This window comes from Nymphalis io, chromosome 22 (genome assembly GCF_905147045.1).
Source record: "Nymphalis io chromosome 22, ilAglIoxx1.1, whole genome shotgun sequence".
Lineage (NCBI taxonomy): Eukaryota > Metazoa > Arthropoda > Insecta > Lepidoptera > Nymphalidae > Nymphalis > Nymphalis io.
In genome coordinates, this window is record NC_065909.1 from 7,520,402 (window position 1) to 7,664,137 (window position 143,736).

Below are 143,736 nucleotides of genomic sequence, written 5' to 3' on the forward strand. Positions count from 1 at the left end.
TTTATGAATCACGCATAAAAATCGTAATATTACGAACCGCAAGAGCAATTTATAAGAATAAAAATGGATGTTGCATATTCGTTTAATTGTTGCCAGTATATTCTTCATAATTTGGGCGTACTGAAATAATGATTGTATTATAAATTAAAATTTAATATTTAAAAATAAATATTTTTCAGAAATTCAAATTTCAGCTAATCAAAACTTAAACTCTATTTGATAAATTCCTGTGATCCATATTATTTGAGGTTTTAAGGATGAGGTTCTACTGCCAAACCTTAGCCTATTATTTCAGGGTCTTCAAGATGATATCACACTGTAAATGTCAAAAGGCAAATAATAATTTTAAATAAAAAATAAACAAAACATTTATTGCTAATAATAAAGCTTAAAACAGTCATGTAGTGCAAATGTTGTATGCTGAAAATATTAGGCCAATTAAATGTGTTACTGAATATTTTTTTCTTCGGCGAACAACTTCACCCGTATGGCAATACAGCACGCGATATTAAATCAGGTGTGTGCGAGCGACAAGCGCAGTTTAATTTCGACACTCGCGCCAAACTGACGCTAAGACATTCCAAAGTCAAATTTGCCGCGCGAAGTGACAGTTCGATTTATTCCTTTTTTTAAAACCGGACCCCGTTAGTTTCGAGTGTTTTATTTTTAAAACAACAATGGACAGTTGATTTTTTTTATTATGTCCGTGGACTAGAATTTTTTTTAAAAAGAATATTTCGTTAAAGTTTCTATTAGCATTTTCAGACAATTTCGATCTTGGCTGTGTTAAGTTGTTAACAACAAAAGCTGTCATGACGAATACGTAAGTAAAATATTTTGCATAATAATAATTATTGTCGCTAGTTTCATTTGTTAGAGAAATATTTGTTTAACTTCCTGTTCTTTTTGTATTCTGAAAATAAGATGCGTTCAGAAAATGTTTTACTCTCAAGCCAGTTACTCTCAAGCTAATTCAATTTTTTATTGAAATAACAAAAAAAAAAATATTGCAACTCAAATTTTGACTAATCTTTTCCAAATCAATTTCCTAGAATTAGGTCTTAGGTTTAATTTGAAATATTTTCGCGATTTTTTGCAAAATTGCTTTATACATCTTTAACAATATAATAAATCAACACGTGATTAAGCATTCCTAAAATTTACTTTTATAATTAAAAAAATATATTGAAAAGACCAATTTAAAAAAAATACATTTACTTAGATAGATACGTCTGCATCTCTAAGGACACCAAATATGACGTTGAGTAATTATTCGTCAGACCAAAAATCGTGAAAAAATGAATTATAGATTAAATAATTTCTTCTAGTTCCGTAAAAAAATATCACCCAATATAGATTAAAATGGAATAATTTTTTCATGACATAAAATGATTCTTAATTTTTATCTTCAAAAAGAGAAGTAGCTTCACGGGACACGTTTGATACGTATAATTGTATGTCTGTTCACCATTATCTGTTAGACTGGTTGCGATGATTTTAACTTTATTCTATATTGAGGTAGTTTTCCAGTGATTCCGTTTTTTTCCGTATTTTTCTTTGATTTTCAAATATCATGCTGATATTATTATAAAGTCTTTAAAACCATGTATTTAAGCTGTCAGCAATCGGTCATTTTTTACTAGCGCTTTTTTTGACAACGCGGATTGTTTTAAATACTATAATATATTTTTGTTGCTTTTTTATCGATAGGTAGGCAGACTAACAAATGGGCAACTCGGTGGTTTGTGTTCACCATCGGTTATTGACATAGATACTGTTATTAATATTAACCAACCTTTACATCGGGTGTGCGCCACTAGTCTAGAGTACTAAGATATTATGTCCCTTGTCCTTGTCCTTACACTGACTCACCTTTTCAACTCAACCGGAACAATAATACGAAGTATTGCTCTAAAGCGGTAAATAAATTAATTTCTTACAGCTGTAAAATGTAACAACGACGAAATTTGATCACCGGTTTTTACGCAGATGAAGTAAGGTTAGAGTTAAGTGTTCTTATAATCGTAATAATAACATTTAGTGAAATTTCCAATCGAAGAAGGAGTAATGATTAAAAAACCTTAGATATAAATATACCAAGACATTTTTAAGAGCTCCGATATTATGCACTCACTACAAACAGTTATTGATTAATATAGGAATCCAATTACGTATATTCCGCTATAGATATTTATACCCATTTATTTATACCGAACCACGTTAATGTCTGTCCGAAGTCTCGATAGTAATTCATCGATTATCGCCATTTTTTCTCGAATCCATAATTAATACCACAGATTATTCAAGATCTCGACCAATGATATCATGACAATGCAACGTCAAAGCTATATTATTGATAATATAGCCTATTCCAACCAGAGTATTGAAGGCAGAACGCCTTCAATACTCTGGTTGGAATAGGCTATATATATTGTGTTTTAAATGTGCAATACGATAAATCCTGGGACAGAGACAGCACCCCTGAGCTATCACGAGCTTTATGTGCTTGAATTCAGCTCGTATTCGATCATAAAGGAAAATGTCCTGAAAAATAACTGCTCGTATCGAATAATATGTTGCCACATGTGTATCCACCAATCCGTATTAGAGCTGCCTGGGAATAATCAATGATATTTACGGGGTGTACAGTAGTGCTTGTCCGGTTTGAACCCACGATCATCGGTTAAGATTCACGCGTTCTTCCCACTGGGCCGTTTCGGCTTCGAATTCAAATTTTCATGAATTTACAGAGTATAAGAACAGATTACGTACTTCTTCAATATTTTTAATTAATTTGGCCATTGTCATTGAATTCAAGAAATTGTGGCACTTGTGCTTTTAAATCCGCAACCAACTCACGCTTTGTGGTAGCTTGGTGGTAACAACCCAGACTAGAGTTAACCTTATACAAACCAAACACTGAGTTTTATTATCATATCAATATCATTTAATATATTATCAAATGGAATTATAAGTTTAAAATAAAATAAGTTAACTAGTTATGAGTTTAACAGAGTGACAGATTAAAGATAACACATAACAGTCTTAATGCATTAGCTGTACAAATAGAAGATTATAGTAAATCAAGTTTGTTTATTTTTGATAATATCTGATAACATTTTATAATACTTTACTGTATTACACAATATTAATTATTATTTTACTTGGTGGTAGACCCGTCTAGGTAGGTACCACCCATTTGTCAGATACTCTACAACCACCCAGCGAAACTTAGTATTGTTATGTTTCCGTTTGAAAGGCGAGTGAGCCCGTGTTACTACAGGCACAACGGACATAACATCTTAGTTCCCCAGATGGGTGACGTTATGGAGGTTACCAATCTTAGGATGGCCAACGTTGGACTATGGATGGCGGTGACCACATATCATGAGGTGGTCACTTCGTCCTTACGCCTACCATTTAAAAACTTATTAACTTATTTAACTTATTCGTGTATATGTATACGTTACATCATAGCCGAAAGATTTTTATTAAATTAATTGTCATTGAATTTGTCATTCGTTATGACGTCACCAATAATTTAAGATGGCGCACTGCCAATGCTTCTCTAACCTATCTAATTTTGTAAAGTTAATCGGTCTTTGTCGCACTCCGATGGGACGCCGAACCGAGTTTCACGACCTGTTAACACTGTCAACTTATAAATTCCAAGCTTCTGCTGAGAAAAAAAAACGAAAAACTCAATTTTTTGCCCAAAATTGGGACTTGAATCAATGATCTCGGAATCGACAGCCTTATAAACTAATCACTAGACCAAAGAAATAATTGGTATGTATGTAATGTATACGAAAAACGTTGTGCTCCTGGGTGGCTGAGTCAAATTCACCTTAGTGCCATGGCCTGGTCTTTACTTACATGATTGTCTGTGTCAATAAGAAGTATACGTAAATTGACTTTACAATGTGTCTAGCTAGTTACTATGTATGTCGAAGACTAATTTTCAAAACTACGTATTGATGCTTCTGTATTTTCGTGATAATGAAATTTTAGAAGTGACAATATAATTGCATTTCTGTAGATCGTATTAATTTCATACAACATCAAGGGTTCCATTTTAATGAAATGTCATTTCATTAGACACTTAACAAATTGTATTAGAAACTTTCTAGGCGTGCATACGCTATGAGTAACAAACATGCAAACATTTACGTTATAAGTAAAATAATCTGTCGTCACCTTGTCTCTTATTTAGTCTATGTTTACAATATTTTGAGACGGCAACACATTCGTATGTCATTTTTTTTTTAATTTTCTTAAGCAACGATATAGGTTAAAAGTTCATTAAATGCACAAAATATCTTTATCAGTCAATAATAATTAATAACCTTGATATTACTATAATGTACAAGGAGACGCGAATGTTAATTACAAATGATTAAACCGAGTCGTAAAATTCTTTTACTGATCAATTGACATCACATGTCATAACAGATAATTTTAATCTGTTATCGAATGAATGAACCTATTATATAAAGCCATAAGAGTACTGATTAGTTTGTACAGATAATAAAACTATAATTATATCTACAAGAGCTTATATGGCTTAAGGAATGATAAATAAGGATCCTTTAAAAACATTTGTTCAGAATTGGGTAAGTGTTGTTATAAATAATTTAATTAATAAGTACCCATTTGTGTTAATGTTTTTCATATTAATGATAAAATATAATAATGCCAGTCCTAATGGAGACTAGCCAACTACCACGGAAGTTCACAGGTGCGAGCGCAAACACAGATGCATTCCCTAATCCTACTCTCTCATAATCCAATGGGACTGCAATCCGACAAGACCATAGATCAAGAACTTTAACAAGGCTTTACGTGCATTTTACAGGGCACAGAAGGAAACCTTCCAAACGCTAGAGTAATCAGATATTTCTGTCATAAAAACTCAATGTCTCTTTATTGGTCAAACCTGGGACTTGAAGCTAAAATCTCAAAATTGGCCTTATAGTCACTAGACCAACGACTTAGTTACTTGTACGCCGTAGAACCAATTAAAATTTAATTTATAACTTACGTTTTATATTTCTCTATATTTTTTTTTGTATTTGTAACATGTGACCGGCAGATAAAATAGATGGTCTGTTACTGTAAGAAATTATATTAAATCAAAACCATATATAAACAAGCATTAAAATAATTAAAAATATACAGTTTCGTTAATAAAATTAATATACGTTTCTTATTATTATAATAATAATGTATAGCAAAGATGTATATATAAACATATATATTATATTATGTATTGTGTATAATTTACATAATATTGCAAGAAAAAGGTTTAAACTTTATCTTGTACGAATTAATTAAGATCTTTATCATTTTATTATCATTTCAAAACAAAACTACCTTGACATAAGATATTTTGTATGCAAACATTATAGGTGTTTATACTTCATAACCTACTTTTTATTTTACACGGTTAATAATATTTAACGATGATTTATATTAAAATATTAAGTTAAATATTGACTTTTAATTTTAAAGTAGCAATCATACCAAACATATTGTTAGATAAATTAGATAAAAACTTGATTACAAAAGCAAGAAAATTTACAGATATATAATTAAAGAGAAAACAAAATTGTGTATAAGGACAGCCATATCGCTAATTTCAATATCGTACAGGCAGTTCCTGTGTATTCAGATTCTTATATTTTTATGAAATTTCTTCGGAAGCGCATATGTATTTTTTATATTACGTTTCCGTGAAACATTTCCGACAATAGGTTTTTTGTCACATGTTCAAAATTCTCGCTTTCGATCCCCGATCCCAAAGTACAAATAATAATAATAATACTTTATTGTTATCCAATACATACATATTATAAAAAGTAGCCCTGACTCCTGAACTGGTGTTACCCGTACGTCAGAAGTCAGTTCCTTCCCATTCAAAGTTGTTTTAGCCATGTTTTAGTTTTGCCTTTTAATTGGTCGTAATTAATATATCTTATAATGATTCTTCTTTAGTTATTTCTATAGTTATCTTTGCTTGATTTTGTGTTTATCTATATAGATATATCTAGATGTAATCAGATTGTTATTTTTTCAAGATCAAGGTTTATGATAAAAGGTACGCTTAGGGCTCATGTCTACGGTGCAGCACCGGCCACCGTGTAACGGCACGGCGCCACTGACGAGAGACGGCGTGACGTCGTGCCTCAGCACGGTGCCGTGTACGGTGCACTGCAATGTTTTGCTAATGCTTAGTTAGCACGTGTTAATAAAAATGGCTGACAATTTATGTGTCGAATTTTTAGTTTTACTAATGGAAGCACGTCACGTTCTTCCACTAAAACTAAAATTGTAAACTAAGTGATGCTTCCCCAGATTTAAACACGGGGGTCGTTGCCGCACCATAGACACGAGTCCATGCTCTTACAATAAATAGAAATCGATAAATATAGATTGTATAGCTGCAATAATCTAGCAACATTAATTTTACAAGCCTACAACTGTTTTAGCATAGTTGCAATTTTGCTAAATTAGTGTTATATTTCCGCTCATCTGATAATTTATACAGTTCATATCTCTGGCCTGGCTTCCGTGCCTATAAAGTTCGATAAAATATGTTTGTGTGGGAGGAATTCTGGAGGCATATTAATAGTATCTGCATATGCGTTGGAAAGGAAGGCATTGGGTGCCGCTCACCCCAGATCTGTAAGTCGATGCCCTTTGCAAGCGGATATGCAAAAATCTCGTTCAACGATGGAAATAGTATATGTTGTAGAAACTATAATCTATGGTGTCGGTCATAACATTTGACAGCATCGTTCGTTCACGAGAAAGCAGAGCGCTGTTTCCTTCGCTCACAATATCAATTAAAACTGGCGCCGTTTCGTATCTTAGATTTTTAGGAATCCAGTCGCGATTGCGTATTCTAGTTTGAATAACTTTGATTTGATAATGATCAAATATGATCTCAAATCTAACAACGTTATCGATCAAAAAGTATTTGGATTTTATTGTTTTTTATATAAAGAAATTTATATCTCCGTTTTTTTTTAAACAAAGATTATGGTTTCAGTTTTATGTCATCAATTTGTGTTTTCATCTCGTTGCTTGGCGGTCTAATTTTCAGCAGCTCATATTAGAGCAGCGTGGTGGAATAATCTCCAAAACCTTCTCTCCAAGAGAAGAAATGCCTTCATTCAGCAGTGAGACATTTAAAGGCTAGGCAACCTGTAAATCATTGTGCTATTGTCGTATATAAATGACGTATGCTTTGAATATTTTAAGACCACCTGTGGGCTTGCACCAATTTTTAAATTTTTAAAATTTCGTCTTTAATGCGGATAGGAGTAAATTGGATTGATAACTTAATAATAATTTTACTCATACGAAGTCGGGATGGGCAGTATAAATTTAAATTTAACATCGTTTCGGAATGTTATCTTCACCAATAATTAAATTACTTTTCTTAAATTGATATAAATATAATCTGTCGGACCTCTTTAGGTTCATTAATTATTGCCGTTGTCAATAACATAAAGGAAGAACTTTGATTAATTTACAAAGATTAATGGCATTGTAATCTATATAAAGCCATGATTAAACATAAAGCTAAATATCAGATTTAACCGATATAGCATATAATAAAACAAAATGCCATTTTTATATAATGGAATAAATTAGCTTTGCATATGTACAATAAGGGGTCATATAATAAATAAATATCCTGGGACATTATTCACACACGGCCATCTGATCCCAAACTAAACAGAGCTTGTACTATGGAAACCAGACAGCTGATATACTACATATACTATTTTTCGAAGGATTAACATACAAACAAAAATTGAGTTTTTCTGCTTACCAAATTTTTATCAGAATGGTTGTAGATTTGTTGATGAATGGTCTTGTGTGTGTTATATGACAACGAGTAAAAATATACATTCGTTTTTATTTATACCGATATTTTTCATAATAAAAACAAACACATGGAATCGAAGTTATTTTAATTCTAATGAGTTATAATAACAATAATATAAAAATAAACGATAGGTATTTAGACCGAATATAAATCATAAGAATGAGTTCATCTCAAGCATTTAAAGGCCATCCCGTGCTATATTTCACGTTTAAAATTCGAACACGTTTTATTTCATTTACTTTTTTTAATTCCATTCAGCTTTTGTGGCAAGAGCAGTGTTTTGTTCTGACTATACAGGTATTATAATAAATTATGGGTTTTCATTATATTTGCAATTGATTATATTTTAATAAGATTTTTTAAATTAAAAATGCTCAATCTTTCAAGTTTGAAAATAAAGTCATGACTATTTATAAAGCCACTATATTTTTTAACATAAAAATAAAGTTTAAAAATGTTTTGATAAAAAAACACTTCTACAGTTCTAATTTATAATAAATATTTAACCAAAGAGTTTTTATATGTAAATCTCTTTGCAACGTATATGTTTCGCTATTTAGAAAACTACATATCATCTACTAGCGAATCATAGTATTGTAAGTTGTGTAAACATCGGTAAAAATATTATACTATATTATATTTACCTCTGCTCTTGCTCTTCGTAGCCCCCAATCATTGCATAAGAAGTCAATTGGTTTATGAATGAATGAAAAAATCATTGTTTTCGTTTCCAAACGATACGTTTCTTGAAAAAGTATTCCGAACTAAATTGATTATAACATCGGCCATTAAATCAAAAGCTCCCCTTGACCGTATTACGTATTATGTGATATCATGATCCATGGCTTTTATTCTCATAAGATTTATTGTTCTGTTTTGATACGAACTGAAGTGTTTAAAAATATAAACACATGTAATTGGGACGTGACCCCTTTATGTATTAGTCACTTTTATTTACGCTTGGCCATCGATTCAATGATGGCAAATATAACGCAGGTGCGAGGGTGTGAGTACACACACATTTATATAGGCCTCTGCATCTTTGACAGATGATTTAAGCGGCATCGCGAAGGCACTTGCGTTCATGACTGAAGAGACCAATGCGAGAGAGGATCCTCCGGCCGCACTCCCGACAAGTGTATGCGCCCCCAGATGGGCGGGGGTTTGAAGCCCGCTCACACACACATAATTGCAAGTGATAATTCTTGCTTGACGATTTTCTTGGATATTTATTAAGATACCTGCGTGTCTCTAATTTCACTTAAATTCTGCTACATTTGTGTCCACCAACCCGAATTGGAGCGTGGTGAAATAATCTCCAAACATAGTCCTCCACGGAAGAGGATACCTTAGCCCAGCTGTGGTTCACAGGTTGTTACTGTATACAAAATAAACGACCCGCATGACTTGCGTAACGAGTTAATATATTTCCGCCTTAATGCCTCTATTCAAACATTGTTAAGCTGCTTTGGAAGGAATGAGAGTAAAATTTAAGATATTAATTTTAGTGCGACATAAAATATATCGTATTTACGAACCGAAATGAACCACATCACGTGCAAGTTAACCATTGCACGTATTTTTTATATTTGTATGAATGACATAAGCCTCTTTAATCTCTCTATTTGGATTGAGTAAGCTGTTTAAAAGTTCATAAAAACCAAGTGTGACCTCTTTAAACAATAAGTACCAAATAAAAAGTATTAATAAAAAAAAATACCACGTTTCGGAGCATATAAAAAATATGTCAATTGTTATTATCTTTATATGAGTAGAATAAATTTAAATACGAAAAATCATTTAATTTAAAAATAATACCGTCGTTATTAAAATTTTTAGGACACATTTATATGCTAATAAATCGATTTAACAAGTCACTTGATTTAGCATTCGTGCCATCGTTCACATCAATTGTCGTTATTTGTACATCAGCTTTTCGTTTAATATTTATACTGCTGTTTGCTTCTCGACATTTATTATTGTAGTGTCTAATAAAATGTATTATTTAGTATGTAATTCCTAACTGAAAAAAAAAAAACAATATACATAGAAATAATATCAGAAGAGAGAAGATGCCGCACGGTTTAGAGAAGGTTTAATTATATAATATTATTATAAGTCTGGTAGGGCTGTGTGTACTTGGTATTGCTGTGTTTTGGTTTGAAGGGTGAGTAAGCCAGTGTTATGCATCTTAGTTACCAGGGTTCATGGTGCATTGGCAATGTAAGCAATGGTTAATATTTCTTACAATGCCAATGTCTTTAGACGTTGGTGACTACTTACCATCAGGTCGCCCATATGTTCGTCCTATACTATAAAAAAAGTCGCTGTGCTTCGCAGTTTGGCCCGTTTTAGATGAAGACTATTGACTCGACAGGCGTGAATTTTAAGTTCTTGTCATTATAAATATTATTATATTATCCTAAATGTAGTAAATATGTTTTTTTAATAATAAAAATAACCTGTCAACTCTTAAAAATTTGGTCACAAAAAATGTAGATTAAAAATAAAAAATATTTCCACAGACAAATAAATTTATTAAACAAAAAAAAATGTCAACGAACCCATTATGTTTTAGAATATAGCATCAGAAATGGAACATTTATGTTAAAAGATGTGATAGAATTTAGATTCATACTAGTCTAGATGCAAAATATAATAGCTAAATTGTTTACACAACGGTCATTGAACCGCATACTGCGACGGTTTTTGTGGTATTTTTTTGGCATAGTATTTAACGAAGATCCAATGTAGAGTGCTCAAGGTATTTAATATCAAAATAAATTGAGATAAAGATAATTTCACTGTAGTTAATATATTTTTGTGTTTTAGAAATTTATTAGTAATCGTTTTGATTTACGCGTACTTTGTTTGGCGTCAGTTAAGCTTTAACATTTTTTTTTAATAATTGCAAAAAGTATTACTATAACTGTCTAATTGAATTTAAATACTTTTTAACATTATGGTAAAATTAAATTATAAACCAGTGAATAAAAGACTTGTAAATGTCCCTGTGCTGGGCAGAAGCATCCACTCTTGATGAGGTTTATTTTCCACCACGCTGCTCCAATACGGATATAGAAATGCAATAAATATACTCCTTAGTCATTTAAATTATTGATAGCAGTCATTACATTATTAATAGTATTTTATTTTATTTATAAGTTAGATATTTTATCAAATACATTATCAGAAGTAGTTCCAATTTTGTATGTGTTTATAAACATAGTAAAAAAATATGTACTATATTCATTTATAATGAAGTTTTTTGAAGTGCCGAAAAGATTGGTTCATTAATCACGCATTGCAAACTTTTTAAGTTACGTTATGTACATACATATTTTCAAATAAGAAACGAAAAAAAAAACAGAAAAAATTTAGCGATACAATAACATAACGTGGGGTTGCAATTATAGAATAATTCAATTAAATCATTTTTTTAATCTACAACCAGTGGGTACTTAGGAATTATTTTGTTTTATAATACATGTGTGAAAAATGTAATTATTCAAACTATTTACAGTAATATTATAATATATAAAATAAAAATAAAATAAAAATACAAAATACACATTACAAAATTACAGCAAAAAGACGCAGAAATAAAGTATAAAAGTAAACCAGATAATTCACATGCTAATAAAATATATAGAAAAAATTAAAATTATATTTCATATTAAACTTCACTTATTAATCTGTAGTGTAACATTAGTTTTTGTTGAATGAAATTGCAATGAACTCGACTGAGAGATAGTTTACAAACCGTCGGATTGACATTTTGCCGGCCGGCCGTCATCTGTTTCTTCATGTTTCGAGATCTAGCATTTACGAAGACAGCGTCGTCACAAAATATATTAGATAGTATTAAACTCGAATATGTCTCCCAATATGCATCGTTTACTAATCGTTAGAAGCTACTGGTGGTAGAGCTTTGTGCAAGCTCGTCTGGGTAGGTACCACCCACTCATCATATTCTATCGCAAAGCAGCAGTACTTGGTGTTGTTGTGTTTAGGTTTAAAGGGTGAGTGAGCCAGTGTAATTACAGGCACAAGGGACATAACATCTTAGTTCCCGAGGTTAGTGACCACTTACCATCCTTCCTATTCTATAAAAAAAAACAATTTGCGGGTTGTCATAATCGTGATTCTTATTCTCATACTATACGTAAGCAAAACGAATTGTTTCAGAAATATAGTAACTGGGAATTAGACTAACAGTGGGGTATTAATGAGCTGTTATATTTTTTCGTTTTTCGATCCGAGTAAATGTAAACCAGCTCTATATCAATACCATTTTCAAATTATAATTATACATGACAGCGTGTTTAATGTCTGCTTCGTGTTAATAGCGGCGCCAAGAGACTTATCGAGATAAATATGCGAGCAAAAAATTTAGCTATTTAATTATGATATCTTAATACAATATTATAAACAAGAATTGTGAGACATTGCCAGCGAGAAAAATGTGCAGCCGAGTTATTAATTTTCAAATTATTAAAATGTATGTATTTTTTTTTTACAAAATACACGATATAATTATACTTTACGAGATTGACCTGTGATTGTTATTTGAAATTAATTAAGATTACGAGCCGGTTGGCGTGGTTGGTAGATACTTGTCTTTTCACGCCGAAGGTTGTGGGTTCGATTCCCACCCAGGACAGACATTTGTGTGCATGAACATGTCTGTTTGTCCTGAGTCTGGGTGTAATTTTCTATATAAGTATGTATTTACAAAAGAAAAGTAGTATATGTAGTATATCAGTTGTCTGGTTTCCATAGCACAAGCTTTGTAGAAGCTTAATTTGGGATCAGATGGCCGTGTGTGAAAAATGTCCCAGGACATTATTTATATTTTAAGTCGATTGAGCTATAGAAATTGTTACTTAGCAATCCTGGATGATGACGCGAGTGAAGCTGCGGGAAAAGCGCTAGTGTTAAATAAATTAAAAATTAAAAACTACTTAAAACATAACCAAAAAAATATAGTAAATAATAGTAATACATAATATTTTATTACAAATACCATCTGAAGCAATCTCATCTTACGGAACGCCTTACAATTATTATTATTTTTACTTTTTTAAAACATCATGCTTACATCCGAAATTATTCGTCCAAATTGATAAAGTGCGAATAGTATTTTTTATCTAAATCTTTTATAGGAAACGTTTAAATTATTAATAATTATTACATACTGTGCGTAAAATAATTTCCACTTAAGTTATAGGAAAGTGGACAAACATCAGTCAGTGAGCCTTAATGTAATCTTCACTATTATATATAATAAATTCAAAAGTGTTATCACTGGTTTCGAATGTAGATTCTACCGACAAACACCACCTGATGGTAAGTGGTTACCAACGTGCATAGACAAAAAATTCAATCATTTTAAGAAATGTTAACCATCGCTTATGCCGCCAATGCGCCGCCAACATTGGGAACTAGGATGTTATGTCCCTTGTGTCGGTAATTACACTGTCTCACTCACCCGTCAAACCGGAACACAACAATACCAAGTACTGCTGTTTTGAGGTAGAATAACTGATGAGTGGGTGGTACCTACCCAGACGAGCTTGCACAGAGCCTTACCATCAGTAAGAAAGTTGGAATTATTATTTATCCTGCATGGAAATAAACGAATGCTAACGAGCCTTATTAATTAAAGTTTTGCTAACGTGACATTTAAATTTAGTAATTAAAAGCGAACACCTTGTCCAATGGATAAATTGCTTACAAACAGCCGTAGAAACCTCAAAAATCCTATTAGACACAGACAGACACTTAATATTCGTATACATAAATCATTACATTAATAATTTATTAAAATCATATAAGCTACAAATAATTTCGAACTGCGAAAAACGAAAGGACTCAGCACTATTACTAAACTTAGACTAAATATTGACATAAGACATTTTTCCTCGCTATCATAATCGCCTATAATACAGTAAGATCACTGATAACTTTGTTGATAGCTGAAAGACGAGAAACAACACGACCTTGGAATTCCTAACCGAAATATCGAATGCAAGACATATGCAACTTTATGTTTACGTTAATAAGAGTCAAAATTGTTTTTTTTTTTAATATTAACTTATGCTAGGAGTGTCATAGGGTCACAATTTATTTATTATTTATTTGGACTAATTAAATACAAACGTTTTAAGCGCAGACGGTTTTTTTTGTCGTCTGGTTTCTTTATTGTAATATTTTATTAATTTTACAATTTTACTTGGTGGTTAGGCTTGTGCAAGCCCGTCTAGGTAGGTACTATGTACTGATCATAATAATATATTCTTCCGCCAAATAGCAAATCTTAGTATTGTTGTGTTCTGGTTGGAAGGATGAGTGAGCCAGTGTAACTACAGGCACAAGGGACATAATATTTTACTTTAAAAACACTAACGTATAGAAATCTACAGACATATTTAAGTTACCGCTGACAAATAGCAATTTTGTAAGTTGATAGTTTTGGTTACACAGGTGTTCAAAAAACATGTGTAATAACGTATACAAAGAAAATGAGTCAAGTTCTCAAACACATATATTTAAGAATTTAGGACACATAAGCGGGTCGATTCCGCCGTTACTTATCGATCGGTTACCTGTCCACTTAACTACAATTACAGACACAAGGGACATATCATTTTAGTTCTCAAGCTTGGTGGCGCATTGGCGATGTAAGGAATAGTTAATATTTCTTACAGCGCCAGTCTCTAGGCGGTGGTGACCGCTTACCATCAGGTAGTCCATTCGCCCGTCCGAATACCCGTATTATAAAAAATAACCTACCACTAAACTGTATTCTAAATGAACTATTGTGTTCCGGTTTGAATGGTACGCGCCAGCTTGCCAGACACTGGCATCGTAAGAAATATCAATCACATCATATACCGTCCTGCACTAGATTTACAGATCTATTATGTTATTATAGCTCACTCATCCTTTTAATCATAGACTATTGAAATACAGCTGAACTATTCAAGCTTTAATTATACATATTTATCTACTTTATGTATATAACTGTTAGATATAATAGTTTAAAGATGTTAATCTTATGCGATTAAGTAGGTATGGGCCAAGATGGCGATATTAACTGAGAATGCTTTTTTTTTTATTGGTGCTTGCCCGCTTTTGTATACGCAATATATTTGCGTATACAAAAGCGGGCAAGCACCAATAACTTATGCATTCTCAGCGGTTATTAAAATCATGAGGAATCGTGTCTCGGATGAAAATTTGCCACATTTACCGACCCGCATTGGATCAGTATAGTGGAATACGATCAAAACCTTCTCCTCAAGAAAAGAGGAAGGCCAGTGCAGTGACGTTTTCAAGGTGTCATAATCAGAACATCAATATTTAATCTTATACCAAATCATCGGTGTAGTAGTCATTTGCCTTCCCGACAATTATAAAAAAAAAACTTAAATATCTCAAACTCTATGTTAGTGTTTTTAAAGTAATTGTCATAAGTGGATGAAGGTAAGGTAATAATCTCCACTAGATTCAGGGTTTCTGGAAGAGATCTCTTGTTAGAGATCAGTTATCCCTTTGTACACATTTTTCATTTATATAATTTTCTGTATACTCTGTTGGTACATAAATAAAAATAAAAAAAAATAAAAAAATTAGGTAGCACATTTGTATTTTTTTTTTAATTTCTTTCATCAGTGAATATTTTAAAGCACTACACATGGTACCTTCAACTCATACGTGTTAAAACTTTAAGCGCTACAAACGTAGTCGGTCTATGTACACGATAAGTAATCGAGTCAAAAACATAGCAATACTGCATATTACTTTAAATGATATTTTTTGTTTCATAACACCGTCTTCCACTTTGTCTTTAATTCCTTATACTGATCATAATAATATATTCTTCCGCCAAATTGCTAATCTTAGTATTGTTGTGTTCTGGTTGGAAGGATGAGTGAGCCAGTGTAACTGCAGGCACAAGGGACATAATATTTTACTTTAAAAACAGTAACGTATAGAAATCTACAGACATATTTAAGTTACCGCTGACAAATAGCAGTTTTGTAAGTTGATAGTTTTGGTTACACAGGTGTTCAAAAACATGTGTAATAACGTATACAAAGAAAATGAGTCAAGTTCTCAAACACATATATTTAAGAATTTAGGAGACATAAGCGGGTCGATTCCGCCGTTACTTATCGATCGGTTACCTCTCCGCTTTACTATACGTAAAAAAAAGTATGTATCGTATGTGTTCGCTCTAATCTCAAGAACCATTGCGTTTCGAGCTGCTTTCATGGCGGTTTGCAGAAATCCAGAGTCCGCGTCTGTCTGTTCATATGTTTGTGCTAATATCAGGGAAAACTACTGAAAAAAAAAATACGTTATCGCGAATTGAGTCTTTACACGAGAAAGGATGTTTACTGGTGGTAGGGCTTTGTGCAAGCTCGTCTGGGTAGGTATCACCCACTCATCAGATATTCTACCGCAAAACAGCAATACTTGATATTGTTGTGTTCCGGTTTGAAGGGTGAGTGAGCCAGTGTAATTACAGGCACAAGGGACATAAAATCTTAGTTCCCAAGGTTGGTGGCGCATTGGCTATGTAAGCGATGGTTGACATTTCTAACAATGCCAATGTCTAAGGGCGTTTGGTGACCACTTACCATCAGGTGGCCCATATGCTTGTCGGCCTTCCATTTCTATAAAAAAAGGATAAATATAATTGCAGGAATTATCATTCAATTGTGATCGATACAAAAACAAACAAATAAACGTTATCAACTTATCAGGGCACCTTCATTATTAGCCGATTATATCGATAATTTTGAAATATTTTATTATTGTGTACACTCCATACTCTGTATTACACTCATACATAATGATACCATAAAATTATCGGGAGTCATTTATACTTCCACAAAGTTATGGAGAGATAAGGTGTATATGTTTATAAGGGTATTAAAATCGCGCTAATACTCGTAAAAGTAAAACGGCATTATTAGAAAGTTAGACAAACCCTTCGAAAGGCACCAATTTATAATTATTCTGTTAATCAAATTTGTATGCAATTTATATGTACTTTACCTAACCTCTACACTTCGAAGCTGAATAAATCTTGAAAGAAATGGCCAATAATGTATATTCTCTCCGAAATTCGATTTTTCTGGAGCCGCATTAGGAGAACTATATATCTATATAATTACAGTTGAGATTCCGTATGGCTATTCTGTGTGATTGTCAAACAGTGATATGCAACATTGACCATAATAATTATAACATTTCAAGAATACACGCATCAAAATAGTATATCACCATAACTCCGTTGTCAACATTTCACGAGTGAGTAATGAAGTGAGTTTCAACAGAACAGCGCTGCAGGTCTTAATATAACTGTATATATATGAAGTTTTTATAGAATAGGAAGGCGGACGAGTATATGGGCCACCTGATAGTAAGTGGTCACCAACGCCCATAGACATTTGCATTGTAAGAAATGTTAACCATCGCTTACATCACCGATGCGCCACCAACCTTGGGAACTAAGATGTTATGTCCCTTGTGCCTGTAATTATACTGGCTTACTCACCCTTCAAACTGAAACACAAAAATACCAAGTACTGCTGTATTGCGGTAGAATATCTGATGAATGGGTGGTACCTACCCAGACGAGCTTGCACAGAGCTCTACCACCAGTGAAATATATTTAAACTAGCTACACTTAACAAGATAGTTAAAACTAAGCATCACTTCGTAAACGTTCACCTGCAAAATTAAATCTTCTTTAACAAACACTGGCTCACCAACCACGCCATATTATTAAAGTTTTCCGCACATGTTTAGTAATTTCTGGTATATTAAAGTATCTCATTTGATTGACTTTAATATTTTATTATTTTAGTGTTTCTTAAATAAACCTATTAAACTTGGGGATGGAAACTTTTGGCGCGAAGAGATTATTTTCAAGATCAAACTGGAGTGTAGCGTAGAAATATAATGAAGCTGTATATACTCTAATACGAATTTTACTCATTTAACAAGAGACTGCAAATGATTGTTTCAACCAGATAAAGCGTATACTTCATAAACAGACTAAAAATTTTATAGTTAAAAAAATATGATAATCAAAAAGGTTTCATAGAATGTAAACCTTTTTATTATCTTGATCCTCGTTAAATGAATTCCTGTCATATTGAAAAAAATATCAAAGTTCAAACTAATTCCGCGAAGCTAACGCTAAAAGATATGACCTAGGTAGCGATTAGCTCAAAAGGCTTAATTTTAGAAATTATAAATGTTATAAATAAAATGCATAGTATGATGAGTCATTGTAATAAAAAATAAAGTAGAATAGTAGTTCACAAGAGTCCCATTGCTGGCCTAAAGTAATGAAGTAAAGTAAAGGTTAAGTCTTGGAACTTCTTGCACCACGCTGCTTCAGTGCTGGTCAATTGATACACTTGTAGGAGAATTATATAAATACAGGTTTTCTTACGATGCTTTCATTCCCACTGCGCACTACGTGAAATTACTGAGTTTCTTGCTCGTTCCTCTCAGTAGAATCTATATTCCGTACCCGTGATAGCTTTCATTGAATACGATAACATGATAATTCAAATGGTCATATAAGAGCTTCCTTGAATAACGAATATTTATATAAAACAAATGAAGAATATAAAAAGATATAAGAAGTTTCAAAGATTAAGATCCACGCGTTCTACCTACTGAGCCATATCAGCTGTCATTTTAAATAAATTATTTATAATCGACCTCTCTGTACCGTTAGTATGTCTACAATTCCCTCTCATATTCGACGACATTTGAAACTTGAAAGGTCTTTGTAGTAAGTTACAATACAACTGCGTTTGACAACCACATTAAATCGCATTCAGTTCCAAAGAAATCATTGTATTTTCGCTCTTATTGTAATGCAATAAAGGTGATACTTATTGTATTGATTGATAATAAATTCGCTGTCAAAATATTTAGTTCCTCGTAAATCTAAATGGACTTGACGTTTTAGTATTTGAATGATTTATAATGAAACGTTTATTATATTTCCAAATTTAACAAGGTTTCCGGTTAACATTCTGATTTTGAGATAAGTTTCAGAGCATAACCATTTAACGGCAAATTTAAAAATAGAAACAAATTTAAATTTAGAAACATAAATGTTCCTTCCGTTGCTCTTGCTATTCGATACGTGTTTTGTTGTTATACTTTAGCCTTAACGCAATTTAACATTATTCCCGACTGTACTGACCGTCGTCACATTTGGACTATTTACTAATTACCATCAGGTGGAGTAGAGTCACTTGCCCTCCCGGAAAATATTTAAAAAAAAAATCCAAATTATTTTTTTTTATTAATTGTGTTACTAAAATTAGCTTCGTAGAGCCATCACTCATTTTTATACACCATGGAATTCGATAGCGTTAAGATGAAACACATCGTTACACCATAACTAAAGTGACAAATTGATACGTGAATTAGACTAATTATTTTTTATTAAGGCATGTGTGATACAAATGAAGCTACTAATTCATAAATGAGTTCACACAAGAATGTAATCAGGCCTCTGTAAACTAATAATATTATTTTATTAATTATGTGAACTGTCATGATTTTAAATATTTTAATTTGTACATCATACACTAGCCGCTTCGCGGTTTCCATCAGTATTACATATAAACGTCACTGCCCCTGTGATTCGAAGCGTGACATAGTACGATATAGTCTATAACCTTTCAATGCTTCGTTGGTCTAGTTGCTACATGTAAGGCCGTAGAACCGGAGGTCTTGGGTTCAAATACTAGGTCGGACTAATAAAAAGTTATTGAGTGTGTCGAAAATTCTTAATAGCAGCTCGGAGTCTAGAAGTTGGTAGTGTATACACTCCCGTGCATCGGAAAGCACGGAAAGCCGTTGGTCCTGCGCCTGAACTCTTTCCGGTTGTGTCGGATTGCTGTCGCATCGGATTATGAGAGTTAGGGAATAGAGAGTGCGCCTGTGTTTGCGCACACACTTGTGCACTATAAGATCTCCTGCGCAGTTGGCTAATCTCTCTTGAGATTAGCCGCCGTGTCCGAAATCGGTCTGGAGGACATTATTAACCTTTCAATAAATAGGATATCTAAATAATTTTACAAATCGGCACGATAGGTTCTTACATTAATGCATTCAAACTAACTAACAATCATTTCAGTTTTATAATACATTTATTGTTAAAGGCACAGATAAAAAATTATATTAAATGCATTATGTATGCGAATTTTAAATTATTATATTATAGATAAAAATTAAAATAAATATGAAACGTGTTCTTTATCGACCAAGATACCTATATAGATTCCTTCTTTCATTTATATAATATTTTCTGGTATTTTATGTTGTAGTCAGCAATATATAAAGAACATAAATATATGACGAGAATGAAAAATATATTTTCAGTGAATCCCGATGAGTCAAATTAGAAAAGAAAATATTTAAGTATGCGTTTTTTATCAGTGCCGTGATTATTTCGCAAGTAGGCCAATGTGCTGTAGACTTAGATATCGACAGAGGTGACATTTATTTAATTTAATATGGAAATGAAAGTGTTTTAATAGGTTAATGTATTGCTTTGTCTACAAAATGTGTTTGTACGCTATTCAAATTACGTATTCATTGTGTTATTCATTTGTGAGTATATATATGTATATACCTAACAAATTTATGAAAAATATTTTAACATGCATACAGTTTAAGGGTATTCAGTAAATGTATGTTCAATGCGTAAAATCGTAACAAAACCAAATCGATTCATACAAACTCCCCCTTCTTTAAGAGTCGGCTAAATAAAAACTCATACATAGTGACAGTCTTAAAAAAATCGTCATCAATCAATTTGAACAATATTTTTTTTTTTTTTAATATTTGCTAGACTTATCGTAAAAATGTTACTGTAATTAAACGCTGGTTAATGTATACACTCCATGTAATTAATTGTAATAAAAATTTCATATATAACATCCATATCATATAAATCCGCTACAATATCCTACCTAATAAAAAAAGCAATAAACGCCATCGTTTAAAAACTAGAATTGAAGTTGAACATGTATTATTTGACATCACATATTTATTAATACTTTTGCATGAAACAAATGTATCTCTCACAAAAATAATATTTATCATTATCTAAATATTATTAATAATGTTTATACGTACTTTATTCGTACAACAAAATGAAATTGGACATAAGGCTTAACGCTACTTCATTCTTTAATAGTCAACTTTAAGTCTTACACGAAAGGCTAAAGGTATTCACGAGTACACTAGATTTTAATTAAAAAAAAGCGTAATCTCTGTCATTTACTACTCTGTAGCTTAACGATATTTTAAATGGGCACTAATCTAAGATAATGCGTTACATGTGTTTTGATTGACTCATAAAACCGTGTTTATTTAATGAATTGGAGAATTTATGATTAAGAAATAGATTATTTCATAAAACATACCACGGTTTTATACTAAATCTAATGGCTAGCTTGAAGTCGGTCCGAGGGTATTCCGAGGTCCTTTTTTTTAACGTTGGAAAAACGTTACGCGTTTCCCCCACGGGAACATTGGGGGGTATGTGGGGCTCGCCGGTGTCCAAGGCAACGTGTGCGCCCCGAACATGCTAGCGTGACGCTCTGACGGTATTCTGAGGTCCTGTCCAAACCCCATGTCAGACAAAACGTAAATTTATTAGGTTTTTTCCATTCAGAAACATTTATGTATACTCAAATTGATTATAATATAATAAAATTGCACATAAGGATGTGTGAAAACGTATTACCTAACTCTAGGATAATCGAAACATGTCCGTAGATTTGTTCAAATTATTATACAATAAAAACAAGTTATTTAAATATTTTTTAAACAGTATATTATGTACAATCAGTCTAGTGTCAGCATTTGTACAGTAAGAATATTAAAACAAAGGTTCTATATGTTTTCTTTTTTTCAGGATGCATATCTTATTTATCTGCGCGTTCCTAAGCGCAGTCACGGCGTACTGGCATCCAGATCTCCCGCCGGGTCCCTATTGCGGCATCGACAATAAATGCTGCAAAGACAGAGAGGATGGCTGCTCACATAGAATAATGGGTAAGTAATTTTTTCTCCGTCTAGTCAAAAATCTTTATTCATTATAGATGCGTTACACTTACTTATTGATTTTCATAAATATACCACCGGGTTGGAAATAAACACTTCATCTCAAACTCATCGGAATTTTTTTATATTCATTTTTTACAATTATACGTAACATACAATAAAATAAATATATTTTTTTATTTGAAATATATGTTTATATGAGTGCGTTATTTATTTTTTTCTAAAACTACACTTATCTTTCTCTAAGGCAATGTATGGGACTCTGTGTACTTACGGGAAGTTTTAGTATATAAAATATAATAAGTTAAGTTTTTATAGGTTATATATTCACTGTGTTAGTTGATTCCTGAAGTTCGTCTCACTGTTTAGATACTCTGTGCTACTGCGACGAATTCTGCGATCGTAATCACGATGACTGCTGTCCGGACTACCAGAAAGTGTGTCGACGTGAAGTCGATACGATTTTGAACCCTTGCAAACACGCTGGCAAGTTTTACTTCGAAGGAGAGACCAGGCTAGACGATTGCAATACTTGGTGAGTTGAAATCATATATCGCTCATTATTACTGCATATTTATTTAACATGACGAGAGATGACGTGTTCCCCTCCTCTTACAACCCGGGTTCCTTCAAACGAGGCGTGAAGAGGCATCTTGCGGGCCGGCAAGGCAGACGGCTAGTACAGAACATTCTTCCCGACTGTACTGGCCGTCGTCGCGTTTGGACTCTACTACCACTTACCATCAGGTGGAGTAGAGTCATTTGCCATCCTGGGGCATACAAAAAAAAAAAGATGAGGGTGTAAAGAATATTGCTGCTGAATTTTCACCTAATTTTAGTGTACCGAACATTTTTAGTTTGTGTAGCTAAGAACCAATGACATCACATAATATATCTCTCTTTTTTGATTCCTGATCGCTTGGTCAATTCACGAATATAATATTGGCGATGATTGCGGATGATTCAAACCATAACCAAACCATAAACCATGTGTTTATAATTTATCCCGTTGAAGAGCGATGAAGGCAACAGATAGTGAGGATAGTGATCGTTAACTTAATTGAGACTTATTCATAACTTTTAATTTAAAAGTTTTGTAAATCAAATTGTTTTTTTTTTGTTGACATACTTCATATCTTAAGATAATAGGTAACCTACACATGAATTAATATCCAGCTAGTGTGACCTACATCCGGAAATATAGCCTTGTTTAGCGCTGATCTCATCAAGGTGGAATTCTTGTATTATTTCGCACAATTATTACTTAAGATGCTAATTTTTGAATATCAACTTGAAGGTTTCGTTGATTTGTGTATAATAAGTTTTTTTTAATAATTTAATTATAGAATTCCTTCCTCCTAGGAATCTAACCTATTTTACATGTTTCTTAAAGCTATAATATTTTTATCAAATTACGGGTAATATTTGTGTTTGTATAAAATATGGTATTACGATAACTAATTTAAAGATTTCTATGAAATTTTGTATACAGAGCTTTGTGGGGTTGCTAACTGCCAACTTCCAGACTTCAGATTTTTATTGGTGCGTCTCGGAGTCGAACCCAGGATCTCGGTTCAAGCCACTAGATTAATAAATCAAAGTCCACCATAAAGTTAAAGCTAACAAGTAGTTTCTTACTATCTCTTGGTTAACGGGTTCTTAGAAATTACTGATTACAGCTTAGTTCCATTGCAGAACTCACCCACGTGATCAACATTCATTTGATACAGGTTTTACAAAATCTGGAGTAAATGAATATTTCTAGGTCTTTATTTATTTATAATCAAATATTAAACCACTTTATATAACTCTCCAACTATCTTAACAAGATTTGCGATTTTGTGGTACTAAGCCAATATATATTGTACATGTACGTGACAGCCCCTGAGTTAACTTTCACGCTGACCTGAAAAGAGTCGTGATGGCTTAGTGGTTAGAAGACGTCAATCCTAAATTCTTGACCGAATCCGAGTTTAAATCCGGAGAAACAGCGCTACATTTTTATGTGCTTAATTTGTGTTTATAATTCGTCTCGTGGTAGAAGTCGGGCCGATAGATTTTTCACATATAAACAACATTAAAATACAGCAAAATTACCATTGTACACAACACCATTGTTATCTAATCTAAATAATTCATCTCTGAAGTTTTAAAACATGAATTATGCAAAACCCGTTTTGTTTACGAATAACCTAAGTCAGACCAAGGCCATTAGGCCCTTGTGACGATGTATGGAGGTTGTACTTTTGTTATTTTTCGACTATTCTTAGAATGTTCTCAATCTTTTGTAGATTGGAATAACTGATACAAGACAATAATAAGTTCATTTAATTTATGTAGCAGGTACTAGTTTTCAGCGGAGGCTACGCTCGCGTATAAAGGGTGGGGATGTTGTTGGGTACCCCTTGTATTTTCTGTACCCCTGATAACGAATCTGCAAAATCCACTATAATTGGTTGAGTAAACATACAAACAAATAACCCCACATTCGAATTAGTTATGACTAGCTAAAAAAATTAAACCTGCATTTACAAAATAGATATAAAAAATGGATGATATGTATTAGAGGCGACAAATAAGCAATCCAATCTAAATTAACACAATTAAGATGCGCGTTTAAAAATCTTATATAAACATAGAACAATAGAAAATATTCTCCACGCTCAAAGGTCTACGTATACCAATTTTTATCGCGTTTTATTAAAAGATTTAGAAATTCTGTAAGAACAAACTCGAGACTTGTAGAAAACGGTCGCTAAATTTCAGAAAGTGATATGAGACATTGATCATAATAATTATAACATTACAAGAATACACGCGTCTAAATAGTATTTCACTATAAGTCGGTTGTCAAAATTTCACGGGTGAGTAACGAAGTTTGTTCTTACGGAATAGCACTACAGATTGCGGAGGCGAGCGACAAACGTTACAGTACACTGGCTCACTCACCCTTCAAACCGGAACACAACAATACCAAGTACTGCTGTTTTGCGGTAGAATATCTTATGAGTGGGTGGTACCTACCCAGACGAGCTTGCACAAAGCTCTACCACTAGTAGAACCTACCACAGTGAATGAAACGAGAGGGCATCTACATTTGTGCACATACTTGTGTTCTGTAATAACTCTGGCTGTATGGCGCAGTAGGACATTACGATCGTCACCATTTTTAAGGCTTTATCTGAATGAAAGAATGCGCTGGCGCTTACAATCTCAATAAATAAATAAGTATATGGACTATAAGTTATGAATCTCGCCTACTATCCACTGGGGTATCACGGCTCTGTTTATCGGATGTAGATAGTTCTAAATTACAATTTTTTTTTTTCAGGATTGAGTTTTTTTTATTGTACAAAAAAAATGTGAATTGTTTTAAAATAACTTTTTGCTTCCTCGGAGTATTAAAAATAATTTATCAAAATGGCTTTTGGGTATTTTAATTTTTTTTATTATTTTAGATAAATGAATGACATGAAAACTTAGTCTTGTCGAGAATTTACTGCAAAAACTATTCTTTTTATTTCATTTCATAGGTAGATTGGCAAAGTCAGGTAACTGATGGTAAATGGTAAACTTGGGAACTAAGATGTTATGTCTCTTGTACATCTAGTTACGCTGGCTCAATCCGAAACACGATAATCGTATATATTGCTGCTTGGTAGAATATATGATGAGTGGCTGGTACATACCCAGACGGGCTTGTATAATGCCCTACCGCCAAGTTGTGTTAATTTCTTCTATAAATATATTTTTGAGCAGCTGCTTGTATTTTATCATATTAAATTTAATGTAACAATTCAACAATCAGCTAATTAGATACCTACTTCAAGTTTAATAATTAGACAAGATTAATTTAATAAAGAGACAAGTAACGCCATCTAATATCGAAAATAAAAATTAAAATAATATTTAATATAATGTAATTTGATCTTGAATATAGCTCAAACATTTATCTGAGCTAAAATATATTCATTTGGAAATGATTTGATGGCAGTATGTGGTTCGTTCTAAGCACTAACGACTAAACTAGTTTCAATTAATAAAAAAAAATAACGGAATGGAAGAGTCACGGACGAAACAATTGAATAAGTCGAATTGTCGAAATTGATTTGCCACATAATCGTCGGACGTCGCTTTTCATTACGTATCTCGTTTCAGGTTTAATTTAGGATACAAACTGAAGCTTCATCATATCTATCATATATATTTGTATACATTTATGTACATAAATAAATGAAGGTTCTATATTTAGAATATAGATTTTATAAAAATAGAACTTTTTATGTAAATAACTCACTCAATTTTTTCTTAAAACTCCAAATAACTCAATTCAATACATTCAACAAAGCACAAGTCGCGCCAATAATGCATTAATTACTTCACCTTTCTGTCCACTAACAAAATGGCGGTTTTAAAATACCGCGCGTCTTTTCTTTTTTTTTACAACGCTTTTGTATGGATCAAGACCTAACTATAATACTTAATATCCTATCATAATCGGAATAACTTATAAACTTTGTTTCGCGAGTGATTAGTTAAACATCGATTCATCTCTTTCTGTCATTATTGATTTGACAATTCGAAAGAAGAAGACAGGGCTCGTTAACTAATCACCCGCTAAGTGACGTTTATAAGTAAAACCGTTAATTAAGATGTGGTGATTAAGACCTTTTTTGATACTCAACACGATATTTGTATGTTATAAGAATATATGAAAAAATGTTTTTTTGAGGTGAAGTCGTTGCCAATAACTAGCCTGCTGGCAACGTTTGTTCTCTTGAGCTTATCAAACATATTTTTACATTGAGTCGACTCTTTTTGTAAGGAAAAAAATGAATTATTGTAAAATTCCTAGTAACTTGTTCTGTCGCTTTTGAATCTGTGCACGTAATGCGTATGACATTTGTTTTACAAATAAATAAATAATGTATCGAAGTCAAGTGTCTCCTGGAATCATCGATTGGTAGTTCAGAGAATCGACATTGCGAAATCAAATATCAGCATGATAGCATTGCTCATTTTTATTACTCTGTAAGAACTTACTTTGTACCTCACTCGTAAAATGTTTTAACCGACGCTATTTTTATTTGTACATTCTCTGAGTGGTTTAATTATAATGATCAATGTCGCTCATAACTTTATGACATTTCTCTGCGGCAAGTTTCAAAATAATCTCATAGATTAGCTCTACAGAATTGACTCTATATAATCTCTATATAATAAATATATCGTTCTGAACCGAACTGAACTGAATTTGTTATACGAAATAAGTAATATTAATTTTAGTTCGTGTTTAAACTTTATTTCTGTATAATATGAAACGAAGTCAACTTCAACCTTTAAGCGTCTTCGTTGCTTTTACTATACCAAGTTTAATTCGCTATTGATATCGTAAATACAAGTTAAAATCATTAAGATCGTTTATTATACTAAATTATAATCAAATATGCTTTACCTACTATTTGAGTTAATTCGGGGTGTATTCGAATTTTATCGAAGTCAAAACAGTAACTCAAGATTTTTCACTGACTGACTGACTGTCACTGCATAGCCTAAGATGTAGAGGCTTAAATTATACAAGAACAAAAACGTTTTTATTTTTTTATTTTAAGGGAGGCGCTGCACACAAAAATCTGGTCATATCGTTTTTGTGATAGAGATAAATTTGAAATAAAAACGCATATATTATTTGACTTTCAAAAAGAAAATAATGAACTGGTCAAAGTCATTCATTAACTATGTCAAAACTAATCATCATATATTAAAAAAAAAAACAATTAAAAGTTTTAATTTAGTAATGACATTAGGCACAATGGCGTCGAGCCAGATTAACGGCTGATCGAACTTGGGTCATAGCTAAATTTAAACTGTCTCACGTCTTGAACCTTGGTGCCTTTCACAATAACGAAGGGACCCAGACAATCGCGATATGCACTAAATTGCTAACTATAGAATTCACTTAGTTTTGATAAATTTATCAAATATGACATATTTAAGACTAACCATAATAGTGAGCAAAGGTTATTTTTGATTTTTTTTTATAAAAACCGGGAAAGCAAATGACTCCACACCACCTGATGCTAAGTGGTACTGGAGTCCAAACACTTTAAACTATACTTTACTATACGTTAAAACAATTTATTTTAATAAAAAAAGGCAAAGAAAAAAACAGCTACTTATTATTCTGTTTATTTTCTTTAGAGCACTTACATTACAACAAATCTTCGTAAAATGCTGTATATAAAATTCATCAGTGTGCTAATTGTCATAAATTTAGCTCGAAGTATTCGAAATTCAAACAAACGTTACAAGCACACTTGATTTAATAGATTTGTTGTAGTAGTAGTATAGTATTTGCCCCACTGCTGGGCTAAGGCCTCCTCTCCATTTTGAGGAAAAGGTTTTTGGAGCTTATTCCACCACGCTGCTCCAATGCGGGTTGATAGAATACACATGTGGCAGAATTTAATGATATTAGATACATACACATTTCCTTACGATGATATTCTTCACCACCGAGCACGAGATGAATTATTAATACACAATTAAGCACAGGAAAATGTTGTGGTCCTTGCCCGGTTTAAACCCGCAAACTTCTGTTCAGATTCACATGTCCCAGCTTTAGATTACATAGTATATAAATACAATAATTGTTAAACATTTATCAGTTAGTAATGATCGAAATTAAAAAAAAAACAAATATCTAAATAGAATAATATAAGCGTTCGACTTGAACACTTTCGCAAGGTTGACGATCAAAATGTATAACATCATTTACGTCGGAATTGGATTAAAAAACAGTTGCGTTTTCAGATTAGTATGCACATACCACACTTGAAGCATCGAGAGAAAATATATCGTATTTACATATAAATAATCAGATACTGTTAGGTTCAACCATCGTGTTATTGGCACATTATTGGTCATGTTTTCTAAAGAATTTTAAATAAGTAACAGCCTGTAAATGTCCCACTGCTGGGCTAAGGCCTCCTCTCCCTTTTTGAGGAGATGATTTTGGAGCTTATTCCACCACGCTGCTCCAATTCAAAAATTAGACACATGCCGGTTTCCTCGCGATGTTTTCCTTCACCGTCAAGCACGAGATGAATTACAAACACAAATTAAGCACATGAAAATTCTGTGGTGCTTGCCCGGGTTTGAACCCACGATCATCGGTTAAGATTCACGCGTTCTAACTACAAGGCCATCTCAGCTATGATAATGAAGATTTTTTTCTTTTTAAAATTATATATTTTATGTATTTGGATTTAGCAAAATTAATCATTAAATTGATGTAATTTTAAACTTTAGATATGATTATTTGTTTTACAATTACGTAATTTAAAAAAATATTTCTATTTAATTTTATGTAATTAAATGTCCTCCAGACCGATTTCGGCCACGGCGGCAAATCTCAAGAGAGATTAGTCAACTACGCAGGAGATATTATTGTGCACAAGTGTGTGCGCAAACACAGGTGCACTTTCTATACCCTCATAATCTGATGGGACGGCAATCCGACACGACCGGAAAAAGTTCCGGCGCAGGACCAACGACTTTACGTGCTTTCCGAGGCACGGGAGTGTAAACACTTCCAACTTCCCAATAAACCATATAACCCAATAACTTTTTATTGGTCCGGCCTGGGAATTGAACCCAGGACCTCCGGCCAATTATATATATTTATATATATATATATATATATATAATTGGCATAATATTTCTCTTTAAGTACAAAATTTCGGGAAACTTTATTTAAGCAAAAAAATTAATTACGATATTAACGGTAACACTTATAAACGCTCGACGCGATAATGACTTGACAAATCATTTAATATGTTTTCATTTAATGACTTCTGGGCTTGTACTGAAAATTTAACCTTGTAGAACACCCCTTGTGTTCTATAAGGTTAATTTTTATTCTATTTTTGGTATATATAAATGTACTTCCTCATTATGTTATTATTTACATTTGTATTGATTGTAAAGGTTGCTTGTGATTATTCAAGAGATATTTAATATGACAGTACGTTGTCACTAATACAAAATACAATACATACTTTGGAATTACGCTACATCATATTAAAAATGTTTTGAATGAAAACAAGAGCTGTTTTCGCTCTTTTGGGATCTAGATATATTCATGTACATAATTTTCAAATTGTCGTACTTTAACCTTTATTTTAATATATTCCAAGTTTTGTCAATTACGTCATCGTAACGACCATGGATCATCGTATCAGCTGTTTTGTGTCCGAATCGATGGAAAACTCCCGTAAAAAACTCATTTGATATTTTATTCGATTTTGTTTACTTCCATAGATATTATGTGAATTGTGATTTTGACGTAGAACTTTTGAATTTTCATACCGACTAGGATTGTATAGAAAATATATTCACAGTGTATTTATTAACATTTATCACAGGGTTTAAATGATTTATACTATTGTGCCAATAAGTGGACATATTCGTGTGGTATTACAGATATAAAGGGTTTTTGTACTACAATGTAGATTTTTTAAGTCCTTATAGCGATAAGATTTTTAATTGTTTCGCGTTTAATTTAGATATAAAGAAGCAAATAATAAAGTCTCTTTTCTTGAAATGAACTAAAACTTAAAGTTCTGGTAAGAAACAAAATGTACTTTTTAAAGAAATCAGGAAAGCAACATTTAGGAGTAATTTTTCAATAAAAATACGAATTATGGACAGACATGACATGTTTTATTATATTATATATCAAAACCATCATAACTATGTGTAATCATCATAACGATTATTATCGTCAATGACATATTGGTTATCGCAGTGATTTATTTGGAAATCTCGTAAGCTTTTAACTGGTCATATCTCATTATGAAATATGTAAACAAATATCATTCGTTCTTAGTCCTTTAAAAATGATTATAAACATTTGTTATTTAATGTCACCACAATTTATATTGAACCGATTTTTACTGTTAATTTTATTACATTACATAATCGTAATACAAGGAAATTCTTTAAACATTACACTTATATGTGTGTGAGTTAAATTCTATTTGCGTCAGTAGCATTTTGAACTTTAAAAATATATGTGTTTAAATTTGTTCGAAAAATAAAATTTAAAAATATAATTTTATTTGGCGGCAACATTAAATGGCTGTTATCTGTTTGTAAGATAAATGTGAATTTTAGGATTAAAGATTTTGACCTTTTGTCATATTATATTGCATTATCATACGACCCTGATAATTGTGATTGAGATGATATATGATGTCATTTAAATTAATTGCCTTAATTAGTTATTAGTTTTTTTATTATATTTAAAAATATATATTATATTTTTCAAGTGATTTGATTATGTTAATATGTTGTTAATTAATATGTAGATAAAAATTTAAAAATAAAACGAAATAGAGTCTGAACAATGATGAATTCTTCAATATAAAACTGAAGAAAAAACATTAAAAAGTTATGTTTGAGATTTAAGCATACATACAAAATCTTAATGATTTTGTATGTATAATATATATGTAACTAGAGCAATTTTACGAAACAACTCGAGAATATTAAAAAAAGTATTTTTTTTATTACGATTTTTTTTTGGAAAATTCGGCTCTGTTATACTTAATTTATATATATTTTAATAATTTTTTCATGCTTTCTCTGTACAGTTAAGATTAAACAAACAAATATACCTATTTCGCGCCAAAACATAGCTTAATTACCCTGAAGTTGCCTATGATTGCTAATTTTACAATATAGACGTTTAGTATTATTGATTAAAAGAATATAGACGAATATTATTCAATATTTCCTAATTGATGGCCAATTTGTGCAAGGTCATAACAATGATTGGTTGGGGAGTTCGATTTTTAAATTTCTGCTTTATTGATGATTGTAAAAAGGCGAGATACAGAGCAGATACAAAACGAAATCGAAACACATCGTAGAACGCGACGCGATCGTGAAATGTCAAAAAGTGATATATGCGACATTGATTACAATAACCATAACATTTAAAGGACACACGAATCAAAATAGCGTATCACCGACTAGTGTTGATACGTTATGAATTTTAAACGTTTCACGTGTGAGATACGAAGGTAGTTCTTACAGAATAGCACTTTAGATTGTTCTAATGATAAATGGACTTTGCCAATACATAATATAGTAAATGCCAACGCAAGTGTTTATTTGACGAGCCAGTTGGCATGGTTGGTAGAAACTTGCCTTTCACGCCGAAGGTTGTGGTGGGTTCGATTCCCACCCAGGACAGATATTTGTGCGCATGAACATGTCTGTTTGTCCTGAGTCCGGGTATAATTATCTATATAAGAATGTATTTACAAAAGAAAAGTAGTATGTGTAGTATATCGGTTGTCTGGTTTCCATAGTACATGCTCTGCTTAGTTTGGGATCAGATGGCCGTGTGTGAATAATGTCCCAGGAATATATTATTATTATCTCGTGTCAGTAATTTCTACTGATTCTATTACCTTCTTCATTATGACAACACAATTATACATAGAATTTTTATTTTAGGGAACATTTACCTCCGTCGGACGATTATATACCTATACTTTTCTGCCTTGTTAGTATATTGGTTTACTTATGAGGCCGAGAACCTGTGCTGGCTGGGCCAATAAAAAAAAATTTCTGTTGAGGAATTTCCAGTCACAGCCCGGATAGAATCCCGTGTTTCTGAAATCACGGTCGGGTCGAGTTGGATTCGAAAAGAGAGTGCAATGGCTGTATGCACAGTGCACGCTATGTATGTATATGTCCCGTACAATATGCTAGTCTCTCTTGAGATAGCCGTAATTACTATGAACACTTTTCTACTAAGCCCTAATTAGCGTGACAATTGAAACCAAAATACCAGAACAAAGGTGTGGTCGTTGCTTTATTGATAACAATAATGATGCTTCGACAGTTCCGCTTGATTACGCAATTGTGTACGATTCATTTTTTCTAATATACCAAATTTACCAAGTACATGTTAATTTAATATATATTTAACGATTGACTCAAGGGCAGCACTTGCTCAGAAATGCAATAGCGAGGCGTAACAGATTCTAAAAGTGTATAGGTAGCTATTATTAAATGCTATTTTTGTCGTGTTCGTGATCACGATAACACACTTGTACTTATTTTTAAACGTTTCCAAAGTCATTGATCTTTGTCCATATCAAAATAACATTCGTGCGTATCATTTTAGAAGATAGAAAATAATATCCATGCTTATCTCTACTTCTGTCATTCCAATAACTTATAGTCTAAAACATTTTAATATAGTATATTAAAAAATATATATATTGTGAAGAATATATAATAAACTAGCATTCGCTAATGGCTATGCATGTAATGGAATGTTTATGGCATATGTGTTAAGTCAGGGTACAAGCAATCTCTATTCCAAATTTGGTCAAAATCCGTCTACTAATTTTTGCGGGAAAGACTAACAAAGATCCGTCCACACAAACTTGCTTTTATAATTTTAATAGGATTAGCAGGTATTTTATCATCAAAGACTATCAAAAATCAAAGACTTCTATTTCTATTATAAAGATATTACAGTACACAAAACACGGATGCATCAGACAAACCGTTAGATGGGTCGACAAACCGAAACGACTTGAAACTTTACGTTGACTCGAGAGTATAAAACTGAAAAATCCCTAACGACCTATTGAGAAGTTCTCGACGGAAAATATCTTATTGGCCCGAACTAAGAATCCAGAATTTTGGAATCTATGTATCTTATAAACAGCAACAAGGCCAACGAGACATTTGCTTGTAGGTATGACCCGTAACTGTCAGTATTTATGGCCAAGAGTACTTTTTTATTGTTAAAAATGACTGTTTTGATCTTTGATATAATAATATTATTTTTAGAAGTATCCTGTAGTAGATGTAAAATATGTACACAATCATTAATTTCATTAAATGTTTTAAGTGAGACAAAAAGACAGATATTAATAACACAAGCTATTCGCCCAATTTAAGTGATATATACGAATATTAGTAAATGTTTAAAAACGGACATTGCTAGTATTTTATTACAAAAAAAAGCAAAGAAATACATACACACTATAATTTATACTTTTAATTAGGTTTATTTTGCTAAAATTATTCTCGTAAAAAGATCTAATAGCTGTTAGCCTGTATATCCTATGGTTTAAGGTATCCTCAAACTGTCCCATTTAAAAAAATGTATAACTCATCGAAACAACGATTATTTTCATGCATTCTCGATATTAACTTAATGAAGAATATCAAACAACGTTTTGTAACGAAATATGGTATTCATGTTTAATTCCGGTTGCTCAATGAATGATGGCAGAGTGAATATTTCCATTTTCTTGTTTATATTACATATGAATAAAAATATAAACCCGATTGTCTCGTATTTTTCTATAGGGCATAAACTTTTAACAATAATTTAAAAAAATTATGCTTTGGTTGATGACATTTTTAAAATTGATTTATATATTTTATTAGCGGTTCTGGTTTTTTTAGGAAGTAAAACAGCAAGTTCGCATTTATAATGTTAATAAGATTATTTAATATTAGGAATAATTGGTGGTGGGGCTATGTACAAGCCCGTCTGGGTAGGTACCACCGACTCATCATATATATTACCGCTAAACAGCAATATTTGTTGTGTTCCGGTTTGAAGGGTGAGTGAGCCATTTTACCTGCAGGCACAAGGGACATATCATCTTAGCTCCCAAGGTCATTGACGATGTAAGGAACAACTTGTATTCACAGCGCGAATGTCTACTTGCGGTGGACCACTGATCTGGCTCGTTTGCCCGTTCGCCTATCGATTTCATAAGGACATGGTACCCTTTTGCGTTGGGAGATAAAATATTAAATCTTTAGACCTTAAAATGAGCTCAAGCGTCACCCGTGGAAAGCGAGCCCATTTTACATAATAAGGAAACATATAATGAATTCTAAACGCGAATTCATCCAACAAGGTCGTTAACACTATTAAATGTCGATCGTATAATCTTGAGTTTAGTGCGATTATAAAGGTATATACATATTATGTTTTAGTTAGTCTGATAAGAAAATGCTCCAACTGATGCTTAATGGTTAGCATTGCCCAAAGAGTACTGCGAGCAGTATAAACCACTATCAATGAACCGAAAAACAAACAGATAGGATGTATAATGATACATGTATATCATTAACGTTTTTAACGTATCCCATATATAAATGCGTATAAAAATAGTATATATAAAATGTCTTGGTAAGTAAATATAGTTAAAAAGTTATTTAGTGTGAACACCCCCTTATGTCTTACCGTGACCTAACAACAATATGAATCGCTAAACAGTTATATTATTGACATATTTTGAGTTGAACATCTTTTGTTGTGTTTGTTGCTATTGTTGTTATTTACATCGTAACGGTTTCATTTTTATTGACCCTCCGCTGTTATTAGAACAATTTAGTTCCTATATTTTATATAATTATAATTTATTTGTTAACATTAGTTAACATACTCAGGATTTTACATATCATTGTTGGCACATATTTAAAAATGTTTGTTTATATTTATATGTTTATAATGTATTATAAAATTTAAACTTAAAAAGAAAATCAATTGTTAAGCAGAATTGTATAAATAGAGTGACGGCTGCACACACTCGAGCCCCAAATTAAGCTGAAAGGTTAGCTTATTCTATCACACAGTACCAACACAGGTTTTTGAAAATAATTATTTAAATATCATATAAATTATTTCGACACATAAAGGTTCCTCTCGATGTTTACCTTCACGAGATCACGATACGAATAATAAACAGTTTAACATACGATTACTCTGTTCTTGTGAACACCAGCTCGTTTAAAAATTTATTTTATTCAAATCTCCAAGAGAATACTTGTCACAAGCTAACAATAAAATATTGACGAGTTACGTGTCTATTTACTCCATTTACATAAATATTAAAAGTTAAAAATGATAATTATAGAACTAAACATAACAAACTTCTTAAATAAAATAACAAATTCCATAATTTAAAAAAAAATACCGAAAATACATACAAATAGAGTATATAGAAAAGTATATTTTAAAAATTATTTATGAAAATTTTGAATTAGATAAAGGTTGACACATAAACGGACCTAGACAAAGTCAGATAGCGATTGTCGATTTTGTTTGCAGGAATTTTATACCTACATAACTTAATAAAACCGAGATGGCCTAGTGGTTAGAACGCGTGAATCTTAACAGATGATCGTGGGTTCAAACCCGGGCAAGTACCACTGAATTTTCATGTGCTTAATTTGGGTTTTTAATTCATCTCGTGCTTGACGGTGAAGAAAAACACCGTGAGGAAACCTGCATGTCTCTAATTTCATTGAAATTCTGCCACATGTTTATTCTGATAAAACCGCATTGGAGAAGCGTGGTGAAATAAGCTCCAAACCTTCTCCTCGAAAGAGAGAAGAGGCCTTAGCCCAGCAGTGGGACATTAACAGGCTGTTATTGTATAAATTAATAATAGCTTAATAAAAAAATAGCTACCTCGTTGGTCTTGTAACTAGCTCATAAAATCTCGATATCCTAGACTTAAACCTCCGGTCGGGCTCATAAAAGTATTATAAGCCCGAAGATTGTAAGTCAACGATGTTAATATTCCCATGCCTCGGAAAACATGTAAAGCTGTTGCGCCTGAACTCTCTCCGGTCGTTCCATCGGTTTATATAAGTGCATCTGTGTATGGACACACATTTTAAAACTATAGGGGGATAACAATAATTTAAACTTAGAAAATATTATCAATTAATGAAACTATCCTTAAGAATATGCAGCCTTTTTTATAGTATAGGTAGACGGACGAGCATATGGGCCACCTGATGGTAAGTGGTTACCAACGCCCATGGCCATTGGCATTGTAAGAAATGTCAACCATCGCTTACATAACCAATGCGCCACCAACCTTGAGAACTAAGATGTTACGTCCCTTGTGCCTGTCATTACACTGGCTCAATTGTAGAAGTAGAATATTTAATGAGTATGGGTACCTACCCAGATAAGCTTGCACAAAGTCCTACCACCAGTAAACCTGTAAAGTAGTAGCCACCACTAACCACCACTAGTAGTAACCACTTCTTTTATAATAGCTTGTGACGTAAACTCACATAAACATATGTGTTAACATAGTCATGATGCGTCATGCTACAAACATTCATTTATAATTTATATTTCATCAATAATTTATAAATCCCATTCATTCCTTTGTCATATTGGTCATAAATACGAAGAGAATTCGTCATATAACTAATGACGTTTTATATGGACAGAAGGTCAGTAGGAAGTATTAATACAGGTCTACCAGATGCAAATACACAAGCCCACACTCTTTCAACTTACCGATCCAGTTTGGAGGCTTTCAGTTGTATTACAATACCATTATTTTTATTTTTATCTATGCGTCTGACAGTCTAGCGAACCTTCAGACTTTGGGACAATATTCAAAATAGGTAAAAATTATAAAGGTATCAGAATTTGTTGGGTCTTTCAAAACTCATGTCGACTGAAAACTTAACACGTATTTTGTAGAATAGGTCTTTAGCACGTTAGGCCACGCACGTTATACACGTTAGGCAGAGGCCGTTACTTATATATTTTTATTACTTTAGTTAAATTTCTTGGTGATATCACACACCCATTAAATCTACATCATAATCGTTAAAAACAAATAAATATAAGGTTACACAACACTTATACTGTAAGCATATCATACTATGGCGGTTAGCCGAGAACTCTTAGAGCTTGTCGGGAAGGTTAAGTGTTATTATCATGGATGCTTGATAATATTCTAATGTGATATGTTATTGAAAATTACAATACTATAATGAATCATTATATTTTTTTTATTTCCCGTTATTTATCATATCATTAAAAAAATATTGAAATATAAACGAATAAATATTTCAAAATATGTGTGCTCCTTCAATTAAAAGCAAGTAGTTTTCCATTATTATAATACATAGTTTCAGCAGTACTGTAAGAAGTCACTTCGTATCTCATTATAACGATAATTGACTTTGTGATTCTCTATTTTGTCAATGTGGCGTATCACTTTGTGATATAGAAAGATTCTTATTCTGTGGTGGGTTTTGAGTTTGTATGTATAGAAATTGAATAATTAACTTTATATAATTTAATTGTTTTTATTAAAGTTAGACTTTAAGCTTTTACGATATATATTACACATTGTGCTTTTACTTGTGTATATTCCTCGAAAGCTTGCTGTTTTTGATCAGATATTCATTCATTCAATCTAACAAAAAGCCCACCTAAAGGTAAAGGCATATACTACATATCTTCTTATTGTGAGCCGTTTCTATTTTTTTAAATATTATAATTTTATTAGATTTTTAAACGCAATCATAATTTTTTTTTATGATTTTCCTAAATATTGGAACCGTTTCATAATTCATAATAATTCATAAAGTGACTTTTTAACTAATTTCCATTAACATTTAATTTAGACAAATAATATATTAAGTTCAAATTACTGTCGAGTGATACAATTTTTTAAGTGCTCGCTTAAAGTCATAACATCCAAGTTATATGACCGTTTCGGAAATGTTGATCCGGTAAAACAATTTCGTATAAATTACATAAAGTTAATTAATTTTAACACGATATAGAGTAATCAATGATTCCGTTAAATTTCTGAGATAAATTAAATATTAAAAAAATAAACATTAATGGATTTTGCGAGTTGTTTTTTGATATAGATATTATTAACAATATACATAATGTTCTTCCGCACGATAAATACTGAGCACGTGTGTTCGCAAGCGTGTTCGGCTTTAAGCGTTTCAATTAATAATTTCACGGTACACGAGAATAATTCTTATTAAATGCTTCTGATTTGTATTACATCATATTTTAACGATATTAACAGAATATACTTTATCCGCGTATGATCTTAAAGTTATTATTTTTTTACATATCTGCAAAGATGGTGTACTAATACGTGATATTTAACATTTAAAGGATACACGCATCAAACTGGCGTATCGCTGCAAGCATGTTTATAATATTTCTACTTTTTAAAGAGAAATCTTGAAGCTTACTCTATCACGCTGTTCCTACGGGTTTCGTAACTCAGGAAAATATCGTGAGGCAACCCGCCGAGGCAACGTCGAGTAAAACACGTGAAAATTGTGCTTGCTCTTTTTCATTCATTGGGTTTGAACTCGCAATTTTCGTTTGTTCACTTCTACTGTAACTAAAGCCATTATATATGAAAATATAATAAAAACGTAATCGATTCATCCGTAAAGGAATGTAACAAACACTTATTACATCTAATTGCACAACATGTATCAATGATGACCACAATTAAAATACTTCACATTTCCTAGACAGAACGAGGCCAATTTAATGTATGTGTTAATATTTTAATACTATGCAGATATTCCATTGAATATTATTGATTTTAATAGAACGTACCTTTGGTATTTTCTCACGAGAAGTATTTTATAATAGATATATAAAATATTTAACTATACGTATTAACTCTTTATAAAAAACGCACTAAACGTCTACGCTTGAATATTTTTTTTTTGCTGACGTGCAACTGATTGTAATTGGTCATCTATGCCCATTACCATTGGCGTAATAAATTTTAACAATACTTACGTCATTAAATCGCCATGCACCACAAATCTTGGGAAATGAGGTATTATGCCCCTTGTGCCTGTACTTACACTGGCTCACTCACTCTTCAAACTGGAACAGAACAAATACGTACTATTGCTTGGCTTTTATAAAAAAATAAAATTTAATGTTCGTAAAGTGACATGAGGTCTTAAATATATTAAGATGTGTGCCGTAAAACAAAATTAAAAAAAAAAAAAACTTACTTTTGTTTTTCGTGTTTCCGTAACTAATTAATAAGTATCTAAGAACTAATTCTTAGTGTAATTTTATTTATCATATTTTATTATTATATATTTTCGCACACACTTGTGCACTATAATATGTCCTGCGTAGTTGGCTAATCTCTCTTGATTTTGACCGAAATTAATTATTATACGGGTAGGACCACTACTGCCTAGTTTTGCTATTATTGAATAACGGGTTTTTAATTTAGTGTTATTATAAACGAACTATATACGTAGTAACATTAATAGTTTTGGTGTCGGTTTATTTATCGTCAATCAAACCTAATATTAGTTGACCTTACACTTAAAGTTCGCCGTCTGCGAATATTATTTATTTAAATATATTATAAAGCTGTCTGCATATTTTGCTACAACTTGCTAAATTTGCTAAACATCTATTGGTGGTTTATTTGAAAATAAAACCGACCTTATGCCGTGACAGCAAACGGCATGATCCTCTCTTAATAATAATAATAATAATAATATCGTGGGACATTTTTCACACACGGTCATCTGATCCCAAATTAAGCTTGTACAAAGCGTGTGCTATGGAAACCAGACAACTGATATACTACATATACTACTTTTCTTTTTTGTAAATACATACTTATATAGATAATTACACCCAGACTCAGGACAAACAGACATGTTCATGCACACAAATGTCTGTCCTGGGTGGGAATCGAACCCACAACCTTCGTTGTGAAAGGCAAGTGTTCTACCAACTACGCCAACCGGCTCGTCATAAGCACTTGTAAACCGCCCCCCCCCCCTCAGTCTTCGCTCTTTAATCCGTTGTGTGTGCGTGGCGTCTTTTATATATTTCGTTGCTATATATTATTATAATCATAAAAAAATATATAACATTTATGTTATTAAAGGAACTCAATGTTTTTATTTATATTACTTTATTCATTAATTGTTTTTCAATAACAATCAATTTCGATTCATTTCTGCCAGACGTCGCGTGATAGATACATTTTTTTTGCATATGTATCATGTATGCGTAATCCACTTCAACTGAATTCATAAAGACGTTGACACATTGATTAATTGCACTAGTTTTATTACTACTGCACTTGCTACTTGCACTAGCAAGTGGTTTCCTAGTAAATGGTCACTCGTGACACTTGCTCTCTGAGTAAAACAATCTTTAACAGTCAATGCGCAGCTGATCATTGGATTTAACAAAGGATTATATAAATAATATAAGCCTTGAGCCCGTCGTTATGTATATTGCTATCGATGTTTAACGGTAGAATAAAAAATAAGCGCCTCCAACTCCAGACAAGCCGAGCCGAATCAAGGACAGCTTTACGAATTAAAATAAAAATTATTCAAAAGTGATGAGAAGAGTACGTGAATAAAGTATAATTTAATAATTTTGACGGTAGTCAGGAAAAAAATGTTTTGTGCTGTGAATTAAGTCCTGTATCTTTTGAAATATCATTAGGACGAGATTATTTTTAATGTTTCAATTAAACTTGTCAAAAACCTAATATTCAGATCATCATTCATAATTCCAATTCCAAATTTGAATGAAAATAATAAACTCTCCAATTCTTTCCAGCACATGCAAACGCGTGAACGCTGATACGTTGGACTGGTCCTGTGAGAATGATCCTTGCATCATGAACTCGGATGTGATATACGGTGTCAATCGCGGTTCAAGTTGGAGGGCCTACAATTACACGCAGTTCCAAGGAAAGAAGCTGAAGGATGGCCTCGTGTATAAGCTAGGTAAGTTATTTTATATCTTCTTCTTACTGATAAATAGAAATGCATGTTTGTCCTCAGTGATAAACTAGACTATTCATCTGATTGTGATATAATTTTTGGTGAGGTGTTTTGCATGTACGAGCTGAGGTTCTGCTCCAAAAAAAAATCAATAATTTATTTTTGTATTTTTATCCTTCACTATAAAAATTCTATGCAGATTCTTATTTCATTAGTAGAAGATTATATTCTTTTATAGCGCCGAAAAGAATATATGCACATACGTTCTTCTATTTTTCTTTGATTTAGCGCAGTGATATCGCTTTATTTGGCGTACTCACCAATAATACACTTACACGCCAAGGAAATTATAAATAATTACATAGATTCAAAAAGAAAATTCTCAATTCAAGTAATATCCCAAACATTTCCCGGCATAAATATATATTATTTATTTCAAAAGATTGGTGTCGTAACCAAATAGAACCTCATAGAAGCTTCCTGAAGTAGGTTAAGAATTTAATTTCTTAATCTCTTTAGAATCAATACCGGTGTTAAATACATATTATTAATGCTGACATTTACAAAACAATGAGAGCGAAAGCGGAGCATTCGAATCTAGTGCTTAGGAGAAAGCACTGACACGGAGAATGACCTCTTGCATGCTCGCTATGGTAAAGTAATAGTCTAGTCTAACCTAATGGCTGCAGGCTAAATACAATTTAAGTCCGTCTCATTTCGCATAAAAGTACTTACTTGCCTTTCGGATCTCTACTGTTATATATAACTGGCTTGTAACTGACCAATACCGTTGATTTTTGTACAGGTAATATAAATCTAATTGTAAATAAGCGATTGACCATTGAGGAAAAGACTACCGATTCAATGAGAAACCGTTAAGAAGTGTAACTTCTTAACGGTTCTTACTTCTTAAAAGTTACACTTCTTAACGGTTTCTCATTGAATCGGTATCGGTAGCTTCACATTGAATTTAACTTGTCGTCAAATGAGCAACAGTGAGAGAGTTAGAGAGAAAGCATAAACAATAATATGCTTTTAATTTATCTTGAAATGTTTTTAGTTGCAATTTTTTTTCTCATTTCAATTTTAACTTTGTTTTATTTAGATCAAGACCGTTCGGAAATGTTATCAACCAAATATCTTTATTAAATACACATAACAAATACCTGCTTACAGTTGTCGCATTTTAAGCTCATAAATTATAATGTCGTTCCGATTTATCTGATGTTTATCATATTTCATAACGATAGAACTACTCTGTAAGAACAAAGTCGGACACTTTTTTAAATTAATTTATTCATTTAAAATAGATAGGCAGGCAAACTCACCGAAATGCTGAGTATAAACTTGGACAAGACCAAGGTCATGTTCAATAGGCATGTCGTGCCGGGACCGATATAAGTCGAGGGGAAACCTCTCGAAGTTGTTAGTGAATATACCTACCTAGGACAGATAATACAAGTCGGTAGGAACTACTTCGAGAAGGAAGCCGATCGAAGAATTCGCTTGGGATGGGCAGCATTTGGCATCCTTCGTCAAGTCCTCAAGTCGTCTATACCGCAATGTTTGAAGACGAAAGTCTTCAACCAATGCGTCTTACCTGCCATGACATACGGTGCCGAAACGTGGACACTAACTGCGGGACTAGTCCACAAATTCAAAGTCGCTCAGCGTGCTATGGAGCGAGCTATGCTCGGAGTATCTTTGAAGGATAAGATCAGGAATGAGATTATCCGGAAAAGAACCGGAGTCACCGACATAGCTTGCAAAATTAGCAGGCTGAAGTGGCAGTGGGCTGGTCACGTATGTCGTAGGACCGATGGCCGTTGGAGCAGACGAGTCCTAGAGTGGAGACCGCGAATCGGCAAGCGCAGCGTAGGGCGCCCTCCAGCCAGGTGGACCGACGACCTTAAGAAGGTGGCGAGCACCAACTGGATGCGGAAGGCGGAGGACAGGGAGCTTTGGCGCAACTTGGGAGAGGCCTATGTTCAGCAGTGGACAACGATTGGCTGTTGATTGATTTGATTGAGATAGGCAGACGGGCAATGGGCCACCTAATGGTAAGTGGTCACCACAGTAGACATTGGTACTGTACTGTGGTTTACTGCCTAGCGATGTAAAAGTCGCAGGTTCGATCCCTACCGCTTGGACTTTTGTCGTCCTCACTCTTAACACAAGCTGAACGACTAATTGGAGGGGTATATGTAAATTACCATTTCTTACTTCGTTATTGCACCAGCAGCATTATGATATAAAATGATCCGGATACCGGAACAAAAAAACAACATAGTATATGGTTGTTACAATTTTGGCCCAAAAACGGAAATATGATCAGTGTCTATTTCTAATCAGAACTCATAAGATATGAATATGTTTAAATATTAATTACAATTGAATAAGTAGAATGGTTATTGATTTATTTATTTCTTAAAGTAAATACATCTTTAGTAATATATTTATTTTATATGAATATATATTATCTGTGTATTTATTCATCTGTGAGTGCGGGAAAATAAAAATGTAGAAAAAATATAAGTTCCTATCACGGAATAAGAATCCTATCACGGAAGTTTAAATATGGGAAATATTTTCTGTGTGAACACTTCACTATGTCACGCTATTAAAATAGCCCAGATAATCGTATATCTAGGATATTCAGTTACAGATGTTAAATACTCTTCGTGGCGTAAGCGGATAAAAGGGTCCGGTGCAGCGATTCATTGATTGGTACAAATGTTGCCAGCTTATCCAATTGTTAGATAAAATTTTATATTTTTATTTTTAGATAATGAAGTTTTGATTGTATTGAAAGTTGATAGTCAAAAATATATAAAATTAGCTAGTATGCAAATTTAAATACTTTTATATTGAAAACATAACACCTCGTAACACACTCTTTTATATTGAAACTATTACTCCGCTGGGATATGAGTGCTAGTTAATTTTCGCCCAGTGAACCGGATTTGCGATTCAAGAGGGAAACGTATAACATACGCCATCGGTCATGATTTGTACAGTAGCTATTTTTAATTTTGATTTGTATACATTTAAGATGATAATGTAAATAATTCTTATGTAAATAATTGATTACAATAATAATATTTGTTTTGTTATAGGTACTTTACCTCTGAGCCGTGAGACTCGACTCATGGGCCCCATCAGGCATGACAAAGACATTAACTATCCAACGCACTTCGACGCCCGCGAACGCTGGCCGAAATACATTTCGCCTGTCGTGGACCAGGAATGGTGTGGATCAGACTGGGCCATATCGATTGCAACAGTTGCTTCAGACAGGTAATGTATTTATTTATATTGCACAGTCTTCTTGATAAGACCGAACCACTTACAAGTAATTAAACCGATTTAGCCGAGAAAAATATTAAGGGAGTATATCCTACATATTTATTTGTTTCCGCCCGTTGTTAAAAGTTTAACCCTTTTTTCAATATAGAAACGTAACATTTGCTAATTGATTGTCAAAAATTTACCATCGGTTCGGAAATAAAAACTTCTTACATGAGAAGTACCGGCGAAGAAACTCGCAGGAAATGTTGGTTCGCTTGCGTGTTTGGAGGTTTTTTTTTTTTATAGAATAGGAAGGCGGACGATATATATATAAGGTGTTAGATATCCTATGTCCTTTTCTGCACAGGACAACGTACATGCACATTTTCATAACGATCGGTTGAATAGGTAAGACGTGAAGACAAACACATATATAATATTAGTGAGTGAGTGTCACATATTAGTTTTTTTTAACCCCAAATAAACGATTCTTTTTTCATAATCTGATATAGTTACCGGTTTTTGTGTTTATATCGTTTAGAAAAATCACACGCAATTATATAACCTTTTTTATTACTTTATCGCCAAAAAAACTTTGACCAAAAAAAAACATGTTTCGAAATATATTGACAGGTAGAATTTTAATATAAACATGAATAGTTTTAGATCATACGTGAACAATATGTGGAGTTCTATACATATGTGTTACAATTGCCGCATACTAATATAACAGTCTATATAATCTATATATGCATAATTCAGTCTCTGTTATATATCTATAACAGAGACTGAATTATGCATTTCTTACAAAAGAAATATGAATTCTTATGCAAAGAACACTTCAGCTAAAAATAAGACTTTCCAACAACTTCTGAGAGCTCTTTTAAATTTCTCAGAGCAACGTTCTTAATTTAAGATGAATGGTCGTATCTTTAACAATATGAATAAGAAACAGAGTTTTTCAATTGCTTTCAATATTATATTTTCTAAGGCACATATACAATTAATTCAGATACTGATTACAAAATTATGAATACATTTGGAATACAAATCTTGTATCTATGTAAAAATATTATTCTATTTCCGTTCCGTTTTATTAAAAACCATGATAAATAAGTAACATATCAATATATAATTTCAAAGCGAAATAAAATAGTTTTTAATTTCATAAAAATCATGAAATCAATAACACATAAAAATAGTTTTATTAATCTTAGTGGACTCTCCTCAAAAAGGAGAGGAGGCCTTAGCGCAGCAGCGGGACATTTTTTTTAAATAATAGGTAGGCGGACGAGCATTTGGGCCACCTGATGGTGAGTAGTCACCAACTCCACCAACCTTGGGAACTAAGATGTTATGTCTCACTCACACTACAAACTGGAACAAAACAATACCAAGTACTGCTGTTTAGCGGTAGAATATCTGATGAGTGGGTGGTACCTACCCAGACGAGCTTGCACAAAGCCCTACCACCAATAAACTATAGTATTTTTCTCTCTTATGTGTTGTTGTTATTTAACTTAACAGCAACACATAAGAGAGAAACACCAAAAAGAAATTTTTAAAATATTATTATAAGAATATAAGAATATTTATATTGAGGACTTCAATAAATAGACATATTTAAATCAAAATTAAAAAGAAATACTGTACAAATCATAACCGCATGAAATCATGGCAAAAAAGCTAGCATCATTTTAACATTCCGTCAATTGTGATTCACTGGGTGAAAAATTAATCGGGGGTTCATTTGTACTAATTTATAACGGTTACTATACGTACCCGAGTCCATTCCGATCAAATTTCGACCCAATCGCCACTAGACGTTGTGTTAGTAGAATAGAAAAACATACATTTTAATTCGATAGCAATAAAGTGACAATTTGTTAGTAGAATTTCCATTTGCCCGCCTGTCGCCAGTGAAGGCAAAAACATAGCTGTTTGTATTATTACTTAAAAGGAATATGAAAAATACACCTACATTGTTTACCTAAAGTAAACTCTTCAATTTTTAGGTTTGCGATCCAATCGAACGGTGCAGAGAGTATGGTGCTGAGCCCGCAATCTCTCCTGTCTTGTAACCGCAATCAGCAGCGAGGCTGTCATGGAGGACACATCGACGTCGCTTGGAACTATGTACGAGGACAAGGGTGAGTTCGAAATATATCGAAGGTTCTCCTATTAAAACTCATACATTCAATTCAAAGGGTTTCAACCAGCTTAAAGTTAGATCACAAAGATCTTAAAATTAGGCACTAGGGATATTGTATCTAATTTCAATAGTTTGGAGTACGTCGAAGGTGTAAGGAATAATTAGTATTTGTTCGTGTCAATGGGTGATGGCAGTCACTCTCCTATTATGAATTAAAAAGTAAATTATTTACTAGTTTGTATTTTTATTTGCAATAAAAACATGCTTTTACTTAACACCGGTAACATCTTAAATTTCACCAGAATCGTAGACGAAGAATGCTTCCCCTACAAAGCAGCGAACACTAAATGCCCGTTCAGACCAAAGGGCAACCTTATTGAAGCTGGTTGCAGAATACCCGTGAAACAAAGAACATCAAGGTACAAGGTCGCACCCCCCGGCAAGCTGAACACCGAAAAAGACATCATGTATGATATCATGGACTCTGGACCAGTACAAGGTGAGCAATTAACCGTAGATTAACCAAAGATTCGAGATGGCTCGGTGATTAGAACTCGTGAATCTTAACTAAAAATCCAGGGATCTTAACCAACGCGACTAAATTTTCAAGTTTTTTTTTTTATAGAATAGGAAGGTGGACGAGCATATGGGCCACCTGATGGTAAGTGGTCACCAAACGCCCTTAGACATTGGCATTGTAAGAAATTTCAACCATCGCTTATAGCCAATGCGCCACCAACCTTGGGAACTAAGATTTTATGTCCCTTGTGCCTGTAATTACACTGGCTCACTCACCCTTCAAACCAGAATACAACAATATCAAGTATTGCTGTTTTGCGGTAGAATATCTGATGAGTGGGTGGTACCTACCCAGACGAGCTTGCACAAAGCCCCACCACCAGTAAAAGTGTTTAAACCGTGTTTATATTTCATTTTGTGCTCGGCGGTGAAGGAAAACTTCGTGAAGAAACCTGCATACGTCGTATAACAATTTATGATGTGAATATTTTTTTTGCATGTAAACTTTATATAATAATTCGTTCTTCATTACTGTTTGCAAATTATATAAAACGTGCATAGCACCGACCTGAAAATTATTTATATGACCGCGATATTAACAAAGCAAATACTGTTTGTTAACTTTTACGATAACAAAAAACAAATAAGACATTAATATATGAGATTTAACTTTTTATGATTACATTTTTATTATTTATTTTTATGCAAATGCACATTTACAATATTTGGAGATGAAAGTCATTAATTAGGTGGTTCTTAAATTAAACGAATATCGTTATGTCCAAAGAATATTGGAAACGCTATCACGTCTTAATTAACGTATCAATTATCATCATGTAATTTGCATACGGATTGTTTGGGTACGGAAAAGGACACGGGACCCCCCTCCCTCACACGCGACCAAAGCAATGCCATAAATTGTTATCGACGTAAAATTACAGACAGAAGCTCTATGCCTTCCGTCTAATACCTTTCACCAGTCCATCATCGGATATTTTAAGTATTATAAATATTTATTCACGAGAATATGAGTTTACATTTAACGAGAGAGTCCATAACTACACTGGCTCGAAATGTATGCCAGTTGACTTCCCCGAAGGGCTGTTATTTGTCTTCGTGTGGTTCTGGATTCCTTAGCTGATGAGGTATTCGGCAAGGATGTCCATAATCAAGTCATCTCTATTATAGATCGCAATTTTTAGGTTGTACTCCAGAATCTCGCTCCTCTCTCTCCTTGATAGACGCCTACGACCCTCTTCACCGGAGTTCCCAACGAATCTTTGGAATAGCAATTTATTATGAATCCAACATAAAAACATAATATATATTTAAATGAATATAAATCGCTTTAAAATTCTATTTACAATTGTAATACAACAAAATTATGAAGTTTACATTGTTTGCGTTGCTATATTACACATTGTGTTATTGAAGTTTAACTAACATTTGTATAATAGTATGTTTTCATAATTTTTTTATGTATGTCATATGTTTATATATTATGTACATTTATTTATTAAAAGCAATTCCCTGTAACTATACAATTTAGAGTTGAGCTTCGTTCCGTAATAACGTTTTTACGAAATAATTATTTTAAATATTTTGTATTTTTAAATCTCCGACGTTGTCATGTTATCTCACACTAATGTCTAATTTATACTAACATTAAAAACGCAAAAGTAATTCGGTCTGTTTGTTATCATCAGACATTCTAGCGCAAAACAGCAGTACTTGGTATTGTTGTGTTCCGTTTGAGTGAGCCAGTGTAATTACACGCACAAGGGACATAACATCTTAGTTCACAAGATTGGTGGCGCATTGACAATGTTTAAAATTTCTTACAATGCCAATGTCTAGACGTAGGTGACCACTTATCATCAGGTATCCCATATGCTCTTGCGCCTACCTATACTGTAAAAAAAATAACTCTTTCATGGCAAAACCATTGAACGGATTTTAATAAAATTTAACATGAGTTAGGCCGGCAACGCACTTGCAGGCCCTCCGGTGTTACAGGTGTCCATGGACAGTGGTAGTCACTTGCACTCAGGTGATCCTCCAGCCCGTTTGACACCCTCTTATAGAAAAAAAAATGTGAAAAACTTTTATACCTAACACCTGCAACAACGATACGGGCTAAGCCGCGGGCGTGAACTAGTCCAAAATATAAATAAAGTTTACTTTTTTAAGATAATGCTTTTACTCTTGTGATCTTTACGCGCTTTCACGAGGCACGAGAGTGTAAACACTAAATTCTTGACCGAATAATGCAATATTTTTTATTGGCCCGTTTTAATACTTGATCCCAGGACCTCGGGATTTGCAGCCGTGTAATCTAACCACTAAATCGACGAGTGAAGTACTATAAACGACCGTAAATATTACATTTTAAAAAGGAATGCAGTTACACTTACTATTATAATAAATATTATAAAGATTAGATTCTATTGAAATTCGGATATTTCTTTTTTTTTCCGACTTATTTTCATTTAATTGGAAACAGAACAACGAGTATGCATCTCATTAACAATTTTGTTGGCCAATTAAAACAAAAAGTGCCTAAAGTCGCTTCACAATATAGACGCAGCTTTATACAATTATCATAATCGAGTTCAAAGATTCGTTCAAGTGCTAGTAACAAACAATCATTCATAAAAGCCATTTACCGAAGGGCGATGATATAATCAAAGACACTTGAATTCTAAGAATATGATTCCCATTAGCGACAAACACTTTAATAACAACGCCGCATAAGTGCTGATGGTGACTTCCTCGATATGTAACCTTAGCAATACGCACTGATTACTTTGTAATATATGGTTAGGTATAATAAAATATAAAAAATATATATTTGGATATATATTCATATTATACAAATAGAGATGATAATATAGATATGATCGCAATTGGGGATGCCCCGTTCATAAAACTTCAATTCCACTTAATATGTAGAATAAAAGGAACGGGAATTACCTAAACAGCCATAAGAAATTGATAACGATTTTTTTCAAATTAATCTTAATTTATTTAATAAAATGTAATAGTTGGCTTTGGAATTGGTTAGTGAAGGGGACAATATATTTACTTATTTGCTATTTATGCTGTCATACCACTAACGATGTAAAAGATTAGAGGATTAGAGGACATGTTATGTGATAAAATGTTCGCATCGTTCGTAAAACGAAACGATTGAATAAATTTCGATTTTTTTCTACATACAAAGATTTGAAGCCAGTGTTGTATTAAGATTAAGAGTAATATATTAATAGTAAAGTAACTAATTTATGTATATAAAAAAGGTTTGGATATATTCTAGCACGCTGCTCTAATGCAACATTTAATAGACTTTCATCCGACTCATGCAGGTTCCGTCACGTTTTCCTTCGCCGTTGACAATATCACAATGTAATGAATACAATTATTGACAATTTACCTACTATTCCATTTATTTCTATTCCGATTTCTACATATTATTATTAGTTGAATATCAGCTGATGGTATAGGACTTTTTAAGCTGGCCAGCTTGTGGAGTTTACTATTTTTGTTTATTTACAGCGGTCATGACCGTACATCAAGATTTCTTCCACTACCGCGATGGCATTTATCGTCGCAGCCCGTACGGTAACCAGCATATGAAGGGTCTCCACAGTGTCCGTATTGTCGGCTGGGGTGAGGAACGCGGAGAGAAATACTGGGTACGTTTACATGATTAGCTGTCTAATCAGTTTCTCTAAATAACATCAATAAAATCAAAAGGATTCTCATTTTAATAAAACCGACACAATGAACAGCCTAGATATTAAATTTTTAGCCTACAATTGTAAGTAGTTCTGACAATTATTAACCTGTTCAAGCTATCTAAAAGGTCATTAAACAGTGTTCAAAATAATAGTATGTCAATATCAATTCTATCAATACATGTACAGCAGCCTCATAGCTACCAAGTTAAAGCACTAACAGTTGCTCCCTTATAGCAACTTCAGAAACTGCGGCAGCCATGTATGATTTGGTGTTTACCTCTCGTATTTTTTTTTTCTTAATTATCTGTGTTTTCTATAGGTTAAGGTATCGAGCTAAAATGTTCAAATGGTGATGAAATTTCCAAAAAAATAAGAAAACTAGTCTTTTGCAGAAAAAACGGACTTTGGTCAAAAAGTTTTACACCAAAAAATACAACATCGATATAGACACAAGAAATAAAGCATCTTACTTCTCATGGTATTCAGCGCGTTGTCGGTTTATGGGAAGGGTTTATTTTTACTGTAGGAAAGATAGACATCGCAAATTTGTAACTGTGAACATATTTATAGGGTGAAGCTACCTCATGTGGATAATATTCATTTCTGTGATCGATCTCTAAAAAAAAAATCTATGCCCTTTTTAATACTCTACACACTATAAAATAATATATCATAATTTTCAGATTGTAGCAAACAGCTGGGGTTGTGACTGGGGCGAAAACGGATACTTCAGGATCCTAAGAGGTGCAAATGAAGCCGATATCGAATCTTTCGTGGTGACCGTCCTGTGCGACGTCACTAGAGCCTACCAGAAGAAATAACATAGGAACTATTTAATAACACCCCTGTGCGTGGTCAGTAAACCAGTTAAAACCAGACGGGGGTGGATATTACTGAATAGTACGAGAAATTTCGGATGACAATAATCTGAGTGCATGATTCAAACATTTTTATAATTTTAAAATAAGTTTTGTAAATTTTCTATCGATTAATTTTTAAACATTTTTAGTAATCATTATTATTTTTATGACTCTTCATCTGAATAGCTATAAAAATAGTAAGTAAAATCTTTTACGATCAGTGGTTTTTTTTCAACGAAACGAGGTAATATATTTTTAAGTCGACAATATTTTTTTTCTGAAGGTCTTTAATCTAAAATATACGGTTTTGACAAAATCATGCACTCAAATATTTTAGGGCTGTTCGAGTTACACGGTGATAGTGTGTTTGAGGATTGATTTGAAAGAATACGAATTGTACGCCAAATTATACATTATGTGCAACACAAAACGCTGAGAAACATTATATACAAGGGAGTGAGGGGACAGTTTGCGCGAATGCTATTTAAAAATCGAACAACGCGAAGTTCAATAACGCTGACTTTAAAATTTTCATTTTTATTATTTCAATATAAAGTTGCCAGTTGTTAAAAAAATATCATTAACCTTTTTTAATTTTGATTACATTATGGGACGCTTTGAACGGTTACTGAGGCCTGAACGAATGATTGAGTAACCAACGAACCATTCACTACGGAAATTTGCATTAATAGGTGTAATAAACCAGTTCCTAAACGTCCACTTCGTTACCCAAGGCTAGTCCCTGAATTGTATAAATATTCTTGTATTGCACATAATGTACACACTGCTTTATACAAATGACTATTTTTATGTCAATTTTATTTGAGCGTGTCAATTTCGAGTACGCGGAAATAAATTCTAGATTATTTTCTAAGTAATATAACGATTTAGATATATTTTTATTAAATATTTCAAATTTACATGTCATATGGAAAATTTAGTAAATAATAAACATCGCATTAGTGATATATTTAAGAATAAGCAGTCTTGATATTTTAAATTCATATGATTTATTTTTCTAGTACTTATTATACGTATTAATCGTAAAAAAAAGTTAGTAAGGTATTTTTTGCTATAAGCAATTAAGAATTTTATTATTAAAGTTTTCTATTTTAAGTAAAGGCTTGTTTTAAGTTCAATATTTATGCACCGTATATAGAAATGTAACTGCCATTTTTAATATAGGTAAGTAACTTATGCCTGTTCCACACATTGCTTTATTACGATGCAACGGCAAATTATATTTATGACATTACATAGAAGATTTTAATGCTCTAGAACAGTTTATAACTTGGCACTTCGATTATTCATGCCTGTTATGCCAAGTTATTTTTTAAATAATTGTTGGTTGTTCTAATGTATAAAACCTGTTTTTTTTTCTACAAAAATGCATTATATTCTTAAAGCGAACAGCGTCAAAAATAAAGCACTCAATATCGAGCACTGTCAAGCACTAGTCTTATGAATAAAAAAAAAGTATTTTTAAATAAATTTATTCATCTCATAAAGTCTACATAAATAGACAATAATTTATAAAATATTTTTAGATATACTATTTTAAATGTAATTTAAGGAATGCACAGATTAGAAATAGCTTATCGTCTATGGTCATTGAGAACAGATTATTTCATATTCAGGCAATAATTACGAAGTCTTCTTTAACAAAAGTAAAAAAAAAAATGTGGCAAAATAGAACAAACAAATATAATTTCTCATAACAATCTTTTTATCAGTCTATTTAATCAGAATAGTTGAACAAAACTTCTTTAATGCCAAAAGAGAACTAAAACACATCACAATAAAACAAATTTAAAAAATCTCTTTGTCATGTAAGGTAGCGAGTTACAGCAGTGTAAGGTCGGTCCACCTTCATAAGATTGTTTACATACAGAGAATGTATGTGTATTGTTAACGACTAAAAGCATTAACATGTATTTATTTTTAATTAAAATTGTAATATTGTAACAGAGGTAATAAAATTTTAAGATTATGCAATATTTTTTTTTTTACAATAAAACCTTTTTAAAAATCTTTTGTCTATATGACAGTAACAAAAAATAAAATATAACATTTTAACTTAAATCATACTTTTCATACCATTGAATGTAGCCAATACTATGGTTTTGACACAACTTCAACAAGGCGTGCCTGCATCTTATTGTAGCACAAGTTTTCTATAGATTTTCAAATTTAAATATAATCATTCTAAATGTATAATTTAAAAACTTATTAATAATGTTCAACAGTTTCTTAATATTTCAAGTTCAATAATAGTCATATTTCTTCCTCTTATCTATACAATAAATATTAATTACATAAAAATCTCTAAAACAATACAGATTATTTCGTTGCCCTACTTTTTGCAGCCTTTTCCACATTTGCAGCTCTAACCTAAAATTAAAAAAAAAAAATACTTCATAGATATTAATAAAAATTGTATCAATTTAAATTTCTAAATTTATTAATAGGTGTCCCAAAGTGTATATTTTGGACCATCACAAGACATTCATTGATACATCTATAGGACTATATTTTTAATTATTTTTATTTTTTCACATTCATGTTTTTTAATACAGCTAAAAATTATATACAATTTTTTTTTTCTTTACCTGATACCTCACCAATATACAGGTGCTTTAGGAGCTTACGTTTTCAATGAATGCGATTAACATATTTATTTAGTCGGTCTTACGACACTTACGTCTTGATATCCCACAACAATACTACACTGGTAGCCTTGACGACATAAATACTTGTAAAAGTCTATTTGAATAAAAACATTTTGATTTTTACATTTCGAGTTGCCACTAAGAATTGACAGACAACTCATTAACTTTTTTTTCATTTCCTGTATGTTACCATGTTTTTATAATTTATACTAATATTAAAAACGCAAGTGTCTCTGTCTTTTCATATTGTCTGCTATCAAGGTTAACTACTGAACCGATTTTGATGAAATTTGGTATGAAGCAAGCTCAAACCTCAAGAAAAGGAGAAACATATGCTACTTTTTAATTCTTATCACAAGAAAAAAAAATTAAATTATTAAAAGCAAAAACGAATTCTAGTTCAGATAATTGAGCCGATTGAATTGTCTATCTATAACCTTACAAATTAATACACACCTGCAAATCTTGTACTCTCTTATGCAATGATAACATGGAGCTTGTTAATGACGTCAACTTTTCTCTATTAGTCGCTATCTCTGCTAACTGAAATTAAATATATATATATATATATATATATGAGGTACAGATCTTATCTTACCTAATCCATAACGATTATCTGTTTTTTGTACAATATGTTGAAATAAAAAATTAGAATTGATGATGTTTCGTTACTGAAATTTACAGAATACAGAACAGAATTTTCTTTGTAATACTGGCACAATGTTACCATTTAGATAACATAATTTTATTAAAATTTTCACAGAAATATTAACATCATATCCAGTGCATGCATTGGTTAGTTTTGATAAGATTACTATTATGGAGATTAAGGTTGCTATATGTTAAACATCAAACCTAAACAACTTCTGTTTTGCTCTGTATTCTGATTAGGGTATTCAGGTAAGCCTGTATAAAGCCCTAACACTAGAAAGAGTGCAGCCAATTATTCAATTGAAATTTTCTTTAGAGATAATTACATTTACATAACATTTCATTGTTTCTGTGAATCACTATGATATTTCCAAATTTCAAATGTATTTGTCGATTAATTATTTAACTTACCAGAGCATCTAACGTTGCATCATTTTGTAGATCGTCTATTCGCCTATTTTCAGATAAAATCATATTGTGGACAGCCTCTTGTTCATCTCTACGAAATAATATTTAATTGCATAAGCATACATAATTTACACAAAAATATTAATAATTTTGTGACCTGGCCTTAAAATTATATTATAGCAGTATAATATATTTTTAAACAATTCAAAATTAAGAAAACTATGATTTAAATTTTTTCCGCTAATGAAATTATCGACAACTTATACTTAAAATTAGCTTATAAACTTAATACAAATTATATATCTATGTCAGCAAAGTAGAACAAATCACTCACAAAAATGCAGATGTCCAAATGTATCTACTTTGCTGCCATCTATATATACATATATACTTATACATACATACATATAAACTTATATAAGAAATAAATAACCATATACCTATAATAATACAACATGCTATAGTTATATTGAAAATAATAATTATGCTAACGACACATAAACATATGTACAGATTCAGCTTGACGAATTTCTCGAGGCAGGGAATTCCAGTTTCACTGCTTTAACTGTAAAGGCTGTATATTTTAGTACAACTGAGAGGGATCAGCAATTTATTGTCTTGCTCAGACCGCAAATTGATTGGTGTATGAGAGTCAAGGATGGTAAACCGGAGCAGTTACCCACCATCCTTAATTTCAAACCTAGGTAGGTAGGTATTTAATTAAAACAATCTTAATCTGACACAAAAAAAATATTTGTTTTAAATAATTCTATTTCAATACTATTTAGTATATATTTATTAGTATATCCAACTGTTATCTGTTTTATTATATGGGTAGTGTTTATATGTATATTGTCATGTACTTATTAGTATATATGTTAAGGCATAATTAAATACATTCACAACGCAGACTAACCCAAAGGTTTTCTGGAAGAAATTGCTAGTAAGCGATAAAGACATATCTATATATATATATAGCACAGAAAGAGTTAAATAAATAGATACAATAAGAATAAGTATATTTGTTATTGTGATTTTCTTACGTCAATTCCTTTAAATGTGTATTCAAAGTTGATATCGGCGGTTCGTATATCTCCATTAAGCCCTTTGCTAGTAATCGCACAGTATTTACAACCTCTGGATTTTCCAAATTATCATTTTTACTGAAAATATTAAAAATATTATGTAAAACCATATAATTAAACGAAGACAAATATACCAATTAACATATTTAAAAAAATTATTACCTCTCTTCTGACATTTTTTTTCGTGCTTAAATTTGAAGCTGAAAACAGAGTTTTTAAAAATCCAATTATGAGTTATCAAATATCAATTGTGTTTTTTCGCTCACTGTTATTATTGCTTTTATCAAAATGTCAAAATATTAGTATTTTCGAACAGAACCACACATAGTGTCTGACTGGTAGGCATGGTCCGATATATCAAAACGAATTCAAAATCCGATTTCAAAACAAATCGATTCGTATCGATTTTACAAACTAAAAATCCAATTTTAAAAATCGACCTAGCAGAACTAAACGCCAACGATCTATAGATCGATACCACTAAAAGATTTCGAATCGACAAATAAAATCACTGGATATCACCACACGAATTGTGTATGGCATCGAAACGCAAACTGATTGTTGGGTACTATGAAATTCGCTTTCTTTCTCTCTAACCAATTGGAATAAAGTGGAATAAAAAAAGGATAGCGCGAATTTTGCGAATTTGATTTCGATTTGTTGGTTATGCTACGGAAATCTATTACAAATCATTGACCTTACCTTTAGTAGTTAAAGACTATATTTGCCTGAGCGCAAGCGATTTGGTGAGGCTAGGCGTTACCGTAGTCGGATATCTAAAATCGGATTTTGAAATCGATTTGTAAATCTGAAATCGGATAAATATCAGTTTGCGTTAAAAACCAAAAACGCCCATGACTACTGGCTGGTTTTCACTTTTAACTGTGATAACATGTTAATTACAAAATAACTTTATTTTTTATAAATTATTAATGAATTGTGAATCATTTTTAAAGTATGATATTACGTCTTGAATTTTCTTTCCATGGTTTATTTATGAAAGCGTTATTTAAAACGAAACGTGTTTCTAGAAGAACGTCTTCTGGCAACATCACTTCACTACTGCGCATGTCAAACTTAATGCGTTAATTAGCGTCCGACTCGAAGCTAGACAACAAAGGAATGCGGTCGATTATTGTAAGCGAGTTTTTGTTTTAAAATTATTAAAATTCAAGTGTTGAAACTAAAATGACTGGTACAATTATTGAAAATTTAAGCGGCAGAAAGCTGGCAGTGTTAGTGACGTTTCTTTTATTATGTCAAATAACATGTTTTTTGATCGGTGGATTGGTCGCACCCATGCCCGCAAATGTACAAAATATTCTCGGTACCGTATGTAAAGATACATCCTTAATGAAAAATGATACTACAAAATGGTTCTACAATCGCGGTAAAGGCAAATGCGAGACTGTTGAATTTGGTGGGACTCACCACGATATTTCCGAGAGAGACATCGTATTTGCATTTCAAATGCCGATTCCTCGCGAGGGCAAAACCTACGACTATTCGAGATGGCAGCAGAATTTAATCGGTGTGTTACAAATAGACATCGGTTACCATTCACAAATGGAAGTTAAACCGCGCAGTACAATAACAATAGATGCACGATTGGCGTACAGAAATAAAGACGACCCAGATGACGCTTGGAATTTATACACTCAATCGGTCGAAAAAAGAGTTTTAGACTGCGACATAGATATAAAAACTGAAGATTACTTGTATAATTGCTCTCCTATACCTTTTTTCGAGCTTGGTTCATTGTTTCACGATTACTATTTGCTAAACATTCGATTGCCTATTGACACTCCCGACATGAACGCACATATTGGCCACATACAAGACATGTGGGTGATTGTTATAAATCAAAATGGTGGCTTTACTAAAGTGTGGGTGTCTCTAAAAACAGTATTTTTTCCTTGCATTATTGGTATATTGGTTTGGTTCTGGCGAAGGATTCACATGCTAGAGCGGAAGCCTGTACTTCTAGAAAAGATGCTTCTCACATTGGGTGTAGCTTTATGTTTTTTGAATGCACCTTTTGAATATCTTACACTACAATTTGATTTACCATTCATGTTGTTATTAGGGGATATAAGACAAGGTGTTTTTTATGCCACATTGTTCTCATTTTGGCTTATATTTGCTGGAGAGCATATGTTAATCCAAGATACATCAGCACAAAGTTCTTTAAAGCAGTACTGGAGACATTTGAGTGCAGTTGCGATGGGTTGCATCTCACTTTTTATATTTGATATGTGTGAGAGAGGCGTACAACTGAGGAACCCGTTCTATTCTATTTGGGTTACAGATCTGGGCACAAATTTAGCCCTAACATTTATCATACTTGCTGGAATTTCAACTGGGGTGTATTTCTTGTTTCTATGCTATTTGGTTTGGCAGGTGTTTATAAATATATCCAACAAAAGACAGTCTCTTCCTACAATGTGTTCCGTACGTCGCTTGCACTATGAAGGAATTATATACCGTTTCAAATTTTTGATGTTAGCGACTTTGCTCTGTGCTGCTCTTACGGTAATTGGCTTCATCTTGGGACAAGTTGCTGAAGGCCAATGGAAGTGGGATGAAAATATTGAACTTGAATACACTTCAGCATTCTTTACTGGTGTATATGGGATGTGGAATATTTACATATTCTCATTGCTCGTATTATATGCACCAAGTCATAAACACTGGCCAGTTAATGACAACACTTCAGATACACAAAACTTGAGTGACGAAATTGAATTTAGCCGTTTGCCGAGTGAGAAGAGTGAGATATCTTCATTGACTTCATTTATTAGAAAGTCCACAATTGACTAATTATTCAATTATATGATTGAGTAATTTTATAACTTTAAAGTAGCTATGTTAAGGTAGACATGTGTATGACATTTTAAAACATTCAAAACCTTTTAATTTGTAACTGAGCCTCATTTTTAGTTTTAAGTTTATACAGTATTATGTTTGTACTCAAATATTAGTCATGGGATGTACCCTTTTAGGAAGGCCTTATCTAATGCTTTTAGTGTGACTTAGTTTTATCCAAAAAAAAATGTATTAGAATGGCGTAGAATTAATATTACTGTAATTTTTATTCAAAATTGTCGTTTTTGTAGTTGTATTTTATAATATAATGTAGTACTAAAATGAGTCATTGTAAGCTTTAAAGATGTGAACTCAAGTAAATTTCCTTAGTTGTGTGAGATGTTGGTTTTCGACCTTGAATGTATTTTTTTAAAACTGACAGTGCTTCCAATTTATCGAAATATTTGGATCTTGCCATTTTAAACTACTTAATTTTCTCTGTGATAAGCGTTTTTGATAACTTTTTAATTTATTTTTATATATGTAGTTTTAAAAATTTTTACTATGTTTCTAGCATTACTTTTAACTGTTTCGTAAGTTTAACTAACTTTAATATTTGTAATTCGATTAGTTTGTATCATGCCAATAAAGAAATATATTAAATAATATTTTATCTTGTTATTTTACACTATTTTTTATAACACACAAAATTTTAATACTTCAGACCCTTCAGCACCTGTTGGACACTAAATATTTCCCATGTTATGGGATTAACACATAAAAGTTACCATACATTTTTTAACATTATTAGATTGACTATCGATAATAGAAAAATGTAACAAATCTTTTTTCTTTATAATATTATTTAAGTACCGAACATATATGTATATACAAATGAACAATGGTATCATTTAGCTATGGTAAAAATACTCTTTTATGTCCAAAAATATGCACGGACAAAATGAAGACTTGTTATGTTTACAATATGCGAATAGTTGAAAGTATTTTGTACAAAAGATGCTTCCTGGAGATTGTAATTTGGCTAGATAATGGAAAAAAAGTTACACTTAGATATTTTTCCTCTCTAAACTGGTCCTTTATGATATCGCAATAAATAATACTACTTTAGTGAAATACTAAAAGAACTTGATCTCAACTCAGAAATAAAACAAGATTCCTTTGTTATTAAAACGAGATTCCTTATATTATTCCTTATATTTATAAAAAATGAAAGAAATAATATATAACTTTTATTTGCTTGAGGGGAGATTAAAACCCTATTAAATTACCCAATTAAATTAGCATGTTATTATTTAATACAAGATTGCAATGTTACCATACTTAATTTTTAATAAACATCTATTATATACTATAATGATAAAAATGTCGCACTTTGTATACATTAATCTTGATTATTAATTATTAATCTTAATTATTAATTAAAATCAACGATCTTGAAACAAAAATAAAGAGTAACCAATTTACACAATATTAATTAATACAACTCCATCAATAATTACTCAGATACACTGAGCCATGCCAATAATTCTCTTTATTGAAAGAAAGATACATTTCTAAGAATAAACAGAATAAAAAATTTTGGTTTAACCATTTCTAGGAATGTGTCACTTAGAATTGAAACACTCAATTCAAGAGTCTGGTTACATGTTATTCACTATTATTATGGGATTTCCTCGTGACACAGTGAATAAAGTCAAGCTGTCAAATTAACATTATTTTATTTGAATAAAATTAGAGAAAATAGAAAAAGAATTAAACATCATCCTTATTTAAGAATAGACCACATCACACAAATTAAAAAAAATAACAAATTTTATTCAAAAGGAATAAACCATTATAACAATGATAAATATAAATTTTGTCTTGCTTTAAATTTTATTGCTTAATTTTAATAATAATTTTTTCTTTCAATTATTGTGTTTTTTATCTGTATAAGTATAAATCCGTAAAAAGGAATGTATTAATTTATGGCTGGTAGATTTCTTGTTTATTTGACGTTCTTCATTTTCCGTTGATCAAGGAGGGGATTTACAGGAATCAATCGTGTTAATCGCGTGTACAGGGTTTTAATACAATTGTGAACGAACGCTATCAATCTGGAAGTCCTACAAGTAACCCGTGGGGACGCCGAGATGACGTCCGTGGCTAGGAGGCGAGAACAAGACGACTCGGGCGAATACTCGGACGCATCACAAGATATTGAGCAGAATAACTCTGGAAATGTGAGTTGGACAATAGTAGAAGTTACAATTAATGGACTGAACTTTCATTTTGGCGCTTAAAGTATCGCGGTCGCGCACTTTCTCCCGCGCAATCGCGTGTCGGAATGTCCATTTCTTTTCGCCAAATTGAGGTCACGATTTGGACACCATTCACCGCAGAATTTGTGATGTTAGACCTTATTTAGAAACGGTCAAACTAAATACTCGTTCGTGCTATTGAAGGAAAACAATATTGGTTTTCCTAGTAAAACTTGTGTAGTGAAATGCAATTGTTAAAAGTTGCTGTCCAATTGCAGGATGGTGGTCAGCAGGAGTCTGATTATGACTCTCAGGGAAGTGACTCTGAGCACTCGGATGGGGATCCAGACAAACAGGTAAATTAATTTTGTTATTAATATATTAGGAGGTAGGTACTTTATTTTCTTAGAAAAAAGTGTATGATGATGATTCACATTCAAAATTATAAATTATATTTGTTTTTTGTCAAATTTTATAATAAATTTTAACTTAATAATACATTAATGTTTTTTGCTAAAATTTTGATAATAATTCTTGTGAAGAGAATTGTGAATTTTTAAATATTTTAAACAATTGTTTTAACAGATTACATACTTTAATAGCAGATTGTTAATTTTTATGAACTTTTCGCTTGTCATCATTGATTTTCTCAATTATTTTTTTTCTAATTTGCAAGTTTATGGAGGAGATGATGATATTGTCTATAAAATTATCTATTTAAATTTCACAATAATTTAATTAATGAATAGATCTTATCTGCTTATAACAACTAATTAACAGCTTCCATTGAAACACAGCTGTTAAATTATATTGTAATTAATGTATACATATAAGTTACTTTAGATCTGACTCGATAATATTATTAAAAAAACACTATAATACTAAATTTATTGCCGAAAATAGCTTTGAAAAAAAATTGAGGCAAGGTTATAATATGAAGAAATATAGAAAATGTAAAAAAACATTTCAAGCGGCTGAATACTGTTGTGAAATAGTACTGACTGCAAGTTTTGTGCCTGCATTTTTGTCAGTATTATGTATTACCATCAATCTTATTAGCCTTAATAGCTCTATCGCTTAGAGGCCAAGTATTGCTAGGGGGGTTCACAGTACCCTGGGAACCCTCCCTAGAGAATGGAGGCCCGTATAGGCGGGCCGGCCGTCAGAGCGCCACAGTAGCATGCGAAAGCGATCCCGTGGCGCTCCTCGTTAAGACGGAAAGGCTACCGCTGGTTTTTTAGTAGGTATTCCGATGTTCGGGGTGCACTCGGCGCCTAGGACACCGGCGAGTCCCACATACCCCCCACTGTTGCGTAGGGGAAACGCGTAATGCGTTTTTACAGTGTAAAAAAAGGGGGCCTAGTACTGAGGTTCAACTGATAACAGGAGAACCCATTAAAGGGCTCTCGTGAGAGGAACAACCTAAGGGTGCCTGCCAACCTGTGACTGTACATAAAGCCACTTGTATATATTTTCAAGAACAGTAGAGCATAATTATATAGAATGAATAAACTAGAGCATAGAATCTGTCCGAGTACTAATTACATATGTACTAAGAATATTCATTATTATATTTTAGTAGATGCTTATGTTCTACCAACCCGCATTGGAGCAGCGTGGCGGGATAAGCTCCAAACCTTCTCCTCAAAAAGGGAGAGGAGGCCTTAGTCCAGCTGTGGGATATTTACAGGCTGTTACTGTACTTTCTGTAGATGTTTATATAGGATTGTCAAGATTTATTTTAGTCGATGTAACTTTATATTATTATGAACAATATTAACTATTCACTTTCTATCATTTAATAAAATTCGACTTGTAATAATAATACAACACATACAAATCATTTAGTGATTAGAAGGCCATTTTAATGAAATTAAGTTAATATTGAAAACTGATGTAATGTTTTGATCTAATTTAGACTATAAATACTAATCCACATTAAGAGAAGGATGAAATTGTTTTCACTGCAATGAGAGTTACTATTCGATTTAATAATTGATAGTTACTAAACTTTCCCATAAAACAAAAAAAATTGAAATATTTTATTCGACAAAAAAGCATTACACTTACTCATTGATAGTCAAATTAGGAACTACAACCGGTTCAGAAAAGAAATACCTTGCCCTAAGAAGAACCAGTGAAATAAACTCAGTGGTTTTTTTTTTAAACCATATCTTATTTATAAATTTTCAGTTCCAAAAAATACCCAGGTTTTAATTTAACCTATGGAAATAATATGGAAAGAACTTTATTTTTATACTACAACAAACTTTTTGTTTATATTAGAACTTAATTAATAAGGATGTCTTTTACAGATCGTTGAAATATGTATTATAACAATGACTTTCAGGAGACTGAACGACGAGTGGACGATGACGAAGACCGGAGTAACCCACAATATATTCCAAAGCGAGGAACTTTCTATGAGCATGATGACAGAACTGCAGCAAGGTACCATACAGAAACTAATTTGTAGAATATATATCGGTATTCCAATGTCCTGCAAACAAAATTGGAATTGTGTTTTATACAACTTAACTATGTCAATTGTAGCTTGTAATACTAGAGATATTTTCATTGTATATATTTTTGTATGATATACACAACATATAAATTGCAGAAAATAAAAGATTAATATATTATGAGCGGGACATATATTTATTAAACCCACAAAACTTACATGACTACATTTATTTGTCTCAGTATGCCAATAAATTGCACTTTGAATGATTTAACAAAGAATAAGGCCATGGTGTATTGACAGTGATGTTAGGAATGGCTAATATTTCTTACAGTGCCCGGGTCTAGTCTAATTCCAGTAGGTGGTGGCAACCACTTACCATTAGGTTGTAAATATTACAGTCCCTAGATTTTTAATACGAAAAAAGTTTTTATAGTTAGGTCATTATTATGTTATTACCTTGCTGTATAAGGAATTAAAAAAAATATTTCATGCCATGTAATTATAAACAATTTAGAAAAGTTAAATTTAAAAATCCTTCCGACTATCGTTTTGATTTAAAAGAGGGAACTAAAATCGACTTTATTTATATAAGGATAAAGTCCGTTTTAAATTATTTAATAGAAAAATTTATAAAAACATTGACCAAGCTGTTCAGTCATGTATTAAGTCCGCATTAACGTAATGTGAATCCATTATGTAGAAAGTTACCGTTTAAAGTTTTTATTGCCAACTGCAGTTTTGAGTGAAGAGGTTAATGCTTATTTTAAAATATAAATAAATTAATTTTAATTAATAAAAAAATAGTAGTGATATCTTATATAAATAAAAATAAATCTTTTCTCTCACCGTCATAATCTGATGGGACGGTGAATCTGATATGACCAGATAGAGCTCAGGGCACGACCAGCTTTTATATTATATATTAGTATATTCCAGTAGCATGTTTAGATAATTTTGACGAATACTGACTAAATGCCATCACATGTATTGTAATCATCAAAGTGATATGGCTTAATTCCTATATTTTTTGATTAGTTGCTTACTGATTATGAAATTTCTATGTACTTGGATTGCTATACTTAATATTATGATGTAATAGCCGATAACTTGAGGTCCTTAAAAGAATGCTCTGGATGTACAAAATATGTTTGTAGTTTTAAGGTAGGATAGGAGTTATTTCATGATGTACATATTTTAAATCTTTTATTTATTACATTAATATAAATTATTATAAATTCAAAATTATTACAATAAACTAACTTTGTTTATAAAGATAATATTCATATTAATATTTTACATTGCATTTTTTTTTTCTTTATTTGAAGAAGTTGTTTACCGGTTATCAAGAAGGATATTTCTCTATTCTATCGGTCTATATTTAAGAATTTTTAGTTGTTTTTTGAATGCCCATTAATAGTCATTTAATGTAATAAAATAATATTAATAACTTTTAAGTATTCTTTTAATTTCTTTTTATATGGTATATAATAGCTTAATATTTATATGATATATTAATAGCTTTTACCGTATGATACCTTTATGGTCGTTTATAGATATAGATAATACAAAAATAAATATGTTGTCATAAATATAATACAAACATTACATTGCCTTACAGCGGTGAAGAAACGACAAATACTACAACAGAGACGGCTTCCGAGAAGAAGGAGGGCAGTGAGGCGCCCCCCGAGAGACGCCGCCCGCCGCGCAAGTCCGAGACTCTCAATAAGTGGTCGCACGATAAATTTAACGAAAACGAGCAGGTTACATGTACATTTTTTCTTATATCTATTACATCGGATGTTGGGTTATTTATTTTTTTATATTATTTACTAGCTGACCCGTGCCCAATTCGTTGGGCGGTAAACATTTTCAATTGTGATCGATTGGCCGAACATTAATAAAATTATCTCGCGTATTTGACTATTTAAGAGATAATTTAAAATATCAAAAAACAAACTGTCTAAAATTAATTAATGAAAAATGTTAAACATATGCTGTCACTGGCTTTTTTTGTAGCCGACCGATTTTTTCTACGACTTTCTTTGCAAATCCCACTACCACGAAAGATTACTATATCCAAAAGTATATTAATATAAGTATATTATCCAAAGATTACCCCCTACAACCTCACAGACTTTACTTCTTTATAATATTAATATACATAATAGGAATCTTATCTAACGATTTGCTGTAAATGCGCCACGAATTAAGGATAATAAAATAATATCAATTGTTAGTTTAATTCTACCATTTACCCAGCGCTGGCTGGAGGGGGGGGGGGGGTACGATGAGCTGCCCTACAAGGTCAAAATGGCGCCGAGCGTGCCAGCTTAACTTAACCGCTCTCTCTTTATCTATAAAGTATTTTTAGTTGTTTTTTGAATGCTTCATCGTGTTGTCACATCCTGTACAAATACATGTCAAAACAATAGCATTTTTCTTGTCACAGATGCCGAAATCACGTGACGAATTAGTCTCAATATATGGATACGATATAAGAAACGAAGATGCGCCCCCACACGCGAGACGAAATCGACGCTATGGGTATGTCCAATACATTTATATAATAATCATTATCATAAATAATACAAATTATATAATAATTTTCATGAGTTCTACATTTAATTATTTAATTAAAAATTTATATCAGTAGTTTATTGACAATTTCATAGAATGTTTAAACTATACTTATTGTAATTAATAAATATTTTTTCATAATGTTTATTTTGTAGTAACGTGAAATTGTGTTGTAAACAATCTCTATACTCAATTCGTTTCCTAGAAATCCATTCATAGGGTTGCCAGGCTAAAATACAACAACTGGTCTTGGCGTTAAATTTGGCCGTCCATTTTTTTTGTTTTTTTTATATGCGCCGTGATGGCAAATGACTCTACTCCACCTGATGGTAAGTGGTAGTAGAGTCCAAACGCGATTTTTATCTACGAGTTATTTTTTTCAAGTTACACACATGTTCGATCTCTCATACAGTGCGCATGCAATGATGTTACAATTTGTTTGTTGGTAAAAAGGCCTGATAAGAGCCGGGCAGATCGTAAAATGTCAAACATAGCCGGCTAAATTCGGAAACTTTTTTTTAATTATTTATTTCTTGAAAACGGCAGAGGTATTACACTAAACAGTCTTGATGACAGAAGTAAAAGTATTGCCATCTCTTCTTATAATCTAAATAAGGAGCAAGTCTTATAATCCTGTTGTCCTGATTTGATTAGAGATTTAGTACAACACTGTCAGTAGTAGTATTATTTGGCTATAGAGCTTTGGCGGGTAAGCCAGTTTAATTGTCATAAGGAATGTAACATCTTAGTTTCCATCTTAGGTCGGTGGCGCATTGGCGATGTAAGAAATGTTGTCTTTAAATTTCTTACAGTACCAATGTCAATGGGCGGTGGTGACCACTTACCATCAAGTGGCCCATTCGCGAGTCTGCCTACCGATTTTAAATTAAAAAAAAATGAGGATGTTGTCTAATTAAATGTTAATTCTGCTTCTATCGCTACATGGAGGTTTCGAAATTGGCGGTTGGTGATAAAATTAGTATAAAAGGCTTCGTGCATGTAATTGTTTGCAATTTTTCTTCTGTATTCCCTTTTATTATTTAAGAGATGTAAAGGATTTTTTTTTTCGTAATAGAACCAATTATTGTGATATCTATCATCTAAATAAAGCCAGTTTTTATTGACAGGGACCTCTAAAGAGGTTTCTCTGATATCCAATGGGCTCTTTTGATGTCTCTTTAATTCTAAAAGTGAGTGTATATGAATAGTAATGTAAAACAAAACATTCTACTAGATTTTGGCATCTACATATAATATTGCTTTTATCTGTATCTCCTCTATCTATGCATATAATGCCAGTAATACAATGTTTTATAATAATATTATTCGTTTAGAAATGGAATATTTTTGAACTAAAACCTCTTTGATGCTCGCAGATTAAAACGAATATTTTGAAAAGAAAACTGCAACACGAAAAAACTTCATAGTCGAACTCGTGTGAAGCGTTTACTTAACATTTGTTGTCACTTTTACTTAGTACAAAAAAAAAAAAATATCTTGCTGTTTCTTTCGCCGGTTCTTCTCAGAGCGGAGTTGTTTATTTCCTAGCCGGTTTGTAGATGTATGACAATCAATAAGAAAATGTAACGCTTCTATATTGAATAAAGATTTTTGAGTTTGATTTTGAAATCAAAAATCTAGAAAACAAAAAACATTCAATATTTTGAAAGTTTCATAATGAGTTATTATATTTTATTATCCTGTAGTCATTGAATTTTAGTTTTATTTAAGAATTCTTAAAAGTAATTATGTCTTTCTATTTCTTTAACACCTATTGTTATTGTAGGAAATGCTTGAATATAAAATTTCTCTTAAACTCATCTTCTATTAGTACTTTCTCTTAATTATAAATTCATATTATGATATATTTAAATGTTTTCGAACATGATTCAGTTACTACAAATCTATTATATAAAATATTAGGTAGATGAAACTGCAATATGGTAGTTTATTTTAAATATTAATAGTTGTTTAATGCAATTAAATAATACAAATACCTTTTAAGTGTTCTTTTAATTTATTTTATTTTAATATTTATATGATATATAATGGCTTATATCGCATGATACCTTTATGGTCGTTTATAAATATAGATAATAAATTAAATGGATAATATACATTGCGTAACTTTAAAGCGTATAGTAAGGTTTCTAATAATTATTATTGCATGTTATTAAAAGATTATATATGTTTGTCTTTTAATATATTTGTTGTATATTAAATATATTATTTAATATATTATTATTATTATTAATTCAACAGTCGTGGTCCAAATAAGTACACTCGTACTTGGGAAGACGAGGAGGCCTACAAACGTCAGACCATTCAAGCGACACAGAGGAAACCTCCGAGCCCTGCTGACTTCCCCGAATTGAACGCTGTTAACAAACCTGGGTATGTTATTATGATTAAATTCCAAAACAAAAGCTTTAAAATAAAAATGAACTGAAATCAATTTGATTATATAAGAAATAAATCATTGTACAATTATAGGAGTATAATTGTACAATGATTTATTTCATTTATAAGACATAAGGAGTTATGTCTTATAAATGGGTATAAGTTAATTTTTTTTTCTTAGAAGTCTTTAATTCTATTTATTAAACCCTAGTAGGATATAAACTCATATAAATACATCTTTAGTAGTGTAGATGTTGAAAACATTGAATACATTCTTATAGAACGCATAATTATATAACATAAGTTCATGAATAGTTTAATAACGTAAAAATTCGTTTTTTAAATTGTGTTTATTTTTTAAAATATTTAGTGTTATTTTTTTTTATTTTTCAAACTAACAACAATACTGTTGCTATTTTAGTAGGAGACCACGCGCGAGACCTCGTTCCAAGTCGCAACCCGCGTCAAACGAATCGTCCGAAAATGGTTCGCAGTTAAGAAGAAATGCTTCGATAAAAACGCCTAAACAGAAACCGATGAAGCCAAACGTACCTAAGACAGGTCCAAAACAGTCAATCAAGGATAAAATGGAGAATCTTACTATTACCGCTGGACCAAATAATAAGTAAGTAATATTGTCTGCACAACGCATTAATAATGGCCCATTTGGAATTTTTACCATCAATCGTGGTATTACTGGGTTATGGTTTTTAGTGTAAGTGAGCCGGTGTCATTAAAGGCTCAAGTGAGATATTAGATACAATGATTGGCAGCCTAAGGAATGCCTTATACGATGTCCTGTCAATAATTTGTCGACAGTTCTCGAGCGCTTATGGCGTCATCGTTACATGATATTGTTTATTTATTATTTACTAACTATAGATCACGATTTAAAAAAAGAATGATTGCGTTTATACTGATATATAAAATGAAAATAAGATATTATTTTTTTATTAAAATATCAAAATGATTTAAAGACGAAGGGATATTAGTAATGTAATATTTTCAGCCAAGGTCAACCTCAACGGAAAGTGAACACGACAGTGGCCCAGCAGCGACCAGTGCCCACTGAGCAGATCAAGAAGAAACCTATACCAGCGCAGGTATTATTGTTTAACTACTTCTTATTTTATAATGCTTTGTTCTAATTGCTTATGAGGTCACATTCCCAAGGTCTTGGGTTCAAACCAATAAATTGTAATATTTTTACTACATAAATTTATGTATAAGTTTTTCTCTTGTTCGACAGAACCAGCCACAGAGTAACTCAGCACAAAAACAACAGTCTCAGCAAAAATCACAAGCGAATTCTAGTAAGTTATCTTAAAGCTAATTTTAATAATAAAGAACTTTTATTTAGACATACACAAAATTAATAATTAATTAATAAACAATATAAATAATATTGTATATGTAAAATATATTAAAACTGCATGTATGATGTCACATTGGATTGGGCTTGGGTTCCAAAATGTTTGTAAGATATAGGGTTGATTTGTCTGATAATTGCAGCTGCCCTAAAATATTATTTTGAACTTCACATTGTTACTTACATTTACCTGAATATTAGCTGTGCATATTCATTCCGCATTAAATATGAGCTATTCAATTATATTCTTAAAATTATCAAGACGTAGAAAGTTTTCAATGTCAAGCATTACTGTCTTCGTTCATTCGATTTTGAAATGATTAAACATTTATATGAAAATAAATAATAATTATTATAACAGGTGCAGAACCGCGTGGTGGTAGTAAGCGTTATAGTAGCCTTCGTCAACGTCCGCTTGCGGAACCTTATTCGCCACAGCAGCAACAGCAACAAGCACAACAACAGCAGCAGCAGCAATCGTCACAGCCACAACAAACGCAACCGCAACAGCAGCAGCAACAACAGACACAGCAACAACAACCACAGCAACAACAACAGTCACAACAGCAAACACAGTCATCACAACAACAATCTCAACAGACACAACAGCCCCATACCAGATACCATGGCGGTAAATATTTTTATCATCATCACCACTATCACACTTTGTCGTCTGCAGGACATGGTCACCAATGGCACGCCACTGAGCTCGATCTTCAGCTCTTAATTTCCATCTGCTATCCTATCTAAGTAATCATTTTGGACGAATCATGTGTATAAAGTAAATATTGTTATACTCATTTGGAAAAAAAAAAACAATTTCACTTATATATCATTTTATATTATACCGAAAATGTTGTGTAGAAGGCAAAGAGTAAGGTCTTTTTAGTATTGATCCTTCGAGCCGGATGTCACTAGGCCAATTCACAATGTTAGGTATGTGATACCTAACATTGTCATTGTCAGTGGTACCCTGTGGTAGCTGCTGACGATGACAATAAATAAAAAAGAAAAAGTTAGATAAAAAAGCCTATTCAAAAAAAAATACTCCATATCAAAAAATTTTATATGCGAGGATTTGACCTGTTAGTATAAATTTACGGTAAATAAAAGATTTTTATAATTTTTTTGGTTATAAGCCATTTATTTCTACAGTATGCTAATGTGTGTCATCTATTTAGATTTCCCGGGGGGAGCTCCGGCGCCGCACCAGGGCAGTCCGGGCCCTCAGCTACATCCCACACAGATCATGCATCCTGTAAGTTATATACCATTATAATTGACCACTAGATTGTACTACTGGCGTGTTGTGTATATCAGGACTGTAATGAGTACCCCCCCCCCCCTCCAGCAGGTGCACCGCGGCGCGGCGGGCGCGGCGCACGGCCCGTCCCCCCCGCACGCCGCGCTGCCGCACGCGCCGCACGCGCCGCACGCGCAGCAGGTGAGCGAGTGCTTGACACTTTGTGATATGTGGTACATGCTTGCACATTTTTGAAAACATTTTAGTAGAGTAAGAGTATTACGAGTAAAAATTTTGAGGAAAAGAGACAGTAGTAGTATTAAGATAATAAATTTTTAGTTTACGTCGACGTAGACAGTTTTTTCAGTAGATTTTTTTTTTTTTAAACAGCAACACTAATTTAATGTTTATAATAATATCGATTGATTGTCCAAAAGAATTTTTTCTAACGATTTCGATTTGGACTTATATACATTTGTCGTTTCGTTCATCATTATTTGTGATAAAAATATTTTTTATATTTTCCAGCAAGTGAGACTGGGCATCCTAGACCAACAGTTGGTGTCGCATCCGCACCACTCCATGCACAACATACCTCAACCACACTCCATAGGTAACGAAACATATTATTTATAGCAATTTTCATACGATTCGCTTTTACATATTATAAAAAGAGCAATCTTGAATTAAATGATTGAATGTTTCTTCAGTCGGTTCAAATATCGTTCGATTTATCAGTTGATCGATTCAAATCGATTCGCGTTAACGCGGCATAAGTAATGAGTATATAAGCGAGTAGGTTACAGCTTTATTGCTTTGTATGTATATTAACCTTGTGTTTGATATCAGGTCAATTACAACCGACGCAAGGATACGCACCGCCGGCCATGATGCCAGCACAGTATATGCAGGTAAATAATTTCTTATATATGTATATATAAATATATTTTTTTTTATAGAATAGGAAGGCGGGACGAGCATATGGGCCACTTGATGATAAGTGGTCACCAACGCCCATAGACATTGGCATTGTAAGAAATGTTAACCATCGCTTACATCACCAATGCGCCACCAACCTTGGGAACTAAGATGTTATGTCCCTTGTGCCTGTATTTACACTGATTCATTCACCCTTCAAACCAGAACAACAATTCCAAATATTGCTGTTTTGCGGTAGAATATCTGAAGAGTGGGTGGACGTGGGTGACTAGACGAGCTTGCACAAAGTTCTACCACCAATATGTACAGTAGACGGTTGACGACGGTAACCTCTCGGTCGGATTGCCGTCCTGTCGACATTCAACGAGTGTTTAAGATTGTTAATAAAAAGTAACTGAAAATTAAAAAGGTAATTGTTTGTTTGTTTATTACAGCAAAATACTAGTGGAGGAGTATTCGGAACGGCTCCGCTGTACCAGCCCCCTGCAGCGTACCATCAGATGTATCAACATCATAATTATGTAAGCTCATTTATTTTTAATACATTCACAGAAATTAATATTAGCATCTTAATACAGTTTTTATACACTACATATAATCACAGCCTTACTATGTATAGTTAAATAATCTAACTTTGCCTCTGAAGTTATAACAAGGGCTATACTAGAGTACGTTCAGTATTGGAGCGTTAAATGTGCAATGGTTTCCGAGCCATCTAGCCAAGTAAAGGACGCAGGTTTGACACTGACCCCTTGTGCTATTGTCGTCCCCACCCCTGATACAACTTTTATGCTTAATTGGAGGGGTAAATAGAAACATTTGTAATTCCTTATAAAAAAGACATTGCTATATTATTTTTAAAAACAAGAAAAGGATATTACCAGTGTATTTTTTAATTATTTATCTACATTGCAAAGCTTTTGAATGTCTTTAGGATTTATATACTAATTTAAAAGAAATAATATTAAAAACCCTTCATTTTGACGTCATGTTTTGATTCGACTGTGGCGCTATCTATAACAATCAATTGTAATTTGCGGTTATGTATATATATATACGTTTGTATTACATAGGTTCAACTCGACATCATTAAACACTTCGAAATTTGAAACCAACTATTGATAAGTCAAGTCAAATATTTTGCGCTTAACTAGCGTAGATACACGACAGAAAAAGGAAAAAATAAGTGTAATGTCAACGTCTATTTCTATGATCCGTATTTTTTTTGTTTAGAATGCCAACATTATTTACAATGTTTTTCAATCGAGTGAAATTGACAAAAGTAAAGAGCACAAAGTAATGTTCTTTTTTTTATACGTGACATTGGCAGAATATTTTGCGCTATTTGCAAATAAACGCCAGAAAAGGAAAAAAAAATGTTCTTTTGACACCGAAGTTACAAAGTAGTCGTTAACGTTTGGCAGACGGGCGGCGTGACGTACTACAGCTGCGCCGAACAGGAGAGCGCCCCGCGCGCCACGCGCCGCCCCACCGCCGCCATACCCATCGTGCGCCCCGACAGGTACGCGCACCACCCACCACTACACCGCACACCACTACACCACTACACCGCACACCACACGCCACACACCACACACCACACACCACACACCACACACCACACACCACACACCACACACCACACACCACACACCACACACCACACACCACACACCACACACCACACACCACACACCACACACCACACACCACACACCACACACCACACACCACACACCACACACCACACACCACACACCACACACCACACACCACACACCACACACCACACACCACCACACCACCACACCACCACACCACCACACCACACACCACACACCACACACCACACACCACACACCACACACGACCACACCACCACACCACCACACCACCACACCACACACCACAAACCACACACCACACGCCACCCGCAAATACCAAATTCAGACATTGTTTTTGTTTGTGACGTGATAGGCATATGTCTAAAACCACAGTTAACCACGTTTTGTATCTAATTTCTTCAAACAAATTTTTCAGGCCAGCGAACTCGTCTGAAAAGGATAATATCGACAGAATTGTTGAGAATATGTTCGTGAGGAAACCTTGGCCAGCGACTCACGGCGCTGGTGAGTTGCTTAAAAATAAATTACTTTATTTAACATATACATATATTTTTAACCGATCCAGTTTCAATTATACTTAATGTAGTATAGTATAAGATATTTTTTCGTGTTAAGGTTTTAATGATTGTCTAATTATTTCTATAAAGATTTGCTATGGGCTAAACTGTCGCTCGCTTGGCTCAATTCACGTCTGTAAATTGTAAAGGAAAATTGAAATGATAGAAGAAGAAATATCAAATTATTTATAGAAGAAGAAGATTCGAATTTTAAGTTAATTTTTATTTTAATGTTGGTATCATTTTGGTATTAATTCGTAATTTAAATTATTTTTTAAACTATTGGTATTTAGTATTATAGAATCTAGATTATTTAATATAAATAAATTATTATTAAAATTGAAATACATTTACTCACGTAGGTTCTTAACTTGTTGAAATTTTTACAAGGTTAATATAAATGTAAAGCTACGGTATTAATGTGCATTACTTATATAAAGTAGAAACCGCGAGTATCTTAGTAGTAATTTATTTTACTGACAAAATTATATTTATCAATTATTTAGAAGTAGTAGGTAAATAAATTATGCTAAATACGATACACACACACACACACAAGCGCACGCGCACACACACATGCCCAAGCGCACATACACGTACAACACACACGCACAAGTGTGCGAAAGCACTCACGGTCTAAAATTAACAAAAGAATTACGGTTATCATGTCCAGTCATTTTAAAGGTGCTCTTGATTGTATAATTGTTCTTAAATGGAGACCTTTTTAATTATTATTAGTTATTAAAAAGAAAAATTAACACTGACTTTTTTATGTTTTTTTTAAATTTTTTTTTTTTCAAATAGACGCGTCGAAAGATAAACCACAGGAGACGAGAAATTCTCAAGAGCCACAAAGTAAGGAGCCCTCCCAACCGAACAGCTTAACGTCCAGCTCGATATCTACCGACTCCAAGCCGGAGAGGACCGAGAAGGCGGACAAACCCGAGGAAAGTGACGATAGGACAGAGGAAGCGGCGAGTGCGGATGCCTGACGCGTAATGTATGAATATCTGAACTATATTAGTCGGAGATCATTATTTTCGCGTGCAAGCGATTGGCAACTTTAAAGCCTTATGGTATAAAGTATATTCTTAAATGAATTTTTCTAGTACTAGTGACGTTTGGGTTTTTTTTATGTGTCTTTTTTTGTCACATGTGTGGCTTGAACTCTTTCGAATATTGTATTTTTTTTAAATTATTTCATTAAGTATGTATTATATCAAAGTATAAGTCTCTTTAAATTTACTTTCCAAGAAATTCATTTGTGGTAATGTTCGTAAGTATTTTGATTGTTATAATTCGTCTTTATATAAATAAAACCCTATGTTACTAGTAAAATATATTTTTATTTAAAATGTTGTCTGTCGCAGCCTTTGTGTCTGTCTTGTATATTTCAATAATGAGTAAAAGAGACGAAAAAATATGTTTCTCAATAAATTGTATAGAAACAGAATGTGTTCTTTCTCACTAATATTTAAAATTAAAATATATATTTAAGGAATGTATAGGAGTGAGAGAGATGAGCCGTGTGTTTGAATTTCTCCTACATAAATATTATATTGATTCATTGTATTGAGTCCAGGAAATGTTGCACTAAAAATGATGTAACTAAACAAAAAATCCTATTAATCGATATGTCAACCGGAATATGTTAGAGGCCTATATAAATTTTCGGTTCGGAAGAAATTGTTCATCTCATCCCCCATAGAATCCGAACCAGTAATTTTAGGTAATCAAATAAATAAAAACGAATTTGAGGAACGAGGTGTTCAAACGAACGCATGAAAATATACGGACGACGTGTTGAACGATGCCTTAGTCTTTAGCTGAGTATAGACGAATCGAATTTCCGCATTAAGCATTTCTTATTGAAAAATCGATTACTAGGATATTTTGTATACCTGGACTATAGATAAAATGGTTAATACTTTAAGAATCCAGTTTGGAAAGAGTGTTTATATCAATTATATAAGGGATGGTGAGATGTTCTGAAATAAACGTTAAGGGGCCTATAACCGGAATTGTCTGTAGCTCAATAAATAAGACAAAAGATCGTATCGTGACGTTTTTCTACTAAGCAAGTTTTACTATTAAACCTTGGTGTGGTATGTTAAAATTAAAAGTCGATATTAGAAGAAATATGTCATAAAATGTAAAGGTCCCTAATATGTGGTTCAGTGCCTCGATTTTTAAGCTTTGTCACCGAGTTACGGGTTCGAGTGACTGGCTTACCCGCAGAACAGGGGCGAGTTATAGGAGTGACGAGTCTCTATCTCTATTGTCTATTCGAAATATCGCTATATCTTTCTTACGTATGGAAATAAGAAAGGATAGCGAGTATTTAATTTTACTATATTATTTAATTCATTATTAAGCACTAAAGTATCTTGTTACTAAATATTTTTTGCTCTATTAAAAAATATTTATTATAAATCGATGCCACTTCTAAATTATTTTCTGTTCTGTGGTTTTTTAATAGAATTTTCTAATTAATATTCGGCTGTGTCAGCTCTGTTCGGAGTTGTAAAGATAATTAATCAATTTAACATTTAGCACTTTAAAACTAGGTCTAGACTTCATATCCTAAATTAAGGACCTATTTTAATAGTGTAATTGCGAATGGCCAAAATGTTTTACTGTATAAATGTATTCGGTTTGATTGAAATTGTAATAATTAGAATAATATTCGATATATTTTTGTAACTATCGGCGTTGTTTTAAAATTATGATATGTCACTATATATTTTTTTCCAATATAAGCTTACCTTTTTTTTTCGAATAATAATGAGAGTGAAAACGGCCTGTGTTGCTCAAATTGCGTTTTATTTTTTTATTGCAATGATCGGTTAAATGTTTTAAGTTCGATATTTTAAAAAATAATCTACTTTTTTTAACAAATTAATTTAGCTTTATGCATTTCAGGCAACTAAGATCGTAAGATGTTTTATTAATATATTTGTTATTGTTTATATAAATATGTTTCAATTGTATGATATACAATAGTTTTAAATATGGCTTTACTATGAAGGTTATTTTTCTTTCTTGCTTCTTTCATATAAATAAAACACGAAGATATTTTTAAGGTCTCATTAATTAACGTGAATACGTGATGTGGATACTTATTGCCTTAAATGTAAGGCTTAAATTATTTTACTTAAAATTCCGTTTAGTACGTTTTAAATTTAAATTTTCTTAGAATGATGACGTAATATCGGTTTCTGTTACTGGTATAGAAATATAAAGCATTTGTAAATTGCGAAGTCCCGTTACCAAATTCATCTTTCGCTTGTCCTTTTTTTAAATAAAACCATCCGGCAATTTGATGACAACCGCGATATATAGCAATCAAATGCTCCAAACGATTGAATAATTTATGTATTGATATGTTTAATTATTTCACTCATCAATTTGCTTGTACTCATCCAAATTTATTGTGGTGTATAAAATTGAGAACAGACTTTAAAGAAGTTGAAGCGTTTTAAAACGTCACTGTCACATTGACATTTACGGATTTTTAATCTAAGCGACAAGTGTATTGCGGAGATACACATTATTAATATTTTTAATTAATACGCTAAACGAAGGGAATTGATGATATTACTAAATGGTACTTCTGCAACGTATTTTTATTATTTATGTGGCTTCGGTATTGACTTTGCGTTTGATTATCTTTTCTTAGCTGACAACATCGAATGTATCGATTGCTAAGCCCAGTGGATAACTATCATCCGATTAATGAAAAATATATTTTATAAATATTTAAGTTCAATAAAATGTGTATTAAAATTTTGAAGTAAAGTTACCGTGTGAATTTTCAATTTTTTTTTCTTAATTAATGATCTTTTCTCTACAACTACGTACACAATTTATTGAAAGAATCGTTTATATTGTCCTTATCGAAAATATATTATGTATCGCTTCATTATTTACTTTGTGGTTACAGCGAAATGTGTATTAAAATAAAGTGAAAATACCCTATGGGATGGGGTTACTATATACAAAAATATGTCAAATTCTACTTATCTGTTAATAAAAAAAAAAAAATCGATCATAAGAAATTTCAGATTATATTTATATAGAAAATAATGTTTTAATGTTGTTTTTGACTAGTCCTTGTATTATTGTTACTTATCTTTAGTATTTTGTTTATTCAACTATACAATATATACGTATCGATTGTCACAGAGTTAACTGACAGACGTTACACACGCGTAGCCTTGTGGCGGATTGTCAATACTAATTGATGAAAGATATTCCGATATTATCATAGACAATTTACTTATTTTTAAAGATTTGTCATATTCCTAACAGTTCTTATTTAAGAATCGCGTCAGTTTTATTTTTAATTAAATAGTAATTCACTGTTTTTCACAACTGGCAATAAAAGTTGTCACTGATTTAGTATGTAAAGATATTTTCTACAAAAAAATTCACGTGAAAATTAAAAAAAAAATGCTTTTGTAAACTAAGCTGGTTATTTATTAAAATAAGTAAATCTTCTAAAAGTGATGTTTGTTTTATTTATATCCTTTTCGTAATAGAATAGAATTGAGAATAAATGATCTTTGCAATGAAATTCCTAACATTTTTTTTTATTGGAACAATAATATAATAATAAATTCGGTGGTAGGGCTTTGCGCAAGTTCGCCTTCGTAGGTACAGACAGCGTCAGATAAAGTAGTAAAGTCACAGACAACATTTATACATATAATAAATCCGTAACTGATCGCTGTCTGCACATGGAAGATATATGACTAAAACTATTATCGTTGTTTTACTGGTGGTAGGGCTTTGTGCAATATTCTACCGCAAAACAGCAGTACTTGGTATTGTGTTCCGGTTTGAAGGGTGAATGAGCCAGTGTAACTACAGACACAAGGGACATACCATCTTAGTTCCCAAGGTTGGTAGCGTATTGGCGATGTAAGGAATGGTAAATATTTCTTACAGCGCCAATGTTTTGGTTGTGATGACCGCTTTCCATTAGGTGGACCATATGCCCGTCCGCCTATTATATAAAATAAAAAATGACAAATGAAACAATTTATAATTTTTATATTAAAATTTATTATCACAAAATATCAGTATTTCAGATAATCTGAACAGCCTTATAACTATTTACACTTATTATCATAATTAATACACAATTATATTAAGTTACGTTTTCATCTGTAAATGTTGTTAGGATAAGTTCTTTTTGAAATGGAGCGCTTTATGGCGCAATCTTTTTTTTTTTTTATATGCCCCGGGATGGCAAATGACTCTACTCCACCTGATGGTAAGTGGTAGTAGAGTCCAAACGCGACGACGGCCAGTACAGTCGGGAAGAATGTTCTGTACTAGCCGTCCCCGCCTTGCCGGCCCGCAAGATGCCTCTTCACGCCTCGTTTGAAGGAACCCGGGTTGTAAGAGGAGGGGAACACGTGAGCTGGTAAGGAATTCCATTTTTTGGTAGTGCGACAAAGAAAGGAGTTGCCAAATTTCTTTGTGCGCGATGGAATTGATGTCACAGTTAGGCGGTGACATCGAGAACCAGCTCGCGTGGACTTAAGAAGGAAGAGGGAAGCAGGAATTAGAGAGAATAATTCCTCAGAGCACTCGCCGTGATACAGACGATAGAAAGCGCTCAATGCTGCTATCTCGCGCCGCAATTGTAAAGGTTCAAGGGTGTTTGTGACCTTTACGTCGCCAATAATGCGTACTGCACGTCGCTGCAACCGGTCCAAGGCCTCCATTAGGTACTTAGCGGAGCCATCCCAAAGGTGCGAGCAATATTCAACGCAAGACCGTACCTGTGTTTTGTATAACAGGCACAGTTGTTGTGGCGTGAAAAAACGCCGCACCTTGTTCGGAACTCCGAGTTTTCGTGAAGCTGTTTTTATAATAGCCTCGATGTAATCCCTTGGACTAAGGTCGCAGCGAACGTCCATCCCCAGCATGGCGATTTTGCTTTGTATCATCAGCGGTGTGCCACAGAGGGAGGGATGAGGGTAAAATGGTGACTTTTTCGCTGTGAGAGCGCACACCTGTGTTTTCTTGGCATTAAACTCAACAAGATTATCAGAACCCCATTTGGCGATGAGCTCTAATGTCCTATCGAGTTCAATAACAAGATTCTCCCGCCTCTCCTCAGTTTCCGCCCGCCCAGCCACTGCGCGTCCGTGGTATCCACCATGCACTGTACTATCATCTGCATAGCAATGTATGTTCCCAAGAGAGAGCATATCATTGATATGCAAAAGAAAGAGTGTGGGAGATAGCACAGATCCCTGGGGGACGCCAGCATTCACTACATAGAATTGTGAAGCGCAACCATCTACTAAAACACGAAGGCTACGCTTGTGTAGGAAGTTGGCAATCCAGGTGCATAGCTGAGCAGGCAGACCATATGCTGGTAGCTTGGAGAGAAGACTTCTGTGCCAGACCCTGTCGAAAGCCTTGGAGATATCGAGGCTGACAGCCAACGATTCTCCATGCTTGTCGATAGCTTCACCCCAGAGGTGCGTTACGTACGCTAGAAGATCACCTGTGGACCGTTTTGGTCGAAACCCGTACTGACGATCATTAATTAGACAGTGATCTTCTAGGTAATGGATCAGTTGGTTGTTTAAAATCCGTTCCATCACCTTACAGAGTACTGAGGTGATAGCTATTGGCCGATAATTTGCCGGGTCAGACCGATCCCCTTTTTTGGGAACCGCTTGCACATTAGCTCTTCTCCAAGCCTCCGGCACACATCCCGAAGAGAGAGAAAGTTGGAACAGGCGCGTTAACACAGGAGACAGCTCCGCCGCGCACTTCTTCAGCACAATGGCTGGTATTCCATCGGGGCCGCTAGCTTTCCGTATATCGAGTGATTGCAGCTCCGCACGCACATCACGTTTTGGGATCTGATTTTGATGTCAGGCATCGTGTGGCCACATGAAGGTATTGTTGGTGGCTGCGCACTACAATCATCGATCACAGAATTGTCGGCAAAGAGTTTAGCCAGGAGGTCGGCTTTCTCCTGCGGACTGTGAGCTAGCGATCCGTCCGGATTTCTAAGCGGTGGCAGCGAAGGTTGGCAGAAATTGTTTTGCACAGACTTGGTCAGACGCCAGAAGCTACGGGAGCCCCTAGGATGCGAAACAAGGTCATGACCAATATGTACAATGCGCTGGGCATCCGCTCTCGTGTATGCCTTCCTACAGGACTTGGAATTTTTATTGTAGTTTGCTTTCAGTGAGTCAATGTTAGATGCCCCGCTAATGCAGCCGTTGATCCACGCGCGATATGCCGCCTGCTTAGATGATACAGCGTCGGCACATTCACGCGTAAACCAACGGTTACGCGTACCCCTATTGATGAGATCTGAGCTAGGAATGTAGTATTCCATTCCTAACATGATCTCATCAGCAACAGCAGCGGCACTAGCTGTCGGGTCATTCCCACTGAAGCAACGTTCCTTCCAAGGGACTGACGCATAGTAATCGCGCATACCGTCCCAATCTGCCGACTTATAGTGCCAAACGCGACGTTTGCATACCGCTGATGGCGGCAGCTTGGCCTGTGGCACTTTGGTAGATATAAGGCCGTGATCCGAAGAACCAAGTGGAGCTTGAACCACAACCTCATATTCCACCGGGTGAGAAGTCAGCAGAAGATCCAGTAGAGAAGGCGCTTGCCCATCAATGTCTGGGATCCTGGTGGGCTGATCAACCAATTGGGTCAAGTCGTGTGTGAGAGCAAAAGCATGAGCAGTTCTTCCAGCATGGTCAGTTTTGAGGGATTTCAACCATGATTCATGGTGAGCATTAAAATCCCCCAAAAACACCAATTCCGCGTTAGGAAACTGCTCTTGCGCAGCATCTGCCACCCGACTAAGATGGTCGAATAATCGGCTTGTCTCCAAGTCACCATTGTGGGATCTGTAGAGGCACACGTAGACTCGACTCTGACGAACCAGGTCCACGCGTACCACCAATATGGAGAAGGAGGGGACCTCCAAGCAGCGCAATCGGTGACAACAAACATCCGCCCTGACGAACAAGCATACTCCGGCTTTCGCTTTAAAAGATTCTTCAAGCATGTAGCCGGGATAGTTAAGGTAGCTGGTGTCGGCAAGGCGGAGTCTGACGCTTATAGTATTGTTAGCAATGGCATGAAGTTATTTATTTCGTCTTTTATATATTAATATTATAGTGCACAACATACAGTGCAGGACATATTATAGTGCACAAGTGTGTGCGCAAACGCAGGTGCACTCTCTATTCCCTAGCTCCGATGGGACGGCAACCCGACGCGACCGGAAAGAAAACCCAATAACTTTTTATTAGCCTGACCTGGGACCCAGGATCTTCGGGTTTGCGGGCTTACATGTAGCCACTAGACCAACGAAGCATTTCGATTAATTATATTATATTTTTGAATAAAAATAGTATTAAAAGATAAAAAGTATTAACAATTTTATAACTATTAAGTATTATAACAAAGAAACTAGCGCCATTTCAAACCCAACCATAGAACTTAGTAATCACCCGTATGATGGAAAATAAACCGCATTTGTAAGAGCAATTAGTCTTGTTTTTCCAAAGAGTATCCTCCACCAGACATCACCCCATTACAGTATATATTTTTCAATTCAAGCAAATAATTTTGACGGATTAAACAATATGTGTAGTTAGTTATTATAATAATTTTTCAAATTCTTTTGACAGATTTTTATCCGTGCAAATTATTAGTTTTAATAATTATTTAATATTATTTAATAATTATTAGTAGAAAATTTTCTATTAAAATTAATATAAAATTTGTATTATATATAATAGTTTTTAAAAATATTAATACGAACCTACTCCATAAGAAAAAAATCTTGTTGAGTAATTTTTTCAGGGTTCATATGTACATGTATACACGTTTCTTTATTCCACCATAATTTAAAATATAAATAATAATTTATATATATATATATATATATGCTAAAATCTTATATATCTTAATGCTATATATATATATATATATATGGCGGCAGTCGTATTTCTTAATTTACTGCTTTATGCCGCAGCTGTGCCTGCTGTACAAAACACAGGTACGGTCTTGCGTGGAATATTGCTCGCACCTTTGGGCTGGCTCCGTTAAGTACCTGGAGGCCTTGGATCGGTTGCAGCGACGTGCGATCCGCATTATTGGCGACGTCACAAGCACCCTCGAACCTTTACAATTGCGTCGAGAGATAGCAGCGCTGAGCGCTTTCTATCGACTGTAGCGAGTGCTCTGAGGAATTATTCTCTCTAATTCCTGCTTCCCCCCTTCCTTCTTAAGTCCACGCGAGCAGGTTCTCGATGTCACCACCTAACTGTGACATCAATTCCATCGCGAACAAAGAAATTTGGCAACTCCTTTCTTTGTCGTACTTCCAAAAAATGGAATTCCTTACCAGCTCACGTGTTCCCCTCCTCTTACAACCCGGGTTCCTTCAAACGAGGCGTGAAGAGGCATCTTGCGGGCCGGCAAGGTGAAGGCGGCTAGTGCAGAACGTTTTTCGTCTGTACTGGCCGTCGTCGCGTTTGGACTCTACTACCACTTACCATCAGGTAGAGTAGAGTCATTTGCCCTCCCGGCGAATATAAAAAAAAGCTCCATCTGCATTAGTAGATGTTTTTCTAACACAGATGGACTATGTAACTGTGACAGTATCGTTACGACAGATAGACAATATAGTTACGACGTATGACATTTACATGACGCATAAATAATTTTATTTCTATTCTCTATGGCAGGGCTGTTCAAAGCACGGCCCGTGTAAATATTAGTCGCGACCGAAACTGGTCTGGATAGCCCTGCTCTACGGTATTTAAAGTCAGTTTACAAGCAAAAACAAGTACCTACCTATTAACCTATTTAACTATAATAAAGAAATTTTATACATGATTAGTTTCAACAACGTTTTCTTTCTTCTTTCTCTTCTTACCTTCTAGATCAGCGTAAATGTCTTCTAGACTTCTCATTTTCGTTTCGGGCACACAGAAGATAACGTAGAATACGTTTGCTAAGCAGATAAAGCTGAAGATCCAGAAGGTTGAATGGTAACCAATCCAGGTGTTTAGTGGTGCGAAAAGTTTCAGAAGTGCAAAGTCGGTTCCCAAAGAGATAGCCATGATTAACGTAGCCACCGTACCGCGGAGCTGGAATGGATACAGTATGTTTTTATTTTAAAACTTAAAATTTTGTCTTAGTAATTTGTCAGTTTACTTTAAGCACAAATCAGTGATTTCATATTGATTGACGTAATCGCACTTTAAGGATTTAGTAGGTAAATAATAAAGATGCAAATAATGGACCAGGATATTAACTCAATTATATATATATAAAAAAATAGAATTGTTAGGAATGTTTAATAAAAAAATATTAAAAATTGTCTATGTCTTGATATCTTACATAAGAAAGTATTGACAGTCCACCTCAAGCCTGCGTGTGAGCAAGGTCTATGTCAATTAACTCGGTGAAAACTTATACGTCAATAGTATATAGGTGTATAAAGGAAGACTAAAGATTAATAATAATAATAAAACATAAAGTAACAACGAGCTGTACCTGGAAACTAAACATCTCAGTCATAATAACGAAGGGCAGAGGCTGCAGGCCGGCCGCGTCCGCGAAGATGCACGAGCACAGCGCCGCCACGGGCAGCCAGCCCGCCGCGGGCGCGCCCGACCCGCGCACGAAGAACCACGCGCCCAGCAGGCACAGGCTGCACCCCGCCACCGTGCTCGTCACCACCAGCAGCGGCTGCAAGGACATGACCAGCTTACTACGGTGATGTCCTGACCCGTCGTAGCCACGGAGGACATTTGTGCACAGGGGTGCAACCGTTATCTTAAGCAAGGAAAGTTCGCAGAGGCACTGCAAAGCATGTTTAAGAGAGGCAAACGTCTATCGGCCAAAATAATAAACACAGAAGATAAAGTAGGTCGTCTGATGGTAACCATATTGAATAATGAGACATTGATACTAAAAAAAGCTGTCAATACGCCGCCAACAACTGAAAACAACACTGTTATTGTCCCTCGTGCCTGTAATTACATTGGCCCAGTCATCTTTCAAACCTGAACATAGTAAGTATGGCTGTGTATGGAAAAAAATAATTCATATTAGAAATAGATAGTATACAATTTACTGACCTTTCTGCCGACACGGTCTACAAGTTGGCACGCAAAAAACGATCCAAAAATCTGTACAACAGCTAACAAAATCGACTGCTTATTGGGAGAGAGGGCGATGCTCGTGTCAGGATCTTTTCCCGCTTCAGCGAATATGTGGCTAGCGTATACGAGAACAGCAATACAGCCGCAGAACTCTCGAGTAAGATTCACTATGAGCGCCACGAAGAATGCTTTCAGTGCAGTTTTATCAGCAACTATAACAAAACAATTACGGGGTTGATAGCACACACACAGACTTACGTGATGTGTCGTAATGCTGCAGGTATAGTTTTTCGTTGTAAAGACGATGGTCTGGTGCGTGTACATACGTGCGTGTGAGTTTGTGTATACAAAACGACCACAAGGTGGGTTTTATATACACAATAGTTAGAAATAACTTTAAAGGCTAAAGCCTCTTTTATTTTGGAGCATATGCCACCACGCTGCTCCAAAGCCTTAAGAGGATGCATATGTGGTAAAATTCCTTCAGACACATACAAGTTTTCTCACGATATTTTCCCACAAGCACATGAAATGTGGTTGTGCTTGTTCTAACGCGAAATTTTGGATAAAATTCATGTATTCTGACCATAGGGTGTCATTGCAGTTTCAAATATTTTTTGATTTATTTTTATTGGGTACGTTAACAAGAATGAACTTTGAACGAGTTTTTTGATTGGATAAATTTAAGAGAGTGCAGTACCCATCTGCACATCCAGTTGTCGCGATATTCTTATCATGAAATTTATCTGTATTTAATGTTAATTTGAAAATAATTTCTTATTGATTTAAGTTTAATTTACTTATCGGCATTCTTAACTGTTTATTGCGAATCACTTTAGCGTAATCACGCATATTTCTAAACTACGGTTTGGTACTGAGAAATTCCTTACAGAAAACTTTATTAAACCTTAGATAAAATGAAAACAAAAAACGCATTAACCGTTAAATAGAAACTTATCTATATATTAATAGACAATAACAGTTCATATCATGGAAAAAAATATATATATATATATATATATATATATATATATATATATATAAAGCCTCCCAATATATATATATATATATATTGGGAGGCTTTCGTCCAGCAGTGGACGGCAAAAGGCTGAAAAAAAATAAATAAATATATATATATATAGAATTAGCTTAGAATTTTATATATATATATAAATATATATTTGATATATTTACGAATCAAAACATATTAGATATTCATTCTTCATTAGTTCGTACGATCGTCCCTAATTAAGAATATTTTGTAGTCAACAACTTCTTTTAATTCGCATAACTGACAACAACACTCTATTTACATGATCACTTAGCGTAGTTTTTTTCTTTAACGTTCTATATCTTTCAATGACGCATTTGCCACCCCAATTGACCCCCAGAACGGCATTTGACCCCCAATAGAAGCAACAAAATTGAATGGCTGGCAAATTGAAAATGATGACTGAGCTCAAATATCAAGGACATAACCAGAGGTCACTTCGCCAATTGAAACAATAAATCTCTTTTGAAAACAATTTTTTTTACATCCGCGTTATCTCAAGGAAACTAGGACAGTTTTGATTGAAAAAATTATCTTTCTGTAAATAATATCGTGGAAAGTGGAGCTATTTGTTTCGTTTGTGTTTGTTTAGCGTCGAAATATTCTGTTTCATGATGCAGGTCAAAAGGGAATTACTGGAATTACAATGGAACAAATAAGAGTGCCAATCGCAATTAACTCTTGGATCCAAAGTTTTAATAATGAATAAATTTAGAGTTGTAAAAATATTAAATGACGCTCATCATAATATTTAGTAATCTAATATTGTTAGGAAAAAATATAAATGAGTTCCTGTGACATCATGTGGAGAAATAACATTAATAAACAAACTTATTAAGCCTCTTTGGGTCATAGCAAAAACTTCTAAAGTGCTTCTATCGATAAAAAATATATAAAGCGACGTCCGTGTTTCGACGACAGGACACTTCTTAACAGAATGAATCGATCGCCCTCAGGCAAAGTATTTGAAAAGTTGTAGGATATCGTGTACTATGAAATAAAGTTCCCGAAGTTTCTTTTTCCCCTTCTCTTCAGGTTTGGGTATTGCTTTTTATGAATCGTAGTTAGATTTTTCTTTGACTAACGACAAATAAGTATAGTTATATAATTTGTATAAAGTATAAACAAAGAAATTCGAACTTTGAACTTGAGGTGGTAATAAATGAAAAAAAAATACAAATTGCATCCTATTAGACAAATAATTACTAAACGAAATCATTGAAGAATTTATTTACCTGAATTAACTAAATCTTTAAATCCTGTATTTTTTTTCTAACATATATGTAAATGATAGCTTTATCTATTGTCTATGAACATTGGACTATATTCCTGTCAGGCTGAGAGACACTTATGTATCTCTCAGCTTGTTAATGTTCTAATGCTCAGCCCTTTGCTCTTTTTGAGATGAAGATTTAAAACTCATACAAGCATGCGCTCCAATGCGGTGATCAACACTGATCAACCTCTATCATCCTTAGAGCTATTTGTAGGATTATTGAAATATCTACCACGTTGAAATGTGTTGAGCGTTGTCGAAAATCAGAATCGTCAAGATGGCATTATAATTCGAAAAAGAAGTAGCTTTTTTTTATAATTATGGTAAAGAAATCTTATAAGAAGTAAGCTCTAAAACCTTATTAGATTGAAGTCTTGGAAATTTACTACTACCTCTTACTTTACTTAGTAGTAAATTCTATATTAAATTCCCAATGTTAAAAATATTACTTACACAATAATTTAGGTGAAAATTTTAGTTCAGACGTCGTCTGTTCGATGATCAACCTGTCTACTTCGTCACTGATTGCCTTATCTGTATGGGGAAGGGAGCGAAGCCAGCCTAGAACTTTTGCTGTTTCCTGAAAAGAGCATAATCTTATAGCTTATTTTATCTTACTGGTTCAAACATTTGTAATTATTTATATATAAAGGACAACAACAAATACAATATACGCGTAATAGGAGTACCTATTACGCGTACGAGTTTCACTGTATAGATATTATATATATATATATATTATATTTTTATACTATATTGTATGCCGGAGTAAATTAGTATAGAATAATGCTTAGAATTTATTAGTATAAGTGGCGGTATTTGGGCTACTTAGCAATTTCTTCATTATGATCATTGTTTTGTAACATATTTTTAATAGCCGAGATGATCTAGTGGTCAGAACGCGTGAATATTAACCAATGATCGTGGGTTCAAACCCGAGCAAGCACCACTGAATTTTCATGTTACAGTAAGTAATCACAAATTAAGCATTTGTGATTATAATTCATCGCGTGTTTGACGTTGAAGGAAAACATCGTGAGGAAACCTGCATGTGTCTAATTTCACTGAAATTCTGTCACATGTGTATTCCACCAACCCGCATTGGAGCAGCGTTGTGGAATAATCTCTAAAGCTCCTCAAAAAGGGAGAGGAGGTCGGGGCTACCAGCAGTGGGACATTCACAGGCTGTGACTGTGCAAATGTTGATATATAATAATAATATATAATAATATTTAATATATAATCTTTTCTTTTATGATTAGCATTTTTTTTCTGGTTGGTGTAGTTATTGGGTTTTTCTATCTGTAATTTAGGCAAATCGGCAAATCATCGTCAATGTATGTTTAAACGTGTCGTGACTTTTTCGCGGTATAGTTGCTATGTAATTTGTTAAATTATAAGGTGCCTGTTCCAAAAGGAATTCCGAACTACACCCCTTGTAGTGGCAGTATTCTGTAATCCGACAAATTCGATCACCTCACAGCGTAAAACGTAACTTACCTCATTTTTGCCGCACTTGATGAGATAGGACGGTGTTTCGGGTAGCCTCAGCAAGATGCAGAAATGTATCAGTGGTATTGCTAGAAGGATCCATAGCACAGTATGGAAAGGGAGGAGGTCACCCAGCAAGAACACCAGTAGATTACCAACGGTCTGTGGAGTAGTATTTTTCCCTAGTTTAATATTAAAACAAAAAATATCTCGCTGGTAGGGTTTTGTGCAAGCCCGTCTGGGTAGGTATCACCCATTCATCAGATTTTCTACCGCTAAACAGCAATACTTATTGTTGTGCTTCGGTTTGAAGGGTGAGTGGGCAGTGAAACAAGTGGCACAAGGGACATAACATCTTCGTTCTTAAGGTTGACGTATTGGCAATGTCAGGAATTGTTAATATTTCTTGCATAGCCTGGTGGTGACTATTTATCATCAGGTGACCCATTTGCTCGTCAGACAGAGAGATTCTGATTAATCAAAGTCAATACCTGTAAATTAAACTTCATCCATTTATTTATAATATTATTATTATTATTTTCTATCGAAAACTCGAAAATGCCTTTCACTATTTGCGCCTTGGGCTAGTATTTTTGGATATTTTAAATAGCGTTTAAATTAATGCGATGTGCTCTAAGGCGATTAAAGCGAAAATTAGCATCAAAATGCAAAAGTTACGACAAAAATGTCTCAGCGCATGTTTTCCGAAACTACGAATCAAGATCATCGATATTCGATAGACTACGATAGTGTAACTACTGACAGCAACACTAGGCGCGTGTTTTGTCAAATTATATGTAGATATGTAGGTACTTACAAGGAAAACGTATTTATTTATTTTATGAAGTACAGGATTAGGGTTGTCGAGTATTATTTTCTTGTAATGATGGTTTTTAATGTATTTTTTAATTAATAATTTTATGTACTAGACATAAATTTTATTTTTAATCTTTTCAAATTAACTATTAAGATGGAAAGGGTACCACTAGTTTTTTAGTGGGTATTTCGATGTTCGGGGCGCACTCGGCGTCTTGGACACCGGTGAGCCCTACATACCCACTACCTGTTACACCCCTCCACTGTTCCCGTGGGAAAACGCAAAATGCGTTTTTCCAGGGTTAAAAAAAGTCCTATACTCCGTTTGAGAAGGTTTGCAGCTTATTTAAATTAATAAATAAAACTACATGCTGCTCCAATGCAGATTGATAGATGTGGCAGATCCTTTACGAGCACGAGATTAATTATAAACACAAATTAAACAAATGAAAATTCAGTGATGAAATTTTCGGTTAAGATTTTAACCACAGGACTATCCTGTCTCTCTGGTCGTATGATCTGCAGCCGCAACCATACACGATTGAACAGTTAAAAAAATCACTACCAATGTTTGCCAGCCCTACATGCACCCTAAAACGTGCAGGTGTTTTAACAATGGAGCGTGGATTTCCCAACTGATATTTGAAGAGGAATTTTTTATACAATAGTTATTCTGACGATCATAAAAATCTGATCCAGATATGTAGTTATTTTTTATTTTTATTTTTCACGTTTATAACCGATTGCATAAAACCTTTTTAAACGGATTTATGTTTAATACTTTTTTTTAGAACATTGATCGTTTCGAATAACACAATTATTTAAAATGTTTTTTACCAGCGGCTCACGGAAAGTTACGCGTACTATACGCTGAAAAATGCGAATGGTTTTGTCTGGGAATGTCTTATACAAAGTGATGATCATTGTTTATTTTTCGCAAATGTTATTATAAATTATAAATTTTTTTATACAATTTATTTTGTTTGATATAACAAACTTGCAGTTCTAATCTATAAAAACTCATTTTGTATCTCATTCGGGAAAATGTTGAAAACCGGTGTACGTTATACGCTATTTTGATTGTCTTTATGTATCTAAGCGTGACGGGCCAGTGGTTAGAAGACGTGAATTTTAACCGATGGTTCGGAATTCAAACCGAAGCAAACACCACTGAAATTATATTGACTAAAGCGCATCTCGTTGTCGGTGGTGAATTAAAACATCGTGAGGAAACCAAGCAAGCCGAGATGGCTTATTACCACTAGGTAAGAGCGCGTGAATCTTAACCGATGATCGTGGTTCAAACCCGGGTAAGCACCACTGAATTTTCATATGCTTAATTTGTGATTATAATTCATCTCGTGCTTGACGGCGAAGGAAAAACATAGTGAGGAAACCTGCATGCGTCTAATTTCATTGAAATTATGTCACATGTGTATTCTATGAACCCGCATTGGAGCAGTGTGGTGGAATAAGCTCTAAACCTTCTCTTCAAAAAGCCTTGGCCCAGCAGTGGGACATTAACAGGCTGTTACTGAGAAAACCTGCAAATGGTGGATGAAAATATTCTATATGTATCCACCAACGCGCATTGGAGTAGCGTGGTGAAGTAAATTCCAAACTTCTCGAAAAAAGGCTTTAGCCAAGCAGTCGGATATTTAGAGGGATATTTGCCAATAGAGCACTAATTTGTTTATCGTGCATAAAATCCGAATTGCGTTTCAAAAGGAAAATTCTACTAGCATTCTTGCCACTATTCTATACGATCCAGATTTTTACCATACAAATTTCTACAGTAACTACTAATTTTTATATAATGAGTTATAAAATAGTAAAATCAAAAAGTATACCTGTGAGAAAATAACGAAGGTGCCGGTCATTCCGCGTATGCTGTCTTCGCTAATCTCTTTGACATACAGCGGACAGACCACGAAACCTCCGCCAGAGCCGAACCCGATCAGCGCTCGCGCAGCGATCAATGCGATTGGATGAGCGCAGAGTAGCTTCACCGCCCAACCAAGCTGAAACAACATCCTCATTCCTTAAAGGGAATGCACCTGCAAGCCATCCGGCGTTGCAGGTGGCCGTGGTAGGTTTATTGTTGGCAAACAAACGTGGACACTAACTGCGGGACTAGTCCACAAATTCAAAGTCGCTCAGCGTGCTATGGAGCGAGCTATGCTCGGATTATCTTTGAAGGATAAGATCAGAAATGAGAGTATACGGTACTTAATAAGAATTCTTATGTAAGACTGCCTACAAGGTATTTATGTCATAACTATATACACTGGTCTTCAGATATCTTTCGCTGGCTTGTTCGTATATATTGACGATGATAATGTCCTCCTGACAGAAATCAGTCATGTACTGATAATATTCATAAAAGTCAATAGAAAGGTATCGGGTTTTCCTATTAAAAAACTCACTAGAATTCTGGGGCCTGGTAATTGATTGTATTCACTCTCCCGTGCCTAGGAAATTAATTCAAACGAGGCACAAAGAGGTATCTTGCGGGCCGGCAGGGCGGGGGCTGCTAGTGCAAGCCATTCTTCTCGATTGTACTGGCCGTCGTCGCGTTTGGATTCTGCTACGACCAATTCAGTCGTTGGTTATACGTCTGAACATGTGTTGGTTTGCCGACCCATCGGATTGCATAAGAGTGCATTTAGATTTGTGCACAAAGTCGTACACTATAATACGAACTACGTAAATTACTCGTCTCATTTGAGCTCTTTGACCGAAAATGGTCCCTAGGGCGATGGTGATTTACCATCCCATGGACAATTTGATCACTTAAATAAGTTAAAAATAAAGTCAATTAGCCTAAGTTTTCTCTTGCATGCTATAATTACATATATAATGACATATAGGGCCTATAAAGACTCCTTAAAAATACCAGATAAAAAAAAAAATAGTCTATAGTACGATTAATAATAAGAATATTCTTATGTTTTTTTTTTACTTTTATATTTTTTTCTGTGTAATGTGTGCAATAAAAGTATTTACTATTATTGTTTACCGATATAGGGACTGATGCAAAGAGCAGAGCGTTTTTCCTCCCGAACTTATCCGCCGCCACTCCAAAAATGAACACCGCGATGGGTGCGAATATAAACATAATTGACGCCATCCATGACACGTCCTCTTCGGATAGAGGTCCGTTTGAAGGCGACGAGTCTCCCATCAAGAGGGCCTTGTTGGGAGAAATCCAGCCCATTGCGGTACCATAGGCTAAGATAGGCATGCATACTGAAACAAAAATATATCTCAATAAGCTTTGCATTTGGTTTTGTTATTAAAACTTGAAAATTAAGTAATCCTTTTGACTGAAGTTTGTTATATAAACCTACTTTATTTTATATATATTTACTTTACATTGACAATGAGCCGGTGTAATTACAGGCACAAGGGACATAACATCTTAGTTCCTAAGGTCGGTGGCGCATTGTTGATGTAAGCGATGGTTAACATTTCTTACAATGCCAATGTCTATGGGCGTTGGTGACCACTTACCATCAGGTGGCCCATATGCTCGTCTGCCTTACTATTTTATAAAAAAAAATGATGTTCCTTAATTTTGTATATAATTTTCTATTTGTTTTTATATATTTACTTTGATTTTATTATTGTATTTTAGATTGTAGTGTCATAAGTATGCAAGTTATACGTATCGTTGCCGGTGTTTGTGTCGTAGTTTGCTACACGTTTTTATTGTTTAAGTACGCTCACCTCTGGAACTACCAGAGGGATTTCAAGAATTATTTTTGCATTTGATAGCACAATTAAAGGTATTAAAGCTATTTAACACCTTTGGCTGACGGAAGCGGAGCAGTAACGTTTGACGCTGATGAAACTACGCCGAACAGCTGGTTTTATTACGTATAGTATGGTTTCATTTACGTCATCTATATGCTAAAATCTAGCTAACTAGCTAGGTGATTTGAATTTCGATTGCCAATATCTTTCAAAGGCGAGTTAATTTCGATGGTATAACTTAATATAAGCGGAGTGCTGAATTATTTTTCTAAATTATATTTTTATTCTGTTGTTTGTTTTGTTTTTTTTATATTGCTGAAAAATGCATTACGCGTTTTTCCCACGGGAAGAGAAGGAGGGATAAGGGACTCACCGGTGTCCAAGGCGCTAAGGGCGTCCCGAACATCAGAATACCCACTAAAAAACCAGCGGTACTCTTTCCATCTTAACGAAGTGAACCTTGAGGCATTGACTTTAAATTATATATACTAATTTAATTCCTCGATGTAAATACTTATTATGTAAATATATATTTTATTCTTATCGCTTAAATAAATCATGAGTGAGCGCGTGCGCATCGCATAAACACGAACAATTAGATCGATTAATATTTAATGTCACAATAACTCCACATATTTAAATGGTCATTATGATTTATCACGATCATAATTTACTGAATATAGCTACTAATATACCCACTTTGTGCGACAAGACTTTTATCTCAATGGGTATTTTTTAATATAGCTTTTATGGCTTTGTAGTAGCGTTGTCAATCGTATGATTTAAATCTCATTTATATGATTATTTGGAGGTGATACGGTGTACGATCATGTATTTTAAAGCGTACGCAAAACACGATATTTTGAAATCGAGCAAATTTTATAAAAAAATAAAAAAAGTAATATTAAATTTAGTTATTTTGCCGATATAAAAAAAAACAATGCACGAACTAATCACGCGAAAGTATCTTCTGATATCATTTATGAATGTTCGTTTTACCAGTTTCAAGAAAAGAGTTGTATGTTTTCGTTAAGAATACAGACTGAAAAAAAGCTTATACAAAATTTCCATATGTTCTTCTTGTATAAATACTTACTTTTTATAAATTTCAATGCATACTATTTTTTTTCTATATTTTTCAGCAAAATACCTACTATTTATTCATAGTGTATGGTACGATCCCCTAATTATAGACTTTTTTATTTATATATTATCGTGGCAATCGAGAATTTTATGTATTTAATAAATACAGAATAGCATTGCAAGTTATATATAAAATTTTGAATCAGTTTGCCAAAACAAAAAAAAATATTTATTTTAACCTTAAACATTACTTCGTAGATTATGAATTTGACAGTACAGTACAGTAACAGCCTGTTAATGTCCCACTGGGTCCCACTGGCTGGGCTAAGGCCTCCTCTCCATTTTGAGGAAAAAGTTTTGGAGCTTATTCCGCAACGCTGCTCCAATGCGGGTTGGTAGAATACACATGTGGCAGAATTTCAATGAATTCAGACACATGCAGGTTTTCCTCACAATGTTTTCCTTCACCGTCAAGTACAAGATGAATTATAAAAACAAATTAAGTACATGAAAATTCAGTGGTGCTTGCCCCGGTTTGAACCCACGCTCATCGGTTAAAATTGACGCGTTCTAACCACTAGGCAATCTCGGCTTGAATTGAATTTGACGGTTGATGCAATTCGGCTGTTATTGTTTTTATTAACGAATTCGATTTCCGGCAAGGAAGATATATTCGTAATAAACTATGATTATGGTATTCGTTGTCATCAATATTGGTCTCATCACACGTTAAGAAAGTTTTTATTAAAATTAGAAATCCAAACTGGCAAATAGGTCACCTGAAAGGAAGTTCTTCGTACATCAACCTTGGAAATTGAGATGTATCCCTTGTAACTGTAGTTACAGTATTCGCTATTCCTTGTAGTCCACACATATTTAATTGAATATAGATACCTATTTTTGTATGTGTGCGTTTTAACCCGACAAAAGTGATGAGTACCTTCACTATACATATAAAAAAAACACGAGAAAGTGTGATTGAATGATAAAGTCTCTTAGAATCTTGGTTCTTCAACATATTAACGCTTTTATAAGTCTTAGTCACGTATAAACATTTATACTCATCACCTTATCTTGATATAAACTCGTAATACCCGGACTATTGCAGTTTCAGCCAGTATCCAGTGGAAATCAAATGTTAATACATTTCAATATCGCTTGCTTTTATAGTAGTCATTACAAAGCGCGTAGATCAATTCCTTTCGCAGTAACCAAAGACCTACTAACCTACGCTGCGCTGTTATTAATATACTGTATGTGAAACTAACCTAATAACTACCTAGGATGGACTTTTATAGCATCTTGTTAACAGATGAAATCAAAATAATTATCCTTACTTATATTATTTATTTATTTTACTAGGACAACCAGCAGTAGATAAATCAAAATGCAATTTTATATACGCGATAGTGATTTTATTTATTTGTTTCTTACATTTTCACGTTTAACTACTCCAACAATTATCATAAAGTTTTGCATTCGCAAGCGTATCTGCTTACCCTTCCACACGAGGGCGATGTCGTGGGTGGAACGATTGATATATGAACCTTTATTTCTCCTTACAAGTCTTCATGTTATAATAAAAGAATAATAAAACAAAAACAATTTACAGTCAAGTGTATTTGCGGTGTTGGTGTCCCTTATATACAGTAACAGTAACAGCCTTTTAAAATTCCACTGCTGGGCTAAGGCCTTCTGTCCCTTTTGAGGAGAAGGTTTGGAGCTTATTCCACCACGCTGCTCCAATGCGGGTTGGTAGAATACACATCTGGCAGAATTTCAATGAAATTAGACACATGCTGTTTCCTCACGATTTTTTTCTTCACCGTCAAGCACGAGATGAATTATAAACACAAATAAAGCACATGAAAATTCAGTGGTGCTTGCCCGGGTTTGAACCTACGGTTAAGGTTCACGCGTTCTAACCACTAGGCCATCTTATATACATAGATCTGTGATACAAATCGCCAGGTCCTTATCTTACAGATTTAAGTTTGCATATCAGAAGTTAAGGCAAAATCGCGTAAGAATTTAAAACAATGGTGATCTAATTATAAGTAGTTATTACATTAAATTAATTAAATAATATTCAAAAATCAGATAACAATAGTAATTAAAGTTAAAAATGATGGCTATAATAGATTGGATATGTTTTATCATCAGAGCACCAAAGCAATTGTCTTAATCATAACATAAGTTACAGATTCTAACAAATTTACATACTCAGAATTCAATGAGTGTTTACTAAGCAAACAATCATATTTCTTAGATAAGTTAAACACTCAAAAATGAGTGCAGTTTTATTTGAATATTTGTTAGGTTTTACCATATACCGTACATATATATATACCATATTGTATCATATAGATTAACCAAATCTTTGTTTTTATTAAATTAAACTTTATTTCATTTATGTAGTCTAAATTCGAATAACTTCTTATAGCTTTTGTCTTCGTTAAAAAAAGCAAAGAAAATATAAATTTATTTAATAAGTTTAAGTCAATTTAAAAATGATTTTATATTTTTAATTATTGTAAGAGTTTAAGTCAACGGCTGGTCGGCTTTCGTCAAAAAATCGGTATACTTCATTTATACTGCACCGGAACGTGAAGGTAGAAATGTAAATCCTGAACGTGTTCACGGATGCTTTGGAATTGTTGATTTTAGGGAAGTATTTCCATATGGAACTTAACGGATATGTAATCTACATATATAAGCAAAATATATAAAATATCACGATATCTCCTAAACTAATCACCCGATTGATTTGAAATTTGTCATAGTTACTCCTTCCCCGAGTAGAAGCTCATCTCGGATTTTACTCAAACCATATCCAAAATACATTTTTCTTATGATATAAACTTGCGAAGCCAGGATGATTAGTTTATTAATAAAATATGTAATTTTTTAGTCGTTAAAAAGAGTAACTACTTAGTTTCTTGCCGGTTCCTTTGGATAATAAATATACATTACGAACCGGTGGTAGATTTATGTTAAAATTAAAATTGTAAAATAACGATTCAAAAGTGCTTGTGATAATAGCCTATTTGAATGAAGTATATTTTGACTTTTAACTAACTTTTAAATATATGATATACTATATATATCCGGAAATAAAATAATCCGAACGCGTATGTATTTGGATATTTAAAAAATTAGGATGATATTATTATTATTTTTAATATTTATGTATTCGTAATATATATTGGCCGTTTTTTTTATAAATCCACCCAAATTTTCTGTTGTCAAATTTGTAATAATTATATAATAATAATTAAGATACGACTGAATTAGTTCAAGGATGGAAGTGTATGTTTTGTTGGTGATCCAATAAAAAAAGAGTAAAAATACCATTTTTAAAACCGACATATGTAATACTTAAAAAAAATTAAAAAGTAAATATTTTTTTATGAATATTGATATCAGAATAGCAATTCGCAATTCGCCATATAAGTGTTATAAGCGAGTAAATTATTTAAATAAAGTTTTTTTTATTTAGTTTACTCTTTCAAATAATAATTTTATAATAAATTAATAATTTTATATAAAGACAAAAATTCTTCCTTAAAGAAGAACTCACTTCAATCTCATTTTCCAAGCTTAAAAATTGAATTTAGGTTATTTTTTTTTATAAATCTATGTTTCTTTTTTATATTTATGTTAAAAATACAAATATATTGGATAACACTTTAAAATATAATTTATACTTTATGGGCAACACTTACCTACTATCGACATAAGAACCTGATTATGTTTGCTTCCATGATTGTCTGCTTTCTCGTGTGTCACTTTATATATTTTATTCACCATTTTGAATTTTTTTTTTTCAACCTTTTACCGTCCACTGCTGAACGAAAGCCTCCCCTATAGAATATGGGGGCCTATGGGGGATTTTTAAATATTAACAGCTAATTTCAGAATATAAATTATATTATCACTTAATTTAATTCGTAATTTAAATAAATGAATAATTTTTTGAGATTCCTATTTCTTGCAAATATATTTTTCTGAATTTAGAACGGTAAGTCCCGTTTCCCGCGCGATTGTGATCAGCGCGGCGACGCGTATTGACTGACAGGGCAGTGTTCCCGCGGTTTATATAAAGACAGAATTTCGCTTACAATATATGATATTATTTATAATCTGTTTATTTATAATATTTTTATTATTTAATTTTCATTTATTTATACCTATAAATTACATAATTTTGTAAGGCGATGCCGTTGAGTTTTATAATTTTTTAAAATATTGGTATATAAATAAGTAATATAATCCAAATATTTTCGTATACATATTTATTGTTTTGTTTTTTCTTACTATATTAAAAGCAAATGCGAATATAATTTTAGGCTATGGGTGCATGAAATTACCATTTAATTCAATTATCAAATTTATAAATTAAAGAATATAATTATTTAAATGAACGTTTCAACAAAATAGTTTGATTAATGTTTACAAGTTTACAATATTAATAGCTCACATTTCTTGAATTTGGACCATAGATAATAAATAACAAATCTTTTTTATTAAAACTTTTGGACTCGTTTTTCAGAAAACAATATAATTCTAATTGGAGTAACAATTTCACTTCAAGTGCAAGACGCACACTTTAAATTGTAGATATAATTATGTATAATACTTATTTTTTATGTTACGTAACTTATCGTATAAATTTTATTCTGTTCTACTAACATTTTTTTCTTTAATACTTAATTAAAGATTTGTTGATTTGAAAAAAATATATAACAATGAAAACAAAATCAATCTGTCCATTGCATTCCGTAATCCGTAACAGCCTGTGAATGTCCCACTGCTGGGCTAAAGGCCTCCTCTCCTCTTTTTGAGGAGAAGGTTTGGAGCTTATTCCACCACGCTGCTCCAATGCGGGTTGGTAGAATTCACATATGGCAGAATTTCAGTGAAATTAGACACATGCAGGTTTCCTCTCGATGTTTTCCTTCACCGTAAAGCACGAGATGAGTCATAATCACAAATTAAGCACATGAAAATTCAGTGGTGCTTGCCCGGGTTTGAACCCACGATCATCGGTTAAGATTCACGCGTTCTTACCACAGGGCCATTGCATTGCAGTTCATTAATTGTATAATATCGTTCCGGTGCCTAAAAAAAACATGTATATTATAAATGTGTTGCCAGAGTCAATTCTAAACTAGTCAAAACTAAGTCTAATCTTACTATATTACGATCAGTTCATCCCAAGTGCATCGGTTGGATATTTTCCTCCTTATTAGAATTAAAATAAAGGTACCACGTAGTGTTTTGACAATAACACAAAATGACATTAAATAAATAAATACTATCCATGTCGTTTGATGATCATTAATAATATTTTTTTCATTTACATATGCCTTAGCGTAGTAATAACCTGGATCCTGGATGCGTTCCTATTGATGTTCATTTTAAGAAAAGACTGTCACGTCGAGGAATCCCCTTATCCACGAGTAAACATTCTTATCTCCCGCAGAGAGCATCCTATATGAGATAAAAATGTCTACATAACCATTGTATTAAGAACGTGAGTGCAACCCAAGGGGAGTCTATACTACAATTTTTGCAGTAAAAAGTAACATAAATAATGATTAATTGTTGTTCTTATTGTATGTAGACATTCAATTGTTCTAAAGTCCGGCAACGCACCTGAAAGTCCTCCGGTGAGCCTACCCCGTTACAGAGGGGTCACAATTAAAACATTAAACAAAACTGTTTACGATGCGATGATACGCATTCGATTTAAGTTCCGATCCTTAGTAATCTGAAACAATATTATATATTTAAAAGGAAAACTAAAATTCTAAAAATTACTTATTTAGCGATGACTGGGCTAATATTAAATAAAAAATAATCGTATACGTGTGATTAACAATGGTGAAAAAGTTCGTCTTTATGGAAACTTAAAATTATTGTACCGCCCCATATAAATTAGGGCTGACATGGCCGAAGAATTATAAGCACAAATTATGCGCATAACTATTCAGAGGCGCAAAGAGTTTGAACCCGCAATCGGTTGAGACTTAAGTGTTCTAACCACTTCAACATAATGGTTTCACTCTTATTCGGTCTTCTAAAAAAATATATATACTATAAATAATTAGGACAGAAGTGAAATATGAATAAAAAGGAGCAATTAATCACCAAATTACAAATTTAAGGACATTTTATAAAGATGCGAACGAAACAATAAAAATTTGCTTGTTATGCGATAAAAAATATTCACAGATTTGATATCTTGCATCTCATGGTACCGCGTAGAGAATCATAAGAAAAATAAATTAATTTACTTCAGGCTAACGATATACATTTATTGACAATTAGAATTTTTTATGCGAAATAGCGAACGTCAAATAATATTCTATAAGGATTGGAAAAGGCATAAAATTTAATCTAAGTTAGAAACGAGCACGTACGAAATTACGAAGTACGAACGATACAATACGAAAAAAAATTAAAGGTATATATAACTTTAATGAGTATAAATTAAAAATGAAATAGCGTAAAATTTTCTCGATTGAAATAAAATCTTCAAATCTTTTAATTTATACTTTATAGAGATAAAACTGGATAATTAATAATATTCACAAATAATCTAGCGCTGTCTAGCTAGCACTAATTATGTTTAAAACCCTTTCCCAGCTTTATAACTATGAAAAGCTTTTGTATATAATAAATGAGAACGCTTAAAAAGTACTTCGATTTTTATATGATGATAATGTCCTGCTGTTTTCGGCCACGGCGACCATCCCCAGCGGAGATTAGAGAACTGCGTAGAACATATAGTGCGCAAGTACGTGTGCACGATAGGACGACAAAAATGACAAGACCGGAAAGATTTTATAAGACTAACGGCCTTACGTGCTATCCAACGGACGGAAGTGTAAACACCGCCAATTTACGACTCCGGGCTGCTACTTAGAAGTTCTCTTTAGAAAAATCCAATTGTTTTTAAGGGTTTTACGCAGGACCCTTGACTTCAGGATCTGTATCCTTATAGCGAGGCAGTCAATTCATATTACAATATTATTTTGATGTATATATAGTATTACGATTTCATTAATCATGATTCATTCTCCCTATTGTCGAAAGGAGGTCTAGATCATTTTATTAAAACATATTGCTTACATTCGTGCCACCACTCCATTCTTTTGTTGATCTGTATTTGTTAGATTGATTCCATGAAGAACTTTACGTTATATCAACATACCGGTAAACTCCAGTAAAAATATATCTACAAATGTACTTTATTCGATGAGTAATGACTATTACATTAGTGATTGTAAACGATTTGTCAATCGCAGAAGGTTACGTGTTATCAGTCATAAAACGTGAGAGGAAAACTTAAGACGAAACTGGGAATCACCTCGCCAGTTAAGACGATTTCAAATATATATATTTTTTTCTATATGATTATAGTTATTATATAATATGATTATAGTTATTCATCAAAATAATTCTACACGAAGGTTTTTTTAAATGTTTTTGGCAGTAGTGAGTAATCTAGTAATGGTAATGACATCATTTTGAATTTACACACTTCGATCGCCGTACTAATGTGATATTTGTCGGGACAAATGGTTTTTTTTATTTTTTATAGAAGGAGCATATGGGCCACCTAATGGTAAGTGGTCACCAACGTCCATAGACATTGGCATTGTAAGAAATGTTAACCATCGCATACATCACCAATGCGCCACCAACCTCGGGAACTAAGATGTTATGTGCCTGTAATGACACTGGCTCACTCACCCTTCAAACTAGAACACAACTCTACCAAGTACTGCTGTTTTGCGGTAGAATATCTGATGGTGGTACCTACCCAGACGAGCTTGCACAAAGCTCTACCACCAGTAAGATATTTGTCGGAATTGGTTATGCATGGGGTATAGTGGTAACTAACATAAATACACAAATAAACATTACTGGTCTTGACATGAAAATTTGTTAAATCGGGAATGAATAGTTCGTATGCAGTTATTTTTTTAATTATCTATATGCCTACTGGCCAAAAAACTGCAGTATTTTTTTCTGCTCAATCTGTCAATCGATTTTTTTTTTGTTTGCTAGCTCTCGACGAGCTTTAGTGTTATAAATAAAAATACAACTATTCTAAAGTAAAAGGCAAAAAATCGATTTTTTTAAATTCATACCAAATGAATATAATTATGTTTTCCTCTAAATTTTTAATAATTAATTAAATGATCCATTTGAGAACGAATGAAATTTAGTGTAGGTCCTAGAATATATTATCGTCAGTACCAAATATTTATGCAAAATGAAAAACCAGCACAATCGGTTGGTATTCAATTAAAATTCATTTGCAAGAATTGACATAAAAACTGGTAAACCTAAAGGAAACAGTAAGAAAAATCTACTAGGTGCTCATTAATCAATGGCTTGTATATGTTAAATTTAATATAAAACTGCAGGATGTGATCGTATATCATGTATATACGTGTCACGACATAGTCACTATTCATTATATATTATATAATACAAAAACAATCGCAATGCTATTCAGGTCCTTTGTTTATTTTGCAATCCGAGTCAGATGAAAAATCACGACGCTCAATGGTAACAAAAGATCAGATTCTATTAACCTATTACATGGTCATAAGTTTTGTGACGTCGTCGTTAAGAATTCTTTCGTCTGTCTTTCTTTCTGGTTGTTTGAAATTAGAGATAAATATTGGAGTATCTTGTTCGTTAGTGCATTTCCATTATGAGATGGGCCAATGTGTCAACGAATGTAGCGTTCCATATCAGTCACGCGAAGAGAACTATATTACAAACCCTACTGTTTTAAATATTTAACTTAATTTTTTTTTAATTATATTTTTTTAGTTATCTATGTTGGATATGTGTGATTTGGATTAATTTTAATTTTAGAATTGACATTTGATCTTTATGTGAGAAAAAGGAATTGAAGGATAATACTGGAAATTACCCTTATGTAATTCAATATCTACATACCAAATAAACAGAGCAGCTTGGGGACAGATAGTTCATCATGTGATAAATTTATTTTTATACAGATATAAGTAAGATATAAGTAAGAATCGTTTTTTACTTCTTCCCGTTTAGTATAATAGAAGGTCTTTATTACAATGTATTCCAATATATTATATAAACAATGTTTCACATTATGTAACTAATTGAGATCAATTCATACTGAACCCTGTAACATACCCTTGACCATCGTTTTATTATGTTTTATGGTTTCCTGATCAATGACACAACTGTCAATCGAATTTGTACACGATGTAAACAAATCAACTTCAAAATAACCTTTTTAATTTAGTAAATATTTTGATTATTTTTAGAACATAGCTTTTCACGTTTGCGTCAAAATAATAATTGATTTAAAAAAACATTTTTTTTAAGGTTAGCCTCCTTTTAATAAACATTAATTTTATCAGTAAGAATAAGCTCCAAATAACCTTCTCCTCAAAAAGGGAGAGGAGGCCTTAGCCCAGCAGTGGGACATTCACAGGCTGTTACTGTTATCAGTCTATTGTAATCGCCTGAACAGATGCAACACTAGACAAAGACATTTTACGTCAGTGGCTAAATTAAAACGGTAAAGAATAAGAGTGACCAGCTAACGCTTAAGTTTAAAATATGCTAATGAAGTGTCTGCTTAAGGTTTGTTTTCCTCGAGGAAAATTTGAGGGATTTTACCATAATTTAATATTATTTGGTTGTGACTTCAATAATTTAGTGAATCTCTATGGTTTATCTAGATAAAATTTCATATTTATATAATATTAATTGTAATATTTAGAATTGACAATTTTTTTAATCAAAAAAGGTATTCAGATATTTGTTATTTTAGCAACGAGCAGAAGCGAGCTCATCTCTGCTGACCACGTTCTGATTCGAAAGATCTTAAAGTGGGCACTCCAGCATTTATGTCATTTGTAACCCGAGCTATATCAAACATATACATAACTAATACATATACTTAAGGGAGGCTTTATATCATATAAAATTGTATAAAATGTAACATAATGGATATGTTTGATTAATTTCGAACTTTATTCTCTTTACAGAATTTAAATGTTGGCTTGGTATTAAAACCATGTGGGTGGGTTCAAACCCGGGCAAGCACCACTGAATTTTCATGTGCTTAATTTGTGATTATAATTCATCTCGTGCTTTACGGTGAAGGAAAACATCGTGAGGAAACCTGCATGTGTCTAATTTCACTGAAATTCTGCCACATGTGAATTCTACCAACCCGCATTGGAGCAGCGTGGTGGAATAAGCTCCAAACCTTCTCCTCAAAAAGAGGAGAGGAGGCCTTTAGCCCAGCAGTGGGACATTCACAGGCTGTTACAGTTACAGTTGGTATTAAAAATGTGTTTTTATATATCTTTTTGCTTTTTAAAAAAGACTATAAAATTGAATGCGTATATAAAATTTCGTGTCTGTTCTGTTAATTGTTAAGGAGTTCGCTAGTTTGGTCTGTCATAATTAAATGTTTACACAAAAATCGTGTCTGTGCTGTTCACCGTTGAGGACCGTTGAGGAGTTACTTCGTCTGGACCCAATACTGGCTATAGAATCAGGTAATGATAACTTTAAAAATGCTTTGTCATCGGAGTTGAACCAACATGTAAATTTAAGATCCGTAGTTTAAGAGAAATTGGTTCTAATTCAGCTCGCAGGACCTAAACAAACAAAAGTTGAAAGTTAAACAAAGGCTTTCAAAAACTTATACCATACGAAGTTAACAAGAAATTTCACTGTTAATAACTTAGTTGGGACTGGATAAGGTACCGAAATTTACATAAATCGAGACACTAGTATCTAAGATTATGTACAAGTAACAGCTGTTCGGATCTACGGTGGACATACCAAATATAAGTGCAACTTCCAATATATATATACTCGCTGACCCGGCAAACGTTGTTCTGCCATATAAATTATATCTACTGAATATTTTTAAATAAATGTAACGAATTTACTATAAGTGTGTGGGGATGGGATCTACGACAGAAAAAGAAAGGAGCGCTGTACACGATAACCGCCGATAAACAAAAAAAAAATACCAACCATTCATTTTCTCAATTTAATGTATTTCAATAATGTAATTGGACATATTCATTGTTTGATTTAAATTTAAATGTAAAGTGTACAATTGAGCGTACGATATTTTTTGTCAGTCCGTCTTTAGCCAACACAAATAAGCTCGATGGTTCCCACCCGAGTCACGTATAATTTTGTCCGTGTGATAAACATGATGTGCCCAAATCTAAGCCACAAACGGACATCGTTTGGCCTTACGACTTATTGATTTTCATTATACATATATTATATTATTTATTATTGTTTTCTTAGGTTATGTCTACGGACTTTGTGTGTGAGGTGGCTCATCGTAAATTCGTCCCACATTATGACAGACAGAACTTTTGAAAAAGGTGGTTCGTTATTTGTTTTCTTTTTAACATTGGTAAATGGTGACTTCCACCCATATACATTGACACTATAAAAAATATTAACCATTCCTTACATCGCGAATGCACCGCCAACCTTGGGAACTAAATTGTCCTTTACGCCTGTAGTTACATTGGCTCCTTCGCCCTTTAAGCCGGAACAAAACAATACTAAATATTGCTATCTGGCGGTAGAATATGTGATAAACATAGTACATACGAATGGAACATAGTTTTTGCGCTGGCTATTGCGCTATCGCGTCGTTGACCATCACCATTTTTTTTTCTTGCGCGGGAATTTTAATTTTGCCGTGACTCCTAAGATATTAATTTAAATTAATCCTTTTATAATTCCAGTGAGGCAACCGCGTCTTTTTATTGCCTTTCAATCGATTCAATTATTAGCAACTAACAGTTTCTATTAAAACAGACAAATTGAATTACTGCTAAATATTTTTTGAAATATAGTTTAATATTTTACCCAAACTATATAAACAACCATAGTCTGTTTAAAGGTGGTGCTCCTAACAGAATTCAAATGGAATTAAGTTTTACTTATTGCATAAAATAATTAAATTTGATTCAGAATAATGATATTAATTCTAAAGGATTTTATTTTGATTATTGTCAAAGAAATTTTAACCCTTATACAAAAAATAAACATCAAAAATGTCTTTAAATGTTTCAAACCATTAAAACAGAGTCTACTATAGATTGAATATTGTTATAATTGCTTGATAAAAAATAGTCATTGATTTTGTTTTTTTTTTCTTTCGATAGGTTTTTTTGATGATTATACTATGATTTCTCTGATTATACTGTCAATAATAAACACTCGAATCATGTGTATATTGAATGTATGTAATGTAAAAATTGCGATGAAGACACGATATAAGTCCCGTGCAAATTAAAACAATAACAAAAAAAATGTACGGTTGGGGAAGAAGAGACCAGAGGAGGAACGAAGTCCTTTGCGATATTATTTCGTGTGCGAATGGACTTCAGGAACAGCCTTGCTACTATGAATACGTGCCGATGAGCAAGCCGTTCAATGGTGACATGCTCACATGCACATTTTCGTTATTTTGTTGGATTTGTTCGTCTGTTCTCTCTGCTCGTGCGTTCTCTAACAGGGACATATGGCGTAGGCTCTTGAGGCGAATAACATCTGCGCCGAACAATAAGTAATACTTCATGGCGACCACGATTACTCTGATAAGAGTGTCACGGCGAAAAAGAAGTAACATTTCAGTATGTTGTACATATTGTCTATACATTTTAAAATGAAATTTTCATTTCTGACGTAAAGCGTCGTAGCTCGTCGTGGGCACCCTCAGACAGGTGCACTTCGCAGAACCACAGCGAATAGGCCGCTGGGGCAGTCATACACTATAAAACAGGCTGACATGAATAAAATAAACTTGCTCTTACTTTTGTTCTACCAGTCATGTTGTTTAAGATTCGCGAAAACAATCTCATATCGTCTTTGTTTATGTATTTCTTGCTTGTAGTCATGATTTTTTGATACTTTATTATATTTTACCGGTAACTATATTCCAATGGGAACGTTTACTAAATCAATATATAATCGATCTATGTATTTGCCCATGCTAAAAACATTTATAATCCAGAAAATATTTATTATATAGGACACTCGCAATAGGCTATACAGACGATTAACTATAAATGGATTTAGATTTTAGGCATACCTTATATTTGCCTGATCTAAGCCATTATTGAAATATGAAGAGATTGTGGATCATACCTAGCGAATTATTGCTTCGCTGCCTTATCGAAGGTTATTCACCTCGACTGATGAATCTACATAGCACACAGGGCACACATATTTAGCGCACCTTTTTTTGTGGTCCTTGCTCGGATTACTCGATCTGGGACAAAAAGTTCCCATGTTCTAAAGATGGCTTGGTTCACAGCCGAGTTTGAAATGAATTGATTCGAGCATTAGAGTTTGTGATTTTCGATCTATCCCAATCTATCTGAGTCGCATTAGATACTTTTATAAATATAAAAATATTCTTAATGTAATCTGATTTTGATTTATTGTATAAAATTTGGATAAAGCGAATGGTAATTCGTCTTGAAAAGCTTTCTTGACATTGTTTTTTATTAGATAACATTTTTTTATGTTTAAAAAGGCATTTTATCAAGTTCATAATATATTGTCATTTCAATCAAATATCAAGTCATTAATTTATTTATGTAGTAAAGATACTTATATGTGCTTGGAGAAAATTCTGTAAATATTAAGTGTGTGAGTAATGCACGTAAGTACACAGTCTTATCCTCTTATATTCCGATGGGAGGGCAATCTGTCAGGAGATATCAGATGTAGCAGCAGGCAACTTAAGGTTTCTGCCAAGGCACGGGATCTGCTGGCTAATAAATTAGACACATTTTTCTCACGCTGGAGAGATTTCGTAAGGTCTCTTGGGTTATGTGGGATTTTTACCGAGTAACATTGCTGCCATGGCCGTCATCGATACGGTGCTGTTTCTGCGCGTGCCGTGGCGAATTCCGGAGAAAGAAAGATTGTTATCTCGATGCTGTCTGAATCTTACCCAAAAAGCATCAGAAATAAACGTTGTAGTTCTACGTTACTTCGGGACAAATAAACAAAACTAACTCCTTCATAATATTATTATTATATCAAAATGTATAGAGCTAATCATAATTCGAGTTACGATATGTCACGGGTCTAATTAATATTTATTATGATTGACGTTTAGATGAAAATTTTCGTTATTAAGATCATATTATGCTTATTAATTAAAATTCGGTTTGGATGAAATACCTAACTGTAATAATTTATTATTTTAATGATATTTGTCGTTAAATAATTTAATTAATTGCATTGAATTAACGGTAACGGTACCAGCTAATAAATGTACCACTGCTGGGCTAAGGCCTCTTATCTCTTTTTGAGGAGAAGGTTTAGATGTTATTACACCACGCTGCTCCAATGTGGGTTGGTGGAACACACATGTGGAGGAGTTTCAGTGAAATTAGACACATGCATTTTTCCTCACGATGTTTTCCTTCACCGAAAAGCACGAGATGAATTAGAAGCACAAATTAAGCACATGTAAAACTTCAGTGGTTGCTTGCCCGGGCTTAAACCCACGATCATCGGTAAAGATTAATGCGTTCTTACCACTGGGCCATCTCGGCTTTAATTGCATTAAATTAACGAAACTGATTATAATTGATATGCACACAGCAAATCTATACGAAAATTTCTTTATTCAAACGATTGGTTTGAAAATCTTATAAATAATCATATTTAAAAGATTATTACCTATTTTTTGATTTTTGAAATTTGAAAATTAATTGTTTCAAATATTAGAAATAATTAATTTTGGTAAATTAATTTTATCGGTATCCTTAAAATATAATCTTAAGGCCTTCAATTTCTACTATAAAAAATATTACAGAAAAGAAACTGAACTGTTTTGAATTTGTCTGTTTATATAATGGATATATTTATAAGTTACAACTATGGTTTAATTTTACAAAGTGACCCTTGTTGTGTCACATTACTTGGATACTTTGACTACAGCTTTAGTGGTTTTTATCTGTAATTTTTTGCTAATGTTATTTCAATCTTTGTTACCACGCAACATCACAAACGGTTCAATCGTCAATTTTAATAAAATCAATTATAAAGTCACTTCATCCTGTTTAAAAAGAATAGCAATTACTTCATTACTAAAAATCACAATAAATAAAAGGTATATTTTGTAACGAAACAAAATATAGTCGAATCATATCAATCTATACTTCGATATTCACCGATGTATTGCTAGAGGTCTAACTTAAAATATAGGCTCCATTTTACATTTCGTAAAAGTCAATGTCATGAAAATCGTTAAAGTCAATGTCAATGTCATCAAAATCGTAACAGTCAGTCATAGTCATTGATATCGATATCCTCTTTTGTTAAATTTGTCAATAAAACCACTTGTAGGATCGAAATGATATTCGTATCATGATATTAAAATAATGCAATTTAATAGATTTATGATAAAGGTTGATTATATTATATGTAGATTCCTTTACAAATTATCCGAATCGGATCTTTCGTTTAGAAGCTAGGACTGGTATAATAACGCAAAAAGTTAAAAAAATGCCGTGGTGTGAGCGGACTACGAATATCGGGAGCAAACATTACTATGATTAGTCTAATTATTTATTACACCTTTTATTATTTGTTGAGTACAAACTTTAATTATTATTATGAAATTTTTATTATTTAAAACTTTAAAACGTTATATAAAAAATTGAGGGGCTGCGGTGCCCTTTCGAACTTTGGACATTAGCAAAGATTTCGTATGTTCCAATCTTACGTACCATGTTCATCGCATATTCTATCGCCAAACAGCAATATATAGTATTGTTGTGTTTCGGTTTGAAAGGCGAATGAGCCAGTGTAACTACAGGCACAAGAGACATAATAATACAGTAACCAAGGTCTTTGGCGCATTGGCGATGGAAGGCATGGTTAACATTATTTTTATAGTGCTAATGTCTATGAGTGTAGTGAACTATTGTAATAAAAAACAAAAAAATAACGTTCCACCTTTTTCAAGAGGTCTGTCTGGTTCAGTCGTGGGACGAATGTGAGTGAGTTACTCATCGTACATTCGTTTAATAGAACCTAATAATAAAAAAAGGTATAAAAATAAGCAGGGCGTGTGCTTTATGCATATATGTTATTATATGCCGATTTCTGCGGCTAATCTCAAGACAGATTAGTCAACTGCGAAGGACATATTAATTTGTACAATTATGTGCGGAAAATCAGGTGCACTCTTTATTCCCTAACTCTCCTAATCCGATGAGACGGCTTTTCGTGCCCTTCAAACTTTCTGACTCTAGGCTGCTACTGAGAATTTTCGACATAAAACCCAATAACTTTATAGGCATATATGACATGGGACTTAAAGCCGAGACCTCGGGGTCTGCAGCCTTATATCTAGTCACTAGACCAACGAGGCAGTCACTTAGCACTTTTGTATAGGCGAATAGATCGATTGTAAAATGTTTATGCCTGATTGAAAAATGCACGGGATAAAATCCTTATTGTACAAGTTTATTTTTTAGAAAGTCGGAGCGGGCAGCTAGTTCAAAATCAAATTTTTCAATTAAAATTATGAATAAATTTAAGTTTCTCATGACCTATTTTTGTTTCTCCATATCATCAATCAATCGTTTTGTTTTTCCATGGTATACTATTGATGTACAGAACATTTCAGGGTAACCTTGAGAGTTAAGAATACAAATAACATTATATCATTTGACGTCAGATACGAAAGAGCAATTAATCATTGTGGAACACATGCCGAGAGAAAATTATTTACAGGATTGGCTCCTGCCTAAATAAGTATTGGCTATCGAAAAAAATTATTACAATAAGTACGAACTGTCGCGTTAGACTCGAGGTTTATAGAATCGCATATCTGGTTTATCTGTTCAAATCCCGGGTTCATAAAAAAGTTATTAGATTTTTCTCTCGCAGCAGGAAATTGACGGTGATTACACTCCCGTGCCTCGATAAGCACCTAAAGCGGGTCTTGTGCCCAATTCCATTGGAGTGAGTGAGGTATTAGAGAGTGTACTTATGTTTGCACACATACATGTTAACTATATGTCTTGCGTAGTTGTTTAATCTCTTGAAAAATGGCCGCCGTGACCGAAATATCTCAGGAGCACATAACAATAACATATATGAAGCTTAGAAGCCTTTACTGAATTCATCTAAGGCACAATTTCATTGGTGGAAGAGTAAGCCCGCATGTGTGGATGATATATATTTCTTCTAACAACCTAAGCTATTGATAGCAAGACCAAGGTTTTTTTGCGAAAAGAAAAATTATTAATAGCATGTAAATATTTCAATTTATTTTAGTATAATTTCGGCAAATATTTAATATATTACTAGTGGTAGGGCTTTGAGCAAGGGGTGCATGTCAGTCACCTCCACGTGGTGCACCCTGGGCAACGGGATCGACCAGCAATCCGATGTTTTTCCGGAATGCTTGTCGATCGCGGCTAAGACTGACGCGGCGGAAGTGTCGCGGGCCGCTCCTGGAACTTCTCTGTTGCGCAGAGTGGACCAGCGAGCGGCTTCGTGGCAAATAGGAGGACTCCGGGGTCCTTTTGGGCCGCCGGAGAGAGAGAGAGGAGGAGTTGGTCTCCGGAGTCCTTTCGGGCTGCCGGAGACGGGAGGAAGGAGTAGAGGAGTAGAGGAGGAGGGAGAGGCGGGTTCGTCCAGTTTCGGTGTCGATGCTGGGCGGACAGACTTCGGTCACCGCCTTCTCAAACTCGTTTCCCCATCCAGGCGCCAACCTGTGGTGGGACTGAGGGCCTTGCCTTCACCGGCCGGGTCGAGAGGAGAAAACCTCAATAAAAAACAACAGGTGGGTCGCTCACCCAAAGCGACGGCCGCAGGTGGGGTCGCGGTGGTGTGCTAACGCGTTCCCGTAACCCCGCCACCATGCGGCGAGAAGGAAACGAGGAGGTTTTAGTGGGTAGGACGGTGGCCTTCTGCCCCGTGAGTCCCACATACCTGTCCCGGTCGTGTCCGGGTGGCAGGCGTAAATGCCTTTCCTCCTCGAAAAAAAAAAAGGGCTTTGAGCAAGCTCGTCTGGGTAAGTACCACCCACTCATCAGATATTCTACCGCAAAACAGCATTATTGGTATTGTTGTGTTCCGGTTTGAAGGGTGAGTGAGCCAATGTAATTATATGTAAGCGATTGTTCTTAGGCAAGTTTCTTAGCTATTATTGCGGAAGACCATTGTTAATTAATAATCCAAATTATCGCAATGAAGTACAAGCTAACTTGTGAAGTTACTAAGAAACTTATAATGTACAACACATAGTAAGACACGGTGCCTATCGCTTTTAAATATGTAAATGGAAACATACTCACCAGAGTTTTTCATCGTATAATACGTTACCACACATTTTCTGCAGTCACTAAATTATAATACTTACGTAGGGTAGTAAAATAAATCGCAACTGCTTTAATTTAATTTGCATAGCCAACGGTCCTATTTCAGGAAGCTAAGCGTATCAGAACACATGAGGTTCCTATCCCACTTCTGATCTTATAAAGGTAAGATCAAATTAAGTTTTTTTAAAAAGAAACACAATAACAATCCTAACCTCTATTTATTCAAATAATCTTAACATGAGCAAATCACGAAATAAACTAAATAGGAACTAAAAAAACAAAATTAGCACAAATAAATGAAATCAGAATTAGCGATCACCAATATTACGAATAGCACTTGAGAGCACAACCACACAACCGTCTCGCCCCAGCGCCGATGCAAAAGTGAAGCGCCGCACGGTATTGCTCCGTTCTCGTGTTGCTATCCCTTCCACCTGACGTCATTGCGCCGATGTACTAGGTTGAGAGGGATTTTCCTCTAAGAATATTATTTAATCGCTGGTTTTTTAGGTGGCGCAGTGACGAAGTAAGGTATGTTTATTTTTTGTAATGTAATGCCCAATGTCTATGGGCGGTAGTCGCTCACTTGGATGCCTACTCATTTTATAAAAGAAAAAAAAAACTTACGTATATTTTCATATGTTAAAGTTGCAAATGAATTATAGGAGTCTATATCAAATATTCAGCTTCTACGTAACACCACAGTCGCCATGTAAATTTACTGTTAAATTACTTATAATCTTAAATTGATCTAATATAAATATATTTAGAGAATTAGATTAGTTAATTTAGCCAACTAATTCTCACAACCGACCACAGACATTGACGCTGTAAGGAATATTACCGTACCGTACCGTAACAGCCTGTGAATGTCCCACTGCTGGGCTAAAGGCCTCCTCTCCTCTTTTTGAGGAGAAGGTTTGGAGCTTATTCCACCACGTTGATACAATGCGGGTTGGTAGAATTCACATGTGGCAGAACTTCAGTGAAATTAGACACGCATTAGGCATGCATTTTACGGTAAAGAAAAACATTGTGAGGAAAGAAATATTAACCATTCCTTATTTATACATCTAATATATCGCCAATGCACCATCAGCCTCGGGGACTGAGAAGTTATGTTCTTTGCGCCTGTGATTTCATTGGCTCATTGCTTAAACCGAAACACAAAAAAAGTGAATAGTGCTGTTTAGCGGTAGAATAAGTTACGACTTGATGGTGGTATAACAAGGTATATTAGTTATCTGCTATAACAAATGTTATTTAGTAACGTAGATGATCACGTCCCCCCTTAAAATTATTCCAGTGTGGTGGATGCTTAGCATCTGCCCCCATCACACGTGGGTGAAGCTACGTGCGGAAATTGGTTTTCTGTAGTATTGGATTAAAAAAGTTAAACAATGAAAGATAATAAAATTCCCATTCAAAGTACAAGTTTTGAACTTCGCCTACATCTCTGCGTATCTAAATTCGTCTTGAACTTTAATTCTAAGTTAAAGTTAATAACGAGCACTAGGCTACTTAGTTCGGTCGTAAAGTCCGAGTTTGAAAGACACATTTAGTGTATATAGGAAGATGTAATTGTCTTATTCAAATTTCGAATAAAACGAACAAAATATAAAATAACTTTAAAAAATATGACGTAAAATGTAGAGAAATAAGTAAACTTATAATTAATAGTTTTTATTTTTTTTTATCTTTCTTTATGGAAAACGCTAAGCGCGCTTAAATCTAGCAAAATTACAGAATTTACTCGCTTGAAAATAAATGTAATTGCAAAATCATGCTTTATGCCCCGTTTTAACCGAAACATGCTGTAACGTTGCAAAAAAATAAAAGGACGGCACAGCAGAAAAATATTTTACTAGCTATATAGCTAGTGACCTACGGTATACTTTCAAAGATCAGACCGTCGCGAGACCACTGGCAGTTGTTTAACTTAGAAATTTATGGTTATTGACAAAATTTATAATTAAAAAAATCCAATAAATAAATCATAGTGTTTTAAGTTTAATACATTTTTTTTATTATTATATAAAATAATATATTGCAACAAAGTATACGTTCCACGCACACACAAGGTTTTTTTTCTGTGTAAGTCTTCAACTGATATGGTAGCGAAGGCGAGCACTCATAAAGCTCGTCGCTAATTGTCTTAATTAAGATACTTGTGTTGAATAACCATACTGTAACGGATACTAACCAATTTTTTACTTAACTACGATTACGAGGATATTATTTAAAGTAATCAAAGCTTACAATTGAGTACTACTTTATTACAGTAGTTTTTTATAAGCATTTTTCTATTGCATTCAGCTTAGTCATCATCAATTATTGAAGATACATTATATGTTTATTTATTTTTGAAAGGCTGCTGACGTCATGAACGCGGTCTATCGTAATAGCAATAAAATCGGATCAAGATGAGAACAAATCATCATAAATCAGAATTAGAATCGTATAAATGCAACCTTCGGAATCGATCGCGATTTCAATCTTTTAGTTTTGATACGGGATTGGTATTTAGCCAATTTAAAGAAATTGATTATTATTATTATTAAATAACTTTATTGCACACTCACAAGGAAAACAAGGACAAATATAAGAAAAAAAAGCTTAAGAATAGTTAGGCGGTCTTATCACTCAAGTAGTGATAATTTCCAGACAACCCTGCATTAAGATACTTACAGGTCATAAGCGAGTGCATTATGCATACATATACAAAATATACAATACAAAAATACATAATACAAAAATTTTAAATTTATCTCTTCTTAATAAAGGATTTTTTTTTGTTTCGTTTGATGATTATGAATTTTCAAATAACAGAGCAATTCTAATTTACAATTACCAAATTTTGAAAATTAAAAATTATAATCTCACAATTCTTTAGTCAAGTAAGTTATTTTAAGCAGTTTTGACCATTATTACTTTTTTTTTTTATTATAACTTAATGTAGAAATAAATAATGTGTTGCTTTGTGAAATTATTATTGGTAATATTTTTGGGGGCTTAAAACACTAAGCAGTCAGCATTCCTCCGAATGAGTCCGCATTCACTAAGGAACCGTCCGAACGCATGTCGACCACTCGCGACTTACGTTATAAGCCCCACAATACCAACTGGTGACCCTGGTGTTGTTTTATGTTTTCGGTGATAAAATATAGAGGACGCCTTATAATGTCTGTATTAATGACACAAAATTAAATTAATGACATAAAATTCCTATATACATAGAGTGCCCAGTGCGAGTTTTTTTACTTATTCTGCGATTTGTATTTGGAATTCTGATTATTTATTTATTTATTTATTTATTTGGGAAACAAACAATTATAATTACACTTAATATTAAAAAAAAACAAATATAAGAAAAACATAAATCAATCAAGTTTCCACTTAAAATTAATACAAACAAATGACATATTATACTAAAAATAAAAACAAAAACAGAAAGAACAAAATGAAATTAAACTACTATAATTCAATTATATGACGTAAACTAAATTTAAATTCGCTAATTTTTGAGTTAAATATATCTAATTCTGTACAATGTTTGTTATAACTTTTACATGCATACGTGCATGTAATAAACTTTTACATGCATACAAGAACATATTCTTTGAATAGTCACAGTTACAAAGGGGTACAAAAAATAAAGTTTGGTTTCTCGAGTTAAGGCGAGGACATTTAAAAAGTATATTATTAAAGAGACTTAGAATCAAAAATGTTATGAACAATTTTATATAAAAATATTTGGTCTCTTATACTTCTACGCATATTTAACGGAATGATACCCGAGATATTATTATTGTCAGTATTATCAGAAAGGACACCTCTAAATCGCAAATGTTTCAAAAATTTTGACTGAATTTTTTCTATTTTGTTTACATACGTTTTATAATAAGGGTTCCAAACTGTAGAGCAATATTCCAAGATAGATCTAACATAAGCATTGAAAAGTAGAATTAAGGTAAAGCTATTTTTAAATTCCTTAGTCAATCTAAGAATAAATCCCAGCATTTGATACGCTTTAGCTGTTATATAATTCATATGATAGGTAAAAGTTAGCCTCTGGTCTAAGTAAACACCCAAATCTCTAATCTCGGAAACTCTAACCAGACAGGTATTCTGCAATTTATAATCAAATAATATTGGCCTCAGTTTCCTAGTAAATGTTAGAATGTTGCATTTTTTTATATTTAAGCGTAAGAGGTTTTTATCACAGTAATTATCTAAGCTATTGAGATCAGTTTGAAGTTTTAAACAATCTCGAGGCGACTTAATTATTTTGAAAATTTTCATGTCATCCGCATAAAGTAATATGTTACAATTATGAATAGATCGACTAATGTCGTTAATAAAAATATTAAATAATAATGGCCCGATTATTTTCATTAGACAGCGCTGTTTTCATTCCTTACTACAAGCACACAATTTGTAATTTTAATATAAACCGTACATACATACTTGTTATATCAGTAACATTTCCTCACGGGATCGCGCATCTATTTCCCCTGTAACGTGTCAGTGGAGATAAAAAGGCGGGGTAGAGTATTTTAGATTCTATTGCACTAATACACCAAGGTCCAAGTTTTTAACTGCAAAACTTCACATATATAATCTCATTAGAGAAGAATGTTTGCGGCAATTACTCACTGTTAGCATTTTACGTACGTACTTACGACGTAGTTCTCGCCCTTATTTATTTTAATTATAATACTATATGAAATTTCTTTCAGCACTCGCAAAAAGGAATACATATATAAAAATAAAAAATAAAGATAGACTTGTAAAATGTAAATTGCAATATAAAATAAATGTTATTCCTGTTCAATATCAGGCCAATGGACCGGGTCATTATTTCAACGCAGGGTTCGTCTCCGTTTCCAAGAAACTGATTCGTGACTAAAAAGGGGACAGAACTGTTGTTGACCCTTTGAGGGGAGATCCGCAGAACCACAACTAGACCACAGATATACATCTCTTCGAGCTGTTGCAGATGACACAAATGAAAACCTTATACAGATAAGAATAAATGAATAATTCTTATTATTTATATAACATATACCATCGAAATACGAGTGAAGAGTAAGGGCGGGGATGGAAGAATGACAGCATAAAAGAACCTTACGACGTTTGTCGTCAATAAAAATACGAATCAGTCTTACCTCCAAGGTGCGTCAATAAATATTTCACGTCAGAAAAGACCGATGATCGAGCCCTGAGCCCCTACTGTATTATTAAAAAAAACAATTTCAAATTATGGCTTTAAAAATAGAATTTGTGTGTCAAATGTGTCACGTGTCGACTTACCAATATTTTATATACGCGATGCTATAAAATATTGGTAACGGAGAATATTGGAACGGCTTTAAAAATTATTTAAAATTTAATAACGCTCTCTGTTTACGTCGCGCTGTCATTTGTGTATAATTAGTTTTATCCTTGAAGCCTCTAATTAGCCCCTTTTTGCTGTATTTTATAAGAATTAATTAATAAAATGTTCACAATTAATTAAAATGCAATTTGCCGTAGATGGGTTATCTGGAAATATGAGCCATTAAATTAATTAAGCCTTTTTCATACTATTTTTTATCAATAAGCTTTTGAAGGACTATTTATGTATACTTTGTTGCACATCGTTTAAAGTAAATGTAAAGAACAGTTTATAACAGTCTAATATAATAAAATATTGGAAACGTAGCGTTTTCTTATTATTTGGCAAAGAAGGATTTATTGTTTTAAGTGTTTTCTCATAACTTTGATGAAAGATTTTTATTTAAAAACGGTTAAGTGCCTGTATATAAAATTAAGTATACACTTATAACAATTTAAATTTAAATATATAATAATTATAAATTATCTCTCTCCGTGCCAGTAATAGGCAGTAGGCCGAGATGGCCTAGTGGTTAGAATGCGTGAATCTTAACCGATGATCGTGGGTTCAAAACCGGGCAAGCACCACTGAATTTTCATGTGCTTAATTTGTGTTTATAATTCATCTCGTGCTTGACGGTGAAGGAAAACATCGTGAGGAAACCTGCATGTGTCTAATTTCATTGAAATTGTCACACGTGTATTCTACCAATCCGCATTGGAGCAGCGTGGTGGAATAAGCTCTAAACCTTCTCCTCAAAAAGAGAGATGAGGCCTTAGCCCAGCAGTGGGACATTAACAGGCTGTTACTGTGCCAGTAATAAATATATTATTATAATAAATAGTGTATTATATGTATATACTCTTGAAGTACTTACTATTTTGATTTAATTATACATTTTTGTACAGGCTGTCCAAATTCAACAATAATTAGAATCTAGGTCGAAGGCATCTTATTCGTACCCATATATTTTTTTAGCACGGGGTTGATTTTAATTATGTATGTTACATATTCATTATTTAAAAACATTCTTTTTTTTAAGTAAAATAATAGTACGTTATATTTTATTAATAAATTTATGTGTAAAAACAGGTAGCTATGTTAATATTTTTAATTAAATGGCAGACAATTTTAATGAGGTCATATGACATGACTTAGGAACCTTCAAGAAAAGAGCCTACTCATTTCGTAAAGGCCGGCAACGCACTGCAAATCCTCCGGTGTTGCAGGTGTCCATGAGCGGTGGCAGTCGCTTCATTAGGTGAGCCTCTTGCTATTTGCATAATCACATTAAAAATTATATATACGTTTTTTAGTGTAATTTATGGCTTTTTTCAATGTTTAAACAATTTTTTTTTTGATATTTTTACATATGCTAATTATTTTACTTTCTAGATATTTATTTCATTTGATAACAATTCACAATAATCTTGACTAAATGCAAATAACCATGGGTGGCATTAATCTATAGCTATTCATATAATCTTTTCGTATCTGTGATAATAAATAAGTGTATACTCATTATGTTTAATGTCATTTTCTTTAATATGACTTTTTGGGTCCCGAGAGAAATCCAAATAAGAAATATTTGAAAATCGAATATTAGCTTCTTTGTTTAGGGAATTTCCTTCGTCATATCGTTCGGAAAACGGCAGTCCGTTTTATAAGCGAGAGACGCGCGCTCGTGTATTGTGACGCTAAATATTGGCGGGAAATTCGGCAGTATGATCTAAAGTATTTAACATATTTTTAAAATAAAAAAAACAAACATTGTGTCATTTAAAAGAACAGATAGTATAATTTTTAAATAAAATTAATTATTTTATTTTTCGAATGTTGGTTACACAATAGTTTTGTGTAAATATTGAATTGTGACTTTGGTAAGTAAAATTCAGTTTCGCACTGTTGAGCTTAATTTTCTAAACTCGAAATTATTTTTTTATTTCAATTACTCATAATAAAATTATTTTGTTTTAGATGTTCGCAATTATTATTAGTTAATATTAATATTTTAAATAATATGCATATTTTATTCAGACGTTATTATGTATATTTTATTTATTACAAGCTGGTGCCCGCGACCTCGCCCGCGTCAAAGTATTGCGATATATTAAAAATAAATGCGTTTTCGTGTTATGTTACTCTTTTTTTATCGACCGCAATTTTTGATAAATATAATCAATATACACACGGTTTCTACTGCTTAATTATATGTATATATTAAAGCTGTTGCTCTTAGTAATTTGATATTTTAATAAATGCAACATTATTGTAAATACAACTCATGGTATGTGGTCACCGCCGGCCATCATTAATATTAGACATTGGCGCTGTAAGAAATATTAACCATTTTTTCTATTGCGAATACGCCCTCAACCTAGAGGCCTAACATGTTCGCAAAGCCTGTAGTTACACTGGTTTACTCACCCTTCAAATTAAAGCACAACAATACTTTTTATTGGCTGGCTTACCAAACGGGCTTGTAGAAAGCTCTACCACCAATTAAACGTATATTAATTAAGGTATAGTAAGAGTGATAGAACAAAGTTATCGAATAGCAATATTTAATAATAAAGACCTTCTGACTGAATTACAACTACGATCTATGGTTCTATTTTCAAAGAAGAGAAGCTAGGAGTTATTATTATAGAGTGCTTGCAAGTGTGTGCAATGTTTTGTGTGTGTGTGATTTTCGAACGCTTGGCTGTGAAAAATTTTATGACAGAGAAACCCACTATTGTTTCTTATTGCCTGCCAGAAATAACACTGCAATTCTATATTCCGGCTTGAAGGGTTGTTGATTGGATTAAAAGACTAACTACTGACTTTCTGCCAGTTATTCTCAGTAGTATCTATACTGCGAACTGGTAGTAACTTCATTATATAGTTCACGATTCAAACGTGCTTGCCTACTTGCAAAAAGTATATTTTGATTTCATTTGATAGCTCATTGAAATTGTAATGAGCGGCTTCGTAGTTTATTAACTTTTATTTTCACCTACCATCAAAGAATACACAAAATACATTCGATTATAACTTACATACATATGTAATGCTACTTGACTTATATATATATAGGCAATAACTTCATACTTTGGGTTTCATGCGTGTATAAAAAGAAAAGAAATACAATTAAGAAAGGGTTGCAACAGTATGTTATTTAGCATCGAAGATTCCATTTGATCGTTTGTGGTTACATCAAACGCGCAGCATCGAATCGAGTCTCAACGCAATTTACATGTGGTAAACGAAAGTGTTCACATATTTGTATAGGACATAGGAACACAGTCGGTTGTAATCTTATTCTACCACATGCGAGCGTTCCATGCAAATTTTATATGAATCTAACAAGATGGTTCACTCGTTTTAACACGATTGCGTCGTTTTAGAATTAGATAAATTTATCTGAGAACAATGATTTGTTTTTCAATGCTAACACGATAATAAAGTTTAAAGCCCTTGCTGAGTGAATGATTAGAATGTTCGAAAATATGTTTAACACGATAAGGTATTACGAAAACGAGATAGGAGAACTGACTGAGACTGGTCGAAGAGAACTGTGATTAAAAAAATAAACAAAGTAAGTAAGTTGATTCTTAATTGTAGTCTTTTTTTATAACGACTGCCTCGTTGGTCTAGTAGCTATATGTAAGGCAGACCCGGAACTCCTGGGTTCAAATGCCAGGTCGGGTCAATAAAAAGTTATTAAGTTTTTCTGTCGAAAATTCTCATCGGACTATAAGAGTTAGGGAAAAGAGAGTGCAACTGTGTTTGCGCACACACTTGTGCACTATAATATCCTGCGCAGATTTATTCGTAAATATACTTTTCTTTTATTTGATATGCATTACACTATTAATTATAAATTGAAAAGATACTTAATTATTATATCCTTTATTATAATATACATTAGGTAGTTTTTATTTTGTATTGATAGACATGACTATGCGAATTATTATGAGAATAGCTAAAAAGCTATTAAAAAAGTATAACAGCTCATAAATATTTTGTATCTTACTTGAAGAATAGAGAACAAAAAACTAAAATATTTTTTTTAATTACCGATACAAAAAATTAAGTTCTTGTCTTGCCAAAAATCATAAGAAACAAAACAGTTAACTGTATCATATAATCAACGCGCATAACTTTGAAATTAATTACAAAAAAACCAAATTAATGACTTTTCATTCCGCCTTTTGAATATTTTTATTAAGTCTTTTACTTTTAACGTATTAAATTTTGAAATTATGTATAATGACAAAAACATAGAAACTAGAAATCACACATATAAACAATCTAAAATAAAGTTCTTAATGTATCGCCGTGAAATAAGTAATACAGCAATCTACAAACTGCGCTCACCGCCTATTATGCTTTTAATTATGCTTTTAATACGTATAGCTTATGCAAGGTTAAGCTATAGCCTTACCTTTTCGGGAAAAAACATAGATGTACCTAAGCTATTGACCGTACAAAATAAGTTAATTAGAATTTATTTATTTATTTAATCTTAGGAAGACAAACAGTTATAGCATGTACAAAAATATTTATCCCATTAAGAAAACATCATATACCAATTAAGTCTTCACAAATAATTAAATCAAAATACATAACAGAATTATAACAAATAAAAATAAAAATTAAAGATTATTTAAAATTTTACGAAGTATGAACAATTAATTAATAATTTAGTAAAAAATAATAAATATACAAATTCAAATTCTATTCAAAGTGACAATGCTGGTGACATTTTATTTTACATTTCAATTCCTTTAATGGCATAAAAAATATATCAAGATCATTGAATTTATTGTTGTGGTTTATGCATGATCTGTAAAGGAAGTTGTTGCGTACGTAATATATATATATATATCGTTGCGTTTGGACTCTACTACCACTTACCATTAGGTGGAGTAGTCATTTGCCCTCGCCGATATATAAAAAAAAAGTAGTAGAATCTTTGTAAAGAGCGAGCAATCTGACACCTGTAAACTGAGCGCTGTATACTGGTGGTAGAGCTTTGTGCAAGCTCGACTGGGTAGGTACCACCCACTCATCAGATATTCTCCGCAAAACAACAACACTTGGTATTGTTGTGTTCCGGTTTGGATGGTGAGTGAGCCAGTGTAATTACAGGCACAAGGCACATAACACCTTAGTTCCCAAGCTTAATGGCGCATTAGTAATGCAAGCGATGGTTAACGTTTCCTAAAATGCCAATGGCTATGGGCGTTGGTGACCACTTACCATCAGGATACCGTCATGTCAGGTCCATATGCTCGCCCGCCTTCCTATTCTTTAAAAAAAAAACTTCATCTTAAAAAGAATAATAAATAATTATTTCTAGTACATTATATAATACAAATTATGAATATTTTTATACAAAACGCGAAGACACAATCACGATACATATTTAGTTATTAATAAATTGAAATAAAAAGGCGTTAAATATACTTCTACAAAAAATATGGATTATTAATTAATAAGACATATTTGTCATTCATTAAAATAAAAGAGATATTTTTATTCAAATAAATAAAGTTAAGCAATTTTATAATAATAAGTATTTCATTATTGTTAACGCGAGTAAAGTTCACAATGTGGAATACAATAATTATCGAGTGTGAGTAACAATGAAGTAGATAGCTTTATTAAATTATGTCACACAGCCTAGAGCTCGGACACTCCTAGTTTTCGAGAGCTATTTAATTTGTCTATATTGCTTTGTGTTGAGCCTTTGTAACCGTACGCTGGGAAAATTCCTTCAGCTACAGTAGGGTATGTAGATATTGACAGATTCAATATTTCTTTGATATTTATTATTACTACAGTTACAGAGAGAATACTACAGTTACAGGTAGAATAATCCGAACCGCGACTATCTGTCAATATGAAAGCCATTAGAACTCTCCCAAGGCACTAAGCTCGATCTTCGTTCGGCTTTTATTTTCATCCACCAACAATTGTTCGTTTGTTATGTGATCTGTAGTTATAAATAAATTAATATTCGTTCTTGAACCGTTTTTTCGGATTGATTTGATTTTTTTTATAATATAGGCAGGCGGACGTGCATTTGGGTCACCTGATGGTAAGTGGTCACCAACGCCCATAGACATTGGCATTATAAGAAATGTTAACCATCGCTTACATCACCGATGCTCAGCCAACCTCGGGAACTAAGGTGTTATTTTTTTTTTTTATAGAATAGGAAGGTGGACGAGCATATGGGCCACCTGATGGTAAGTGGTCACCAAACGCCCTTAGACATTGACATTGTAAGAAATGTCAACCATCGCTTATAGCCAATGCGCCACCAACCTTGGGAACTAAGATTTTATGTCCCTTGTGCCTGTAATTACACTGGCTCACTCACCCTTCAAACCGGAACACAACAATAGCAAGTACTGCTGTTTTGCGGTAGAACATCTGAGGAGTGGGTGGTAGCTACCCAGACAAGCTTGTACAAAGCCCTTCCACCAGTATGTAACCTTATATACTTTGTATGTGACGTTTTTAGTCATATAGTCTATAGTACTATCAAACAACAACTAAATAAATGGCTTGGGGTTCGTATAATTGTTTACATGCAACGCAAGTCAGGCGTCAGCTTAATAATTAGTCAGTTATTAATATGCTTTGGTATTGTAAGGGAAACTTGAACCATATTTAAACTTAATTTTCCCGTTTGATATCTAATTGGAAGACAGACTCGTGAATAGACCACCTGTGACAACTTCTATCGAGAGCCTTTGATAGAGACCTTCCTTAGCCAAAGCGCTACAAACCACGAGACAAATCAATGCAATCCCTTGTGTATTGTAAAGCGTTAGGAATTGAACGTAACAAGGCAAAAAAATGTGATAGCATCAAATATTTGAAACAAACCGAAATGAGTCCTATAATAAATGTTTTCTCATTACACAGTCCTTTAAGCTTACATTACTGTAACGTAGAATATTTACCATTTTGATTTTACCTTGTTTAAAGATGAGCATAATCCTACACAACGGAGTATTTCTATTACATTAGCATATTTATTATTTGTATCTTCATTTACTGGTGGTAGGGCTTTGTGCAAGCCCGTCTGGGTAGGTACCACCCACTCATCAGATATTCTACCCCGAAACAGCAATACTTGATATTGTTGTGTTCCGGTTTGAAGGGTGAGTGAGCCAGTGTAATTACAGGCACAAGGGACATAAAATCTTAGTTCCCAAGGTTGGTGGCGCATTGGCTATGTAAGCGATGGTTGACATTTCTTACAATGCCAATGTCTAAGGGCGTTTGGTGACCACTTACCATCAGGTGGCCCATATGCTCGTCTATCTTCCTAAAAAAAAAATCATCATGATTATTTTTTTTATAACACACATATTAGTCATATTTTTGAGATTTACTTATCTAGTGTACAAAGTTTTGGTTCATTTATATATATATATATATATATATATATATATATATATATATATATATATATATATATATATATATATATATATATAAAAATAAATGTTAATGTATAAATAAAAAGATATATATAAAATTTAAAAGCTAATAAACGAATATTGAAGCCGAGATGGCCCAGTGGTAAGAACCTCCATATGCCTAATTTCACTGAAATTCTGCCACATGTGTATTCAACCAACCCGCATTAGATCATCGTGGTGGAATAAGCTCCAAACCTTCTCCTCAAAAAGGAACAGGAGGCCTTAGCCCAGCAGTGGGAAATTCACAGGCGGTTACTGTAAATGAATGTTTGAATGAAAATTCTTCGTTATTGACAAAAGATCTACGGTAATTGATATAGCAATCCTGAAATATGAGACGAGCTAAGTCGCGGGTAAAACGCTAGTCTTATAACGCCAAGCGTTTGTTATGGAAGCTTGACCAATAATTTTGTTCCCAACTAGTTCGAGTTGGTCTTTCTTTAACTTGTAAAAGTATAATGTATTATCATACTCAAAATAGACTGAATAACAAAGTAATTTATTTTCTTTATTTGAACTTATTTATAAACGGCCTTATTTATAAACTACTATACTTATTGATTCGACATTCCACGGAACAAGACAAAGCATTGTTTAACTAATCACCTGCTAAAGAACTATTTTTAAGCAATATACATACATAAATATATATATCACTGCGTCTATATATATATTTAAATACTAGTTATACCCGTTTTTAATTAATCCAATAAGTATACAGGTTTTGTTCGAAGTGGGGACGACAATAGCCGAGGATTGTACCTGTGACTTTTATATCGCTAGCCGAAACGTAAGCCATTGCGCTATTGAAGGGTCTTGAAAAACTATTATCAAATTATGTAAGTTGTTTACTCATTAGACGGTAAATATTAATGACTTGTAGATAAGAATTTGATACAAAAAAACTTTCTTGTTTCGTATTTTTCAAAGGGCGATTTTTTTCGTTGTCGTGGTTTAGTTTTTAAATATTTTTTTAATGATTCGTGTAATATTTAAATCACTTAATTCCTCCCCTTATTGCCTCTACTGGTGAGAGGAAGGTTCATTTTATCATGGGATTCAAAGGTGAAAATTGCTACCATTCTTGCCACCATGCGGTCACGATTTGAACACTAGTTGGTTTTAATTTTTATTTGTATGTATTTTATTTTAAGTTATTACAGACAATGTCAATATATCACTATATTTCGCGATCGTGTTTCTGCAGTGAATTTCGATTTTGTTTCAACAAAAATGCTCTACGGAATGACAAATATTGTAGATGAAATTGATGTGACGTAATTTATATGGGATTCTGTAGTCCGATCAAGTGGGTGGAAGGGAATGCGGAAAGTGGATTTTTCATGTTTAAAATTATAATACTTTGCGCAAATTCTTTGCGATATCATATTTTACGCTCTACTCGCAATAATTAAAGACAAACTAACATTGCACTTTTTTATTACTATAACCTGCATAGGAAAATATGCCTTATTCTGCTTGAAGTCTTGAGGAGACAATAAATGTCAAGTTACGTTATTTTTGGCATTATTATTATATTGAAGTCTATTTGATTTAATTATCAACTTTATTAAAACAGGAAACTGAATACTGGTGCTAGGGCTTTGTGCAAGGTCGTCCGGGTAGGTACCAGCCACTCATCAGATGTTCTAACGCAAAACAGCAATACTTTACATACTTTATATTGTTGTATTCCGATTTGAAGGGTGAGTGAGCTAGTGTAATTACATTACATACAGACACAAGGGACATAACATTTTAGTTCCCAAGGTTGGTGGCGCATTGGAAATATAAGCGATGGTTAACATTTCTCACAATGTCAATGTCTATGGGCGTTGGTAACCACCTACCATCAGGTGGCCCATATGCTCGTGTGCTAACCTAAACTATAAAAAAACAACATTTTAATTTATCTCTATTCCCGAAAACAGGCGTATGATTAATTTATATTTGGAAACTGTTATAATGGGTCTAAATTAGGAAGTCGAAATTTTAACATATTTTTACATCTCGAGATTCTGATCTTATATTTTACAAGTACTTATATATAAATACTTGTATGTGTAAGTAATTTTGTGTATCTTAATTCAATTTAAATCGACGAGTAATAGCATAAGTAACAAGTTATTAACTGTCCATTTAGAGCAGGATAGCATCACTTTTATTCTTTAATTTGATGTTAAGAACCCTTAATAGCAATTGGTAACCATCGACACCTGGCACACCAAAAAGTATAAACTCATTCCACTGTTTCACCTTTATGGGATCTAAGTACAGCGGTTCATTCGGGCTTTAAATTGGAATACAGCAATAAATGGTATTGAGCAAAGAAGGCATAATAAATTAGTCGAAATTTCATTTAAAAATACTTAATTCACATTTATGTTATTTAACCAGAATGATTAAATACCACCAAAAATTTTGATTTTGATTATGTTTAAAAAAATATTAAGAACTACTCGTAGTAAAAAACTATTAACAAATAAATATAGCCTTTATTGATGTTCTTAATTATAAAAATAATAATTATAATTTTTAGAATGTGCCCTAAACTTTTAAAGTAAAATATCGGTTAACGGTCGTTAACCTCCTACAGCCTGTCTTCCGTGAAAGGCCTTAAGATTTCGATTCAATCCTGTCATTTGATTTGCGAGTCCTTGTATATATATATCGATATTGAAAACAAAGAAGAATCTCAAAGATATTTATAACGGGCGAGCCGACAGATGGCGAGACTTACTACAATATTATTTTAAATGGTAATAATTATTAAGCTTTATATAATTGTCGGAGTTTACTGTATAGTTCCATGATAGAATATTTAAAAAAGCAGAGCTTTTCTGTAATAAAAAACTCGTAACACACCGCAGAAAACGGTCGTGAAATGGCATTAAGTGATATGCGACATTGACCATAATAATTATAACATTTCATGGATACACGCATCAAATTCACCGTAATTTGGTCGTTAACATTTCACGGGTGAGTAATGAAGTGAGTTCTTACAGAATAACATAACAGTAGTCAGGTGAAAATTGTCAAACATTTTAGTCAAGTGTTTCATATTCGATATTATCCAATCTACTCGTCGCTATTATCTTAGGTACTCAAATGCCATTATCCCGACATGTTTACATTATGTAACTACTCAAATATAACACACACGTGATAATGTTAACCGTAAATTATTATTTATTCTTATTGAAAATAATGTAAGAATAAAATAAAAAGTAACTTTAAAAATCAATAAATAAATGGCCCAGCGCTGGGTTCTTCCAATTCTCGAATGAAACGCCTCCGATTAAGGAGAGCCTAGAGCGCATTCAACAGTTCTGCTCAAATGTGTTTGATGGGTACACAATCTGATACATTACCTCTTCACGATGTTTTCCTTCACCATCGAACAGGAGATGTATCATAAAAAATTATTACAACCTGCTTGATTCCAAAATTTTGTCTTTTCTATGGGCATAGGGTTACCACATAGGGCTTTTTAAATTAAATGTATGCCATAACTATCCATATTTTAAGTTATACTGACCCGCTTATTAAAATAAAAAATATATAAAGCAACCTTCAGTCCTAAAAATGTGGCCATTACGGGGAATTAATTTATAATTGACGAAAATTAATAAAAAACGTAGGTTAATTAAATAAACATGTCTCTTATTATCATAATCATATAAAACAACGAATTATGAAGTATACGCACAACACATACCAATGTGTATAAAGTGGGGGCGGAGAGGGGCATGTAAGAGAGCGTCATGCCGTTTTCTGTCAAGGGATATAAATCGGTCCCTTTGAAAACCCCAACCACGTCCCATCGAAACCTCCAAGGCGTAACAGATGTCACATCGAAAATAAATATGACTTCTAAACTCAAAGATAAAAATTATCTATGAACGAGTTTACCGACAAAGGCGAATCTATCAGCTTATTTTTTCTGAAATTAATGAGATAAGATACGCACTTATTAGCGGAACGAATATGTAGGCTTCATATTTGAGTTATATTATTAATAAATGCGTTATCAAATTCTTTAATGATTGCGCGATTGAATCATCGAATAATTGATAGACTGGGCGATTGATGAAATGGCTAGTGTAAGTGGATAGCTGTGACGTCAATATACAGAACGTGGTTGGATAGCATTTTGTTTTTGGAAATCGTAATTTTGACTTTTCAGGTTGTGGGTTATAAAGGATGTTTGTATAGTATATATATAACTTTTAGCTACTTAAATTCAAATGTCTTATTCTTCACTTGCTCGTGATTTAATCAGGTAGCCCATTTGTTAAGCCTGCCTGCTTTAAATAATATATGATTTAATTGGATAAATAAATTTAAAAACATAATTGTCTGTTTGTTCGAGAATTATGCGAAACTACTGAACCGATATTAATGTATATTTTGTGTTTAAAAGTTTATAATTATATTAAAAAACTGGCAAGAATTTGGTCTCGCAATGAGGGTTCCCTGGATAAAACCACTTATAATATAGCACCTGACGAGGGACTATTTGTAAATAAAGTCAATCGAATCAAATTTTAAAATTTAAATTTAGAATATTTATAAGCCATTACAATATATTATTGTACTATAAACATTTCACGTTTCCTGTGTACACTAGCGAGTACTTATGATATCCTATTATCGTAATATACGTTTTGTTTGTATCAGATATTTTTTTGCTTTTGGCTAAACTTACACTGAAATACACAAATTCCAAGTTATTTGTCTGTGTTTTTATATAAAGAAGATATTCTTCTTCCCGGTTGGGCTTCGTGAAAGTTTATTTTTATCTAAGTATTATTACACAAATGATCTGAATATGCTTATGTTTCGCCGAAGTAATATCGGGACATCAAAACGGTAAACGAAATTAAGGAAGAGCTTTCCACTGTCCACACTTCACACTATAATTTAATTTGTCTGATCATTTTAACAAAATCATTTTCACATTACATATATTTACTAGACCCGTGTCCACTTCGTTGGGCGGTAAACATTTTTAATTGTAATCGATTGGCCGAACATTAAAAAAATTATCTCGCGTATTTGGTATTTTAAATTATCTCTTAAACTATGCCACCAAAAAACAAGTTGTAAAAAATGAATTTTATCTGAATAAAATTTCCTTTATAATAAAGCAATTTATTTTTAAATAGATAAACGTATATGAAAAAACCGTTTAATAGAAATATCACTCGATAGATTACGACTCGGTCACGTTTCCATACCTATGTCGTATTATCTCTTTAACCATTCGTCCAAGTTATATGCAGTAAAAGGGAAAAGTCTTTTGTTTTAAACACTTGAGACGATAAGTTTACTTATTTTGATAACAATTTATAATTATTGATAATATGGCCAATAAACCTGATCTAACGAATTTTTTATATATAAAAAACAACTTTTTGTGAGTTAAATATAAAAGTTAGACATATGCTGTCGCTGACTTTTTGTAGGCATTATCAAGTTCTACAACTTTTCTCTAGAACTCAATCATATATCTCTCGTTAAGGAAGCGTAAGAAACGTTTTCGTTCGACAGTTTTTCTCCGACTTATTTTGCAAATCCCACTACCACGAAAGTTTTCATTTTTCGGGTTAATATATACCCTATGACACTCACAAACGATGTGGCTTTCTATGGTAGAAGAATTTTCAATTCCGTTTTAGTAGATTCAGAGATTACCCCTACAACTTCACAAACTTTACCTCTTTATAATATTAGTATAGATTTGCGAATCTCGACAGCGCGATTCAGGAAATTGACAGATTTTATTACCGCCATCTATCGGTACCGAGAAGTAACATATGCCTACAAATCTATTACAACTATTTCCCCTTCGACTTCGCAAACTCATCTTCACATTTGTAATATTTTATAGGATTAATTTTATTTTAAGCCGTAAAAACTTGAAAAAAAAGAGGAATTTTTCGAACTATTTTTTTAAAATGTTTTTAAGGAGCGAATAAGACGATTTGATTTCATTGCGATTATTATTGATTTTTTTAAAGATGTAATATGTAAAATGTGTTGATATTGTTTCACTGACCACATGTTAATAGGCAATAAATCTAACAACGTTTCGTATTCCACTTAATTTTTGGTTATTTACAATGTAAAAACGTGCATTTATTATTTTAAAGTAACAATGAATGTCCTACTGGTAGGCTAGTTTTCCTTTTGAGAAGTTTTGAAGCTTATTCTACCACGCTGCTTCAGTGTGGGTTGGTGGATACACTTGTGACAGAATTAACCAAAAACAATTTATATTGTTATTATGTTATAATAATTGTAATGAGCAAATAACAAAAATAATATAAAAATCCACCAACTACGTTGAAACAAAGCTGCAGATGCGTAGCTTATAATATTATTATGTTTGTTTAGTATATAAATATCGATAGCTTTATCGAATCTTATTAGCAAGTTCCAATTAATACAAGACAGACCATCTCCAGGGGGACATTGGTTATTTGTGCTTCACTGTTACAGGATAATCCTAATAAATTAAAATGTATCATATTTACATATACACATTGGGATATAGATTTGTTTTTATAGATATACATATTATGTTGGGACATAAAATCCTAGTTCACAAGTTTGGTGGCGCATTGGCGATGTAAGCGATGGTTAACATTTCTTACAATACCAATGTCTAAGGGCGTTGGTGACCACTTATCAACAGGTGACCCATATGCTCGTCCGTCTACACTATAAAAAAATGTATGTATTACATTACTCAATATGCCGCCAAACACCAATAATTAGTATTGTTGTGTTCCGTTTTTAAGGGTGAGTGAGCCAGTATAACAAGCCGCATAACATCTTATTTCCCATTTGACGCATTGGTATATGTAGGGAGTGATTACATATAAATTTCTTAAAGCACTGATTTATGGGCGGTGGTGATAACTTACTGTCAGGCACACCACTGCCTAACTAATACAATAAAAAAGTATGTATATTATATTTAATTTTATAAATTATTACATAACTTGTAACAATTTCTAATTATTAAAAAAAAAATATCTGTTTATCTTCTTTACAATGTATATAAGTTTGGATGTAGAAATAATCTTCGAAGTTCATTCCATATCAAAAATTATTTCCCCAATATTTACAATAAACCTTCCAACCTTTACTAATATTAAAACAGTAATAGTCTGTTAATGGTATTGGGTGATCGAATTCACGACACTTTTAAACATAAATTGACGATGTTTTGCCGATTGGCCTAAATTCTCGATAAAAAATCTCAATAGCCACTATGAAATATGGTATATAGCATGAAATATGGTAATCATAAAAGAAAAGATTATATATTAAATATTATTATATATCAACATTATTTGATATTTGGTGCTTTAAAATCGAATATACAGTAACAGCCTGTGAATGTTCCACTGCTGGGCTAAGGCCTCCTTTTCATTGTCTTTTTGAGGAGAAGGTTTGGAGCTTATTCTACCACGGTGCTCCAATGCGGGTTGGTAGAATACCCATGTGGCAGAATTTCAATGAAATTAGACACAAGCAGGTTTCCTCACGATGTTTTCCTTCACCGTCAAGCACAAGATGAATTATAATTCTGAATTTTCATGCGTTTGTAACGCATGAAAATTCAGTGGTGCTTGCCCGGGTTTGAACCCACGATCATCGGTTAAGATTCACGCGTTCTAACCACTAGGCTAGGTAAGTAAATTTATTTGTTTGTTACGCTTTCACACCTTAACTACTCCAGCTATCATCATGAAATTTTGCATATACGTTGTCAGGAGTACAGAAAAGTCAAAGGGCCTTCCCTCCCACACGCGGGCGACACAAAGACACTATTAAGTTATATATATTATTTCGTTAGTTATAAATAACTTATAGATCCGGTCCGAGGAACGTTTAGTTAACAAAATAGGAATCTGATAGCGTTGCCGTCATTTATCTTCCGCTCTGTGGCGTCATTAGCCGTCACAAAGGTTACCAATGGATACGAGAAGACATTGCCTCTAGACGACGTCAAATGGCGCTGCCGCCATTTTTATAGATGACATGATACGATGCTACATATTAAATGGCCGGCCGCGTTAAACGTTTGTTGTGTTTTGTGTATTTAAGTATATATTTGTTTATAGACATTTAACTATATTGGTCGTTAAAATTGTACATCTATAGTGTAAATTTTTTTTTTTGCCCTAACGTTGCGTTAAAGATATCGTTCTTAGGGGTTACAGCATCTTCTGTTCTGTTTTTGTTGTTGTCAGTCTAATTGTTTCGTCTCGTGTATACTATTATTATATCAGTGAAGTTTTCACAGTAACGCTTAACAATTTCAAGTGTTCTGTATAAGAAATTGTTGTGACGTCTAAAGGCGTTGGCTGTGTATAGGTAAAGTGTTTATATATTGGTAAAGCCGTAAATGTTTTAATAATTAATTGAAGGTAACCTTCAATGACAAAAAACTATATTTAATAGGTCTTATAGCATACGAAACTAAAGTCATAAATTGGCCTTAATGAATCGTAAACCTAAAACCGTCACTTGTGCAGTAAATGTCTAACGTTAATTTATTAGCTTAGTTAATTTAGATAATCGTATTAATCGAATTTATCTTTGTGAAATAGTAAATCACTTTTTTTATAGTCTTCATATAATATTTTAATGTATATAATTAGTACATATGCCAATTAATCATTTTCCTCACAAACATAATGACACATTGAAATTCTTTGTTATTGAAATATATGTATTAATATTCAAATGGATTGCCATTTAATTGGCGCCATTTTCGTCCAACATGTTTATTTATTAAATCAGTCAGTGCGTACGTCCGGCGCTAGCACTGTCCAGAGTGCATTAGACCAAGAGTGTCAGAAGAGTGAGGTACACCACCACATTTCCTTACTTCCATCAGTCGGCTGCACAATAAAATAGGCAACCGTCTTATAATCATCGTCTCTAACATATGTTAGAGATAATCTCTCTTTCTCTCTCTCTCTCTCTCTCTCTCTCTCTCTATATATATTGTGATTTATATAAAAGAATAACTGACTGACGTATTAACGCACATATCCAAACTACTTTGGCTAGCACTATGAAAATACGGGTTACTTTTAGACTGTAGGTTAGCGTTAAGGAACGATTTTTGAAAATATAACCCCTAAGGTCTGATAAAGGGGATAAAAGATTGTATGAAAATCCTTATTTTTTAAGAAAGAGCGTATGGTAATTATGGTAAAATAAAGATGAGCTTATTTTTTTATGATCTCAAAAAATCAAATTTAAAATATAAAAATTACTGCCGAATTTTTTTTTACAATATCCGGGTCCCATGGGGGTACCCGGGTCCCATGGGGGTGGAACCGGGTTATGTGGGATTCTTACCCACTAAAACCACTGCGATGGCCATCTTCAGCACGGATCAGAGAGGCTGCGGGATCGTGTTGATATAACGCACCCGCGGCTCTGAAGTGATTTGTGATGGATCCGCTTCCATAATAGCCTTTAATTCTTCATTTCTGTATATCTTCTGTTTGCAGCTGCAGCAGCACTGGTGCCACGTTAGAACTCGTACTCGTAAATATACCGATATTTCATGTTTTCCATTGTGCGGTAATAAGCGACGCCAAAGAAAATATAATGAGGAAAAAACAAATGAATGACTGTTTTCAAAACTCAAATGTACCAGCTAAATGAATTTATAAATTTGAATTTGGAATTCTTAACCAAAGAGGAGATATTTTAGATCAAAGTGGTCAGTACGACAAAACTACTACTAGTACTAATATTAAAATAAACAATAATAATTTCGAGTGATTTGTGAAAGAATCCGCAATCACAAGATCGACTTTCGGTAGATTATTTGTTAGTCTACGTGAATATACTGCTTATCTTATCTTATTTTAGCATAATATAATATATTAATAATCGTTCTAATATTATTATAAGTAAAAGAACATATGTGGGGCGTCAAATCATAAAGAAGGATAAAATAAATACAAAATTCCCAACGCGCGTATCGCAAAAGAGTCGCATGCAAAAACGAACCAGCGATGTGACGTCACAGTCAAAACTGTGACGGAGCAAGAATTATACGAGAGCGCCCAAATTGATTTGCTAATAAAAAAAAAGTTTACATGATATAATCATATTTTTTTCACACATGTTATTATAATTGTGTAAAGATTATTTTAGTACAAAAAATAATATTTTTTTTTAATTTAAATCTTCTTAATTTGTATTTAGTAATTCTCAATTATGATGTGTGCAAAGCTGCAGGTAAAGCGCTTTTGATTTATTGGTCATAAAGATATATGAAGCAATATGAATAAATAAAATGATGAAGTTTCGTTATTTAATTAGACAAGTAACGAAATATTATTGTATACAATACACGCACCACGCACACTTATTCTTTATTTTTTAACAAAAAATTTAAATTTATTAATTGATTAAGCTAAAAATATTTGCGATTTTTTCTAATAGAAACGAATATCCTGCCCCAATAAGGATTTATTAACGTTGCGGAATCGGAAGCTTGGTGTTGCAAGCTTATCATTATGTCTCGTGTCTATACGGTGATTTTCACTGATTCTATTAATTTGATCAATGTTACTGTAAATATACATATATCGTTTTAAAAATATTGTGACGTAATTCTTGTGTAAAAAACTGATTCAAGTAACAATATTAAAAAATAGACTCCTTTTGTTTGCATGAAAACATAGTTGTCAATGCCTATTTTCTGTCAAAAACAAACATAATAGCTACTGTGACCATAAAGCCGAGATGGCCTAGTGGTTAGAACGCGTGAATCTTAACCGATAATCGTGGGTTCAAGCCCGGGCAAGCACCACTGAATTTTCATATGCTTAATTTGTGTTTATAACTCATCTGATGCTTGACGGTAAAGGAAAACATTGTAAGGAAACCTGCATGTGTCTAATATCACTGAAATTCTGCCCCATATATATTCCATCAACCCGCATTGGAGCAGCGTGGTGGAATAAGCTCCAAACCTTCTCTTCATAAAATGAGAAGAGGCCTTAGCCCAGCAGTGGGACATTCACAGGCTATTACGCTACGTACGACCATAAAATGAATAAGCTGTGGTATTTTCTTCTTTGAACAGCCTCTCTAGTAAGAACAGCGAGTGATCAATCTAAAGCCTTGAGAGCTCAAAGGCAAAGGAGTCATTAAAATAAAATGGCGTAATAAATTGTCCTGATTGAAATATTACATCTCAACACGGTTGAATCGGAAGTATTAAATCGCTTCGTTGTACGATTAACGGAAATGACAGCTGTCATTCATCTCTTAGTCCGCGTGTCATAGCAATAATTTAATTTTTATTTTTACGCAGCAGGTTTTAATGTTATTGAGAGAAACTGTGTAGATCGCTCTTTTGTCTTGTTTTAACAGGTTTTTACGCAAGAACGGAAATTGGGTTGTCATAAGTCCGGTATATATTGTTTAAAAATCGATTTGGTTTGCTTCCTGATAGAAGTTACTGTTATTATATAAGTTACACTCACATTTTTAATTGCAACGATTTAAATAATTATTATAATTATTTAAATTCTTTTTCTTAATTTGGCAATTCAACGGTTTGTTCTTAAAGAAAATAAATCAATTGTACCTATAAGAAAAATGTTCGGCGCGTTTTCTGAGAACGAATTGATACAAATTGAAATTTGTCCCATCTTAATTTGTAATAAAGTAGAAATATTTTAGGAGTCAAACGCATTTTTACTAAAATATCTCTATTAAGTTAAATTTTTGGCTGTTACAAGTTTTTGGCATAATTGTTTACGAAATGTTTTAGAATTTAATTATTATGTTTTTTAACGATCTTTTTTACGGAAATAACGAATATGTGCGTAAGTAGATATATATATGAGTGGTATAGGTTGGCGGACGAGCATATGGGCCACCTGATGGTAAGTGGTCACCAACGTCCATAGACATTGGCGTTGTAAGAAATGTTAACCATCGCTTACATCGCCAATGCGCCACCAAACTTGGGAACTAAGACGTTACGTTACGAACAACAATAACAAGTACCTACTGCTATTTTGCGGTAGAATATACGATGACTGGGTGGTACCTACCCAGACGGGCTTGCACAAAGCTTGCAAGGCTTTATTATAATATATGCAGCGTGTTTTCGAGAAGGTTTCAGTAAATAATATTATTATAGAAGTAGCTGCACTTCGAAGTTTCACCCGGTTTAAAATTATACTATACTATAACTATTGACGAGTAATACAACAGTACAAGTAATAAATTTTATGTTAGTTTTAATATCCTTAAACATCGGAGATTTTTATAAATCTAATTAAAAAACAAAATATCATATATCGGTAATTAGATGACAGTCGTTCAGTTCTTTTTTAATAAAAACGCGGGAAAACTGTTTTTTATCTTTATCACAAAGCAATATCAATGACGTTCTGAAATCGATTATATTTTTATTAAATCGGATAAAATATAAAAATATATAATTATTATATATATTTATGTAAGTGCATAAATAAGTATTTCTAACACGTGACATGAAGAATGACTTTTATGTTATTGTTATATATATAACTTTATTATATAGCTATATGAATTTACCTTCACTGAACCAACGAACCATAAAGTCTAGCGGTGTTATTTAAAAACTCATTTCGCTCTTTCTGTCGTTATATTTGACATTCGAAAAAAGAAGACAGCATTCTTTGACTAATCACCCACCAAGTAACGCTTATAAGTAAAGTCGTTTTCTTTTGCCAACTCGCAAATAGCCATATTAAATTAAAAATAGGCAGTTATTTTGAAATCACAGACAGACACTTCAATTTTATTTATTTATATAGATAGGAACAATATAAATTCTTTACATTAAATGTTAATCATAAAAAGCAATTTAAATAATTGGAAATAAGATCATAAGCCGGGTTTCCCGGATCATTCCCGCATCATTTTGAATACAGATGAAGTCGATATTATAAAAATATACCACAGCTGAGCAAATTCCAGGAAAGAATTGATAAGAATCAAAACTTAATTTAAATCTTTGTTCATGTGAAATATATTGGCGCGCCTTGGAGATATCCTATTTACTTCTTTGCTATATGTTATATATATGTTTTTCGTTGTTTCATATTATCATACTATTGCTTGACTGCCTCGTTTGTCTAGTGGCTTGATGTAAGGCAGCAGACCCGGAGGTCCTTGGTTCAATTCCAGGTCGGGCCAATAAAAAGTTATTGGGTTTTTCTGTCAGAAAATTCTCAGTAGCAGCCCGGAGAATGGATGTTGGAAGTGTGTACACTCCCGTGCCTCGGAAAGCACGTAAAGCCGTTGGCCCTGCGCCTGAACTCTTTCCGGTCGTGTCGGATTGCCGTCCCATCGGATTATGAGAGTTAGGGAATAGAGAGTCCACCTGTGTTTGCGCGCCGACTTGTGCACTATAATATCTCCTGCGCAGTTGGCTAATCTCTCTTGAGATTAGCCGCCGTGGCCGAAATCGGTCTGGAGGACATTATTATTATTATTATTGTTGTACGAACTATAATTGGTACCTATAACCCGTTCATTGGCGTCATTCATCGCGCTCTTGGGCAATAGTCAATAGGATCCATTCAATGAAAAGTGGATTTGTGGACAATATAACATTGCTATATCAATATCGATAGTTCTATCGATATTGATCTAGTAATAATTATATTTTATATATTTACATTTAAGTTGAAATAATCACAATATTATCGTTGATAAATTTAATGTTTACTTATGTTATATTTATTATCTTTCCTTTTTATGATTCTTATACTTTATAATTTATTAATAATATATATTTAGTAAAAGTGATATCGCCGTTTATATTATAATAATAAGAAAAAATATAATATAATCGAAAATCTATGTTGTTATTTCCATTTTTTTTATTTAATTTTTTTATAGAATAGAAAGGCGGACGAGCATATGGGCCACCTGATGGTAAGTAGTTACTAAACTCCTTTAGACATTGGCATTGTAAGAAATGTCAACCATCGCTTACATAGTCAATGCGCCACCAACCTTGGGAACTAAGATTTTATGTCCCTTGTGCCTGTAATTACACTGGCTCACTCATCCTTCAAACCGGAATACAACAATAACAAGTACTACTGTTTTGCGGTAGAATATCTGATGAGTGGGTGATAACTACCCAGACGAGCTTGCACAAAGCTGTACCACCAGTAATATATCACTTCATAACTATTTATCGGTTTTCATTGATTATAAATTATTTTAACAAGCACCAATTTCGATGTTTCTCTAGCTGTTCGTCTCGTGATGATCATATTTTATAATAAAGATTACGGTTTATAGGTAACTCATTTTCTAATTAGCAAATGTTTGCGTTAACTTAAAACAAGTAACAAAATTATCGGTTACCGAGAAGTGATGCTTACCAGGGCTTAAGTCGTTTACTTTCGATTTTATCTGCTCTAATTCTTCTTAGAAATAAAAATAATATAAACGAATGCTTCTGATCTCGGCTCTCACAGCATCAGTATAATCTTGCTTCAGATTTTGTTGTTTGTACTCTTGGTAACCTAAACCAATTGCTTGAGTAATTTTTGATTAATTTTTTGTATGTTAGCTCTCATTCACAATTTTCTTCTATTTGAATTAGTTGCTTATTGTTCTATAAAATTTTATTTAAACTATTAAATAAACTTTAAATATTTTTAAAAGACTAAATACGTAATTACTTGAAATAACTGCTGTAGTTAGGTATTTGTGCTTGTGTGTGTATTTTTGCGCATATTCGTTAAAATCTACATTCTCGACCCTATTTCTCATTGGATACAGAAAGGGTGAACGAACCGTAACAAGATAGTGGTTATCAAAGCCCATAAACATCAGCTCTGGAAGAATTATAATGTATTCCCGTTTACCATTAGGATGCCATCAATCACGGGGCTTAAAATTTTACATCCCTTGTGCCTAATAAATCTGGCTTACTCAGTTTTCAAACCGAAGCAATACACAGAATTGATGTTTGGCAGTAGAATAATTGATGGTAAGTGGTTCAAATTTGCGCTAATAGATGGCATGGCAAGCACTAATGCACCAAGCAAACATTAAAAAAATCAAAGCTTAAATTTGAATAGACAACAGAAACGCCAAATGCAACAGTATATTTGACTGTTGGACATACACTTGGAATTTACAAAAACACAAGGCCTACTATAAATAAAACCTCGTAAAAAAAACAAGCTTTCATTTCGAGCGTACGTCATTGTCAAACAGACAGTCAGATATAAATGTTTTTGAATTTAGTTCAGATTCTATTTCCAGCCATTTATCGAATAGGCTGAAGAACTCAAACTACGGCTTTCTCACCCGTACAACGTTAAAAAAATGCAGATTACATTTATAAAAAAGTGAAAACATAATGTATAAATAAAAATGGCGCGTACTTATGTACTTGCGTTAAAAGTTATACTTCCTTGTATTTCGAGTTTGTAAGTTAACTATAAAATAATGTACTTTTGGGTTTCTTCGTTATACATCTAAACTATCAGATATTGACGAATGGATACTTATAAGTATATATTTAGCTATCTTTTAACTTTGTTATGTAATTTTTTCAACGCGCCTAAGGAAGTGTATTTTCAATAAACGTAGAACATAAACAAATACACATTTACACGTACACGAACGTATTAATACACACATTCAACGTTACGTTAAATTTCTGATGACGATATAGATTATTAATTAGCAAATAAGGAAATTTGTCATGAGACCTCATTGGTTAAAAATGATTGACAGCTCTTATTACTTTATTCGCTTTTCCAAATTTGGACAAGGGGAAAGAACTTTATCAATGTCAAATCGTATGTTGATGCGATCGACTGTTTAATTTACAATTTTTTACCTTTTCCATTAAATAGAATGGTAGAAAAAAAATTACGGCACATTTACCATTTAAGATCGCCAATCCAATGAATCTATAGCTTCATTGTCTTCGTTATATTTTTTATTGTCAGTTAGGAAATTTTTAGGCCAAGGTCGTTAGACAGTGTTCCTGGATTAGCAAGCTAATTTGAGTTCCCTTTGTACGTATATTTCATCGCAATGTAAATTGATTTTAAGGCATTTGGTAATAGTGTTTTCGTGGGTTGAATTTATTGTACTAAATTATTATATATATAATTATTTATAATGAGCGATTGTTGAATTTACTAAGTTTGATTAAATGTAGAGACATTATGCGAGCCTTGAGAATTATGTTTTTTTGGAAATATTATCTTATATTTTTTATATCTAATATAGTTTGTGGGCGAATTATATTTAATCGATTTCCTTCCTCATTGGATGGATTTCCACTATTTATAAATATGTATAAATAAGAAAATAGATGAAGATGTTTGGTTGTGGTTGTGTGGCGAATAACGAATGTTAACTTTGAATTTTTTAGACACCAAACTGATTTCAATTATTGATAGAATAGAACAGAATTG

General features: G+C 33.0%; 5 protein-coding genes across 8 annotated transcripts; 3 read left to right on the plus strand and 2 right to left on the minus strand.

The window, feature by feature from the left end:
• Positions 1-550: 550 nt before the first annotated feature.
• LOC126777222 (uncharacterized peptidase C1-like protein F26E4.3) lies at positions 551-54,214 on the plus strand. The gene is made up of 9 exons (XM_050500206.1): positions 551-823; positions 21,873-22,012; positions 22,391-22,556; positions 41,499-41,668; positions 44,782-44,962; positions 46,969-47,103; positions 47,408-47,604; positions 51,180-51,319; positions 52,048-54,214. The coding sequence occupies exons 1-9, from the start codon at positions 813-815 to the stop codon at positions 52,183-52,185; spliced, it is 1,278 nt and encodes a 425-aa protein (XP_050356163.1). The 5' UTR covers positions 551-812; the 3' UTR covers positions 52,186-54,214.
• LOC126777283 (uncharacterized) lies at positions 53,702-57,372 on the minus strand. Its single transcript, XM_050500293.1, has 5 exons — positions 57,200-57,372; positions 56,996-57,115; positions 55,956-56,043; positions 55,350-55,436; positions 53,702-54,615 (listed from the first exon to the last, which is right to left on the minus strand). Exons 1-5 carry the CDS (start codon positions 57,211-57,213, stop codon positions 54,565-54,567), a joined length of 360 nt encoding a protein of 119 aa, XP_050356250.1. The 5' UTR covers positions 57,214-57,372; the 3' UTR covers positions 53,702-54,564.
• A 714-nt stretch (positions 57,373-58,086) lies between these two features.
• LOC126777190 (protein wntless) lies at positions 58,087-60,491 on the plus strand. Its single transcript, XM_050500159.1, has one exon. The coding sequence runs from the start codon at positions 58,226-58,228 to the stop codon at positions 59,855-59,857; it is 1,632 nt and encodes a 543-aa protein (XP_050356116.1). The 5' UTR covers positions 58,087-58,225; the 3' UTR covers positions 59,858-60,491.
• A 1,335-nt stretch (positions 60,492-61,826) lies between these two features.
• On the plus strand, positions 61,827-79,789 carry LOC126777177 (putative uncharacterized protein DDB_G0271606). 3 transcript variants are annotated; one of them, XM_050500131.1, is made up of 18 exons: positions 61,827-62,085; positions 62,382-62,459; positions 64,454-64,554; positions 66,186-66,330; positions 67,020-67,114; positions 69,410-69,541; positions 69,969-70,172; positions 70,557-70,650; positions 70,797-70,860; positions 71,278-71,547; positions 72,098-72,174; positions 72,268-72,360; positions 72,688-72,772; positions 73,009-73,070; positions 73,533-73,619; positions 74,523-74,620; positions 75,139-75,227; positions 76,085-79,789. In XM_050500131.1, the coding sequence occupies exons 1-18, from the start codon at positions 61,996-61,998 to the stop codon at positions 76,270-76,272; spliced, it is 2,052 nt and encodes a 683-aa protein (XP_050356088.1). In that variant the 5' UTR covers positions 61,827-61,995; the 3' UTR covers positions 76,273-79,789. The 3 variants fall into 3 exon arrangements, with proteins under 3 accessions (XP_050356088.1, XP_050356089.1, XP_050356090.1); XM_050500132.1 differs by having other exon boundaries at positions 72,271-72,360; XM_050500133.1 differs by lacking the exon at positions 72,268-72,360.
• Positions 79,790-84,871: 5,082 nt separating this feature from the next.
• On the minus strand, positions 84,872-99,985 carry LOC126777203 (facilitated trehalose transporter Tret1-like). Of its 2 annotated transcripts, XM_050500180.1 has the most exons (9): positions 99,662-99,728; positions 97,547-97,704; positions 94,117-94,346; positions 92,948-93,118; positions 90,291-90,443; positions 89,244-89,370; positions 86,440-86,675; positions 85,853-86,047; positions 84,872-85,443 (listed from the first exon to the last, which is right to left on the minus strand). In XM_050500180.1, the coding sequence occupies exons 3-9, from the start codon at positions 94,339-94,341 to the stop codon at positions 85,180-85,182; spliced, it is 1,371 nt and encodes a 456-aa protein (XP_050356137.1). In that variant the 5' UTR covers positions 94,342-94,346; positions 97,547-97,704; positions 99,662-99,728; the 3' UTR covers positions 84,872-85,179. The 2 variants fall into 2 exon arrangements, with proteins under 2 accessions (XP_050356137.1, XP_050356136.1); XM_050500179.1 differs by lacking the exon at positions 97,547-97,704 and having other exon boundaries at positions 99,662-99,985.
• Positions 99,986-143,736: the final 43,751 nt, after the last annotated feature.

What these genes read in the sequence shown, in the direction of transcription:
- LOC126777190 (XM_050500159.1), top strand. Translation starts at nt 58,226, where the DNA reads ATGACTGGTACAATTATTGAAAATTTAAGCGGCAGAAAGCTGGCAGTG.
- LOC126777283 (XM_050500293.1), bottom strand. An exon ending in ACACATTTAAAGGAATTGAC is followed by an intron (nt 56,044 to 56,995) that starts GTAAGAAAATCA and finishes ATTATTTCGTAG; the next exon opens with AGATGAACAAGAGGCTGTCC. An exon ending in AGAGAGTACAAGATTTGCAG is followed by an intron (nt 54,616 to 55,349) that starts GTGTGTATTAAT and finishes TTTTAATTTTAG; the next exon opens with GTTAGAGCTGCAAATGTGGA.
- LOC126777203 (XM_050500179.1), bottom strand. Translation starts at nt 99,746, where the DNA reads ATGGTGAATAAAATATATAAAGTGACACACGAGAAAGCAGACAATCAT. An exon ending in TTGCATCAGTCCCTATATCG is followed by an intron (nt 93,119 to 94,116) that starts GTAAACAATAAT and finishes ATGTTGTTTCAG; the next exon opens with CTTGGTTGGGCGGTGAAGCT. An exon ending in TCAAGTGCGGCAAAAATGAG is followed by an intron (nt 89,371 to 90,290) that starts GTAAGTTACGTT and finishes TGCTCTTTTCAG; the next exon opens with GAAACAGCAAAAGTTCTAGG.
- LOC126777177 (XM_050500131.1), top strand. Translation starts at nt 61,996, where the DNA reads ATGACGTCCGTGGCTAGGAGGCGAGAACAAGACGACTCGGGCGAATAC. An exon ending in ACCGCTGGACCAAATAATAA is followed by an intron (nt 70,173 to 70,556) that starts GTAAGTAATATT and finishes TAATATTTTCAG; the next exon opens with CCAAGGTCAACCTCAACGGA. An exon ending in GCCAGCGACTCACGGCGCTG is followed by an intron (nt 75,228 to 76,084) that starts GTGAGTTGCTTA and finishes TTTTTCAAATAG; the next exon opens with ACGCGTCGAAAGATAAACCA.
- LOC126777222 (XM_050500206.1), top strand. An exon ending in CTAGACGATTGCAATACTTG is followed by an intron (nt 22,557 to 41,498) that starts GTGAGTTGAAAT and finishes AATTCTTTCCAG; the next exon opens with CACATGCAAACGCGTGAACG. An exon ending in AACGCGGAGAGAAATACTGG is followed by an intron (nt 51,320 to 52,047) that starts GTACGTTTACAT and finishes CATAATTTTCAG; the next exon opens with ATTGTAGCAAACAGCTGGGG.